The following is a 109575-nucleotide window of genomic DNA, read 5'->3' on the forward strand; positions in this document are numbered from 1 at the left end:
CTGTCATATATAGCGGAGAAAACCCATTATTACTTTCTAATATAATTGCAGCCATGATTGATCATCATTGATGCATCATCATCATCATTTCTAATTATACTGCTAGTGTTATGATGTTTCATAACACCCAGGTATTCCCTGACTGATCATGCCATTGTGGCAACCCTATTAGGGCAAAAATAAATAACAAAAATTAAAAATCTGTCACTACATCTTCAAGAAAAAAAGGGGGGAATAAATTATCACTGTTAATTATAAGTATAGAAAGTCACAAGAGAGTTCCTCTGAACACTGATGTTTTCCTGGGTGTGATTATTCAGCTCTCTGTGGGACAATTAAAACTTGATGTGACACCCCCCAAAAAACTTACAAACAGGTCTGTCAAATGGCCAATTCCCTTGAAGGGTCTGAATTATAATTTGATAAAGAAACACACACAGGAATTGCTGTTATAGCTGAAAACTGCATCTCCCTTAAAATTAATGTACAACACTATTTATTCCCAAATGTCACAGTGAGAATGGCTTGCAGGCGTAATGTCAATAAACTACAGTTTGGATGCGACGTAAGCCAATCTGTGCAGCCGTCCATGCAGGAACACATGTACTAGTACATGCAAAAACACACACAGCGAAGATATGCAAACATGTGCTTTTGATTCCCCCACACCCAGGTGATAACACAGCAGCAGTGATTACACAACAACCTACCAATTTTCAATAAAAAAAGACATAAATTTACCAGTCCCCTTTCACCCTCCCCTTTCTGTATCGACGCTGAATTAATGTCTGCAACTGAATAAGTCAAGGAGAATCACACACAGAGACAGAAGGGCTACAGACGGCAAGGAAAGTTTATGATAATTATGCTTGCAGTAGTGGTATTCAGCGTGGGTGTAGAGCTTTTTAAAATTCAGCTGCACTAGCGACGAGCATACGTCACCATTGCTCCACTGCAGAGAAAATGATAGGTTCGAGGACGTCTGTGGGAGGTTGTGAAAAAATTCCAGACGCTTCTGTCTCTAAAATTCAGGTTTTAAGGGAGAGCTTGTGCATTTGTATAGCGTGTGTGAGAGAAAGATGTATGAGATTGAATGGGAGAGAGACAGTGACAGAGTGTGTATTAATTGCGTAACCTAAGCTGTATAAGCAGCATGAAGCCCCGTTATTAAAAATGTTTGACGTCCAAGACGTTTCCTCTGACAGAAACTAATACGAAACATAAAGTGCCACGGATCAGTGTTTGTGTATTTGTACCTGCAAAATGTACTGTACATGCATGGGTGGATGAACAGGCGGGGAGTCTTGACTCTTTGACTATTGATTCTTTCAACCATCACAACCACACTGCCAGCCAATACGTCACTACTCGTTTGATGTGTCAGATGAAGAAATTCAAGGAGCAGAAAACTGTAGGTGAAGTTTGCAGACTTGGCTGGGGAGAAAATGGAAAAACCGAACACAGAAAAGCTCAGTGTGGATTTCAATCACTGGGAATGGGCAGGGAAACACGGAGGAATGTACTGGTTTTGTAGAAGATGACAAAATGACCAGTGAGAGAACGTAGGAGGAAGCTGCAGAGAGGTGCACAGTTTTTTTACAGGCAGCTTTGTGTGGGCTGGTGGCTCCCAGTCCTCCTCCTCCTCTACACATTAGTTTGCAAACCCCCGCTTACTTCTGGTGTCATCTTTCAAAACTTGCCTTCAAATTCACTTTTATGCAACAGCTTTGAAGCGGTATTGCATTCTGTAATCTTTATTATAATGTAGGAGTAACAGGAGAATTATTTTCGGTATTATTACAACACGGAGAGACATTCTGAAAGATCATCATCAGGGATGGTGTACTTGGTTTTAGTGAATCAATTCATGGAAAATAATGATAGATGATAGCTTTAATGTGTTGGCATCTCTGTGAAACACCAGACCACTGTTAGGGAGGTCAGAGGTAGGGCACATCTTGTGAGGCGCAACTAAGAGAAATCCCTTTAAAAATCAGGCTTCTGTATCATTTAGGAGAAGAGCTTTTAGTATTGAGTAGTTGCAGCTGCGCATACGTCACTATCTTACTCACCAGTATCTAAGCCCTTCAAGCGATCGTGCTACCTGGATCATCGTCTTCCTCCAATTTCCTTCTTCTGATAGCAACATGTAATCTGTTGTGCACCATCTGGCCTTCAGCTGCATTCTTGTTGTTAGAATAAATGGAAGTGCCAATCACAACATCAGTCAACCACAAATGGACGTCATCTTGCTATGACACGGTAAATTTACTTTAAAACTGTTCAACTAATTTCACTTCAGTTGTGATTCTTAAATACCTCTGCTACTCTTCATTAGGTAATAATGACGCTCTTGAGATGTAAGTCACAATATAAGCCTTTATCATTGGTTCTTTCTGTGGTTTACGTGCTAAACCACAAGTCGACTGTATTTATTTTGGCTTATTTCTATACATGAAGCAATAAATCTACAGTATATTAAATAATTCTGTTCAGGCTTCTACTTTTCACTCCTTTCAAGGTTTTTCTTTCCGTGCTGTTCCAAAAAGAGGGCCAAGAATAGCGACACATTTGGGCACAAGCTCCCATGTAATTTCCCACGCCTTTTGTCTCCGTTCCTGTGCCGCCCATGCATGCTGAGACAATAAGCTGGGAGCTTCGTTATGAAGCTGACAACACCATTTTACAAAGAAGTCAGGAGGAATACCATCATTCCTACCAATGCTCCCCTGAAGTGCTAATAACATGCAAACCTACGGAGCAGCTGCTGACTGATCTAACACAGGAGTATTTATTTGTTTCTATCAGGCTGATGCAGTTCGTGAACCTCAGGTTTACAAAATAAAAACTCAATGTCAAAAGATTCAGTGTTCCTCCCTTGATACACTGCCATTTGCATGCCGCAAACAGTTATGCAATCAGTTCTCAGCAGATAATGGCTCCAGGACAGTGACGCATCATCGATTCTGTATTCAATGTGGGATTAATTGTTGTTATGTTCATTTAACTAGCATATCTGTGACTGATGAAAATCTCAAATCCTCAGCCTGTGAAATAGCTCTGGGAGATTTAGTTCCACAGGTGACTAACAATTAAGCCACGCTCCACCAGTTCAAGTTAAAAGGCGCTCAGTAGGATGGGCACCGTGGTAACTTGGTTACTCACAATTGGTGTGGTGCATAGAGAGTGAAGGACACAAAAGGGAAGAGGTAACTGAGGTAAATCTTTTCAGAAAAAATATAATTTCACTTTTATTTATATCTCAATATCAAAAACACCAAATTGTCAGACACAGATTCCCTCCCTGTAGCTTGCACAGGCCTGAAATCTCCCCGAGGCTTCAAAAGTGGGGCTTTAGCGTGAAATTGAATAACTTTAAATTCATTTATAGTAAACGTGAACCTCTATCAGAAATGACATGCCATCAGTATTCGGGATGAGAACATGTCCTCAGTCAGACAGCTAAACACGGAGGCTTAGTTCCAGCTCAGTCGCCGTCTATAGCGTGCTGAATGACGGAGACGCCGAGGCTGGAGAGGCCAGCGCAAAACATCTGTATCCTAATTGGTGAAGTTTCATGACAGCTCTATTTGTCAAAGTCAATATGGAGCAGTTGCTCATGACATTTTAGGTTCCCTTAACATAATGACATATCATCCTGTCCCTGCCAGGTACATTGGAGGAGGAAACATTTCATCACGCTCACCGCTTCAGTCCAGTACGATGTGGGCATGAGCGCAGCAGGTCGAGGTGAACCAGAAAACCTGAATGTGATTAAACCAGACGCGGAGACACTGAGTGATGGTGCCCGGCTAGTATTTCCTGCAATTTGGCTCTCGAGAAATGAGGCCTGCTGGAGGGCTTTTGTCGTAAGGTCTGAATATGACAGCTCTGAGATGGACTAGCTGGGAAACAAAACACAACAGCTTAACATACTCACTAATATAAAAGTAATACAGAAACATAAGGTCCCTGTCATTTTTCCTCTTTGGCATCTTTAACGTTAAATGTGAGAATATCAAAACTGCTGATCAGAAGATCCGACTCTCCGCAGGGCACCACAGTGTGCTGAACACACAGTTTCTGTTTCTTTTACTGCAGAGTCTTTGTCAGGTTTTGACACTGACAACTGAAATATGTAAAAAGATTTAACTATCAAATCCTCCCTCAAAAAACTGCACCTTCATATTCACACAAAATCAAAAGTAGACAAAAAAACGGACCCACTTGGGTTGTTTTGTGGAAAACACGAGGGGCAAAAACCCTGTGTGAGATATCCTGTTCTTGGAGTTTATATTAACTGATATCCATCTAAACTCTCGCTCTTTTTCTTGAGAATTCAAGAGATCATCTCAACTTGCTCAGACTTACATCCAGCCTGGAGATTGAATTCTTCCAAATGCTGACAAGCCATCTTTATTAGACAAGGGGGAGTCCTCCCTTTGGGAAGTGTCAGAATCTAGTCAATTTAACGGAGGCACGTATCTGCTGTACCAAAGAGATTTATTTAATAACTTCTGCAGCTCTGTGGAGAGTGTCCAAGCAGGCAGCTGCCACACAAGTACAGTTAAGACCTTGACGCAGACATCCATGGGAATGATACAGTCGTCATCTCTGCACTTTATATGATGAAATGTCATGTTTCTGTGCGTCAGAGGCAGAAAAATGCTGATGTTAGGCTTTGCTGCACTAATTTCAGTAACAGAGCAATATGCCTAACATTAGAGCACCTTCCCACCTGAAACAAATCACTTCAATCACAAAATTACATCTAAATTGCAATAAATGGGCATTTAATGAGCAAGAGCGAAATATGCTGCACTTGTGATGCTGATGTGCCCCCGGTTTATATATTTAATTTACCAGAAGCCTCTTGAATGCACTTTATTGCAAGTATCTTGTATGCAGAACATGTGCAGTGTACATTATTATTCAGAATTACTGCCTCATTGAGATCTGAAGTGTCATAACCTCCTACACCTCCAATCCATGCTAACTTTTCACCAATTGATTTTTTTTCCCCTGCCACTGAGGCTGACTGTGTTTGAATATGATGTGTGCGCACACTCTCCACATGCCTCCCCTATCTTCCCTTGTGTAACCTAAAGTGAAATAAGCTGCCTAATGAGCTGAGAATTTCTGTTTGGGCTACTGGAAAACAATCCTTAGCAGCAGAAATGGCACAAGAACGTGATCACCTCCAGGTTCTCCTCCTCCTCCTCCTCCTCCTCCTCCTCCTGTGTCTCTTCATCTTTAACACGATCCTATCCACCCACAACCCCTCCACCCTCCCTGTGCTTACTGAACACTGCATCAACAGCATCCCCAGGAGAAGGGAGACCTGTTCTTTAACTAGACCCTTACGAAACTGCCACTTAAAAAAACACCAAGATGCACCGGCTTCATCTGCACCCACACCTTCTGGGAAGATGCGATTCTATAATGTGATTCTCTGTTACGTAATCCTGCGTGATAAATAACTGCAGACACTCCAAGATTAATGAAATTCAGGGGAAGCCCCCCCACACTGCCTGATCTACAGTACTAGGAGAAGATGCTATTTTTACTCAGGCATCTCCATTGGTACTATAGTTCCTGAGGTCACATGGTTGCCCGCCCCTCGGAGAAGCACACTGCTGCAGTGGACTATTTCTGGGATGGAGGAGACAGGTGTGAGCTCTTGTGGAGGGAGAAACCTGCTGAAAGGTGCTATAGCACTCCACTGCTTCAGGGCTGATGGTGGAAAGATACCGCATGGTGCAAAAAATAACTAGGATGCCAACCCCTCCCCCTGTTTTACCTCTAGTGGGAGGGAGGCAGTTTAAACAGTTGAGAGTCAAGGTCAGTGTTTGGGGATCAAAAAGGTAAAGGCTCCAGTAGCTTGCTGTTATTTTTGACTGATAGGCCCTTTGTCTGTACTGAGTCTGATCCGGCTGCATGGCCGCCACTGCTGCTGCTGCATGTCAATGAGATCAGCACAGCAGCAGTGTCAGTTTTGCGCCTCATCGTAGTGACAGCTGCAGGATGGCCAACATTATGTCTCCCTTCCTCATAACACAAGCCTCGTCTACGTGGTGAAACACAGGACTGGTATATACAGAGGGCTGATAGAGCACTTTAAGAATGACAATACAAAAGGCCAGATAGTAGTCAGTATCGGAGGAGACTTTTTATGAATGGATATCAAAAATGGCATCTCTTAGTGTATTTTGCTGAACAAGATACGTATCCAATATCTCAGCTGTTCCTCGTCTGAATGCCAACTAAGTCCTGAAGTGTAGCTTGTCAAGCTGAAAATAAAATTCATAGTACACTGATGTTATGTTATTGTTTGAGGGCAGTGGTTCCAAACCTTTTTGGCTCAAGAACCCTTAAAAAAAAGCAGTGTCTACTTGTGAACCCTTGTGACCATTTGTTGTCTAGTGGTTGTGACCAGTTCAAAGCAAAGATTAGAAGAAAGTCTGAGTTTTTTCTGTTGTTCTATCCTTTTGATCATCTCCAGATCCGTCAGATGTATCCCGCAACCTCTTGTTGTGGTCCTGTCCCCCAGGCTCTCAAATAGATTCTGTGACCAAATAAAGATCAATTGTAGTGATATATTAAAAATAGACTTGTGTCTTTTTGGTAAATCCCTGTCCAAGACACGGTCAAAATAAAAAGCATGCCGTCTTGGGTTTTTGGGACATTTTTGGGAAATGATGTAACAGGAAACAAACATAATGAAAACTGAATGGGCTCCACTGAAATTATTATAAGCAAAAGGCAAAACAGGTTTTCCCAAGGACTGTGTAACAAACAAGTCCATGTCCTTTGATGTTATTCCTTTGTGCTGGTATGCAGGAGCGGTGTAGACTATCTAATGCAATGGGTATCACTGAACAGGATCAAACAGATGATTCAAGTCCGTGAAAGCTAATAAAACTGCTGAAGTTTGAATTGAAAACGAGGTCTTTTCTAAACAACCACTGCAAGTAAAAATGGAGAAGAACGATACCATCTCGCTATTAAATGATGCTTATTTCATTCTGACTGCAGCACATTTCATTATCAGCCAACCACCACCTGAACATCCACATGCACATACTCAGGTGACATCACCACTTTAATCTTGTACTGACGTCAAGTGATAATCTCTCACCTAACGGGTGCTGGAAGACAAAGCCCGTCGAAGTTACTGTCAATTTTAAGGATCATCTTCACCTGATTTATTACAGCAGAGAGGTGATCAGATAAAATCAAAATTGATTTTATTCTAATGCATAAATTAAAGGAGTGATGAGCTGGGCTCAAAGTTCTCAAACTGGCGGATATGAATTCTCTCCTTATCGAAGACGCTGGAGACAGCGAGTCTGTCGGTAATGCAAATGTTCTTTTACAGTCCACCGCAGCTGCGAATAAAAATTATTCAATTCATGAAGTTTAGAAAGGTATGAAACTATATTGTGATGAGTTATCATAAATGAAGACCCCAGCAGGATAAGTGTGCGAGACAAGCAACAGCACAGAAAATATTTAGGAGAAACAAGTGATTGTATAGTGTCACTTTCGATGGTAATTTCCTGCTTCTCAAATGGCAAATTAACTTCCCGTGTAAACTGTGTAAGGAGGTAAATACATGTTTGCTTATGAAATACTTGACAGATAAGCAGCTGCTCTCGGGATTCAGCCTGATTTGCGCTGGCTTTCACTTTCTCAGTGCTAAGTAGACTTTGCTTTGAAAGCACACACTGAAAAAGTCATGACACATGCACAATCGGTATGAAACAAACACCACTGAGAACGCATAACTTACGGTGAGGCCATACTTGCTAGGATCCTGCGGGGCGCTGACCGTGAATAAACTCTCCCGACTATCCTAATGTCTGTTCTAATAATAAAAATATGTGGGAGAAGGATTGCTAATTATCCTCTTCACATGTAAATAGCTGCTCGGTCTGCTGTAATCCTGTTGGTGTCTCCATATCTCATAATGGTCCAGCAATGACTCATGCTGCAATAGATCTAAGGCCTAGAGAAACATGCATCCATCTATCAAGGTATTAATAAGGCAAAGCTTACTCACTCATGAGTAATGTCACCAGGCGCCTTGATGCATTTTAGCATTATAAAGTCAGACATTCTTGCTTATTTTATGGCTTATTAACAGAGGAATCCACCACATATTTCAAAGTGGATACGGCTAATTTATATATCTATCAGAGGTGCAACTTGAATGTATAGATTTGGTTCCATCTACTGTTGTTTTAATTGATTTGTGTCCTCTGTTATTGCACTTTCCTGCTTCTCAATGAGCATCTGTGTCACCGAACAAAAAGTAGCTTGAGGCAAAGTCATACCACAGCCCTTTAAACCTTAAAAAAAACCCTAAAAATAATTTTTCGTCTTCCCAGGAAATGTGACTGAGCACCACGGCAGAGAAAAACTTCCAAGACCTTCAATATAAGAAAAGGACATCTTCAATCAAACATACAGGTCACTTGGGGAAAGTGCCTTTAACTGTCCCAGCCCACTCAACCAAAGGCTCAAAATAAATGAGAAATGTAGTCAGTCAAGTGATAAAGACAGAGAATAATTCGGACACACTGGCTTTTTCCTTTTTCCAGATACTCCAGGTAGACTTCTAGATCCACAGATAATAAGCAAAACATAATAGCATCTGTGCCCAGCGCCTGGAGAAGAGGCCGCTGCAGAGAGTAAACAAATAGCTAATCTGACTTTAGCCAACAACGGAGCACTGCCGTGACACAATAAACGAACGAGATCCATCTAAATCCCAACATAAGCTCTGCCCACGTACTGCGCAGAGACGGGCATAACACAACCAACACCCTCTATTTCTGCATCCCCCCGGTGCTCATGGGTAATACCATTTGTTGCAGTGACTGTGTTGTAGTCTCGCTTCAATTTGATGCGCTGTACCTACTTTGTTCCTCTGTCAGCTGAAGTGCATAAACAAGAGTTTCACATCAGAGGTCAGAAAGAAAACTCTCCTGGTGTGCACGTGGTGGCAGGGCGTCACCACAGGGGGTCACTGTTGCTGTATAAAAATGCTAAACACATTTAGACAGACAATCATAAAAATATTTGCAGCTATAGGCCTCTTTTACTGCTTGCACTAAAAGGAAATTTAGAAAATATCAAAGATTAACAGATAATACAGGATTTGTTTTACATGTATATTTCCAGGGTAACCATCTAAAGATACTGTTCACATTTTCTAAAATCCTGTTAAGATGTAAAAGATATTTTCATTTTTATGTGCAGATATTTCAATTTTCAGTATACAAAAACATGGTTCTTAAAATGTTAAAGCCAGAGCCACACAAGACTAAAATCTGCCAGCTTGTGCTCACTGTGGACAATCCACCACCAGCGTGCACTGAGAGGTTGGAAGACGGATATTACATAAGAAGCTCATCAGTGGGGTAGTGGCCCACGCACTCCGCATCCTCAGTGGAATCTCTCACTGTTGGTCGGCCTCTCACTCAAAGTAAGAACAAAATGGCTGAGATGACTGGCTGAGGGGGGAAAAATGCAGCAAAGAAATGCTGCAAATGTATGTGAATAATTAGCCATTAAAGAAACGCCACTCTGGGCAGCTATATGATTCTGGAGGAATGGCAGCCGACATCCCCAATGCGCTCAACATACTTACACACAAGATTAAATGCTACAGGGAGCGAATGCTAATTAGGCTCTTACTGCAAAACAAACATTATTTATGCGTTGCATTAATAACTGTACCTACAGAAATTGCAGTTGTTTCCATGTTTACCCACTACCTTTTATAGTTTACTGTAGTTAAGGGTGTCATTTCGCCACACAAACTGTAAGCAGACAGCAGAGTGTGGTCAGCGGGGTCTTCACTGTGGTTAGAGGGAGCACTAATGTGAAAACCACACCTTGATCCATCTTTGACCTTTAAAATGAGGCTGCGTTTTTTTCTATACACTAGTTTTCATAGGATTTAGAGCTCTTAACACCTACTGGAGAGTGTCAGAGAGAGAAAGGTTGAACTGGACTGTTATAAACCATGTAAGTAGGGCTGCAACTAATGATCATTTTCAATATTAAGCAATCTGCTTTCTCAAATGATTGCTTAATCATTAGCTCTATAAAATGTCTGAAAATAATGAAAACCTTCCTAGAAGCCCAAAATCCAAAAGAGATTCAGTTTCAAGCTATAGCAACTATTATGACTATCGATTTATTGTTTAAGTAATTTTTGAAGCAAAGATCCCAAACATTCACTGTTTACAGCTTCTCAAATGTGCTGTTTTGATGCTTTTCTTTGTCATATCTGAATATGTTGGGGTTTTGGACTGTTGGTTGACTAAAACAACGCTATTTTAATACTTCACCCTGGGCTACTGGATCTTATAGAGGGAATTTTATAGACAAAACAATTAAATGAGAAAATAATGGGCAGATTAATTGATTGTGAAAATAATCGTTACAGTAAATATCTTGGGAGTCTGGATTGTTGGTCAGACAAAAAAGCAAAAGAGGTCACTTTGGGCTCTAGAAGATGTTTGACGTTTTATTGGCCAAATGATTAATCAGGATATAATAGGCAGATTAATCGATAATAAAAATGCTTGTTAGTTTGCTGACAGAGGCCGTATCAAATCCTTACATTCATTTTCTGTGGCTCAACTAATCTATTTATCAGCTAATTGTTTCAGCACTAACTGTAAGGCAGTTACAACTCTCAGCTCGTGACAAACAAGCCTGATGTGAAAAGCCTGATGTGGCACATGACCTTCCACACGTCACATCCACTAAAGACAGTAATCAACAGCAGCTGTAGACAGGACAAATCCTCTTCCACCTGGTGTTCCCCGATTGTGCTGCTTTCACAAACCGCTGTCGGCCTCCAGCTGCGACACGCCACAAAGGCAGCGGGGTGTGTGTGTGTGTGCGCGTGTGTGCGCGTGTACTCCAACATGTCACATTGTTGTGACCCTCCTCATCTCCCAGCAGATGGACGAGGGTCAACACCGCTGTCAGATCATCAGCATTAAGCCCCCGTGCGGCATGTGCTGTGTGCCAATGGCCTGCCTCCGCTCTCACCGGCCCACAAACCCCTGTTGACTCCACGCCCACTTGCCCATCCATTTCACAGGCAACCAGTTGCCTAGGCAACCTCAAAGCCCTCGCGCCTGTTTAAGTGTCAAGACAAATTCTATTTTACATTTCACTTGCACAACAGTTCATTTTTCATTCATCCATTCATTCATGAATGTTTTTCCACATCTGCCCGTCTCTTCCTGTGAGCAAACCTGATGCTCAAAATTTAACTCTACAGTTTCCAAAATACAATTGTAATCTGACATTGAAAATGAGGGAAACAGAGACTCAGACACTGTTTTCCATCAGTCTTACAGACGATAACTAAAAAAACTACCACAGTATTCTATCTTCACAAAGTAGGCCATGAGCGGTGAAAAAACGGATAGAGATCATCTTCAAATAGCTCCGATAGATGGGTATAATTTGAATTCCATTTACTGTGTGCTATTTCCACCAAAGAGATTTATAGGAGTAGAAATGAAGCTAAAAAAGCCAGCCATGATCAAAATCAATTATCAAAAAAAAACAACTAAGTGAGCATGAGATCAGCGAATCACATAATTTCAGTTACATAACAGAAGCAGGAGTTTAGGAGGTTGCCCTGTTGTGCAACTTACCTGTTAAGTAACGGTATTAAATACACTGAAATCAAGGAGATTTGAACACATATTGATAAGTGAGGCTATGTAGCTAGCATTACTCAAAGTGACAAAGTTGCTAATATTTGATAATAAATTACCTTCAGACACATCAATTCTGAAAATTAAATTAAGATAATGCAGCAGCAGCAAATTGTAGGAGTATTTTATGGAACCATTCACAATACAGTGGACAGCGATTTTTTTTTGCACAGTCACCCATCACCAGCAGCACACCATGGCAGCCTCGACTCCACGCCCAGTTTGACTGCTGCGCAGCCATCCGCCTAACCAACACCATTTCCCCCTCCTATCAAAAAATAACACGGGTTAGGAAATTGGAAAAATTTATATCTGCTGTTTGTTTTTTGTGTCAGAGAGAGAAGAAAAAAAAAAGAAAGAGAGAATCACAAGTAACATTCAGTTCAGCGCAGCTGCTGTTGCATTCATCAATGCCAACGCTCTGTCAAGGGGGGCGTGACACACACAGGCAAACTCACTATGAAGCACATGCACACACTGCCACAAACCCACACATACACACACACGGCTGGAGGCTGATGCTGTGCTCATCAGTGTCACTGTTGCCGAGCCCTTCGCTGCACAAATCACAGCAGGAGTGCAGACGACGGAAGGAAAAGGATGCTTACATAAAGGCAAACAAAGGCGTGAACACAGACGAACTATACAGCATGTTAGAGAAAAAAAAATCCTACAAACAATTTCCACAAACAATTTTGTTGTCAAACTGGAGATTAGTACACCTAATCAGCGTCAACGGAATACTTTCACTTCCGATTTTAAAAGTCTTGCAATCTAAAGTCTACATCAACAGCACAAAATGGTGGTGCAGCAAAACTATAAGCTCACCAACTGCACCATCCACAGCCTCAGACACAAACAAACACCTTCATCAACACAGGCTCAGTGTTTCCATGGGTGTATTTCTTTATTCCTAATTTCTTGTCTACATTCAACAGAGCACTGCTGTCATGCTCTGTACTGCCGCCCACGTTCACCCTTGCAGAGTGCGAGAGATAGGAAAGAGAGAGAGAGGGAGAGAGTGGGAGGGAGGTAGAAAAGAAAACCTTGCTTTCACAGTGAGAGACCAACGATACATTATGGGAGGACAAACCATATTGCTCCATGCTGTTTTTCTTACAAACCACTACATGACCAAACAATAAACACACATATTGTACAAATCCAAGGCGGCATGCCAAGCCTCCATTGCTGTGCACGGCTGAATAGAGCCGAAAGGATATATGTGCTATCTAAACCTGTGCACCAAAAGGTTGTGTTTATGTTCTTTATATAATGGAAACATGTTTGCCCTTCCTAAACATCAGAAATTTCCTGGTAAATTAATTTAAATGATAAAACCTCTTTTTATTTGAGAAGCCAATTTTGAGGATTCAGGTACTGTTTATCCCTCAGGTCACAGCAACATTGATTTTTATGGGGGAAAAGAACAACTCCTACTTCAATGTTTTTCTAACACATATGAGGAAAAAGAAAAATACTGGATGCTCTTGTTTTTCTGTCTAGACAAGATTCAAATCCTGAACACTTAAAAACATAACATAAAAACTGTGTTTCTGAAACAAAGCTTTCACAATTAAGGACCAGGAAAAAAAGAAGCGCTGTCATGTTATGCAAGACCAACAATTTTCCATCCTAAAGCCTATAAGATGTTAAAATGGTACGATGGTAGAGGTGGAGACACGCACTACACAGGACTCCAGCTGGAGGATACTGAGGTCATGTCCTCTGTAGCTTTTGTGAATTTGGGGTGTTAGCAACTTGAGAAGTCTCTGCAATTACAAACATACACGTGGCGAGTATTGTATTATGTACTTAACAGTTTTGGTCGACAAAATAATACATAAATAAGGACTTCAGCATTCCTCCCCCAGAATTGTATTCCTGGCGGTGTGGGAAGGGCTTTAAACCACCATTTAGACGGCTTTATATGTTGGGAAATGAAGTTTACAGGAAGAGAATTTAACTGAAAAAATCAAATATTAAAAATCCAAATAATTACGAAAAGAATGAGGGACCGTTTTGGTGTCTGGTGAAAGGGTAGTGGGGGGCTGCGTTGGCGGGACTCCTGACCTTTCTAAAATCTGTAGAGGATATTAACAACAAAATTATACCAGTCTGAATGAAACGGGAATGATGTTGGACTTGGACTGATCTGTGCTAATATCTGAAGATCCCTCATGACAGTGACCCATATTACTGCAGGGGGAGGGAATCCATCAGAGGCAGTTCATCAGTGAGGATGAGCTCCTCTCCTGGGACGAGACTCATGGCTCATATTCAAGGCCACTCGTTTGTGGGCACACACAAACATTGTCACTCCCTCATCATCCCCCAAAAGGCCTATTATAACTTCCTGTCCTCGTCTCCTCTCCCTGCAGACCGCTGAGCTGACAGGATATGAAAGGTGAAAGCGAAGCAATGGCCACCAGTTCATTACAACTAGTTTGACTGGTAGTTATGAGGAAAAAAGAGGAGATAATCAGATATTTTGGCACCAGCAGAGCGTTCACTGAGTGAACTAAAATGATTTCTACATGCAGCCTTTTTTCCATCTGGCTTACCAACTAAACTGTCACAGACAAAATGTTCCCTACTGTAGCTTGCTATGACCATTAGACCTGGGTAATCATGGAGAGGGGATTACTTCACTCTCCATCTCCACTCACTTCACCAATTAGCAAACCTGTATTGAGTCAAATGACAAGAGGGTCAAAGTTGACAGCATCGCATGCACTCTCCATTATCCGCAGCAAGAATAGCATTATTAATAAAGAGTGTAGCACATGGCAGCCCGTGTAAGCACACAGTATGAACACATGCTCGGTGCATCTTTGGGCTCCTTATTTTTGCAGGTATTAGGTAGCTAGCACTCTCATTACTTGGAGAAAAATAGCTCTCTGCAGTTCAGTGCTCTCCAGGGGAATAAAGCTTAGCGAAAGACTACGCACCTCTGCCTCAAATTTGACCTTAACTGCTTTATTTAGGTGGTTACCGCAGAAGAAGGGAGGGGGCCAGAAAAGCTTTTTCATACTATTAAATTAAAGCTGTGCAGCAAAAAGTATAAAAGATCACAGAATAACTACATCAATCTAGGGTGTTGCTTGGTTTCAATATGCTTCTCTGCGGCCTGTGACTAATCCATGATCAGGGGATTTGTTCTTATGGGCATGTTTTTGGATGCCAGATGAGCTAGATGTTGTCTTGTTGAGAGGCAGGGCGGTCTACGTCAGCGCTGCAGGCTACTGGCCAACACCACAGAGCGAGGACGCAGGACAGACAAGCGTGAACTGCAAAAAGGCCTTTTCCCTCCAGGATTTTCCTCTCGAGCCTGGCAGCGCTCTGAGCCCGTGAGTCTAATTCTGCCACCAGGCCAGTCCCTGGCATCCTCTCCAGATGGTAGTGAACAGGGGGGTGAACAGGGAGATTAGGAAGAGAGTGATGACTGGTTCCTGACTACACATCCGGTGGCTGAGTCCCATTATCCTCCTCCTCCTCCCGTCATATGCCAGGCATGGCCACAGGGACCGGATGCTCCCCTGTCTTTGTGCTTCAGCAAGGTGTTAAGCTGTTTATTAGTAACATGACATGATGCTGTGGTAGAGCTGTAAAGTCACTGCACCACAAACATTGAGAGAGGCCACATAAGGCCATTAAATGGCAAAACAAAGTAGAGAAAGTGTTGTTCTGCAAAATAATGATTTGTATACTTCTGCAGAGGCATTGTTGTGTTTTATTCGATAACTGACAAATACTCAAGTGTAAAACCAGACAGAAAACTTGTACGACTGTAATTAAAACAAAATTCTATTAGAGCAACAGATTAACTGCTCTGGCTAATAGCATGCAAATCATTTCTTAACAAAAGCATCTCCCTTTTAGAAACAAAAAGGCTGAAAACAGATTTGACTTAAGCTTCACTGTAGATAATTATTGTGAAGCAGAAGTGAAAACTCAAATTGGAAATAATTTAGGGCCTGAGTATGCGTGAATCTGTGTGTGTGTGTGTGAGAACAAGAAACAGAGTGTGTAGCAGAATGAATGAGAGACGGCAAAAAGATAGAGAGAGCGAGCACGTCACAGCAAATTTCACACCCCAAGACTGGCAAAGCGAATCATCTGGCCCAAAACGACTAAATTCAACTAGCGTGGAAAGAGTTGCACCAGCTTCTATTTTCTCAAACTTTTGGAAGACTTTCAAGAGATGCTTCCGCCAAAATCCTGCTATGTGATGCCGAAAGAATGCTGGAAAACGGTAGGAAACAGAGGATCGGAGATTTCCCCCTTTGTTCGGAAAAGTTGACGAGACAAGGAAAAGTGGCAAGTCTTGCAAAAAAAAAGATTGTGTCTACAAATTATGGGCTTCAAGTGCACTGCAGTGAAGAAATGTGAAGAGAAGTGGCGACGTGACAAAGGAAAAGACGTAATTTTTTTTTTTTTGTCATTTTCAGCCAAATTGCTATCATTACCAACATGCATGCTCTAGGAGCACTGAAGACAGAACAGTTATGAATCACCAAAGCTAGTAGTGCTGTAAAAAGACCCTCATAGTTATTTCTATCTTCTCCAGATTACATAAAAGGAAAGAGGAAGACAGAGGGAAATGGAGGACACAGAGGAAGATGAGGTGCACTCAGAACAAAAAAGTTGCAGCGTTGTTGCGACTGTGCAGGTTGATTTATGATTCTCCTGTTTAAGTATGAGGCTGCAGATCTTATGTAACTCCATTCAACTGGAGAAGGCATGAGCTGCTCCACAGGGCGGCAATGAAAGCTTCCTGCACCGCCTGTGCCCATGTTCCTTTGTCACATCCTTTGATTTTACAGTCATTACAGAAGCAGGACTGGAAAAACAAAGAAAGTCTGCAGCCGCATGGATCGCAAAAAGCCTCCTATCACCAGATGCTGTTTGTCGACCCTCAGGTCTTCAGGCCAATTACAACACACACAGCATCTGATGTTACAAAAAGACATCCAAAAATCACATAAAAGCACGCTTACAGTAATTTTCTCCTTTGATCTGACAGAGAATAGTACTGCAGCGTAGAGATGTGTATTTAAGTAAATTAGGTAATTTTCACAAATACTGCTTGAAGAGCTAAAACAGAATTATAAATGGCATGTGATTATAGGCAGTGTGGTGTGGAGGTGTGACCATAAACAAGTTTCTCCCAAAGCTGTAATGAAAAGAGCAACAGTTTGCTTGGTTATGTCACATGGGAAGACTGAATAACTGGATGAGGAATCAGTTTTATGGACACTGATGGTGAACAATGGTCTTGTTACTGGTAAATCATTATTTCTGAGGTGACCAAAATTACATTTGGTCGTGGGTTTTAACATATTGACAGTTTAAAACGTGCATTTCTGGAGGTATGACCAGTTTAGCCCAGTCATTACTATTGAATAAATTATGCTATGTTCATTCAGCAGCAGTCAGTTGATTCCTTACAAACAAATCGATCGCTGGTGCTTAAATTTGACAATCAGAAATTGTCTGAGGTAGTATAGTAGCCTCTGTAGCCTCATATGCCCAATGTGGGACTCCACACAAGTCAGTCAAGCAGCAACATTATGCATCTGCTAGTATGAGGGCATGTATATGCCTGCTACGAGCTAAAAAAGCTACAGCTCAGCGGCAGGGATCTAAGGATGTTAATGTAGGTCAGTCAGTTGGTCCAGACTGAAATATTGGATGAATTTCATTGACATTTTGTACATACATTCATGTTCCACTGAGGATCAATTTGAATAACTTTGTTGATCGCCTGACGCCATCATCGGGTCAAAATCTGACTTTGTCCTACCCAATACCTTCATTTATAACTACTTGCAAAGCTAAGGACATTCCCACCATCCACAGCTGTTTTTGTGTTTAGTGATAACTAGTAAATGTTAGCATGCTAACAAGCTAAACTAAAAGGGTGAACATGATGAACATTATACCTGCTTGACATTAGCATGTTAGCATTGTCATTGTGAGTTTGTTAGCATGCTGACGTTAGCATTTACTTCAAAGCATGGCTGTGCCTAGCCTCTAGTGTGGCTACCGACTCTAGTCTCGTTTCCAACATAGTTTTGTTTGTGTACGTTCGCAAATATAGGTCACACAACATATTTTGGCTCTTTATTTTGAACTTCTGTAACTCACTGCACACACAAAAAACTAAAGTATAATCGGGTTGTAAAATTTCCACTTTGTGTTTATTGTTTTCATAAAGAAACGAATGATCTGATTAAAACACACTTGATTCAATAAAAGCAGGACAAATATTTGATAAGTACAGGTTTGTTTCATGAACATATTAGTCATTCTTTATAAATATCTTTCTATGATATAGTGTTTATCACGTAACATGGGCACTGGCCAATTTATCAGTCGTGCATCAGGTTATTTGATCTTTATTACACACACCCTTTTAGATGTTGTTTGTGTGTGCCAAGTCCACGCTGTCCATGTCAATATGATGACAGCAAGTAATTAAGAGATGTTAATAAAGTCCAAATCATTCTGTAGGCGCCAAGTGGAGCTTCAAACAGCTCCAAACCACAGACTCTCACCCCCGACTGCAGCACGACCATAGGGATCTCCATCACTCCGTAAAATCAAAGCGTGGTGTTGTATTTCGACTGACACACCACATGAGTCAGTGCACATTTTAAATGATGAATACTGAGACCAGTGCAAATAATGAATGATAAATACTGAAGTGTCGACCCCGTAACACTCATTAGAACTGCGCTAAACAACCTTGTTAGCAGAAATCAATGCAAGAAAATTGAAAATAAGTTAATTCCCAAGTTTATTGTGAGCTTATTTTTATTACTTAAGGAATATGAATGGACTTTGTGCTGGTGAGATTACAGTTATCAGGTAGGACAGAGGACTGAATTACTCACAAGTTGGGTCAAATTTCTGCAGTACGTTCCTGATAACGGTGGGTACCCTTTCAAGTGTGACTAATACACCATTTTCACTAGCACAGTACAGCACGCCAAGCAGCCTGTGATGATAAGCATCTGACTGCATACCCAGGATACCCGAGCATGTGTCCCAGCCGTATGGAAAGTCTGCATATGAAGAGAGTCTTCCACTGCAGCAAGGTCGAAACGCACACAATAATTACATGGCTGGCTTAGCAAGAGAGGAGGCGCAGGCGGATTGGACAAATTGCTACGTGTTATGAGTGGGGAGGAAGTAGGCCACCTGAGAGGATGGCATCCCCATCTGGGATCCTCTCTGGAGGTTATCACTATGAGCAACCCCCATGCTCCAGAAGAAGATCCAGAAACCCTTGTGTTCCTAAGACCTATTAATACATCATCAGCACTGCCCTGCTTATAACCTGCCCTGGGCTATAAGCTCCTTTTCCTTTCACAGAGCATATGTCAGAAATAATAACACTGGAAATCTATTCAGCACAGAAATCAAAGGGTAATGTGCCCCCCTTTTTTGCACTTGAGTCTCCCAACAGATTAGAAAGCCAAATCAGTCAACATATTAGGAGGCTTATGGGTAGATTGGCTGTGAACTCCTAAATTAAAATTCTGTGGACATTTGAGCTCATGAAAAGCAAATACTTCTGTATTTCTTATTCAGTCCTTATGGAGTCCCCTGACCCTCCGTTTACCTGCTGTCACACACCAGATGGCCACGAAGCACAGCCTTACTGATATACAGGTACTGAAAACACCCAATTTAACAGCTGGCTTTCAAAACTACTGAGGGTGAGAGGGCAAAGAGTCAGGACTTTGTCTGCTTGAGGATCCACAGAGCAGACGGTGAAAGCCTAGCCTAGCTAACCTAAATTATGTATGCATCCATCCGGATGTATCATCACATAGTCCATCCTGATATATAACAATATGGTCGCTGCTTTTAAATGTGTGTGTGTTCATAATGGTCTGTATTTGTGGAGGCTTACCTGCAGAGTTGCATGATGTTGGGAATCCATCAAGGTGGGCCAAAGGCAGCGAGGGCATGAGGGAGAGGAAACAAAGAAAATCAATGAGAAGTTCAATAGATGTTAAGTTGAAAATAAATCAGTTGGTCAGACCTCAGTGGGTTTCTCGATAAGGCAGTGTCTTCAATTATGGATCAATTATATCTGTTTGCCTATATGTATACCCTAATCCAGTTGTATGACCCCTGAGCCTACTTACTGACATACCGATCATACATCCAAGTTTATGTGACCAAATACATTTCAGTATATTCAATAATGCACATGACATGTTAAAATACTATATCTGTAGACATAGCTGATATTCTGCAATATTTGTTAATTCTTAAAAGGTAAGCTGTCAACAAATATCAGTTTTCATATCATTCTTTATTCAAGCCAAAATGATTCCAAGTTTGACACCTTTCAGAATAAATTCTCAACCAACCACCTGATAAGTTTTGTTTCATTAGCGTAACAATCAGTGTGTTCAGTTTGACGGTTCGATGTGTCAACAGTTTCTTGATACTTGCTTATGACACTGCAATCTGTCTAAGGTAACTCAATAAAAAGGAGTTGAATGATGTAGTTCAAAATATGAAATGAATAATTCATAAAATCATCACAAAGAAAAAACAAGTTGCCAGGATGGGCTTTATTCGGTATGAGTCCCCATATGGTTGACATTTTCACATTTCTGTTAAAAATAAGTCAAAGATGTCAAGCGTCAAAGCTTAGTGACAGCTTGAACCTTTTCACTGCAGACGACATAGGCTTTGCGTGGTTATCTGTCAAATTTGAATAGCAGCATTAAATGACAACTCCAACTAATATGTGATTTTTTTGACAAAACTCAAGATCAGATGTCACTCCTGTTCAGTGACATCACATCAAAGTAATCACAGACATCAGAGATGTTCCTTATAGAGTTTAGATAATCTTGGTGCTGTTCGATCTCCAGACGACAAAAACTGCTGACGACCAGACGCTTAATTAAGTTAGCTGACTCTCCATCTACGCAGGCCCCTCTGCCCTCTGCTTCTATCTGACCTGATAGAAACAGAATGACATAAAAAGAAATCTCAGAGAAATGCCACTGAACAGACATTATGTCACTGCCCTGCATTTACAGTAATTTTCTGTCCATCCAGAGCCATCCAGGTCTGACAGACAGTATAAGTTCAATGCAACCTTTATCTAAACAATCGCACCAGGAGCTCAGCTTCCCATAAAGATGTACATTTTGCTTCTCTACTGTATGAATTTGCAGAATATTATATGATATTGGGTGACATATAAAAGGTTTCATTTCATAACATCCTGAACATTTGAAATCTTCTCCATAGTGGTTTTCATAAGCAAGAGATCCAACAAAAATGTTGGTTATGGTGGGTGTTATTTTCTCCAGATGGACACAAGAGGACAAATTATCCAGGATGTTCAAGTAAGGCTCCGTAGAAGCAACCAAACAAACCTATCTGCTTCCATGTTGAGGACAAATTACTGTGTTTAGTGCTTCTTCTTGGTTGGACTCTATGTCCAATAACTCATAGTCATCAAAAGCCACTCCATGTTTGGCTTTGCAGTAGCTTTCCCCGGCCTTGAGTCAGTGCAGGCTGAGGTGCTGCATTGCTCAGCACGGGTCATATGCAACCAGAAGAATTTTCAATGAGTCATCGGCATACCAGTTAATTCACACAGCGCATCATATAATAGCTTGCTCAGTTCTTCCTGCAGTCAAGTAACTAGATGTGTTTTGAGACATTGTGACCAACATGACACAAAATTAAAGCAACAAGCCGTGGAATAAAAGTTAAACTAATACACGAGGTAGCGGAAGGTGCTGGATGTGTGCCCCATCCACTTGATCTAGGGCTGCAACTAACAATTAACCTGCCAACTACTTTCTTGATTAATTGTTGTCTATAAAACATCAGGAAAGAGTAAAAAATGTCCATTATAATTACCCCGAGCCCACGATGGCATTTTAAAATTCACTGTTTTATCCAAACTTCAGTCCAAAAACCAAAGATATTCAATTTACTATCACATGGGAAGAAGAAAAGCAACAAATTCTCACATTTAAGAAGCTTAAATTAGAGATTGTTTAGCATTTCTGCATGTTAAAGTGTTGTCAATTCATATTCTGTTGACTGATTAATCAATTCATCGACTGATCATTTAAGCTCTAACCTGTTCCCAAGTACGAGAACATGCAGATCAGTTTGAGTGGAGATTACCTGTAGTCATTATGAGTGTCTTTGTCTGCAGTTGTGGTTGTCTAATGACAGACAGGCTCATTTTCTATGCATTCCCTGCCTTTCACCCGGTGCATGCTGGGATGTGTTCCAACCCGCTGTGACCTAAAACAGAACTAAATGGATTTAAAAAGTAAATGAATTCATGTTTACGGGTGACTGAAAGGTTAAAATTTCTCTCACGTGCGATTGCACAAAGTGCTCTGCTGCAAACAAACCTGCGTAGATGTTTTAGAGAACAAATACTGTGCTGAATTATCCCCATCTATCCAAATATACCAGACCAGTAACTCAGGCTCAGACACCCTCAGGTCAACCTGCCCTCTGGGGACTCTATCTGATTAGATCTGATCCCTCCTTTGTCAGAAATAAGGATGTCTAGTCCTGGACCAGCTGCAAACAAAGGGGTCTGAGCCAGCAGTCAGTGCGATACAGAGGCAATTACCTGCACAGAGGCTATGGTGGTTATAATCCGAGGAAATGGTATAGATTGATTCTGCCAGACAAATAGTGTTAAGAGGCTTCCTAGACAGCACACTCACCCTCACTACCCCAATTCCTGACCCTCCGTCACAACATTACACCGCTCAAATAGCTTGCCCCTACCCCCGCCCCCCTACCCCATAAACTCCCATTACATCCATCTCCTCCTCGGGGTATTGCACTCAACTGACACCCATCCAGGTCAGGGGCAAAGGCCTATGTGTGGGGAAATTCACGCATCCAGAGAGTACCACATACACACCACAAACAAACACACACACACACACACACACTCACGCAGAGCAATTCCAGCCACCTACTTGTGTTACATAACACATGCCACTGCCTACCCATCCACTGGCAGGTCTGCACTACACTCAGCCGCCGACGGAGATGCAGCACCAGAACTCATACTGCAAAAGTATATTTCTCTTCCTGGAAGACTCATTTCAGACACGAGGACAGGTCCTCTGGGCTGCTGATGCTAAACGACCTTTGTCAGTCCTGACAGTGTACACAAAGATTTCAGTCAGGTGGACTTTTCCCCAAACGTGACATCTGACAATCCATGAGTGTGGCCAAAGGATTTGTTTTCAAAGTGGACAACTAATTATGCCCGAGCTCTCACTCGCCAAACACACTAAAGGTAGGGTCCTATTTACTAAAAGCCCTATTGGCATGAGGAAACCACAGGACGATTTGTTTTATTGTGTAAACAGACAAAATGTAGCTTTGAATTAGCTTGGACCTAGATTAGCAGCCGGTTTTCTTTAAGCCAAAACCAGATTTCATGCCAGATTCTGACACAACAAAAGATGCCTTTTTTTTTGCAGCGGAGGGTCTCTTGAAGCCAAATGTGTGAAAAGCCACAATTTAGTAGTGTGAATATTTTCAGAGAGGCCCTTCACAAACATTAGCAATGAGAGATATCCCTCGCTTTAGACATATTTTTTGTGTAAGTACTTGCAACTGGACAAATAGCACAGAGTCCTGCAAGTCAACAGCACAATGCTGCTAAGAATCCAATTTGCTGAAGAAATAAATGTCCTGTAAATGTCTTGCAAAATGGATACAAATGGCGCACTATGCTTTAACACAGCAGCAGGGTGCATCTCTAGACACCAGTTGGTCCAATTTCACAACAGAATGGGCCCAAGAGCACAGCGGGGCCTGAGATGTACTGTGTGGCAACACAAGTGTCATAATTCCTCCTTTTTAACTGTACAGTGATTTATTTGAGGCCAGCCGTTGGTTCCAGTGCACGAACACAAAACCGAGGGACAGCTCATCTTCTGAAAACGGTGTCAGGCTGCTGAACAGTGCACTTTTCACGCCAGACTCCTCAATGAGGAAAATCTCATCATCCAAACCGGGGCTGTTGAAAAGCTGCACTGACACAGCCCTGAGCAAGACTCTGAGCGGCTTATATCAAACGGGTACTGCAGAGAGTCCGTTCACACGGAGAACGATACAGTCACTCACTTTGCAGCACTGTCTCATATCAGAAACACTGCATTAAAAAAAAAAAGGACCAAATGGTGCTCGGTGAACACTGTTGCATTCTGGTAATATTTTTCTTCCAAATCTCCATAGTAACATCGCTCCTAATTGGCAAGCTATTACGAATATGACTCTATGAATGGCTCCATCTGATTTTTTGCACTTTTGCCCTCTGATGTTTGCCGTTGACCTCTTGTGTCCTGGCATTTTTTGTCCTGCTATCATTTTGGCTGAACCCTGAGATAATGTGCTGTCTTGTTGCCAGAGGCTCTTGCTTTTTTTTTTAACACAGGGCCACCCTCCTAACACTCTTTTATGCATATGTATATAAATACTGCAGCAATGAAGTCATTAAGCTCCCTACACACAAAGAGATATTAACCATTTTGCCTCTAGAAAAGTTAGAAAACAACGGCTTAGTGTGCAATGATAAACTTAGACCCCTAAAACCACAAGGGTATAATGCATTAGGGTTATGACTTGTGCTCACCACAAGTCATAATGTGTTTGCAAAATGGGAAAAAAAACTTTCTATCTTTCTTTTTAAAGTATTACCTCATTAATAATGCAGTTCTCAGTTACGGGCAGTATTTTAGCCTATGCACCACAGACAAAAGGCTCCATTCAAACCTAAATGTTATGTGCTATGCTATGGTTGAGAAACTGCACAAGGGAAACAAACACAAATTCAGACATGAAAAGAGTGGGCGACATTCAGCCAAAGAGTGCCACAGGAAGTAATTCCTTCCAGCTCTGAGCCGATGCTGCGCTAATGGAGGTTATTCTGAAAGCCCCCTCAGATATCGGGTCCAAAATGGAAACAGTGATTGTGTTCCTAGAGGGGTTGTTGTACATGCAGTTCACATACCCCACCACATGACATGAGTCCTGGGTCATGGCCAGGGGGATTCAGCAGTGGAACAACTTTAGGTTATTCCAGTCAGGGGAAGGCAGGAAACGGGGGTATAAACAGTAAATGGGGGTCACATTACACTTCCTCTCCAGTGATTCCCACAGAAGAACACATCCCTTCACAACAAACCCTCCTCAGAGTTTAGTTATGACTCACAAAACAAGTGACCAAAATATCACTGCTGATCCAAACTTAAGCTGAGTAACAGATGCTTCAGCAGAGAAAACTTTGTTTTTTTTTTACTTTATGAAAACCAACTGTCCACCACAGCACTTTTTCTAATTGTTACAACAATGACATGTATTTTCCCCACAATCAGCAACAAAGTAAACTGGGAAAACAAGCACCTGGCATGTTGCCTGAGTGAGTCCTTTGAAGACTGCGAACACAAGGCCAGAGGACGTGTCAAAACACCATCAAAACAATGACATCCATAAAAGGAATGTGGGACCTGGGTGATAACGCTCAGCTGGCACGTTAAACAAGCTGTACTGACAAGAGGGCTAACCTCAGAAAAGTACTGCTGACAAAGCTGACATTATTCTCAGTTCAACCAAGATAACCTGACAAGAAGCGATGCGATACATACAGTAAGGATATTCTATTTATAGCCAAATGTGAGAGCAAATGTCAAACATCTGCGTACACATCTAGCCTTAACTACTACATATACACCACATGATCTTACCCTTAGGGTGGCTAAAGCAAGAGTTCAGTATAATAGAGCTGATTTTATCCTCGCAAAAAATGATTTATATGCCATTTTTAAAAAGATCAGACTTTTATGTGGGGAATTACGCTCAGTCAGGCTGAAGCGGTAGCAATACTACCAGATAAGGAACGACTCCGCTCTTCAACCTTTTTGCTCGACAAGATTCATTTGCACAACAGAGCAGTAACTTTCATGAATAACTCCAACCTCGTGGAGACAAACAAACTCGAAACATGTCCTTGAAGATTGACCGACGCATAAAACTGTGACACGTCCCTGAGCTATTAAAAACGGAATTACATTGAATTTCCACAGCAGTGAAACCTTTAAATAGTCTGTGTGCTCTCAATTACAGGAGTAACTGACTTCTAGCACCAAAGCTATAACTAGCATAGTGTATGCTGTCACACTCTGCAGCATTATGGCCTCACATACTGTGGGCCACACTTCCTTTATCCAGCATTTTCCTCTTCAGCGGAGAAAATGTGCTCCCTAAGGGCCAGAAAAGTCCCTGTATGAGATTTCTCTTCAAAGAGAAAAAGGCAACTGAGTTTCATTTCCTAAATACCTGAATAACTAAAACAAGATCACTGCTTGCTTTTCTAAATGGTGTTTTATTTGAAAAAAACATGCGGCTCAGGTTGATTCTTCACCGCGATTCTCCATTCATCCCCAATTACATGAGATCTGAATCCTCCCGCAGTTGAATTTCCAGAGACAAACGGGTCTCAGATAACCATTTTATATTCTAAAGGACATTTCATTCTTCACCATGATCCTCTATCCATCCCCAACCTGGATGACGCCAGAATCTTCCCACAGTTAGTCACGGGACTGCTGGCAGGCTGAGGGGACTTGGAGGCATATGTGCCTTTCCATCTGTTGCTCACTCACTGCTTTCCAAACCCCTTCCTCTGTCAGCAGCCATCTGCTTCCAGCCCTACCCCACTGGCAGGAAACATGAGCACTTCCACCATAGGATATGGATGATACACAAATTGAAAAAAAAAGGAAAAGCCTATGGCAAATTTAATTGACCACTGTCTCAGCCTTAAAACAAAACAAGATAATGTTGATAGAGGGAATTATAAATATCAAAGAGACAATACCACTTTAGATGTAGGGCTACAACTAAATGGATTCTTTTTATTATCCATTTATCTGCCACTTATTTTCTGGATGAATCAATTCCACGATTAGTCGATCAACAGCTAATGGTGGAACTATTTTGATAATGGACTGTGGGAAATTTAAACAGGAATTTTTCACTCTTTTTCTGACATTTGATGGCAGATTAATCAATAACAAAAACCTTGTGTGTGATATTTCATTCTGCCCTTGAGTTCGACAAGCCGGTCAATGCAGTAGTAAAAGCCAGCTTCTTACTTCTGCCAAAATTAAGCCTTTTCTCTCATTCAAAGATCTTGAGAAAGTCATGCACACCTTTATATCCTCCTGCTTCGCCTGCAACTTCCTCTATACAGGCATTAGACAGTCGTCCCTGTCCCGCCCTAAATGGGCTGAACCCTTCCTATATTGCAGACCTCCTAACCCTTTATTCTATCTCCAGGTCCCTCAGGTCGGCTGATTCGGGGCTCCTGGCTCTCCCCACGATCTGAAGCTCAGGGGTGACCGTGCCTTTGCTGTTGCAGCACCTAGACTGTGAAACAGCAACCCCTGACTATCAGATCTGTTCCCTCCATTGACCCTTTAGTCCAGGCTCAAAACATACGTTTACTCAGTGTTTTAATCCTCCTGATGTGGCAGAGTTTTGACTTGTGCCTATGAGTTGTTTATTTGTGCCTATGAGCTGTGTGCTTTGATGTTTAAGTCGGTGTTTCTTTTATTTGTGATTTTAGCTTCCTGCTCTGGTCTGTAAAGCACTTTGGTCAACGTGGGTTGTATTTAAATGTTAGTTGCACCCCTAATCATTTGGTCTTTCAAAAAATAGTGAATTTCCTAAAGCCTAAGGTGACATCTTCAAATAGCTTGTTTTGTCTTATCAACACTTATTATCACCAAAGACAAAGAAAAGCAACAAATTCTTACAATTGAGCGACTGGAAAAAGGGAATTTTAGTATTTTTGCTTAAGAAAAATGACTCTTATGATTATGAAAATATTTGTCTGTCAATTTACTTATTGGTTCAGCTCTACTTGCATGACATGAAAAGACTATGGTGGTGGTGTGCACACTATGGAGTATATTGTACATTATTACAGCATGCTGTCTCATCACCATATCACATATACTGCATTCAATCAGTCAGACTAGTTTTAATGAACTTCACAGTGTCCTTGCAACAGAAAGAGAATATTAACCATATTACATCACCATATATCCCCAGAAACTCTGATTTCTTTCATCTAAAACCTAATGAAGCTGCTTAATGCTCAACACCCACAGATTCATGTATGGTTGGAACAAACGCACATCTCTTATTCTGTAGTGAAAACCCTGTGACTCAAAGCGAACAGCTCAGAAATTCAATGGCTCTTCTCTTCAATAAAACATTAGATCAGAACTACTCCACACTACCCATTAACAATGTCAGAATATGGCAGCATGAAAGAACAACCCTCTACTTTCTGCTCATAAGAGATTAGGATGAGTATACTCTAAATTTTCCTTTAACAAAAAAAACCCTGACCAGCTCACCCCCGCCCCTCCACATTCAGAACACAAGAAAAAAATTAGCTGTCTATCAATGGGAGAGAGAGAGCCTTTGTTCAATAGCACAATGGAGGACATTCTGCTGTGGAGGATAGCGTCACATTCAATAAGCCAATGCTGAGGTGCTGCTGCAGAGAGAGGACAGCAGGGCTGATGCAGAAATGACACTCTGACCCCTGCAGACCTCCCAGGCCTTCAGACCGAGGCTCTGTTTACAGCGCACCAGTTCAGCTCATCTCTGCTGACCCGCGGTCAAGAGTCGGGTTCAGTATTAAAATGCATTTCAGTGGGGGTATAATGAGCATTCAGAAGCTGCACAGAGAAACTGTAATCACAGACTAATCACAAAACAGGGAGTTTTTTGAGAGCCAGACATGTGCAAACCCTGTTATCTGGTGTGCATCTGTCAGGGGTGAAGTCTGTTACTACTACAATCCCAAGGATAAACTTGTGACGTAAACTTGATGTGAAGTGTTTTTTCAACACTGCACTCAAGGATTAAACATGGCTGAAACCTGATACTTGCTGTGCTCAACAAGAGGTGGTTCAGTTGCTACAGATGCTACGGAGGATCTGACTATGTCTTCGAGTGAATGGAAAATCAAAAGAAGCTCATACTTTTATCGATGCCCGGTTGGGCGACTTGACACGGGAGCTGCATAAACATTTCAGATGTTCAGATCTGTGTTGCATCACATCAAAAGGCTCAACTGAGAGCTTGACAGTGGTGTTGTAGACCTCTAAAACTTGAGATACACCTCCTGCAGATACAGGATAGTGAAACTGAAGTCAAATGTTTTTTAGGTAATCTGTGTTTCTCGTAATTTTCAGAAACACTCGCTGGCAGCAAAATAAAGGACATTTTGGAAATGCAGTTATTCGTCCTCTTGCAAAGAGTTAGAGGAGAAGATTGATACCACACTCATATAGAGCTAGATCCAGAATATAATTAGCCTAGCTTAGCATAAAGACTGGAAGCAGGGGGAAACAACTAGCTTTACTTTGTCCAGAGTACAAAATTACACCAACTAACACCTCTAAATCTCACCAATTAGCACATTCTTTGTTTGTTTAACCCATATGCAAACAGTAAAAATGACAAGTTGTGGTTTTACGGATGGTTGTAACTATTTCTTGGCGAACAACAGTCTGGATAACTTCCTGGAGTCTGACTCACCACAAATAGTCGTTTTTACCTTTCTGTTTGTGTACTGATTGAACAAAGGATATACAACATGGTGATTAGTACGCTTTAGATTTGTTTTCAAACTTTGGGGAGACTCAGGCTAGCAGTTTCCTCCTGCTTCCAGTCTTCATGCTAAGCTAGGCTAATCGCATTCTGGCTCCAGCTCCATATTTATCGGACAGACATGAGAGTGGTATCAATCTTCTCATCTAATTCTCACTAATAAAGCGAATAGGTGTATTTCCCAAAATGTCTAACTATTCCTTAAGAAATAATGGCAATAATCCTATTTAAATAGTGGAATGCTGACCAGCCTTTGCTGTTCTGACAGTTCCCTCAAACCAAGAGGCATAGAGCTATTTACTTAACTTAATGCGGCGCACAAAATGTTAGAAATGCACCAGTACCGATGCCCAGTTGTTTAATGTGTTCTTTCTATGTGATGCAGTATGTAGAAAATGAAAAAAAAACAGGCCATGGTTGGGCCTCTTCCATGCTTCACAGATGTATTTATGTCAGACTTTATTTAGGCACAAGATCTACAACTAGCAAATACTTAGTGAGCTACACTATAAACACCAGCATTCCACATTAACAGCAATTTACATTGACATACCGTGTGAGAGACACAGCTGGTGGTATTGACTGACATTTCTAACTCTATAACAGTTTCTAATCCATATTCACAGATACGCTTTTGAAATATAATGAGCACATTGTGAAGATTTCATTTGCCAAAAGTAGCAGCTGCATTTTCCTGACACAGATGGCCCACAGTGACAACTGTAAGCCCAGTTCCTTAAATCAAATTCAAACCTCACGACCACACACATCTCAACCTTTAAACTGTTACAACTCACTGTAAAACCTCTGTAAACCCAGCCTGTATTTTCCTGTTTAACAAATAAGTATCAACCAGGACTATATTTATCATCAGTATTCTTTAATTAAACTACAAAAGCTGTATTATACAGAACGTCTGCTACCGCATGACAGCATGTGGTCAACGAAAACAGTGCTAATTAAGATATTTCAGCGTTTTACATCTCAGTGGTCATGAAGAAATAAATCCCGCTTCAGTAGCAATGGAAAGATGCATTATCATCATTCTCTGCGTGTGATTAGCAGATGAGCACTCTGTTCATGCTCTCCTTGGCAATTGACTACAAGAGAGATGCAGTGTGTACCAGGGAGCTGCTTAGGTGACACACAAAGCCAACAGAGAGCTCTGAGGCTTCAGTCTGTGTGCTTTTTTGTATCTCTCTGTGTCGTCCCTATTGCTATCTGAGCACACAATGCCCCATTGTGCAGGCTTATTAGTCCTTTCTTGAAATCCCAAGCACCCCTCTTGAGCAGCAGTGGATTTAGGTGACTGCCCTTGCTCTGACATTGGACTGTCAGTTGGAAATATGAATGTCAGCGTGAGCTTTTGCAGTTTTATGAAACGCAGTTATTTTAAGATACAAGATAACATTACAGCAATGTAACATCATAACACTCGCCTCAAGGAACTCCCCTCAAAATACACAGAGGTCAGAGTCCTGAAATCATAACCTGCTGTTGGGAAAGTGCATTGCCACCTTGAGGCTAAAAAAGCAGGAAGGAGTGTTTACATCACCCTGTCCATCACCGGCCTGTACTGTTCTCGCCCTTTGCAATATGCCAGTCATGTCACACACTGTGTAGGTGCTTTTGTACTTCATATACCTGCATTCAGTCTATCCGCATATCTTTTCAACTACCTCCAGAACGTCCATAGAACATTATACAAGTTTGATAAGACTAAAAGTTTCAAACAATCAAAACTCCCATTGCAAATACAACCAAAGAAAAACTATTCCCAAGGCATAGTCCTGTTAATGGAACACTCCTCCCCATTGAAATGAATAGCTAAAAATATAACTGAAATCACATTACAGATACCATCTCTGCAGCTGTCTCCTTATCTAAGTGATCCGGATTTTATTCTACTTATAAACCCTCACATATTTATTCCCCCCTGACCAAATTCAGACTCCAACTGCAGTTCAGGGTTCAAGATGTAAACAGCACTCCCCATTAGTAATGAGTCAGTAAAAACCACATTTACAAATAATATTAGTTTATTCCTCTGAATTAATGAATCTATCTGCTATTTCAAACAATTAATTATGCAGCAAGGACATGGTATCCAGTGTCTTGCCAAATGACTGTTGGATATTCATTAGCTTGGCTATCTGAGCTAACTCTGGTGTATTTAAGAAGACTTCTTGGGGCAAGCTTGTCCAGCCATGCACAGTACATGTGGTGCAACACTGGTGATATACATGTACAGCTTTTCTGTTGTTATTTATTTCCTTATCTCTCCCCATGACAATGTGTGACTCAACAACATGCTGGATGGAGTTTAACCTGCAATCAGTTGATCACTGCTGTGATGAAATCAAAGTGTCATATTTGAATTTGCCTATCTTGGCTGGCAGCTACAAACTTCAACTTTCTGCTACATCATCAATGTTACTTCACAGTGAGGCTTAAAGATGGTCAACTTGTTGTGATGATCGACACGGAAATGTCAAGAGAATAAACATATTTGTCTGTCAATGAAAAAGGCGGAGCTACCACTCATTAGACATCTAGACTTTTTATCCAATTGCATATTATTTCATCTTTACTCTTCATTATTTTTAGCAGCATCCTGCAGCTAGTATTTAATAAGTCAATCTGCTGGTCAGTGTGTCAGACAAAAACTATTGAATATGTTCCATCATGGGACACAGTTACAATTGGGGTGTGTATCAGCTGCTTGCTCACATGGAGATGAAGCCTAGTCCCAGACTTAAGAAAAAGCTTACCTGACAGAGCCATTGAAAATATCTTAAACCAAATCATTGTCCAGGAAATGACACTTTTCAGTTTAGCCTGATTGATAAAGTGCCGGTTTGCCACACTAGCAACCCCACAATCTAATCCTGGGGATTTTAGAGTAATTTAACATTATTTCGATGAAGGTTCTCAGTCATTCGGGTCACAGGTAAAACCTGGCAAACTGGGCAACTGCCACTGGGGCCCCCGCAAAAAAGTGTTTCATCAAATTAGCACAAACTGACAAAGAAATCCTTGAGCCAGGTAGTATTTCAATATAGGAGTACTGGTTAGTTTCTGGGCCTCTGTGCCAAATATAATAAAGCTGCCATCTATAGTGTGCTGTGTGCACTGCACCTGATAGGAAATTGAAGCCAACAGGGGCCCAACAGCAAATGCCCTGAAGCCCCCAAACAGATTACCCCGCCACACTTATCCAAGCCTCTTGGATCAGCAGTGAAACATCTTCAAGACAGTGAATCCACTTGCCAACCACTTAGTACTTCTCTATATTTTGGCACTGCCATTTTGCTTGCACATTTCCTGGTCTGGTCATTCTCACGTCTTATCATGAATTACATGTTTGTCTAATTTAAGCTTCAGCTGTCCTGTATTCACAAACCTTGTTTTAATAAAGACAAAAGAGAAAAAAAATGTTCTTTGTTATTGCAATATGAATTTGCTCACAGGCCAGAATATTAATCACTGTGATGTCAGGCAAAAAAAAATACATACACAAAAACCAGTATGGGGTGTGACCGCCACATAAAAGGTCTTATTAATCAACAACAGGGAAACCTTAGTAACGATGGGAATTCATTTTGTAAGGGCTGTAATTTCTATTCACTCTTTTCTTCAGCATTTTCAGCTAAATGCACGAGCCACTGGTTCCTTAGCAACAGACTCTGCAATGATGCAAGATTGAAGAGGAACAGCTCTGCAGTTCCACGGTGCAGGTGAAGACAAGTCGGCCAGTGTCTCCTGTTGCAGGTCTTCAAAGCCTCTTGAAGTTACAGTTATTAAGGCAACTGCATCTCATTTAACAGCATGAAAAAGCACCAGAATGTACATCAAAGCTAATGCCATGTTTTTGTGAAAAGGGCACCAAAATCTGTTATGCCTTTTGACATATGGTGTACGCTTATAAGTACCAATTTATGTCCAAAAGTCAAAGTTTACCCCAAACATGTTAACAATGTGCTCAACAGATTCATAAGTAAACAGGTACAGGGAGAATAGTTTGCATTTCTGTGCCTGTTTTGTTGTTCAGTAGTGGATTTTTGTTTTGGGGTTAAATATATCCTCATTTAACATTTTGTATAAGCCTGTACGTGTGGACAAAATGCTACAACCATCATAGTTTTGTTTTTATTCCCAAGGATGCCTGGCCAAATACAGACAATGCGACATCCTACTGAGAGATTTCCAGTCTGAAACATCCACAATAAGCGTCAGGTTTAGCATGCAGCACTTCAGAATCAGAAAGCAAGGACTTGTTTCTAATCTTTTTTGCTAATGTTCAATAATCGCACAGAGAGAAACTGATGTCACAGAGAGACCAGTCTGTCCACCAACAGAAGCCACGGTAGACGATAATGCCGTCCATATGTCGTGTTTTGAGAACAATAAAAAGTACAGCGGCCTTCAGACATGACCCAATTCATGAACTTGTTTGCTAGCTAGCAGTATGTATCTAAGTGCTAACATGCTATCTTACATTTAAAGCATCAACTCTTTTTTTCTGAGGGTTGTTAAATGGCATTCTAGGAAAATAAAATTATGTAACTGAAGTAGACACAACAGCATGAACCCAGGATTAAAGTGAAGTTCAACACAACAAAATTACTTTTAAAAATGTACGACACAGAACACTTGAAGCTGATGGTGAAGTTGTCCTTTCAGTCAAGTCTTTGCTCATCTTTTAGGAAGAAGAAATAAAAAATATTCATATCAAAAACAGAATTGCAAATGGAGCAAGCAATAACCTTTAGAGAGGTGCATCTAAGAGATAACTCATTAAAGGCCCCAGTGTTGTCCTATCCAGCTACAGAATAAAGACATGCCTTCATTGAGAACATCATGCAACAATCCTAAGGCATCAGAAAAAAGGAAAATCACCCTTTCCTCAAAAGGTTAAACTGAGACACCACAGGCCCACCAGTTGATCTCTTATTTTCACATGAAGATGACTTTTATTTTCATTCTGAACCGTCCTAAACTTAAAGACACTCCATGACACTCTGATTCTGCCTTAAGTTTTTATGCCGGTGACTATTATGTTGTGTAAATTAAGGTAAATATCAAACCTCAAATGTGTTTAACAATTACTGTTGCTGTGTCATGGACAGGTAACAGAAAATCCTGAAGCATGGTCACTGCTGACTGCATATACTGATTTTAAATGTTGTCAAAATCATCTCTGACAATCCTGAGGCCTGATCTTGAAATATTGACATATTACCAATCTACATTAAAGCCAACATGTCAACATCATCCTTAACATTACATTTGTCATTTCTTTTTTTAGCATTCAACAACATTTCCCATTAATATTTGCCATTGGCACGCTATCAGCACCTAACAGGAACTGTAGTTGTTGAATGCTAACAAAACAAGCATTGCTATAGTTGTTAATAATACTAGTTGTTATGCTAACAAATAACACTGTTCAAGACAGTTACTATCTCACCCTTTCACTGTCAACTCATAATTTCTGCCAAAACCAAACTAGCCAAACTGCTTTCACTCGATAGTCCAGATTATTTCTCAAATTGTGCAAACATAATAAAATAACGGGCACATGTTGGTGTATTTTAATGATCACTGCGAGTGCTGCTTTCAAGATAAACTGCAACTTGATTACTTTTATTTGACCGTATGAATAGTATCTAAATCAAGATAATGCTACTGGAACCAGTGGTGCAAATGTGTGCATGTAGACAGTTGCTATAATACTCCTCCAGACCCATAACAGCTGACTTTGATGGACAGTGCACTGACTGCAATGTCACACAGCCGTTGATTGGATACATGGGCGGGCGAGTAGCAGGGAGAAACACACAAGAAACCGCTACCATCATTTAAGACGTTCACATCTGACAGAGCATCACTTGGATTTGACAAGCTGCTGTAGCTCTCCACGCATTTAGGGAGGTCTGGTTTGCAGTCACTGTCATCCTTCCCTGGTCAGGTTATAACATTTGGTCTTGATTTCCAGTGTGACAAAGAATGTACCGGCTGAGCGGCTTTATAACAAACCCAATTATGTCCATAATGCCATCTCTAGTGGTAGGCCTACATCATTATTTCTCTTGCTCCCGGTGTAACAACTCTGTGTGTGTGTGTGTGTGTGTGTGTGTGTGTGAGCATGCCTCTGCATTGTTCGGGCCAATCATTAGTTTCATGTAACATGTGACTTCACATTGGCAGCCTCTGCTCCATGGACGTGGGTTCAAAAAATAAAAAGATCTCAAGTCACTCACTGGAGGTCAGGCTTTAGTGCATGAGATGTGAAAACTGTGTTCCCTTTAGAGAAAGCCACGAAGCTGCTGAAACAATATTTGAGAGCTAATTACAATCTCACAGGCTGCTTCTTGTGAGTGCCATTGAACATTTTATTGTTAACACTGCGGTGCATGGGGGGCAATTCATTCCCTGAGCAGGACTATGAGATCGGCTATACGCCCCCAGCTTCAAAGTGTAATTGTTGACACTGTGCTATGCGCCCATGACAATGTGTACATAAAAGGAAGGGAAAGGAGACCCCCCTCAAAACAGACACCCACCCCCTATCCCCCAACCCTCAATGAATGAGAAGCACCAAACGACAGAGAACAGACAGTATGACCCCCCCTCTACTCACCTTCAATGGAGATTACATGCTCTCGGATCTGGTTCTGCAGGGCCAGGTCGTCAATGCGCTCGATCAGGTCGTAGATTGCGTAAATGTTCGGGTGGACAGACTCGAACCGATGGATCTCTGCCCTGATGGCCGCTGAGTTGGACAAAACAAACTGCGAGCCCGCTGTGCCGGGTTGGGCAGCCTGGCCCGAAACAGTCCCCGAACCGAACTGGCCAGCCCCTGAGCTTGCAGACGATCCGGATCCGAACTGGGACGGGATAGACTGGGGCACTGGGACGGGGACTGCCACCGGGACCGTGCCTGGAGTGGGCATGGCTGGCTGAGACTGCTGCGAGATACCGGACACTGGGACGCTCGACTGGAAATTCATCTTGGTCTTTTTTTTTTTTTTTGGAGCGACTAACTCTTTTTTTTTTTTTTACAACGGCAACACAAATATGCAGACTAGAATTTGGGATTCAAGCGATGCGAACAAAAGAAGTCCGCGCGAATTGATGGTCTGGAAAACGATCGGCGCAGAAGCATCAATAGTTGGTCGCCAATTGCAACAAAACGCGGCTCTTGTTCATATTATTAAAACTTGACTGTGATTCATTTTCCGTTATTGGCCAGATCTATCCAGGGCCCTTTCTTTTCTGTGGCTTACAAACCCGCAATGCCTACCACTTGGACACTCCTTTCTGGGCTACAGCGCTGTTTTGGTCAAAGCCGTCTTCCTTAGTTGCTCTGCTAGAAGGAGACAATGGGCTCGGCTTCAGCAAGGCGCCCTGGTCCACTGCCTTCAATGCGTTGTTTCTGCGCTGAAATGAAATAGCGTTTAGTCCTCTTTGGTCCAAGTGGTCCCTGCCCAGCGCCCTCCTCCGCATGCTGAAACGTCACCCATCACGTAATTGTACTTGAGATGGGGGAGGGTGTGATTGGATTTGGTAGAGGGGGAGAAAATCGCAACGTGCACATCATTATAATAACCTACCTGACAGTTATGCAACCACAAAAAAAGGGATACTGCAAGATACAAAAGTAGATGCTGCAATTACATTAGGATTGTAATTGTTGTTAAATCGCAGTAATATTATCTCATGTAAGCCTACACAGCCACACTTTCACACGTGCGTGTACGCGTGCGTGGACGCGCAGGTACGTACACAAACTGCAATGTGGGCTTATTTTTTTTTTTACTTTGCACCAAATGTTTACCCTCTTGTAACTCCAAAATACTCAATGTTTATGTTCAACTCAATATCTTAGAGCATATTATAGATGGATGTCCGGCGCAACAATGACCAAATATTGGTTATTTCTTGCTAGAGGCCATCTCTTTGACATACACATATAAAAAATAAAAATAGAAAAAAAAAATAGTCACGATAAGTAACATTTTACATTGGATAAACGATAAAAAAAAAGCAGTCATGTAACAGAGTTTTGTCAGTCTTCGTATTTAAACACATACCTGGGTGTCACATTAGGCCAAGTCTCTCCAAATATCACTGCATGTGATATTACATACATTATTGACTCTCATATGACGTGGTGTGATATATGGATCATAGTGGATCGTCCTTCACTGAAAAGGAAAAGACAGAGCCACCTGCTGGTTTGAATGCACGTTACAACAACAGCTGTTCAAGGCCAGATGTCTGTCACAATTAGTCAAGGTTGCAGTGTTGGTGCAGCAGTGTGGAGTTTCACATAATGACTGATCTCAGCTAGAGACAGAGTGTAATTTGTATGTTTGCAATATGTCATACGTTCAGGTCCAGTGTCATAACTTTTCTGATGCATGAAAGGGAAAAACTGGGCCAAGATTAAAAAGTTTTATGTGAAGAAAAAAAAAGTCATTAAAATATAATGCAGGGAAAATTAAAGCACTACAGTTCCTGAACTCTCAGGCAGCCTGCAGCTCTGAAACTACTTCCTCACACATTAATAATATGGAGTGCAATAACCATTTCTTTATTATTCGTCCCAGTATCACAGTTAAAAACACAGCTTCAATCTTGAGATTAATATTGGTTTTACCACAGAGTGATTTCCAGGGGACATAAATGTAGATAATAGCCATCTTAGCATTTTTGTTCAGTATTTTTGAAAGGCATGAAAAAGTGCCAATAGTTTCTAATGACTGCCATGGTATTTACTTAATTTAATGCTTGTGAAAGTCTGTTTTTCTTTCATGTAATTATGTTTATCAAATTCATTATGTAACCCAACCTGTTCTGACAGCAGAGATGATGATGCACATCTCTGCAACAGCTGCAATATGACACATAACTTTTTATTCTTTGGTACAGCAGCGTCGTGTCTGAGCAATTATACATTCGGCACCAAGAGTAACCTGCTGCTTTGAAGATTATCATCATTATTTATGATTTTCATGAATTAATGAGCAATGCTGTGCCAAGTAAACAACTTGCAACATGCCTGTGTCTTCATTCTCCGTGTCTGCTTGTGATGAGGGAGCATCTTAAGAAGCCATTATTGTATAGCTGTTGATCAGCTATGCTTTTTATGGTTATTTTCTGGAAACCTACTGTTTTCAATACATTTTCAGAATCTGAAGCCAGCAGACATATATACTTCCTTTTCTGCGTATGTTATCATCAGCCTTCTGCCTCTATCTGCTGGCCAAATGTGGAACTTCCTGTCCCAAACACATTACTATGCTCATCCTGTTGCACTCCATTTTAGTGTGAACATCATTTATAAGCAACCATGATTGTTTAATCTGGCTATAAAGATTTTGTCACTCTCCAGTTCATTTCATAACAATGTTCCACTTATGACCTATTTGCATAACAAACTCCTGCCTGTGGTCGAGCTCTTCTGATAAATACAAAGCAGCAGGGAGCCACATGTTAAATTTGGTGGAAGATCAGATATAAAATTGACTTTCTAGCCTTTTCCAAATAACTTCACGTTCCTGATTATCTGCAGCTTGTACTCAGAGTTTCATTCTCTGTTCTGTGCGTTTACATGATGCAGTTAATTCTCTGGCTCATTTAGTATGTATTGACACATGATAATATTGGCACTGCTATTATGGACCCTGATCGTTTCAACCAGGAAGAAAGAAAAAGAGAGTGAAGTGTTTGTTAGTTTGAATAAATTCAAAATAAAGTCAGTTGAATGATAAGTTTAAGTCCGCTTCACTGAACTGCACAATGACCTCGGTAACATGAGCAAAATATCTCCCAATTGACTCGTTTGGTCTCTTGCTCCAAATGATCTGCTAGGGCCTGTGAGAACCGTCCCAGGACACTGGAGGTCGCCATGAATACTGGAACAGTCGAGTTTTATTTACACCCAGAGAGAAAAAACATTGGGGGAGCAGTTTTGTGAAACCTGTCTGAATTATACATTCTCATTTTAACTTGCAGAGAAGAGGACTAAATACAAATCTTCTAGCTGATACTTTCCCCATCTTAATAACTCATTGTGGCCAAAACCTTCATGTGAAGGCTACACTATAAAAACCATTTAGTGTATCCTGCACTTGAACTCTGAAGACAAGATGGAGCCCATCTCAAATTATTGCATCTTTATCCATCAACCACAAATGACCCCAGAAAAGCATCTTCCGGCAATGTACCATACATACAGTAATGAATTAAATTAAGATGCATTGTTATTGATCGGATAATAAAACTATAGTTGGATATAATGCACACAGACAGCTGAGCAATGGAATAAAAGGCAGAGCTATGATGCCACTCAAGGAACGCAGGAAAGTCTTTACATACTTCTAACTTAAGTTTAATTATCTTATTTACTAATACTTAAGGTATTTTTGCTCAGTTTGAACAAAACGGGCTGTGATATTGTGCCAGCTGACCAGAAAATATACACAAAGCACTATAAATATGCAGTTAAGTTTAAGTGTAAAGGCCCAGTCACATGTGATTTAAGTGAATTGGTTGTGCCTCCCTGCCGCTCATTCATGACCTCCATTGATGTCATCTCTGACTGTAGTCACATATAAAACAAACAATGACACACTGTTTCTTTGCTTTTACACTGTAAAACACACTTCAGAAATCTCTGAGTTGACTTACCCATATAGGCCAACAGTTGGTCAGGAGCAACTAATGTGTTCATGTGGGACCTCAAAACTTCATTCATAACTTAATGTTTGTGATCCAAAATGAGTTCTGTCCTCAAACACAGAGAAATTGAATATGGAAGGCTGAATTGACTTTTGTACTGTTAATGTAATATAGCTTAGTTTCTTTTTTTGAACCTTAGTTTTACAGAAGACAGAAGTGTGTTTTCGTTTTATCTTCTGTTAAGTATGCAATTACATAAATACATCATAAATCTTACAAACCTGAATTTGAAGAAAAGCGGGAATAAGCTTAATAAATGACAAAAATACATTAATTCCTCAGGACAAAATCAGACTTACTTGCATGCACAAGAGACGGCATCATTTCATAAGCAAGCTGAACTAGTTGCAGAGGAGGGGAGGTGAGTCTCTATTGATTCTCTTTTATGTTGAGGCACTCGAGTGTGCCATCCGAGACATCAGCTTAAACTACCATCTAAGGATGTAACCAGTGCAGTGCACAGAGAGCCACTGGCCTTCACAAGCACAGGCCTCTCAGAGGTTTCAGATAGCTGTGCCTGGATCAGGCCAGTGACCTTGCTGGCAGACTTGGCTGAGCTCCTCACTCTTTTTCTGTTGCTCAGGTTCAAGTTATTAAGCCATTTCAAATCCACTGAACTAAACTCCAATGAAACAAGATCATCCTTTTACGAAACACTTTAATGGAGTTTATTTTGAGCCAGAAAAACAAATAATTCACAAGTTGTTACAGGAAGGTATTTTCACTTCCTCGATATACAGGTTATTCCTGGTGTTTGATTATAACAGAACAAGTAGTTAATTGTTATTGTTTTGTTAGGTGTTAGAATTGAATAACAATGTTATGTCTTAGTTCATAAGATGCACTGATTTTGTTATAATGCTTATTAGCACCCCCAAACTCTATAACAAAAGCAAGGAGTTCTTTACCCAAAACAGCACATAAAAAATACAAATTTATTAGCAACAAATTTACAAAAGCATTTCCATACTACCACAGTTTCACATACAGATTTCAGAATATTCCTTGCAATGCTTCGTAAAAACCGTTCCCTTTGGAAATCTTGAGATCTTGAGACCAGAATTTAAAATGAAGTTCTGTAGGTTTGAACAATGCTTGGCCACACAAGACATGTTTGATTAATGGACAAGCAGGTGGAAAACAATAAAGTTGTTGTAACCCCAGTGCTCTGTTAAAGGATAACTTGATATGTCATGACTTATCTAATTTATGAGAATTGCTTATAAAGATGATTTTTGAGCTGGTTTCAGGAGTCAACGACAGAAAATGATGAATTACTTATGTTGGTGATTTGGAATTCTGTTATTAGAGTTTTGTAAGAGGTTTAAAAGAGAGTCAGACCTCAGTGGGCTCTAACTGACAAACATAAGTAACATCATAATGTAGGATAACGTACCGTACATTCCTTGCAACCAATGGAGTATATACTGTCTTTATTCATGCATAGCCCCTTTACATGTAATATATGAAATATATCCACACTTGGCATAATTACAATGCCTTATAGTCGTTTTGGTATTTTGTCACTTTCATCAAGTGTCCAAGCTCAGTTTTTACCGTTTATATTTTTTTTATTATTTCTTCATTTGCACCACTCAATAGGAGTGTTAGAGAACAGCATAATGGCAGGGATTTAAACCCTGATCCTTTGGTTAAAGAACTTCTTCCTATTTACACTATTGCTCAAAATTACAACACAAGAGTGGACATTTTCTAAGGGCTGCAGTGACCTCTTGTACAGTGACTTTGTGTACTGTACAAGAGATCACTGTTGGTAGGTAGAAAATCTGAGACTTTTTGTTCCACAAATCTTGACTGAAGTGATACGTGGTGATGTGAGAGATAATAAGGAGAGAAAGAAAAAGGAAACACCCATTTGATGTATCTGGGTGAAGTAAATTATTGTGATACAGTGACCTCTAGGGGGAGTTTGGATTATGAAACATTACAAGGATTAAAGGGTCAGTTCACCTAAATTAATAAACAAACAAAATAGTAACCAGAATTATCATGCAGTTTGATTGCCCCATGGCTGTGCCAATTACATTTTCAATCAATCAATAAAAAGTTATTCATCTCTGACAGTTATGGTGTAACTAGGCATAATTTTAATAAGCCAACTCATGTGGGATAGATTTGTTTATTTGAATACATGATGTACATTATGTACCGAGATTATATTTGGGATAAGAATCTGACCTCATCATTCCCCACAAGCATACATTCAATTTAGCACAGTAGACATTAGGGAGTAATAACATTAATGATTGTACTACTTTCATTTATGACTTAGACGTTTAGAGACTTAGGCATTTATTTATTTATCTACTTGGCAGCAACTGGTATTTGGTCTTTCTAAAAAGCATTCAAGGTTGGGTTGCAAAAGTGTGATGAATGACAGCAACCCGTGCACATTGATTGAACTCCGTAATAATAAAGGAAAAACACTTAAGGATAGAACTGTATTGATTGATTGTTTGGCTCGTTGTCAGGGATTTCGGTTGTATTAATCCCTTGTATGAGTCACTTCCTATTTGGTTTTTCAGATCACCCACTTAACCAAAGCAAATCAAAATCAGTTGCTGCAACTTTTGCACGGGCGATTTTAGTTATTTATTTCGGATTTTTTTTAGAGCGTAATTACCTTTTTCTTTCATGTCTTAAACCACGAAAATTATGCCCAAATAAAGAATATATAAAACGATGAAAAGTTGTAGTTTAGAGCTGGCAATAAGTCGCAAACTACCTCCTCGCTGCAGCAAAATAGGATCATCCACACACTGCAGCCTTACATTAACCACACCCCTTCTCATGTTGCAGCAAAACACTCGACAGCGTTTTTTCTGTTATTTTCCCAGAATACACCTGGAAAAGTACAGTGACGAACGCATATACTGATGGGAAATTTGACACTGATGTAAGAACCGAATCTTCTGAACCTATTCAGTGGGTTACACATCTTTATTTGTTAATGTTCTTTATTGATGCCAGTAGGTGTATTGGTAATGTGGACAACACAAAAAAATGATAAAGAATAAAAGTATAAAATATATATATATATATATATATATATATATATTTATTTATTTATTTTTTGAAAGACTGGTAAAAAAAAAAGACTTGATTACATACTGAAAGAAGTATTATGGAAAGCCAAAAGAATAAGTAAATAAATAACTGAATATTTATTAAATAAATAAATAAAAATCAAAAATAATGTTTGAATGTAGCCTTTATGGAGGCAGTGAATAAAGCAGACAAGAAAAAGCTTAATATTTCCTTTATGCCAGCTAGCTACTTTCAAATGTAATCTTGATCAAATTAGACATATGTAGTCTGACATGACCATTTAGAGTTAGCTAAATTACTATAGTTTGTATCTTTGATGTTGCCTACTTAAATGATACATTTTGTTAACTGCATAAGAATATAAATTCAGCATAAAAGGTTCAACACTTAACTTTAAAATGTATATATAAAAGTAGTAAACTAACCTATCTTGCAAAACAACTGTGTTAATCTAGCGTGCAGTTGGATCGCTGCTGATCGGATCGTTTACGGACCGCACATCAGCAGATGACAACAACAAAACAGACAGAGCTACTGAGAGGGTGTTAGCGTAGTTAGCTACCTGAGATAAACAACTGGTGGTTTTGTCCGTGTGTTACAGCATCTCGGCTGGGGTTTTCCAAATTAGATTTTTTACAGCAACATGGTTAATCTGCGCAACTAACCATGGTTGTCAGTTATTCTAGTCTAGTTTAGTCCAGCTAACGTTAGCTAAGTGGCTTGCTAAGCTAGCTCTATGTATGCCAAGCTAAAACAGGTTAGCTAGCTAGCTTAGTTGCTAGCTTGTTAGCTAGCCAACTCGCCTAGGCGAGGTGGAGACCAAGAACAGGGAGATGCGAGCAAAGTGAGGTAAGACCAACGAAACCATTTATTTAATTAATTCAATGTGTAATGTAATCCTTATACCAATATAAGTCCAGGCAGGTGATGCTGTATATTTTGGCCAATCTTATTACATTTGTCAAATTCATCGACGTTAGAAATAGCTATCCTGCGCTAGCCTGACAGCTGTGTTAGCTAATAGCCAGTTAGCGCAGTCAGCGGGTTATTATTGACTAGCAAGCTTGCTAGCAGCTGCTGCTGGCCCCTTCTTTGGCACTGTAACCATGACTAACTGGAGACCTTGAAGTTAATAGCAACTGTTAGGTGTCAGTGTTCTCAGTCCTAAAAACAGCAAACATAAACATTTGTACTCTCGTAACCCTGAATGATAGCAGGCCCGCAGACGTGCAAACAGTTATTAACGGTAATTAGCGAACCGCCGTTCACATAGTCTGTGATAGCAACTTAGCTGGTAAGGTGTTTTATATTGTCGCTAAGACAGTTATCCTTTAGTTTGCGCTAACTCTATTATGTAGTATCTTTTAACTTGGTACTTCATCCGTGTAGCCTTCTGGCTCGTCAGTCTCCTACCAACAAATGGCAGCTTTGTAAGTTTGACTTTGTCTTACATAGACCAACATATTAGGTGACTTCTTACATATTAAACACTTGACAGTAGCCAGTAACCAACGGCATGGTGACTCAGCTAACAAGGTTGTTATTCTGTAGACAATAAAGTGCAAGGGCCTTTCAAGTTCAGGTGGAAGGGATGACATGTTGGCCTTTTGTTAAAGCTCATGATATAAATGGACCATAGTTATAATATCAATACACATAATAACACTCTATGTTGTAGCAAGAAATCGCCTTACATAGGCACAGTATTAGTCAAGTAGCTTTATGGCATTGTGGTTTGAGTAAGTGGCAGCATCACCTCTCACCAGAACTCATTTAATGGTAAGGAAAACTAAAATGTAAAAACTGAGACTATCAGCTATCTTATGTTCATGTTTGTGTTTTTTTGCAGGGTGGCCTTGAAAGACTAAATGAGCAAGATAGAGAAGCGAGAGGAACTCTGGGAGATTCAACATGAAGTTGTATGTGTTCCAGGTCAACAATGGCAGCACATTGACATTTGACACTGATCTTGCTGTCCAAACGTAAGATACTGGCATTTTACCATTATTAGTCAGAAATAGTGGTCTGTACATCTTTGCTATTGTGACCTAAATAAATTCTTCCTTTGTCTCAGTGTACTGGAGCTTAAACATGCCATCCAAGCCAAATATAAGATTGCAATTCAACATCAAGTCCTTGTTGTCAATGGAGGGGAATGTATGGCTGCAGAGAGACGTGTCTGCAGCTACAGTGCTGGCACTGTAAGTTTATACAAGTTTTGTGTGCTTTTTTTTGCCCTGAAGGAATACATGTTGCATATGTGATTTTCTGATTACTGGTGTCTTACTGTTGATCTTCAGGAAACCAACCCCATATTCCTGTTCAACAAAGAGATGATCTTGTGTGACCGGGATCCAACGATCCCCAAAACCACCTTCTCGATTGAGAGTGAGATTCAGGTTAAGGTGGAGGAGTCTCTGCTGATGCCAGCTGTCTTTCACACTGTTGCCTCACGAACACAACTTGCTCTGGTAGTTATCCTTTTTTCAAAGCTGCCTTTCATTGGGGAATCTTTGGCCTAAGAAATTGCTGTTGAATGTTTCCCTGTCATTGTGCACTACCTTTTAGAGTTTAACTTTTTTTTAATAATGTGTATATTTTTAAGTACAATATAAAATCATTGTAACTAATCCATTAACTATGGAATGCGTTTAACTTGTCCTGACATTGTTCATTTTTTGCTTCTCCAGGAAATGTTTGAAGTTGCCAATAAACTTAGCTCTTTCTGTGAACGTTTGGTTCATGATGAACACCTTCAACACCAAGGCTGGGCTGCTATTATGGCTAATCTGGACGACTGCACTCTCTCTTATCAGAAATTGCTCATGAAATTTGACACTGCATACATAAATTATCAACGTGACTTGGAAGAAATTAAGGTTAAACTTACAAAGTAAGTGTTGGCTCACAGAACATGATATTTTGTTAGTTTTTAACTTGAAATACAAAGTGCTGCATGCTTATTAGTAATTAATATCTGCATATTGCCTTTTCTGACAGTAAGTATTTGAAATGATTTAATCACAATCTTAGCTTAATTCAGTAACTGAAATAAGAGTAAATAAATGCAAGTGGTGATATCATTTTGCTAATAGGAAATGAGCTTGATGAACTTGATGTCTTAATGCATGTTTTGTTATGATTGCAGGTTAGGTACAGCAGTTTCTGTTATGGCCAGGATACCTCTGCTGGAATGTTTGACAAGACACAGTTACAGAGAGAGCATGGAGAAGTCCAGCTCAACTCCAGGAAAGGATTCAGATGAGACGGAAGAAGAAAAATCCACTGACTCTGTGCTCCGCCCTACTGACGCACAGAGGCCCTCCAAGTTATCAGCATCCTTCCCTGCTTCGGGGACAGCCACATGTGAGCCAACTGGAGACCAAGAAACAAGTGAAATGACTGACAGTGGTGGGCTGAGAGCTGCGCTATTAGATGATGACGACACTCCAGAGTTTGCCAACCCGTCCTCCTTCAATGTCACACTATTAGACTGGATCAACGTGCAAGACAGACCCAATGATGTGGAATCAGTTGTGAGGAAATGCTTTGACTCCATCAATAGGGTGAGTCACAGATGTATAACTAGACATGTCAAAATAGAGTTCTAAATATGTGGTGGAAAAAAGTATTAAGTGAAATGTTGTTTCTTTTAGCTTGACCCACGGATCATTCAGCCCTTCCTGGCAGATTGTCGTGACACAATTGCCAAGCTAGATAATCAAAACATGAAAGCCATCAAGGGGCTTGAGGACAGGTTGTATGCTCTAGACCAAATGATTGCAAGCTGTAAGAAGTTGGTGAATGAACAGAAAGAACTTGCTCAGGTATGTCAAGTAAGAGATAAACACCATTAAATGATTTTCTCTATCTACTCTCTTTCTATTTTTTAAGAATTGTGCTAACATGTTGTCTCTTGCAGGGATTTTTGGCCAATCAGAAGCGGGCTGAAAACCTGAAAGACACATCTGTTCTGCCTGACTTGTGTCTGAGTCACACCAACCAGCTGATGATCATGCTCAACAACCACAGGAAGCTGCTGGACATCAAAAAGAAGTGCACCACTGCCAAACAAGAACTTGCAAACAACCTTCAAGTCCGACTCAAGTAAAACTGAAAACCACTTCTTCCCCAATATTTATTGTTCTACTTGTTTTATAACTCACTACTTTCTTCACATATCGCTTTTGGCTTGTTCTTTTGAATCTAGGCTTACTGGTTTTAATAATTCCAAAGTCATCAAATCATGTTGCAACTTTAACAGTGCTAATGATTTTGCATTAGATGGTGCTGCTACGTGATGCTTCATGCAGACCAGGATGGCGAGAAACTTCAGGCTCTGCTCAGACTTCTGACAGAGCTAATGGAAAGAGTGAGGGTGGTGGAGGCCCTCAGCACGGTGCCCCAGATGTACTGCTTGGCAGTGGTGGAAGTTGTCAGGAGGAAAATGTTCATGCGCCACTACAGAGAGGTCAGTGCTAAATGCCATTATTGGACAGTAATTTTGCGTTCAGACATAGTGATACAAAGAGGTGCCTCACTGAATCTGTAGCTTTCGGGCGTGTTTAGCACTAAGCACATAATTTACATATTCAGCTCTAATTGGGCAGTTGTTCTCTGATTTTGCCACTCTAGAGAGAACAAGCCTATTATGTTGTTTACTGGTGCTTGACAATTAAGTTCATTTTAAGCTTTTTTTTTCATTGTTATGTTATGGGGGACTACTTGCTTTTCATTGGCATTGCGGCCCTGTATCTTCCTGGAAATGGAACAGGCCTTGATGCCCTTTCATGTGGGACATCCTATTTAGCAGGCTCATGAAGGACTAGGAGTGTATCACTGTGTGGTTCAGTAGTTGAGCTATTGGTTGCTGCCCTCATTTCATAAGCGTAAGGCTAAAACTTTATCAGCTCTTTGAATCTTTGCCCAGGGCTTCTGCGTGTATAATACGCTCCAACTGATAATGACTGCTGTCTTTCCTCTTTGTGTTGCTTTGTCTAAATACACAGTGGGAAATTGTTGCAAGCTAATAATGGAATTGATTTTGCTCATACTTGCTTTTATTGAGCTGATTTATTTTTTTCACTGTAGTTGATACAACAGAAAGCTGCTTCTGTTGCATTTCTTTGGTTTCCCTTTCTATTTTTCTTTAACAATGTCTTAAACAGTTTCCTCCTGAGTGCCTGACCTCCTTTTTTTTGTTTTTATCAAAGGGATAATAAGACATTGATTGTACAGTTTTGAACAGCAATGAAACTGAACAATCTCCTTTTTTGACATTTAAAGTCAGAATAGAAAATCTCCTTATAGCGGCAACATTAAAAACCATGCTAAGGAATGCAAGTCCTGAAAGTGGACATTGTCAGAAGCACAGTTATTACTTTGCTGTTGTAAAATCTGTACTATTAATCCTTTCAGTGGGCTTATGCACTTGTGAAGGATGGGAAACTACTATACGAGGCGGAGAAGTTCAAAAGGGAATCCTTTGGGAAACTCTTTAGTAAGTGTCTTTTGAAAACTCAGCTGATTTGAGTTGTTGTGCACAATATGGTTTTCCAACCAAGATCTGAATTTTCATCTATTTACTTATTTACTTTCAGGGAAATCATTCCTCAGAAATCGCTTGTTTAGAGGACTTGATTCATGGCCTCCAACATCATTTTGTGTAAGTTAAAATTTAAGACCATTTTGACCAACTTGGTATTATCATTTATATTATTTCCACTGTGTTTTCAGAGGTCTCATCTTTTGCTCTGTTTATTGTTGTTTATAGACACGAAAGCCCAGAAGGTTTGATGATGAACTTCCAGACATCTCCGTCGAGGACCTGCAGTACTTAAAATCTTGTTGTCCTGTAGAGGTGCAGCCGTTCCTTATGTAAGTCACTGTCCGCAGTTTAAATGGTTTATGTAAAATCTAGTCAGTTGTGTGACACTACCAGAATTGTCCCAATACATGGCCAATTAAAACATACATTTGGAAGTTTGGAACATTTATTCAAATCGAATAATCAAATACAATCAACAGAACAGACAACAACTTGAAAGACTTTTGATTGTGTTATCAAATAATAATCCTGATCGAGGTTTTGAAGGGCGCAAGGTTTAACACAGCACAGTTATCCAGCTAACTTTAAAATCTTTTATTAGACATTTCTAATTTCTGCCTTTCTTTATACTGAGTCTTAAAAAAAACGAGTAGATAATCAGTCAAGCCAATGTGCAAAGATGAACACTAATATTTTGTGAGATCCTAGTTTGTGAAATCATACTGGGTATGTAGGTATGTGAGGAAGACCTGGGACTGTGTTGGAAACTATACATATGATATACAGGCTGTTTTGTAAGTTGATGTTAAAGTTCTTAATTCAGTTATTACGTTTTATTGATTGTTTGGAGCCTGATCCTGTGACCTGAAACCCAGCCATTGTAACACTAACTTGCAGATCTCTGCACCAAACTGTTACAATCAGGGACAGAATGTTCAAAAACTTTTCTTTTAGTACTAATATTCTGTTCTGCAGGGTTCCCACAATGTGTGACTTCGAGCCCTTAAATCGGCATGTGGAGACGCTTCACCAGCTGGTCCAAGCTGCACAGAGTGTGGATGAGATGTCTCGAACTATTACTGACCTGCTAAGTGAGCAAAGGGTAATCACAGCTTCATTAACAACCTTTTATTTGTGTTATTTAGTAAGTAGACATTTTGATAGGCTGGTTCAAAAATGGTTCTTATACGTAGTTCTTACACGCAGTATGAAATCCAAAATGTTTTTTTAATACATAGTACAATTTTGCTCTCGCTTTTCTCAATTATTTATTTATTTCCCTTCATCTGTTCTGTCTTTGCAGGCGTCCTATAGTCAGAGATCAAGTCTGTTTACCCCACAGTCTGAAAGCATACCTGGGCCCACAACACCAATGTCCTCCAAAACCCCTTCCTCTCTTAGCCTTCAGGGACCCAGCTGCCAGCCCCTACATGTTCCTGTCCCAGCTCCACTAGAGGACTTGTCACCAGACAGCATAGATGCACAAACATTTGACTTCGAAACCATTGGCCATCCGAACATGGATCCAGTCCTGCAGCAGGGCTCCCTTGACTTAGATTCTCTAGCAGAGAGCCCTGAATCTGACTTCATGTCTGCTGTTAACGAGTTTGTGATTGAAGAGAACTTGATCTCTCCGAACCCCATCAGTGACCCTATTAGCCCTGAAATGATGGTGGAGTCGCTGTACTCTTCGGTGATCAATGCCATTGACAACAAGCGAATGCAGGATACCACAACACTAGAGAGGGAGAACTCAAGGATCACTGTCCTCAAACAAGTTATTGAGAGGTACCGATCAGCTGCAGAGGAGTCCCATTCCAACTTAAGAAGTGTAAAGGATGACCTCTGTCATTTAAGAGGCCTGGTATTAAAAGAACAACATGATTTTGGCTTTGTCTTGAGGAATATGACCACAGAGATGCGCAACATTGTGGACAACATCTGCCAGACCCACAAATTGGAATTGAAGGAGCAGCATCAAAGTGAGCTTCTCTGCCTTCGGCAAGAGCTTGAAAAGCAGGTTCAGACACTAACAGAGGAAAATCAAGTAAACCAGAATATTGTCAGAGATGTCCAGCGTGCAATGCTGGAGCTGGAGGGGCTTATGGAGCGCAAAGAGAAAGAACTTACTCAGCTCGAGAATGAGAAAGAACGATGGGTTGAAACAGACAATAACCAGACAGATAGGATCAAAAACCTGGAGCAGATGATCAGTGATCAAACTGAAGAGATCAAGACGCTCTCAGCTTCAAGAGACTCTCTGACCAGCCAGCTTAAGAATCTGCACTTTGAGATTGATCGTAGCCAGCAGAAGATCCGGCAGGAGTTGGAAGTTGTCGAGCAGGCCCACTTAAAGGAGCTGGAGGACAGAATGAAGAAGGAACACAAGGCAGAACTGGAGACAGTTACCAAGGATAACCAGGAGGCTCTGGAACATCTGGCTGCTGAAAATAGTGCAAAGTTAAGTGAGGCGGCTGATCACCATGCCACTGCGCTTAGAGAGATGGACAACCAAGTTAAGGACTTGGAGGCTCGTATTACTGAACTGGCAGAATTGCGCTGCAAACTAGAGGTGGAGCTAGCCCTCAAAGAGTCAGAGACAGAGGAGATGAGGCTCTTATTTGAGGAGGCCAAGATGCAGCAGACGGAGGCTGTGAAGACACAGGTGGAGGCTGACACTAAAGTCCTTAGCGAAGAGCTGGAAGATGTCAAAAAACAGCTTCAGGTAAAAAACGAGGAGTATGAAGTGGACCTAGCAGAGCTGAGGACTCTCATGAGGATTGAGAAGGACCACTGCATCTCAGAGCTGGTGGACAGACACGAGGAGGAGACAGTTTTGTTGCGCAACGAGCTCTCCTCCCTGCAGCAGAAGGCCCAGGATGCTGATAGGAACCATGTTGAGCAGCAACAGAAACTTCAGCAGGAATTAGACCAGCAAGTGGCTGCTCGAAGTGAAGAAAAAGAAGAGCAGTTCAGGAGTTTCAAAGAACTGGAGCAAGAGTTGAGGACTGTTATCAGCAATTTGCAGGCAGAAAATGACCTGCTCTCCAAAAAACTAGAGCAGGACAGACAAGAAGAGGTCTCTAAGGTTGCATCACCAGATGCCTTTAAAGAGTTAGAGCAGCAGAAGGAGGAGATGGAGAAGAGACTGCTTGACAAAATTAGACAACTTGAGAATGAGCTTCTTGAGAGACAATCCTCAAAAAGGTAAATGTTTGATCACAATGACAGACACACCACGTATGGAAATCTAGCTTTGGTTTTTATGTTTTTGAAGTTACAAAACCTGACTGTAGTGAACAGTTTATGCAAATTTAATCTGCTTACATTGAAAATGACACACTAAAATGAAATCTGGGGTTAAATAAGTAAACAATATCTTGTACTACTAATGAACTGTTAACTATTCTGTCTCTGTGTATGCTTGCATGTCCAGATTACAAAATTGCTTTGCCAGAATGAAAGTTTTATTTTGTGCCTTTCAGCGATGAAGTGTTGCCGCTGCACGCCGAGGGGTGTGCAGATGCCGGAGCACCTCTGTCCCTAGATTCGGCACTACAGGAGCGTCTGCAGCAGGAGAGGGCGTCCCTGCAGTCCCAGATGGAGCTCCTGGAGAAGAAGAAGAATGAGGAGATACAGAACCTCAAGACATCACTAATCGCAGAGCAGCAGGTTTGTATGTTGGGCTGTAGGCCGGAAAAGTACTGTCTCTCGTGATGTTGAAGTGTAGTGGTAACTAAACATTTTATTTAATTTCATTGCAAGACAATTTACAATAGACCGTTGCCACAATTTATACATGGCACATCAGATACTGCTATTGGCTTTGTTCACAATTTGATGTGCGACAGTAATTGCATCAAGATCCACTTAGCTCTGCAACACTTAGAGGTAGTAATACTAATATTTTGTCCCATTTATCATCCATCACTTTCACCAACACCTTTTTAGTATAATGTAATACAATTGAGCATAAACTACAGCCTCCCAACATGACTATGACAATCAACACCTCTCTAACTTCATGAAAGTACAAGTTGTATTAGGCTGCATTAGTTTTAGCCAGGTGTACCTAATAAACTGGCAACTGAGTGTATGTAGTGCAGTGTGAATGCTTTCCTAACTACATTTAAGCACTGCCAACTTAAGCACTAGTCAGCTTTAAACATAGTGGCATTTTATGTTGTAATACAAATCCAATATAGCAGTACTTTGGGAAACCTTTAATCTTTAATAGTTATTGACACTGTCTCGCTCAGCCAGTTGCATTAAATTTCAAGTTAAGCCTTACACATCAACAGATCAGTCTTTAATTCATTGTTTTGTCTGTGATGGCACTAATCTTAGTCTGTACCCAAGGGGTAGCAGAAAGATTTATTTACTCTTCACAAACTGCTCACTTGCCATAAGTTTTGTATTTTGTCATGCATTGATTACAAAGATTTCTCTGAATCTCTGTTATGGAGATGTTGGACCTCTCTCTGTTAAACTGCCCTTCATAGTTTAAGCTGGTAAGACTTTTCTTTTGCCCAAAATATTACATAATTAAGCTGTACTTTATTATTTGAAAAGTTGAGCCCGCATAATTACATTTCAATTTTTTTTTGTTCCTGGGTATAATAAATGCTGAAAAGATCAGATATGCAACAATACAAAAAATCGAACAACTGTAACTACCATGACTGATCTGCATTGTTAGAGCTTCATCCTCTGAAATAATTTCTTCTTTGGTATAAAGTCTCGGTAGTGATCAAAATGGCTGTGAAGCTTATTAAATCTCTAAATTGTATTTTCTTTTTGTTTCTCTAGACTAATTTCAACACTGTTCTAACCCGAGAGAAGCTGAAGAAGGAGCAGATCATCAGTGAGCTCACAGAGAAGTTGCGGAAAGTTACCCAACAGCAGGAAAAGGACAAGGGTGAGTGCTGTACATACTTAGGGCTCTTTTTATGTAAAATAAAAGGGATTGACATAACACAAGACGGTAATGTAAAATTACTGCAATTTTCAGAATATCCATTCTTTGAGGTTTCATGTAATAGATTGGCATGTTGTGCCTGTCAGTTTTTCTTATTTATCGTAACTTATTGCAGGCCTGATAGAGACACTCTCCGAGGACCGAGCTAGTGTCATGCAGGAGAAGAAACACTTGGAAGAAGAGCTTAACCGCCTGCGCAGCACTGCACTGGTCTCCTCTGCCTTCTTCACTCCTAACCCCTCAGCTCAGGAGGTCACAGAAGCTGGAGCAGCAGCAGCAGCAGCCAGAGCTCTGCCTGTTGCTGGAGCTTTTTCCTCTGAGTCCATGGCTGAAAGTGACAGACTGGCCTCTGTGGCAGCTATTCGAGATGACGAACATGTTGATTCAGCGGTGGAAGCCAGCATGGTGACAGTCCAGTAAGCACCCTCTCTCCAATAAACATTGCCTTGTTAATGGTTTGAGATATATTGTAGTGATCTCACTTGATAGATAGTTTACAGTTCCATGTTTACATGCACTCAAGGAACCAGGCTACTGGGAAGAAATCAGGTTAAGGTAACACATTTGCAGGCATTGTGTTAACCTGAGTAAGGCCTGTGTTGAAATACATTTGGCTACACCTTATTTTTGAACCAAGACTGAAACAAAAAGCTGGCTTCTCTTTAGAGGATAATAAGGCAGATTTTGGGTCCGATTCGCTTCTGCCGACAATTGCGGGGGTGTTCCTGATTCAAGGCTGGTCTGAACAGATTATCTGCCCAAATGGGCCCTGTAGTGTGAGGGGTTTGCACACATAATCGTAATGTTACAGACTGGATCAGAGTCTCCCCGATTTCAAATCCTAAATATCAAACATTATTTGATATTAACGAATTGAAATCCTGTTGTTTTCAAAGGAACAGCGATGGAATATTGAGCAGAAACCTGCAATAGCCAATGAGAGCAAGCTGACCGGGAAGCAAATACATACAGTTTCTTTTCATTTCTATGCAGTGCACAACCCTTCAGAAATCTGTAGATACATATTGTATACATGGTCAAGAAATCAGGTTACTTCAGCAGCAGTGTAGCTCTGGTGAACCAGGTTTAATTTTTTCTCTTAACCTGACAGAGGAAACTGTGTATCTTGTTTACGTGACGTTAAGGAGATCAGGTTACTGCAGAAAGTTGACAATAACCAGGTGACTGTAGTGAGTGTAAACGTATTGTATGTCTTATACAATCAAAGGTGAATGCCACTGAATTACAACATACAGCGCAGTGTAGTTTCCTCATAATATGCTGCCATTCTCTAATCTGTCAATTTGCTTGACCTACCAGCAGTGAAGACTAATTTGGAAATATTACTTGGACATACTCTGTTCATTCAGAGGTTTGCAAAGATCAAACAGAAACTAGTACATTTCACTGAGGCATTTACAAGTCACAACTATTACCTTATGCTATTTCCTAATATTATTTAGATTGCTGTACTTTCAAAGATAATTTTTATATTTCTTTTCCTTTATTGATCACAGTATTATGGTAATTAATATTCTTTGAACATTTGTTACATATATAGTATACCTATAGCAAACCTACAGGAGATCTGGAAGTGGCTGCATTTATACACCTTTTATAGAGCCTTTTGTTATGATGAGATGAAATTGGTTGCCAGCCACTGACAGAAAGAGGTCTCGGCATTTTGAAGAAGGATTGCAAAAGACCATTGTGTAAAATGGATGGACAGAAAGGACATTTGACAGGGGAAGGAAGGCAGGCTAGGATCAGGCAGTGTAAGTTTTTCATTTATTACAATGAAGATTGAGAACTATTAAGTAGTTACGAGACTAAAAATGAGAGCCAATTAAGTTTTCATTTACTACATAATAAATACAGTTTTAGTGACATTTTTCAGCTGACATATATCAAATAATCTGATGTTTTCTTTCTTGTAGTGATAACATCCTGATGTCAGAGGAGAAACAGCGGATACTCTTACTTGAGAGGGTAAATAGACTGTACTGTATCTATCACATTACATTTTAGAGCACAAGACGCTATGTTTCTGGATGTCTCTATCTGTTTAATCAATCTAATATATGTTTCAGACTTTACACATGAAGGAAGAAGAAAACAAGCGCCTCAGTCAAAGACTGGTCAGTTATTTATCATCTCCATGGGCTATGCAACACCTGCTCCACTAGGTGGCAGTAGCATCAAAGATTAAAATCCTGACCCAGGAGGCCAAAGAGCTCAGTGAAGAAAAATGATTTTTTAGTGTCATTAGAATGTGTAGAGGAAGGAATTTTAGTGAAATAGCTTGAAACAAATACATGGATACTAATATAAGTGTTAAAATATACTTTTTTGGGTTGAAAAATTATTTAAATCAGCCCTGACATTTCATTAATCACATTGGAGGTTAAAAATGAAGTTAGATTAGAGTATGATGCTGTAAATGGGGTAAAAGTGCTAATACTAATTACTAAGCCCATTTCTAGCAAATGCCCAATAAGACAAATGTTAGAGGTCATATATAGCCAATATTGCTAACCCTTCAGTGTAACGTGTAACATTGCCCTAATCCTTTTCTTTGTAGATGTCTCAGAGCATGTCGTCTGTGTCGTCACGGCATTCAGACAAAATCTCCATCAGAGAGTAAGTGAATAAAAAGATAACACATGGACTCTTAACATGCACTTGCTGATGTGATTTTTAGTTTTTAGCTAAAACTCTGACCACCATTACAGTCAGCGTAATTATACACATTATTGTATAATTATCATTAATGTGTTGTCTTTTTTTGTTAGCAGTTTGCAGAACTCTGTCATAATCCCTTTTATCTTTTTGTCCATCTTTTTATGCTTCAGTTTCCAGGTAGGCGATTTGGTTCTAATCATCCTGGATGAAAGGCATGACAACTACGTGCTGTTCACAGTTGGTCCCACCCTCTACTTCCTTCACTCAGAGTCTCTCACTGCACTGGACCTCAAACCAGGTCAGCTACGCCCAGACCTTTTGTGACCATGATGAGGAGTGAAGTGTTGGCATTTGTTTTTTGATTTACTAATAAAATTAATATTTATCAGTGATAGATTTCATATGTCAGGCATTAATGGATTTACAACAATGATACTGTCTACTGTATGTACATGTGTTCTCAAAAACTGGGGGTTTATGCTTTATTTTTGCTATAACTTGCTTTATAAACATTGTTACACACACACACACACAATCATTAATTTGTGGTTACTGAGTGTTCAATGAGTATTTGTTTAACAAGTCGATTTGTTTTATTGTTTAGCATCAGGGACCTCAAGACGGCCGTGGGTACTTGGAAAGGTGATGGAAAAGGAATATTGCCAGGCAAAAAAGGTACTAAATTCACTAAAAGTGTTTTTTAATATGTTTTTAATGAATATTTGATAACAAATATACTGACATAAATGATGTGTGGTCTGAAAATCTCGTTTTCATTTTTTAGTGACAATGTATTTTTTTGATGTGTTGACTTTATCAATGTCAGTAATGCTCTTATATTCATGTATACATGGTTTGATGCTTCTTCCTGTCTTACAAAGCTTTCTGTCTCTTTTCTGTCACTAGGCCCAGAACAGGTTCAAGGTTCCTTTAGGAACCAAGTTCTACAGAGTGAAAGCTGTTCCATGGAACAGAAAAGTATAATAGCCAAGTAATGAGCTAAAATGTATTTATATTGCTTAATTTTTGAACAGGAACTTCACATCATAATTCATAACTTGAAAATCAAAAAGACCTTAAAAATGGAAAGAAATAAGATAGTCATCATGCTATTTTGAGTTTCAGTTCAAAATCCCACCTGCTACCACATTTTTATTTTCTTTTAAACCCAGATTTATTATTGTGGACCAAATGCTATTAACTTTATTAGGGCATTGCCCTATACACTGGCATCATGCCATTTGACCTGTATGTACAATTGAACAAAATTTGGATGTTAAATATTAGTTCTCATTATCAGCATTTGTCCTTTTGTGGAAAATACTGTGTCATTATCAACATAATTAAATAAAAATATACATTTATTATAAATGTTTATGGAGGAATGTTCATGGCATGCATATTGATATATTTTCTTTGATTTACTTATCCAGATAAATGTTGTAGTTGGAAATGTAGTTAATGCTGTTTGTTACTCACAAAGCAGTGTGGCCCTCTGTCAATACTGAAATGTACATTATGGCTGACTGATGGAAACAGTCGTCTTTGCAATCCTTGAAATGCACTTTCAAAAACAATGCTTTTTGTTGATTTGAAAAGGGAAGTTAATTGAGCTGTCAGAACTAAGTAAATATATCAGCACAAACTTCTCACTATCATAGATTATTGATATGTAGAAAGGAATACTTTGTGACTGTGTTTCATTATCAGAAGACATTGTACATTACCCATCAAATCACACATGTAACAATAAATGACTGTATTGTAAAAGATAGAGTTTTGAAACAATAAAGGATTGATCCCAAACATATTCTGCTGTTTTTATGATGGTCAATTATTGTTGTTCCATATTTTGGGAAATATATGTGATGCCAAGAGATGTACATGATGAGTGGACTCGCCCTTATAATGTTTATTGGGGGTGTAAATGTTTTCCTGGTTCATATACAAAAACTTATACCAGTAGACAATTGCAAATTTTCACCAAGACTAACTTGCCTGCTGGGATTTCTCTATTAACTAATGAGAAACTATTTTATTATAGCTTGTTATTATGAAATAAAATACACTGACTTTTAGGATGTATATAGTACACAGCTTTTTAATGATGCTTTTAAAATGTTCTAGGGGATTCAGGAGTCAACATGGAATAGCACAGTATAGTGTATTCATTTGATTTAGCATTTTCGCTTTTGTGGAAACATTAATGTTGGCACGCTGCTGCAGGAAACAGACTTCAAAAAGGCTTCAAATCGGGGCCCAAGAACGATGCGGCCCTCATGGAGAAGGAAGCCCACCAACATCACTTTCCCAGTTCACAGCGGGGAGCATAGCAGCTCTCCGCCGAGCACTCCCTACCATGTGGGTCTAGGGGTGTTTTAACAATGTTTAGCTCTATTTTCTCCATTTAGCATAAGCCTGTTGTCACATTTGGATGGCTCCTTCATAAATTGATGGTGTGATTCCTACAATTTCGGGACAGGCCTGAATGACAAAATATGCAACACAACATTCGATACCGAGGTGGCTGGCAAGCACCAACCATGTGCACTGGACAGGCTCTTAGTGTAAATGTTTACAACCCCCCACTGAGCTCAGTGCTGCTGGGAGTCACTCTCATCAGGCTGAATGGGATTTAACATTGCCATGTGTAGTCTAGCTAGTTCCACCATTAAAACTGCCTTTCACTTGCTGTCAAACTTCTCTCTATGACACTTGACTGCTTATCTTTCAGTACTGTATCATAAAATTGGCTGTTGTTAAGATATACGCATAGTAACTTACAATGTGGTGTGCGTCTCCGTCTTTGTTTCGTAATATTTATTTCAACAGGAATTTATGATTTAATTCAACAGGATGCAAACCACAGCATGTTACAAACCTCTGTTAAGAGTGTTTCAGAATAAATAATGAAGTTTTTTCATCAAAGATAGAGAAGTGCTTTAGGAAATAAGAAAACTGAAAACAGTAAGTTATACAAATTCAGTCATAACACAAACATATGTATTAAATATGTATTACATGCATACATGTACCAACCTACATATAGACATAGACACATAGAAACATATTACAAACTAGGTTATACAATTTAATAGATATATAAATATAAAATAATTATGAAAATAAGTTTTCAGAGGCGATTTAAAAGAGGTCTGAGCTGAGTTGAAGCGCCCTAACAGCACAGTTTCATTAAACAAACATCTTCTAATGGACAGTATTTAAATTATACAAAAATTGCCCTATGCACTGATAGTACTGAGGACTGTTAGACTAGTGTTTCTTTTGGACAAATGTTTTTTACTTAAAACTGAAGTGACGTTACAGTCTGTTGAATCCTTGAAAACTAATTCATGAGGAAAAGACCCCTAAAATTTAACTTCATACTTTACTAACAATATATCTTCATACGCATCACCGTCATGCCAAAAGTTCAAAAGTAACCTGAACTTTTTTTTTTGTACAAAAGCATAAATTCATCACGAATGTACTCCAATAATTGTATGAGGACAGGTATATTAATGCAGCTTTCAAATGCCATCAGCTGAAATTCAAAGACACATTATTATGGCTTTTCTTTGCATGTCAACATATGCTGGAGGCACTAAATTAAGGTTTAGATGAGTAAATGGGAAATATGAAAATGATGTCAGAGACAACTCAAAGAATGTCATACAGTCTCAGATCTCGCCCTTTGTTGCTGATATCCTGTGTATCTGAAGATAATACACAAGTTGTATTTGATTTTCCAATATCTCTGACACTATACTAGATAGACGGAGCTGCAAATAAACAAGCATTATTTGTAGAGTAAATATATGCATGAACTTCAAATGATGGATAAATGAAAATAAATAGGAAGCCTTAACATAACATTTATATTTTCAAAATCTAAATGGAACGAGCGTGTTGAAGAAGAGCCAAGAGGCATTAAGGCTGAAACTGCAAACCAAGGAGTAAATCGACTTAATGCCATCACATTTCCACCCTATTCATGCCTAAGAAAAGGGTTAGGGAAAGAGATTATGTTATATATCTGCTGTCAGGGACTGAAGAGACCAAGAAGAGAACTTCACCTAAACAGAATGATGATCAAACAGACATGCTTTAACAGACATGCTTCATAATCTCATCCGTTATTGTCCCCTCTCTGCCTTGACTACAGGTTCAGTAGGAAATCTTAGACAGGGGCAGATTAAATGTGTGATGAAATGTCTGAGAAATATGTGAGAATGCGCAATATAAGGATGGTTGATTTTCTACCCACATGACGAACATAATCACTATTAGTAACACATATCCACATAAATATGATAATTCAAAATTTAAACACATTTATTGGGTTCATATTGGAAATCATCATCATCTGATGGCATAGTTTTATGGATAATTACCGCCATAGAGATAATGCAGCATATGAAAGGAAAGCTTTGAGGCTTCTCCACTCACTGGGAGGAGAGTGCGTAGGTTTAGTTGTGCATCTGAGCTGTACCCAAAAGGCAAATATGTGGAAAGTTTGGTAACAAGCATCCAGGCGTGTGGCTAACAAGATTGCATCTGGTGAGCAGAAAGTGTAGGATATAACTTAACTACGTATTTAAAGGGCAAATTATTTTCACATTAAGTTCAATGCCATCAGTAATCCTTCCAAATATAGATAGAACTATTTCATTTTCAGTAGAAAATAATTATTCAAATACCCTATAGTGCAAATCCAATTAATTTAGTGCATGACACAGTTTTTGCTTTCCTACCACAAAACAAAACGGAAAAGAATCCAGTAAACATTAAAATCTGTTGTCTTATTTTGGTAATCTGGCTGCTTACTGACAAGTAAATAATCAATACAAATAGTTCTGAAGTGTCTGAAAATAGACAGGCGATTTAAACTGTAACTAACAGCCATGCATTTTCCAGCTGCAGTGCAGTATTGAGGAAATGACACCAGCTTTGATGGGTTGTATAGCTTTTGAGATGAGCCTCTTTATGCCGCTTGCAGTTCCATTATGGCTTTGTTCGAAAGCTTGTTTACCTGCTGATAACATACACTGGTGGATTCAGGAGCACCGATCCAAAATCTGCTGCCAAAGTCACTCAAGTCTCATTGTACTGCAGGAGGGGAAGAATGAAATGTTTATGCGGAGGGGAATGCAAATGCTAAATGTGAAATCAAACTATGGGACCAATAAGGGATCAGAATAACTTTGCCAGGTTTTATTTTTAGCCCAGTTGCAATGCTAGCTTTGTGAAACACTCTTCAGTTTAGCCTCTGTGCATCTGTGTGCTTAGGTTTTACTCAGTGGAGAAATGCTGTTCCAATTTAACAAAAATGTTAAAACTGTAGATTATTATTTTTTTCAAATAGCCTGAACAGGACATAATCTGATTCAATCATGCTTCATATTACTTCAATTAAACTGAAATAACCCACCTGGTTGAAGAAAATACCTGAATATGGTACTGTTTGTCTCTGATAATATTCAGTATCAAATAACCAGCAGATCAAAAGCTGCTCATCAAATCTCATCGTTGTACATCACTTGAATATTTTTGGATTTCACTGTTAGAAAAGCTATGGTCTCAGGTCAAAGGAATAGCCCCTTGGTTTGCATATTAAAGAGGATTTGCTAGACCTCTGTTAGCCATGCATCCCCATGCAGGCAGGTCTCCAGGGGGCCAGCAGGGCCCCACAGACGGGCAACTAGGGGGCCAGGTGACCCTGTCTCTGAGGTTAGCAGGAAACACTAAAGAGGGATGGGCAGGGAGCTGAGGAGCCACTGAGTGCGAGTGTGCAAGGCTGGTGATGGCAGCTGTCAATGGTTTGGAAGGAGAAGCAGACAGATTGTGCGTTCTGTTGGTGCAGCCAGTTCGCCACCTGGCAGGCTTTTCCTTGTTAGAACTTCTTGCTGTTTCTGTTCTCATCAGAGAAATGTTTTTCCTCTTATCCTCTGTGTTCAGGGGAAGTTAAATTTGTCAAAATGTTTAAAGATGTTTAGTGAAATGCAATTGTTTAAAGTGTGGTCTGTGCATTCTGCTGAATTGCTACTGCTCTTGTTCATGATCAAATACAGTAAAACCCCTATATTTATGAATGTTAACCTTCACTTTGGATGATGAACTACATAATTAAAATATAAAATGTACCACATACAGAATAAGAGAATGCAGAGGGGATGCCTTGTGAGTGTTGACCTTGTGCTACATTATTCAACTGTGTTTTTAAGAAAAGGGGGTATGTTTTAAGGGGTAGGATTTACTTATAAAAAATAATCTGTAACTTTCAAATCCCATCATAGCCGTAAATACTGCTCCATGTTGTTCAGTTGTTAAGGAAAAATGCAAACGTAAACCATGAACAGCTTAAAAGTACATTTAAAAATCAAATTTGGCAGTCAGTCCTTGTTCCAACAGGATTAAAAAAAAAGTCTTTCATTTGATATAAATATATGCAAAGAGAGTGGTGTGGTGATCTGGGTGCCAGAGGTGGCGCTTTACTCTGGATATTCTGGCTTGGGCCTGTAAGGGACATAAATTAACATGAATTAACACATGCATGCAATAAGAAAATAATTAATTCAAGTTATCAGTCACCTCTTCCATTCCAGGAATCTGATTGACAAGATAAAGTAATGTGCAAACTGCTTTTCAAAGCTAACAGCCTGGAGCACCCCTCCTATTAGTTAGTCATTCCCTCAGTATCACACCCGGAATCTGTCATTTCACAATTTTCTCCTATAATGCATATGTGCCGCTCTCACCACTCCACTACAGCAACTGCCATCTAACAAGTTGACACAGAGAATGATACAATTCACGTCCAGTATTCAGTTCCATATACAGCAAGCATCTGAGGCAGACGGGTCAAGAATATGGTACATTCTGTTCTCTCTCAAATTGCTTTTCCAGCACTCTAGAGAAGCTAGATAAAGCTCCCATGATATCCTTCAAACACCTAAGATGAGTTTTCAGGGTTTAAAACACTCGCCAGGTGTAAAAATAGTTGGTATTAATGAAATTATGCAATATCTCCTTCATGAAGATTCACACCTGTCTACTTTTCATATATCTGTGATTCTTGATAGTCACACAAGTTCTCATTTTACCTTTATTAAGCCAGCAAGTGTCTTAAGATGCGTTAACGCAATAATTGTACGTTCACATATAGCATATATGTAGCATTCAGGAACAGGGAAGCTTGACTGTTTAAAACTGTTACATTCCTCATGAAACGTTAAATGTGGCATTTGAATGCCTGTTATGGAGGTAGTATTTCCAAATAAAAATGCATCTTGTAAATTACTACAAACCCAGGGCGTGTACTTTTGCCAAGTTCACAAGATTTGCAGTGCTACAGCAAATAGGTAATGTTAGGCTACATTACTGGGAAACCCTGGGGTTGTTTGTTTTTAAATCAACATGATAGCATTCTCATAAAGTGTTTATAATACAGCCTTTACAGACCACATGAAATTCAGTCTGTACTTGAACAACTTTTGATAAATAGGTCAGTTAAATCATTTCCATCTTTTAACAGCGCCTGTTCACAGTGACATAGGGAATGAGTATTTTTTTAATGAACAAAATAACGCTTTCAAAAAAAGTATTGTAATTTGAACAGCCATGAGTGACAACTTAAAGTTCAGTCTGTACTTGAACAACTTATAAATCCGTCAGTTAGCAAAGCATCTCATTGTTATGTTAGCTAGTTTAGCTTTATCTAGTTTATGTTAGCTTGTTCAAGTGGCCTTTTTTCCTGTCTGTAAGGCTTTATTTAACCAATTTGATATGGTTTGATCAGCAATTATTGAATTGACTAAGTTTAGCTCAAGTTAAATTAAGCTAGTTAGCAAGCCAGTATGTTAAGCTAGGTAGAAGGTTGGTTAGCTAGTTAGTAAGCCTGTGTAAGCTAGCTAGCATCAGAATTTCTGTTAGTGAGTGCAGTATCAAATCACATAAGCTTTACTGGCATTACTTTTGCCATTACTTTACTTTTTTCTGCTAAATATGTATCTTTAATTGAGCTTAATTTGTAGTATCTGGGTCTTCTTCTTTACAACGCAAGTGACTAATTTGAATAGTTTTGTTTGCTATGTGCTATGTTTTATCGTGATGATAATAATATACTACTGTTTAAAGATTATTATATTGCTATTGAATTAGTTTGCAGAAAGTATTAGTTTGTCAAATTTGCCAACATGTTTATGAAGTATGACCAAAGGGACTGAGGTAAAGCAAGCTGCAAACCAAAAAGCACACTTGTCCAATTTGGGTAGACAGAAGAAAAAAAGCTCCAGAGGAGAATAGTGTGCACAAAAGTTGTTCTGTTGCCTGCGAGTGTGGTGTCAGCCGGTCCCAGTCCCTGTGGCCCTCACCGTGCACTGTGCAGGCCTGACGGGAAACTGACTGCAGCTCAGGACATGGCCTCGTTTGTTCACGGTCCCCCCTCTCTGAAAAGAGTTATGCTGTCTGTTTTGAATGGACAGCGTTTTTCTTTGTGTGCTCGATCAAAACAGAGGGCAAAGTTAGTCAGCAAGTTGCATAGCTTCTGCATTCTGATTCTTCAAGCCTCTTTTGTATGAAGTTTAGCACAATGTTTTACACTGTGTTTGACCTGAATGGCATGCTGAAGGTAGGAAAATTTTTCCCAACTACAAAATAGAAAGGGGTAGAATGTCATTTTGCTATCAAATATTACTCATTCATGTTTCTACTGTAGAACTAAACAAGTAAAATGATCATATGGGGTTAAAAACTCAGCTGTAATACATAAAATGACAGAGTACAGTGTTGCTGAAATATTTATATGCTTTTATCTGATCTATTTCCTAACCACAAGGTATTTGCCTGCGAATCCCTGGCACTTTTGATATTACCTGAAGGCAAATGGTATAGATTTATACAAGTTATTTACAACAACAGCCAAGCTATTCCTCTGGAAACTAGGCTGCAGATCAAAGGATTGTTTTGATCTCTACTTAGCATATTTGTTTAACCTAGCCAGTGATTCTGAAAAGTGCACAAGCTTTTCGGTGATATGCAGAGCACCCTTTATCCGTCTTTTTCTTCTGTTAGCTCTGGATTTAAGTACTTTCTGTATTTAGGAGACAACTGGATTTGCCAGCTTTTGAAATTTAGTTGCCCACTGCTAGCAGTCTTGGCACTCAGAAATAGATAACTAGGTATGTTCCACTGCTAATCCTGATCGGCCTTGTAATAGTATTTGCGGACTGTACAGCACTCAATTAGGGCATAATGTGCTATTTTTATTTCCTTTAAGTTGGATTAAATGTGAAAACATGTTTGTTTTTTTTTCATTTCCCATCTACTGTTTACCGTGTGGGTACTTTGCAAAGTATTGTTTTATACTGTTTCAATCAGTAGCACTCTCTCCACACAGGATTGCAAAATGTCAGGAGAAAAACAATGTCCAAGCGCTCTCTAAAAAAGATGCCAGGGCAATCAGGAAATTTTCTGGAATGCTTAAGAGAATGCATATGCACACAATGCCCTAATTCTCCCTTACTTTGGGTTTGGGAAAGATGAGCCCAGGTTTATTGAGAGCCAAAAAAGGGGGCAGATGGCTCACAAGAGGGATAAACCTGGGAAGTCATGCTGTAAATGTGTTTTACAGAAAACAATGAAAGGAGCGGACAAAGCGATTGTGGCAAAGTCCTTTGGAAAATGGAAAAGCAGCTCTCTAAGGTCCAGGACCATGGAGAAGCCGGATGAGCCGTCCGAGGAGAGTAAGAAGGAGAACCTTTCCAACTGCACCTGTGAAGCCCCCCAACTCGGCAAGAAACCAGTTGGTAAAAGTACCTTATTTTCTTATTTCAAGTCCATTCATACTGCTGTGTCTCTCGGTTTATTAATTTTTTTGTGGCAATGTTAATTATTACTGTGGTGACTTGTTTTTTTTTTCCATTTGACTCTCTGGCCTGCCATATCCGGTGAACAAACAAACCACATTGTTGGGCAGGAGAATTCCTTTTGAGGGAAAGTGTGTCTCCGATGATACAGTGTTGCCAGAAAAAGACAAAGCAAAAAATAGCAAACACAAAAACAGTCACAGGTGCATGGGAAAAAGAGAGAACCGAGTGAATGGTCACTGCGGTCCCCAGGAGGTCTTTCAGTGTTAGCCAGTGCGGTGGGTGGACTTCTGACAAGGACGTTGGTTAGCAGCCAGGTGGAGTGTGTAACTGAGAATGCCTCTGTTTATTCTTTTCACATGCTAATGTGGCTCCTATGTGACTTTAATGCGGCAAAACTTTTTCTTGGAGTTAACATTTTTGTTGTTTCAATACCTGCTCTTGTATCACAGTGGTGGGCTGATTCAAAGGCTCCACACTCTTTTATACAGGTTTGGGTCTGTGCCAGGGATAGAGATATATTAACCCATGCTGTATGTAAAGAAAGATTTTACACTGGTGGAATATTTTCAGCACAAACAGGTAGAAATTTGGCCTTTGAAACCATGAATGAGACATTGTCATTGTTTGTGTTAAAATTATAATTATGAGACATGTTTTGGTTTTTTTTTTACATTTAAAGCATATATATTGACATCACTATGGATACCTAGAGGAGGCAGTTCTGGTGATTCAGTATTTTTGTGGGGATAGATATCTAACAAAGCAAAATGTTCTAACAAAAGGGACATTTGGCTGATGTTTAATATAATTTTATTGAATGTAGCATTTGGCTCTAATCTTATTTGCATCCTATTATGTTCCATATAGTGTAAAAATGTGGACTACACTATCTTATATATTTTTATCCTTCCAAAAAGCTGAAATTAGGCTTATGACACTGTAATGAAAGACTACATGAGGGCTCAAGTTCTGAGCAAATGCACCCCTATGTGGACAAAGTAAGAACAGTGGGGTGTTTAGATAAAACAAACAGGCCATGCAGTCCTTATCGGGCCCTTGTCTCTCTTTCCTATTATGCTATCTGACTTGTTTGTATAATGGTATCAATATTGCAGTAAACATACTCTAAAATATATCTTGAACTTTCATGAGCGGTTCACGAGCCAGCCTGATGTCTAATCCAGGAGCACAGAAGAGCAATATGGCCTCACACTATGGGTCTTTCCATACCTTGTAGTATACAATCTGTAAATAGCTTAAAAGGCATTGCATCTGCCATCTGCACTTCTAGGAACTCTTCTGCATACCCATTAAAACAAGCTGTCTCAGAGGACATCATTCGTATTTCAGCCTCAACCCTGAATTACTGTGTGTTCATTATAATTATAAGGGAGGAGTGTTGCCAGGCTAGCCTGCAGAATGCCAGGTGCACACTTCCATAATCTACCATTTTAAACAACTCAGAGCATTAACAACAGTATCTACATGCTATTCAGCCATTAGTTCACTTTGGCTTTCATGCTAAAACTCACATCAGTCATCCGAGCATTTTGTATGCCACAACAGACATACAGGAAGAAAGTGCAATACTTTGTAGTGTTCCATTTTCCTAAGCCTGCTTAGGTTATGTGACTGAGCCATGCCGCTGTGTGAAATTTTATCCCGATACTGGCACTGTATCCTTGTGAGGGAGTCTTGTAAAATAGGTTTACTTAGCGCCTTTGCTGGCATTTTCCGAAGATAGCAAATGCACAAACACTGGTCCATGATCGGATTAACTGTTCAACAAAATGATGTAACTCTTTGTCTTTCTTGTGTGGCATAGGTTTCTCTGTTTAAGTTTAGTGGTCATCCAGTCGAGAATAGAAACATTTGAAATCCAGCCACACCATTATAACCCATATATTATAGATATAATAGATGACAGCCTTGGTTAGTCATCCTCTGTCACATAAATGTGACATGTGACTGCCCAGAGGGCATCACTGATCCAAAAAAATCACTAGATCTGACAGATACTGTCTGAAACTGTAGAACAACAGCCCTTAATTAACACAAGTCCTAATTTGTAAGGCATTTAATTTTGAACTTAGCCTGATGTTCCTTACCAGTGTTGAGGCACAGGATTTAAATTGCATGTGATAAGTGTGAAAGATTTTTTTAAGCATCCATATACAGTATAAAGTACGCTATGCCAAGTACACAGAGAACATAAATTTGCACCTGAGGACATATAGCTATACATCCAGAGTCACAAGGTGTGTCAAGACAAAATGTTAATTACACAATTTATGACAGAAATCAGTTGAAATATCTCCATGGATCTCGCTTATTTACATTTTAATTACTACTATTACTTATTCTTATTTTTTGGATGTGACCATAGCAAGCCCAATTCCTCCCCTACACTAGAAAGAAGCAAAATGACTGTTTTCCACTGGAGGTTTAGATGCTTGTTTATCACTTTTAAATACCATCATCTTTGCTGAAATCCCCTCTCAAAAGAACCTTTCACTTGCTGGAATAAATTCAAATTAAAATTTAAATCCCTCTTTGCATTTCTTCAGCCTTTTTTAAAATAGCTGCCTCCTTTTAGAAAGCTGTTTATGTAGTGATCTGTTCATAATCCAGTTTGTTTCTCAACAGCGAAAAACACAGAAATCGTATTATCACTATCTTGGAGAGATGATGCGAGAAATCAGGAAGTATAAATGTCTGGATCTGTGGAAGTTTTCAAAGTTGTAAAGCTGAAGAATATGGCAAAAGCCTTTCAATAAAGTAGTCTGTAACACTGCAATTTGACTTGCAAATATACAGAAATATAAAGTACATTGTGCTGTGATAACTCAGAAACATTTCACCAACCTTTAGCAGAGCTAATGCAGAGGTAGACAATATGTGCTCATTCAACAAATACACAATGTTTTGGCATGTTTCAGACAACATGTAGACAGCAGTTCTCATATACTGTAGATAGATGGCTCAACAGAAATGTTGATGGGTGTGACATACAGCTACTGAAGTGAGAATTGGAAGATTAACCCTTGGCACCGTGGCTGACAAGTCATGCAGATCTCTGTAAACAGCTCTTTCTAATCTTTTCTAATAAGAGGTGCTCACCTTCCAATATACTGAGAAAAACAATATCTAATCAGAAATGTAACAAATATAAACAGAAAAAGCAGACATTTACATGCAATGCCTTTTGATAACAATCCATTTCAGATGTAAAATGACACAGAAGAGGCCATAGGGAAATTTAATTTGCTCAAGCTAGATTGGATTTATTGTTTGGAAACAAATTATAATTGTGTCTCCAGAAAGTTAACCAAGATCTAAACAAAAGGAAATCAATGACCCACCCCCATTAATCACTCAAAGCCGGCTACTTGTGCTGAAGAAACTTACTTCATAATCAATTTCTTTGTTTTGCTCAAAGGGCATTTGCATTTTAGTTCATGTCAGCAAGCTTCCTGTATCTGGCGCAATCAAAAATGGCAAGCCATCCACATTAATGGAGTTTTTTCTATTTATTCAAGTGCATATCTATGAATACTCAAGATGATTTTAGCTTATTATGCAAACTACCCTACAAAAATATTTTAAAGACTGAAAAAAAAATCCTGTTGAGTGGCAGACTTAACTTTTCTGATGCTTCTCATTCTTCCAGTGTCACAGTAACACATTTTTTTTCTGCATGCTACATCATCTAACACGTTTTTTCTTTTAGTTTTAATGACTAACAACCATCCAATATCTGCTCCTTAGGATCTTGCAATTGAGCGCCCACAGGACTTCTGAGACCAGACAGAAATGCCTCCTGTTAGTTGTGTCTAGACATACTATTACGGCCACCAAGGTCGTTATCAAAGCACGCATTATACACACCTGTTACCATTGTTTAGATGCTCGTTTTTGGCTGAACATCCAAGCTCCTATCTGGCCATTTATAGGCGTGTCTGCTTCATTGTCTGCTCGCCTGAGTAGAAAAGATGGGCAGGGACCCCCAGAGACACCCAGATCTGGACCTAACCTCTCAATGACACAGTCCACAGCCTATGGACTACAAAAGCCAGACATCGACTGACCAGTCATGCATTGATTTCTTAGATGTAAGCAATCAGATGCTCTCATTCGAGGGCAGTAAATGTAAGGAACCAGTAGTGACCATAAAGGACTGATGCTTTTAGTTGTTACTGATAAGATGGATAATTTCAACATACAGTTACATTACAAAATGTAACCATGTTAATCAAACCTTTTCTGGATCCACGTGGTTTTTAGGAATTACCAGTGAACTTTTATTTTCATACACGCAATATACCGCCTTAATTGTGATTTTTTACACCATAAAAATGGATGCTTGGTCCTGTCACTTCTATCAACACTGGATCTGTGGCCCTTTAGTCATTTTATTAGTTTTTGAGGACTACCTGAGTATGTTATACCCCATCATAGGGAGATTTAGTGAGTTTGGACAACAAACTCAAATATAACAGAGCCCTAGTTCCAAAGGCACCAGTTCAAGGCAGAGATAGAAAACATCCTATATTTGTCCATAAAACATTTAAAATGTTATTGAAGTGTCTTCAAAGGACATTGAATAAACATATTGTAAGGTTGCCCACGGTCACACACACAAATCGCCCCAAAGGGGATTGCTGGGAAGTAATCTAATCATTTCTTTTAACTGAGACACAGTGACATGCAGTGTAGATAATGATCCCCATGAAAAATGTACTGTATTTTCAAAAGAATATTCCCTGTCTGTTGACATTAACATAAAGATAGTTCTACATCCTGGAGCCATATCAACAACATGTACTTATGTTTGGTTCCTTGTATTTGCATATGCAAATAAATGTTTTAAATTTTAATTTAGTCCTTTTATGTGACTTTCTGTGATGAACAAGCGGCATCAAGTGGTTGCACAATGAGGGTTCAGTACCACCAAGAAGAAGCATTTGTGTCATTTTAGACCAAGCTTAAAGCATTATAGCTGAAATTAACCACAGTTTAATATAGATTTTTACACGTCTATCATATTCAATGGCACAGTGTGAATATGCATTGTTGTTTGGATGCACGGGCTGCCATGCAAAATTAGTCGCGTTGCTTTGTTGAAATTACAGGGTGGGGTGTTGAGTGAGGGGGTTTGTTGAAGTTATACTGCTGACATTTTGATCCTGCAGTGCATTAGAAGAATTCAGTTAAACATATTTGTGTAGGTTTCACAGTGAGGACGGTATAGTGTTCAAAACAACAGGGTGCTGTGACCCTTCACTTTGCTTACATAATTTGCAGCAGAATGCAAAAAGCTTTTAGACACAGATGTGACCCATTGTAATACCCTTCTAAATGCAATCAAACACTTTCTACAAATATGAGCAGGACTTTTTAAATGTGAACCCTTGTTTGACATGTAATTTTGTCCAACCCACTCCTCTTTCATTTCTCCATCAGCTCTCTCCAGTTATGCCCACATTTTCAGTTGATGAAATAGCTTGACAAAACACTAGTTTATGTTCTATGCCTGCTCTGAATGAGGTCTCTCTCTCTTTTTTTTTTTTTTTACAGATTTGAACAGATGTTAGGGCCAAAAGAAAATGTTAAATTTTGCTATGGCGGTGCTGCGTAGTCTTCAATATGTTGCTCTCTCACAATTTGTCAAGATTTCTTTACATGACTTAATTCTTTTTGTGTTTTGGCCCAGTAATACTGATGTCTAGCTCAGGACATGAAATAATCATCCCTAGAACAGGCTTGTTGTGTCCTCGCAGCAAACAAAGAACATGTTATTTGATAAGATGCTTAGATAGATGATTCTTTACTTTCATATGTTTGTATGAATATCCGGCACAAATGGTGAAAAGAGGGGAAAACAGAGCAGGTCTACTCTCTTTGTATGTCTCTTTCACAGTGTACCATGAATTGGCTCTTGAAGACAGTTAGAAATTAGAATTTCAAATGAGGCATTAAACAAGGTGATGATCAACTGCCAAACCTTAAGTAATGATATTCTCCATCCTCAAGTCCCCAGCCTTGCATAACCAAATGCACAAATCACAGAAAAAAGAACTGAAAATACATTATTATTACATATTGTGTTCACACGTCAGTCCCCGGGGACCGAGGGGGGGCATCACCGACAGATAAGCATGTTTGGGTGGCCCCTACCATGAGCTGGGGAAGGGCTACGCTTGGATCTTGAGGGGGGCCCCCTCATGGGTATCACTTATTTTAAATCCTGAACCACACCATCCCACCCCCGTCTTTTGCCCCCCTCGCCCCAGGCTCCACCCAGAAGTGTGGTTGCCTTTGTCATTGTAATCTGGCCCTGTTTGCTAAACGCTTCCACTGTTTACTCTCTGCTATGGGGGCTTGTATGAACAGGAGTCAGCAGGACGCAGGGTGACATCACTTTGGCTGGGGGGGTGTTTGAAAAGCTGCATTTGTGATTTCTCGGGGCCCCTTTCTTCTTTCATTCTTCCCTGTCTCTATCCAGGCCTGTCGAACGCATGAGCTAACTCAGGAGGCTAACATGGCCTACAGGGAGGAATTACACCTAATTACTTGAATAACTGCTAGGCAGCAGCCTTCCGTAGTCACCAAAAATCATTTCCAGGTCTCTGCCTTTTACTGATAGCCAGACTTCTGGTGACAGAAAACCTCGGACAAAGCTTTCACATTCAAATGGTCCAGGAGAAATGAAACAGACTGACAGGTATAAACATTAAAAAGGGGGGAAATCAAATTAACAGACAAGGATTTCATATCATCTATTTTTGTTGTTGCCGTAGTGATGAAGTCGCAGACATTGAAACTGGTCTGTTGAGCCATTGTTATCATCCCTGGCCATCTGCTGCTGAGGAGTGACATTCCCTCTCATTTGCATGATGAGTGATGTATGAGGAGCTTGGGAGGGCATATGCCCCGGTCTTATGACAAAGCAAGTGAAAGTTTCTTTTTTTAAAACACATAGAATAAGGATCGATACATAAGAATAAGGCTGGATGAAAGAGTTAAAAAAAGGAATAAATCACCTGCGAGTGTGTATGTGAGTACACTTGTGTGTTTGTGCCTGCATGTATGTTGCATCTCCACTAAGCGCACACAAATCTGTGGTGTCTGCGTGTCTCTGTGTGCGAGTGTACGCGCGCATGAGTAGAGGCTAGTGCGCGCATCTGCCTTCTTGTGTGCCTGTTTGTGTGTTTTGCGGATGTGGGAGTAGAGCGAGGAGGGGGGTTGGTGGCTGTTGATGTGCAAATGTGCATCATGTTGAAGGGCTGTGAATGGGGAGGTGTGACGTAAAAAAGGGACCCGAACGCAGGTGCTTATCTCGAGGCTGTCAAAGGCACAGTATGTCATATTCCTGGGGACTACCTTTCAAAGCCACAGCACCAGCTCAGCTATCAAGAGACTGGGAGAAAATCAAACTTTTTGGATCACAGCACTAGGTTGGTGTCAAAGTTCTTTTTATTTAATATACTGTCAGTTTGGTCAGCATTTATCATCACTGATACTCTGTATCGCATATGGGAACGACAAGCCTTTTAGCTCAAGCTGTTAGATGCTGTCATATGAAATCCAAAACAGGGGCTGAAATGTACAAGTGTTAGAAACTTACTTAGATTTACACTGAGATTTACTCAGCAGCTACACTTGTGTTCTGTGGATTTTGCAAGATTATGTGACATAAAATTATGCTGGCAATTGTTTTGAACTGTCTCATGGAGTATTTTAGGAAATATTGCACTGGTGATGAACATTGTTTGCTTGATACGAATCAGTGTTCTTAAAATCTTTGCTGAAAAGCGAGTGCAGCTTCTGTCCAGGTTTCAGACAGTTTGGGAGGAGATTAAATGGCTCAAACTGTTTTTTGAGAGGCATGACCTATTTTTGATCATCCAGATAGCATGAGATACTGTCTACCTAGATTAAATTCACAGCATTTGTGTGGAGTATAAGCTTGTCTTAGAAGAACACATGTTCATATTGTGTGCAGAGACAAAGCATTGTCAGGTTGCCTGTGGCTTTGACAGTGACAGCTGTACATACAAGACCACTGAGCCTAATGCACTTAAACATTGACTCTGTGTTCCAATAACATATTTGAACAGTGAGTGAAGTATTTTATTGCATCCTGTTCTGCCTTTCTGTACTTTACATTGTAAGTCTTTGTTTGATAACTACATGCTAATATTGAATATAGTGCGATAGTAAAATTGTCTACACATCAGCTTTTGTTATGTGTTATACTTCGTGGGCAAGTCTTAGATTTATACAAATTGAGCAGAGCCAAAGCATTACGTTCTGTTCCAAATTTCTGTAATTATTTGCATTGTAACTGTGGAAAAGTTTAAAAACTATATGCTGATGCTGAATGTAGCATGATAGTAACACCATCTACAAGTGAACTGTTATATGTGGGCAAGTCTTAGCTTTGAACAAGTTCAGAGGGGCCAAAGCACTCGACAGTCTCCAGAGCAACTATTGATCTAGGAGGACGGATGCTGGTTAGAAAAGTTCATCATTTACTAGTAACTTGCGGCACATTAATGGCTCACAATCTGCTTGATGACCCAACTTTTAGTTGACCGCTGTAGGATTTTTAAATTAATTTAATATTTTTAAATGAGAGCAGAGTTTAGGCCTGCATTAGTGGATGAATTTACAGTCCTCCTGATATTATCACTTCAATGTCTTTAGATTTTGTTCTTTATTCTTTTGAACAATAGAAACTAAACCATATAGCCTAGAGTCAAAGATACTTATGTAAACTAACAACATCTGCTGTATCTGCCAGTCATATCTATTGCCATGTCTTTGAGAGACATTGTACTCTGCGACTGAGGTGTTAAATCATTTTTAGGTTTGGAGAATTTCAGTGGAAAAAATTTGAACATTTTCAGTGGTGAAATAAATTGAAATGCCGGTTGTCATTCTGCCTGTTAGCTTCCATTTAATCATAACTCCATCAGCTTATTTCAGTCAGCTCGCATCTCTCAACAAACAAGAAAAGAGCAACAAAAGACATTAGATAACACAGCATTGTGTAACAGCGTCACATCTCGATAATCCTTTGAAAAGTTTGGCAAGTTATTTAAAGACGATAGCTTATGAAGACAGGACCTGCAAGCGAGGTAATAAAGTTGCACCTCTACTCTTTGTTTTAATTACAAAAGCAGCACAGGCTATACAGCAGGGATGTGTGGTAAAGCAGTGATAAGTAAGAGGCATTATTCCTCTCTGCTCCCCTCCCTCTGCTTCAAAGCAGGATGTTAGTTGCTACACAACACATAAATGTAACCTCTGTTCGCCTCCAGGAACTGTCCATGGTACCTGCTGCCCAACAATACCGGATTCACAAACTTATTCACATAGTTGCATCACACACTAAACTTCTGTGATGAAAAAAAAATGTTTTCGTCTATTTCCATCAATTTTGCGAAAGAAATAAAAATATAAAGTTACTCAGGCTGTGGCATCTTTTGATTTCTAATAGCTTGTTTTAATTGTAAGTCAATTGCCGTCGGGTACACACAATGTAAACGACAAAATCGCACAGCATACACGTCAGTCTAGTACATGTTGTGTTACCTGTTTTTTACCCTACTCAAACTTCAGTTAGTTAATCCAGGAAAATGAATTATGTGGATTTAATTCAACAAGGTCTCAGAAATGATCCATCTGCTGTTGAGCAGCTGGTGAAAGGATAAATGTAATTAATTACTTAACTTTTGAACAGTATTACAGAAAAACAGTGCTGTTTGTGTGTCCTACTGGAAATAATGTAAAGCAACAGTGTGATATATACCTTTCAAATGAATTTGTCTCTCTTTAGTTCTCAGTAACATGTTTTATTTTAAATAGTCTGTCCACGTAGCCGCTAATATTGTTTAAAATGAGTCTTGTGTAAATGTAGAATCCATATATTTTCATGAATTTGTCACAATGGCAATATATCACTTTGAAATATTATTAGTAATATTGCATAAAGCAGAGTTCAGCCTATAGTAAATTAAATATTATAATATGTAATTTAGTGTGTAGAATTCTAGATAACAGTAATCCTCATTATATAAATTATATAGGCTTATACTGTAATTTTATTTTTTTCTCTCTGCTTTTTCTTTAGAAGTAGACTGATCCTAACCAGACACTCTAAAACTAGGCATTTAATAATCATTATAACATTTTGAAAATCTTCATTGTTGTCTTAAATGTTAGTTGTGTATAATGGCAGAGTCATATTTTCTAGCTTGGTTCTGCTTTACAGCAAAAGGATCTAAAAATGCTAACAAGGTTGAATCAGGTGGGATTTTCCTAAAAAGATAATAAAAACAAAACAGAAAAACCCTTTTAGTGAATACGTATATTTGCTTGACAGGGCAAGACTATGAAATGTTCCCAATTAATATTACATGGGATTTTTTTTTCCGCCTTTCTGTTTTAAAAATATATTTCAGAATTTACCTTGATTGTAATGTACCTCATTGGCTGTGGTTTTGTTTGTTGGCCTAACTATAAAGGATCTGCTTATACCCTTGTGGGTTGGGAAGAATTAGGATTTATGAATTTATTTCCTCTGTTGTATTGTTTAAACAGCTTTGGTTTAGTTTTGATCCCTTCCTCTTGCCTTTGAGGCTGTTCCACGGTGTCAGCTGTTGACTGATAGTAAGAGAACTGCCTCACAGTGTGAATGAAAGAAAACTAGCGGTTGGTAAACACTGATAAGGGATAAATAGAAAGCGGTCAGGCAGAGATAGTTCTGTGGGAGCCCAGATTGTGTGCGGTCTGTTAAAATGAGATTCTGAGCCTGTCCTTTTTATTCTTCCTCCCCTCCCCTCCCCTGTGCGGCGTTTGTCTGGAAAATCTCCAGTGACCCGGCTCGGCAGTCCCAGGCTGCAGTATTCTCTTTTTGTATTTGTTTTGTTTTCTAACAAGGGTCAAGTTGGCCAATAGACATGTCCCTGATGCTTATAGACAGCTGTCATGACTTCAAGTGCTTACAATAGTTACATTTTACATTGATTCATGGTTCTGCACCAACAAGCACTGCAGCAAGAGATCTGCTAAAAAACTGAACATGTACCCGATTTTGTTTTTTATGTGTGTTTATTAGCTACCGTCATATAATTTACCTCCAGAATCCTAGTTGCAGCACTTCTAAACATACACTCATCCATCATTTCTTATATTACCCATTCCATATGTGCTCAAAGTATCATTATCAAGCCAAGGCTACATGTATACATCACCATGTTATATTAATTTCAGTCACATAATTATACATTTACACTCTCTTCACTATAGACCCTGAGGAATATAAATCTAATTTCTCAATTGAAATCACTCTATGACTGTCTTATTCAATTCTTTTCAGGAGCAAGCAGCCTGTTCTTTCCAGTAGTCATTGATTTTTTTCCTGGGGTGAATCTATCTTTTATGTGATTAAAAAGACCTTCAGAGGTCTTACCTTGAGGATCACCATGTGGTTTATTTACACAGAAAATAATTCAGCCCATTGTAGCCCAGCAGCTAATGAGATTGGTTGTTAAGTGAATGACACAAAGGCTACAAAAAAAAAAAGAAAAAGCTTAGCGTTTCGGGTGAACATCACTGTGTCCCTGCACACACACACACACACACACATACACCAACCAAACACACTCTCTCAGCAGCGAGACTCTGGACTACTATGTACCCCACCTCGATATCCTTCTGCTCCGTCTCCTCCCCGACGTCACTATGAGATGCAAAACAAAGGCTAAAAGGGGCATGGTAAGTCGACCTCGCGATTCTGCCCTGTCGGACATGTTAACATGAGTGCATTTAGATGTAGGAGACAAGTGATTCTGTTTGTCTGTGTGAGGATGTGCTGTGCTGTGTAAGCCTCAGGCTCAGTTAAGTAGCTTCATGGAAGGGTCAATAACAGTGATCCTGTTTTATGTGACTCAGAATAAGATCACCACGTTTTACTTGACCATTCTTAACTTCTGAATTGCTGCTGAAACTTTTCTCTCTATTGCTTCCTGTGAGCCACTTTCTTACCTTGTTCTTGAACTTTATGTCGGGTTGTATCGGAGCTACGACTTGGATTTTATTCACAAAAGTATTAAATTGTTTTGTGTCTGTGCCTGTATTTTTTAATGGTGCGAGTTTCTTTTTTTAGTGTTTTAGTGTTGATCCTTGAGTAAAGCTTGACACAGTGTTGTCCAAGGATTTATCTAAAAAAGCCCTGACATGCATAATAGAGAAAAGCATGACAGCACAAGAGAAGGTCTTGTTAAGCACACAGATTCAGTTTGTATTGATTGCTGAACTGTTTAGATACTCAAAAGTGAATGGATGTTTCGACAGATTTTGAACACTGTGCAGATATCTTCTCTCGGACTCCTCTTTTTGATCTCTGAATAGTAGTACTGGAGCATCATTAGTAATTGCTGTAATACAGAAATCTAAGTGCATTAGCTTATCATGCTCCTCTGTCAGGCTGGAAAGTGGGTTAAAGTCCATCGCGTATATTAAACCCTGGACTTAAGTCAAATTTACATTTTGTTAAAGATTACTCCTTTTATTGATGCATATAATCATATTCATGGACCATCTGCTGATTTGGCAAGCATGGATCAAACTCACAAAACAGCCCTGCTAACCTTTTAAGTACAAAATAGTCTGGCTTAACTCTGCTAGCACAGAAGTGTGTGCGTATGTGTGTGTGAGTGTGAGAGATTGTATGGATATTGGATAATACTTAATTTAGATCCTCCAGGCTGCTCATGCCATATTTTATTTTATCATGATCGCTTTGGTAGCGGACCAGGGCTTGTGTTTGAACAACTGAGCAAATAATGTTTGTCTGACAATAAGCAAAGCAAAAATCTTGGTATAAGGAATCTGATTAAACTCTTGACCACAGCGTACAGCTCTGAGTTTATATCCGTCACCATGGTTACGTGGATTTCACAGTGCAGCATTGCACACTTCCACCTGGTTGTGAACGGCTGTACGGGCCTCACCTTCTGAGTGTAATGAAACACTGCTTAAGGCTTTTCTACTTATTCTGATAACTGATTGAGTCCTGAACTATCTCCCAGTGTGTGTTTCACAGAAATAGGAATTCACCATTGGGCATCCTTACTGCATGAAATACTTATGTTCGACTCATTCCAAACAAAGCTTACGCAGATTGAGAATTCATATGCCAGAGGTAAATCCGAGTTAACACGGATTTATACTGGCATGAGTTAAAGGACTAGAGTTTGTAATCCAGGTGGCCAAGGGATTTTACCATACAGTGGCAAAAATCACTTAAAACTCCCCCAACATCCTAAGCCACTGAGCTCAGTAAGCAGACAGATTGTTCAGAATTGATGACAGCACAACTATATCAGAGCTGGACTCTGTGTTTGTGTGCATGCGCATGTATGTGTATCTGCATGTTTGTGCGTATGTACGTATGCCTGTGTTTGTGTGTGCGCATATGTGACCATGTCTGCTTCCTATATATACTCAATTAGTACCAAAGGGGCTGTTTAGAGTAAGACCTTGACAGATTGGTATTATTTTGCTTCAACAGGGTAGGGGAGGTGTATTGGGAATACTGCTGTCTATCTGCATAAATATCAGTAGCATAAATACAAAGGACAGCGACCTCCATTTCAATGGCCTCTGAGTGATTAGTAAAGTGATTAAAGTCGCTTTAATATTCAAATAATTAATGTTTTAATAGTCTTTTGCTTGATCACCAAACCCAGTATATTAGAAATACTGGAAGATAAACAAAGGTGCGTCTCTATAAGTGTGTGGGTTAGTGTGCGTGTATGTGTGTGTGTGTGTGTGTGTGTGTGTGTGTGTGTGAACGTGCACACTCGTGTGCACATGTGTGTGGAGGACAGAGGAGCAGAGATAGAGTGGAGTTGTTTAATGACAGGAACAGCTGACTCATTTAGAGAGAGCAGTGAAAGGTAATTAACCCTGGGAAAACTACAGCTGCCATGCGAGCTGTTCACTTCAGCGCAATCTGATTAGGAATCACTGCTCGAGTCCCTGACTCCTTTCAGACACTGTGTGTTCGAGGTAAACTTTTCCCTTTGCCCCGGAGAGCCCCGGACCACTGGAGACCTGCCTTTTGTGACGGGGGATTAGCTGGAACGGTTACTACGTTTCTCCAAATTGCAGACCACCTGGTAGCATTCATGCAACCTCCTCCATGAAAGGGCCTCCTTGGGCAGGAACAATGAGCAGGATTACTCTGCTCATTGTTACACCAGGGCTGGAACTTCTTTTTCCCCAAACACCTGTCCCCAAATTAGACAGGTTTGAAAAACCATGTTCATGACAGAATTCAAAGATTCAAACTAACATGAGAGTGGTTTGGCAGACTGGAGACTTGCCAATGGATGAATTGTCTGCCACTCCATTTATTATGCTATTGATTCATAATGTAGTGCAAGAAGATACTAATTTTATTTGTCTCAATATTTTGGTGTTCTTAATTGGATTGAAATTCACAAATAAAATAGCATATCATCTAGGCCCCTTTCATACGATAAGGGAACTAAAAGCACCAGAAATTTGGTCAAAAACAGAAATTGGCTCTTTGATGTCAGAAGAAACAATCTGGACTTGGTGCCTTTGTGTGGTCCGGCTCCAGATGAACTCAATTTAGAGGGAAGGCTTTGGGATGACTTTGGAAAGCGATTACAAGATTCATAAATCACCTCGGCAAAGGTGTCACCATCTGACTCTTTTATGGGACGCTTGCTAACTCCGTCCAATAACAAGTTTCCCCTGTAGTTATGCCATCATAACAAATCATTGAAGCGATAGTGGCTAGCCAGGCTCCTAATTGTCTGTTAAGAATTCTGTGAGCTGTGTTCTTTTATTGAAGCATCTCTGTCTTGGAGAAGTGATAAGATGCCAATACGCTCCTCTATAAAAGTACTCTTTGGCAAAAGGCACAAACACTTTGCTTGGCCGTCAGGGTAGCTGTGAGGCTGTTATATCTGAAATCGCAGTTGACTTCAAGATTTTTGACTGTGTCTGCATGAATCCAGAAACCTCTATCAGGCGGAGGAATGCTCATAATGTGCCGGCAGAATCACTTTCTTTCAGATACAGTATATTTTTTTCTTATTATATTTGAAATGGCATATACCGCCACAGCACATATAGAAGCCTGATATTTTCCTTTCACTGAAATTTAGATTGTACTAAATAAACTCATCTTAATAAAGGCATTCAAGGGAGTACATTTATAAAAGGCTGTTCAAGATCTCATGTCTCTTGATTCAATTGAAAAATAAATTATTTTCTTTTAAACAGCAAATTTTACTATGTAGGTAACCAATAGGTAACCAATAATTAAACATCGTGAAAAAAAAAAAAAAAAAAAAATTTAGACCACATTTTAGACGTAAATTAGGCATCCTAGACCTCTGTTGCCCCCCCCTCCTAAAATATATCTCAGCTATTATTCTAATGTCCAGCTGGTATTTAGGCACAGGGCGTCTGATGGCTCCCTGGCCATGTCACAAAAAAAGACAAAAAAAAAGAAAAGTTGTTTATCTAAATACTCTCTGAACAGAAGTTGATTTTAATCTCTGAGCAGAGCTTAATTTACTCACCACGAATCAATTTGCATCTCAATGAAAAATGGCAAAAAAGCAATCGCCTGCTTTCTGTATACAATTCATGCTTTCCACAGAATAGGCATGAGCACTTTTCCAAGCAGGTATATTCCTGCCAGCTCACCTTTTGCTTCAGCTAGACTGGCTTTATGTTCGGCTGGTTCTCTGCACTCACCTAGAACCTCCTATAGGGTAAACTTAAATTGTATTCACTTCGCTATATCCTCAGACACTCATTACAAGGAAATATGAAAGTAAAAGGTGCTATCTCCTGCCGTTTGCTCTTTATTATACATAAACAGAAAACACTTAGCATGTAAAATTAATGTGAAAATTATTACCGGGGTAAACTATAAACACAGAAGTTACCCCGCACATTTACCCTTTTTTTCTCCTTCCCCTAGATCAGAGTGTAATTGCCAGTAATCAGGTCTGTTTGCTGCTGATAAAACCACTCTGAATGCGAGGAACCCTCTTTGTGTGATGACTCAATTATGCCAGAAGTGGCTCATCAAACCTGGCCCATCAGCTGCTTTAATAAATAAGGAGGAAAACTTGCTGCAGGCGCATTATAATTCCATTCATTCCATAATTAAATCCATTCCAGTTTTAACCCTTCACTCAGTGTGCTTCTGGAAGAGGAAACAAAAACAAGGAGAGAAAGGGGGGTGGTTGGGGTGGGGGTGGTTGGCGGGGGGGTGAGTACACACCAGACAGTGACCTTGCACAGAGCACCCATCCGTTCCCTATAATTCAAAATGATACTGTTGAAGAAAGGTTAAGAGAAAAAGGCTCATGGAGAAAAGGATGGGAATCAGTTAAGACGCGGCTCCTGTTTTTTATGTATGCATTGTTTCCACACACAGCCTTAGACAGTAATTATATTAAAAGAGTAATCTAATCATAACAGTTGGTTGGTTGAGTGTGCAGCTCTGACATTTTGAAATCTTATTTTGTGTAATCTCATTTGCCTCTATCATCTCGCCTGTACCCCCTATCTAAAGGAAATGTAAATAATGTAATTAATTTTATGGTCTCCAGAATCTTACTTTGCTACTCTGGCCTGCTTTATTGGTTTCAAGATGAGGTATCAGCACAGTACCACAGAGTTGTTTTTTTTTTTTTTTTTTTACTCCATCACAATAATGTCTGTGTTAATTACATGAGAGCGTCCCAAGTGCATGGATAAGCTGGGAACAAGGGGACACAAAGACTCAAGGTCAGTGATGAATATCCACAGCAGCTGCACGGTATTAATAAGGCATTATATGAAAATAATCATAATAGCATCACTTACAACAAAATGCGAGAGTGTGGTTAGAGTAATGTCAGGAGCGTCGGGCGTTTTACAGATATTTCCTCTCTACCATCTCAGCTTGGATCCAGCCTTTTCTGATAATGGTGCGAGGCAATGGTTATTCATGATTGCTGGACTGGGAAGGTCTCGCTCTCGCTCTCTCTCTTTTTCTACCCCCAGTCGCAGCCCATTCTCTCCTCTGTGGTGGGAATGCTAGCAGATGGGGTTAGGGGGGAATGGGCTGGGCTCAAGGACAGCTAGCAGCCAGATTAACACATAGAAAATCTCATAGACCCTAAGCATCAGGCTGCCTCCTTTCCCCCTTGAGAAATCTGCCCTAGACGCAGGGAAACAGTCCTCTGAGAAGCATTATTTGTGTTGGACTTGGGGTGTGTGTGTGTGTGTGCATGAGTGGAGGGGGTGCATAAATATGATTCAGCAGATGACGAACCAGCTCAAATAGTAGTCAGTCTTTTTTTTCATATGCTAATGAAACGGAGTGAATAACCCTCCCTCACTCGCCCCCCTCTTCTTTTTTCCCCCAGTTTTGTTTTTCTGGGGAGGCACTCTGTGAGCTATAATTAAGAAGATGTTGTTTTTTTATTTTTTTTTCAAAGCTAACAGAAATAAATAATTCCATAATAAGATCTGTGAAGTGAAGAGGCTTAATGTACTCATTGTGTTCATCCTTGTTTTCCCTCTTGGATGTTTTGTATTAATTAGAAGCAAGCAATTTGATCTCTGTCAAGCAATCAATTTGCATCGTGTTCCTTATTCCATGTGAGGTATTAATATGCTCTTTCCACCTTTTTTCTGACTGCATGTTCACATCCATGTCTCTGGATTATGAAAATGTAATGATGAAAGCCTTCAGAAAGACGGTTTAGAGACTTATAATTGATTTCTGATGCGTTAAAACAAGTAAATAAGTTACAGATTTTGATATATATATATGTGTCTGGTGTTTTTTTCTGTTCTAGATAATGAATTACACGATCACCTCCTGAGAGATAACAAGTGTGAAAGCATCAACCAGGGTGGACAGTGCGGATCTGGCATCTTATCCTACAGAGCGCTCGGAAAACTACAATCTAAGGTAAATAATCTGACACAGATGGGGCTTAAAGTCTCCGTACAAGGTGAAAACAACTTTTGTGAGGGACAAAAAGTCTCTGGGGATAAATGATTGTGTAACAGTGTTGTGGATAAGTAGCATGCTAAGTGGTGGAGTGTCACTGCTCCTTTGACCACAGTGATCACAAGCTGAGATTGTTTTTTACTTATGCAGGGCTGTGGGTGGCTGGCAGATAATACACTCTTCTGAAGGTACTGCTGAGTCTGCTTTTCTGAAGTGATGGTTGCCTCGGGTTGTCAGGTTGTCTCAGCTGGATTTGTACCTGATAAAAACTTGAGAGAGATCTGTTACAAGGTCTTTAGGTCTGAAGGACCATAACAGTGTTTTCACTTTGATAAACATTAAAGCAGACATAACGTTCTCTGTGATCAATTACTCTCTTCTTCTCTAAGTTTCTATGTGGGTGTGAATCTCACACTATGTAGAAATGAATGGAAACTAATGGCTGCCCAGAGGGCTGGAAATACATTAGAGCCTATGCTTTGGAAAATGCTTGGCAGTGATGTAAAGTGAACATGTTTTGTAGTAAAACACTGCCATCAACCTTAAACATTGTACTCAATGGCCTTAATTCTATGTGTTGACTTTCGGAAAAGTGATCCTACAACAATCCCAATTGCAATTTTGAACAAATTGAACAAAATCACTGAAGAACATCACTCATAGGGAGTTTCTACAAAAAAGAGTATTGCTCTGTCTTTACACTGTTATTCAGTGAGTTATTTCGCTGGAATAAGACCATTTTTAGGTAAATGTAATTTTTTAAAATCCACTGCTAACACTTTTCTTTACTATTACTTTAATCCCCCCATTCAGCATTTCTAAGCAATATATGAATATTTAATAAATAATTTATAACACACTATAATGGAGTTATATGCTAATATAAAGATGTGTTTATTAATATAAAGTCAACAATTATAACTTATCCTATAAAGGCATATTTTGTTTTATTACAACTGGGTGTTACGAAACTGTCATTCATTATCTGTTGACAAATACATTAATAAACACTTATATCTTCTAATAACTACACTATAATGTGTTATAAACCATTTATTCAATGTGTATACAGTATACTGCTTACAAAGGCTAAATATGGGGGATTGAAGTGTCACCATTTGACTTTAATATATCCATGACCAAATTCTTTCATTAATCTACACCATATAGCACTCTGCATGAAAAATGAATGATACATTGAGCAAAAGAATTGCCATACAATGATAATGAAAAGGTAAATTACATAAAGTTCTCAGCTCTCAGATTGTGTAGGGAATGTCAAATAAAAGCTCCCATTTGACCCTGCGTGTATCTATTTGTTCTGCTTTTGTAAACACTCAGCGTCACAGCGTTTGTCCATATTGTTGCCATGCCAGGACTAACTGTTAGCACACCAGAGCATCGACGGAGGCCTTCCTGGTCGTCTTGTTACTTGTCACTTCTTGTTACGTGAATTAGATATACAGTACCCTCTGCTTTGTCAGAATCACTTTTGTCATAATTATGTCAGAAATGCATGTATGTGCAGTGCTAACAAAAGAAAGGTTTCAGTTTGCTCGTCAGACTTATATAATATGTGAAACTGGATACGCAGCCCATGGTGAAAAAAAAATATATTGAGCTGTAGTCAAACACACAGCACAACATAATTGTGTTTCATTGGTTGGACAGGCTTTACACATTATTAGATGATTCCTAATGCATTAAGTCATAGCAAGCTGTTATTATTGCAAACATATTATTCTTAATTCATCCAGACAAATTAAAAAAAAAATACAAAAAGGTATAACAAGTTTAATGATAAAATACAGTTTTTAAAACATTTACATGAGAAGGGCACTTCTAAAATGTCAAATAAAGAAAAAAAAAATACCCTGGTAATAAACGTGTGTGAGTCATTGGTGATATTTCGGTACACTGATAACATCATTTGAACTTTGATTAAAGTCGATGTTACAATCTCAGGTTGCAGGATGTAAAAGCAACATTTTACCTTCAGAACAACAAATTTATACAAAATGTTGAAGTCTGTGTCTGTGTGGAAAAGTGTTAAAAACTAATGAGGCACATTCGTTTTTACAGAATGTAATCTATAGTGTTTGGGAGTTGTTTGTCTCAATAGGCTGTAGTAATCAAAAGTAATGAACCTATTATGAGCAGGACCTCTGAGGGCCCGGCGTGGCATTAAGAGTGTGGCACATAAAAGGTTTATTAAAGGAAATTAAGGTCCATCACTGCCACACCTGCTCCCCTATTATAAATGTATGACAGGTCAGTGCCTTCAATCACAACAGCAAACGAGAGAGAGGAGTCATGTTTCCCATTACCAGGGAAAAGTAACAGCATATCCTATGACTCACAGATTTCACTGGCCTGTGACCACTATACACCACCATCAGCCTGGAATAATTATGTTTAATAGGTTTTATTTGGGACCCACAAGCAACAGCCAGCGAGAGTGGATGGATTTTAGCAACTATTTTTGTCTAAACACACACACAGTGAGGTGCTGTCCATACTTTAATGTCATTATTTAGTGTCATTACATTTTTACTCACCTTTGAAACTTTTTCCCCCCCTAACATTATACTTTATGTGTTTGCATATTACTGATGTTTCAGGCGCTCTTTGTGATGTTGACGTGCACACAAATTGATTTGAAGGCTTACTGGCTCTGGTTGATGGACAAAAATCACCAATAATCTATAAAGTGTTTAAGCCTTTTTCCATTTCAAATAAAATAAATAAAAATGATAAATGAAATACATTCAAATTTGCCTGTTTAGTGGCTCATCTGGACATTGAATGTTTTATTTACAGATGGATTCTGATGGTGAGGAGCAAACCCTGAAAACATGTAACAATAGCACAGGTGAGTACAGCTTTCAGTTTTAGTTCGCTTTTAACTAAAACACGTGCACACACACATATTCCACTTACCGCCATGGGTTAGGGGTATCAGTTCAACAACCCAACTTTATAACTGTCAATTTTATGTATTATCTTACCGGTCTGAAGAGCACTGCACTGCCATTTCATTATTCAGAGGGGAATAACTTCATTAAATTGGAACACTGGCTCAAATTAGTTAAGGAGTGTGTATATATTGTGTGATTGAAAACCTCTAGACTGGATATGTCATTATGCAAGTGTTCAGGGCCTCTGAGGCCTGCCCGCTCACGATGGAGCTATTACTACATCTGGGGAAATTCATGAAAAGTGTTATTATTGGTTGTGCTTCATGGGAGTAGGGGCAGAACTTGTGAATGAGATTTACGCGGGCCTCTGGGAAAATTGATTTACCCTTTTAGATCATGTTGTCAAAGCTGTCAAAGGATGAGCTGCTGTTGGTCTCCCAGAGAATGAGCAGACTGAATGAAAAGCTTTTCAGATCAATGAAGAGACCACTTCTCCATCCTTATGCTGATTATACCCGATGGCATTGTAAAAGAGAATAAAATCTATGGTAAAAGGCCACATAAACCAGTATTAGCGCAGGTGGTGTCATCCCTAAAACATTATCTACAAAACAAATATTTGCAGAAGATTGTAAAAATTTCATTAGCATCAGCCCAAAAGTAGTGAGTCGCCTTGAACCTTTGATGAAGAATATGCCGACAGATGCTGTGCTACTGTAGTGGAAATGTAAACATGACTTTTTATCTGTTCTTTTTTGGCCTTTATTTCACAGGGCTGGCTGACTGCATCACTGAGACTCACAGGTGAAATTTTATGATGAATTTTCCCCATCTTTTTCATCTTAATGGAATGGAAAAAAGGAAATACTTTCTTCCTCCGATCATAGATGTGATTCATTAAGAGGGTTTTAACTTCATATAAAAAAAGTCTCAAATTTTATTAACTGGACGTTCAAAATGAGCCAACTGAGGCCTTTTATTGACCCTGCTGTGCTTTTTGTCCATTCCCCTCTTCCCTCCAGCCCATATGGGTCCGTGGCGAGGAAGAGGAGTGCTCAGGAAGGGGTGCAGGGCGCCCCCGTCAACAAGAGAAAGTCCCTGCTGATGAAGCCCCGCCACTACAGCCCCAGCGAGGCATGTGAAGAGGAGAGCGAGGACCTGGCACCGCCACAGGACAAAGAAGAGCTGAGGAACATTGACACTCCAGCAGGTAAACAGATGTCCTGTTGTTTTGTCTGTTTTGATGAACAATTGACGCTGAATTTTAAAATCCCATCTGTTGCATTCATATTTCCCTCCCTCTGCCATCAGCCAGCAGCCGCAGTCATTGTGCAGTGGAAGTGAAAGACTACACTGCTGGGTCCACATTAGTTGTGTCTCACGTCCACAAATTGAAGTTTTGACAGCTGATCTGCCATGATATTTCTGGCGTGGCTTTACCCTCTTTTGGTGAGGCCAGATTTCAGACCCCTCATCTGTCCTTTTTCAATAGCTGGTCCAAACCCATTGAATCCATAGAATGAACCACTCAATGGGGGAGTGCACCAGTTCACTTTGATTTAAATTAAACTTCCTCCATTCTTCTAAACTGAATTTTTATTGAAGTTGCCCATTGTGAAAAACAAATGAGGCGTCAACATTGCCTGGCTGATGTTCTAATGTTTTACCGTTTTGTTTTTTACAAAGGCTTAACCAAACCCCGGGAACATTTCATCAACAACAGTTAAAAAATGTTTATCTTCACTTATGCCACTGTCCTTTTCAGGAGCGAAAATGTTTTCTTTTTTCCTAATGAATTGAATTTTGTGCATTTTGGCAACAATGCTCGTGGTGTACATGTGCATTCTCTCCCACTATAATCTGCACTGATTTGGTATATTTTTAACGATGTAACTAAGCAACAAACGTAATTGTCCCTTTCAAAAGCTTTTGTTAGACCCTCTAACACAGTCTAATACATAATTAGGCATAATGTCTACAGCTCATTATAGTACACATGTGTGTAGTTAAATGGACCAGGAGAGCAGCTCACTGAATTGTGTGGATTCATTGGAAATGGAATTTATTTGTTTCCTGGGTTCATATTACATTACAATTATCTAAGTAATTCACTGTGCATCATCAGGTTTTCCTTTTGTTGTTGTCTATGCTAGATACTTTTTCTTTTTGTCATCCAACATTGATTGACTGATTGTTTTGACTGTATATTTTCTTTATTTGAACCTGATATTCAGTGAACTAGCTTTAAAACAAAACAAAATACTGCCAGAATAAAAGTGAAGAGTGTTAAATGAACACAGATTTTTGATAAACAATTTCAGAACATATTTTGATGAATTTGGGGGCTATTTTCTGTGGAAAAACAAAAATTGGAAAAGTGGACTGGAGGCATTAAGAATTTTTGCAGTATGAAGCTGGTCATATCTGCATTTTAACAAAAAGGGAGAAAAATAAGCCTCTCGTTTGGTCGAGCCACACTGCGTTCAACTCCAGCCAACTGCAGCCCTGCTGCAGAGTGCTGGTAATGGCTATTCTGGAGTACAAACTGTTCACCTGTTCCAACACACAAACCACCGGAGGGATCCAAGTTTTTTTCCTCCATCTCTTTCCTTTTTTCACTGCACTTCTGTGTCTCTGTGTTTGTGTGTGTGTGTGTGTGTGTGTGTGTGTGTGTGTGTGTGTATACGTCTGTGTGCTTGTCTCACTGTATGCGGCTGTGTCAGGCCGGGGAGTCCATCTGGATGAAAAACAAAACCCTTGTTGCTCGCTTCATAAATGTAAATACGTGTAACTGGCTTTAATTTTCCATTCAACAGGGTTTGTCTTTAGACACCTCTTTTCAAATATTGTTTGCAGCAGGGAACACATACTAACACACTGTAATGTTGCCTGAGCAAAATGCATGTGAAACCTAGACATGTCAAATTCCACTCTTAATACTCACATATTTACAAAAACAGTCTGTCTTTTTATTAGTACCTCATAATTTATGTTAAAGCTCTTTTGGTGAGGATTAAGTTTTTGTGCTGCTCCCATTAATAAGTCGTAACTCTCTGTCTGATAATGCCTGTATCATCCTCAACAGTGTGTGATCTGATTCTCACAATCCATCTATCTTCTCAATGAATCCTACTTTTGGTTCGCTCTCTGGTGTCTAGCCACTTAAGAGGATATAGGCCCTGTGGACCTATATCCTGCCTACTGAAAGTAAAAACCCTCACTGCCCAAAGAGCCTTAATCGAGCATAAGTTTGAATGGTTTTGGGGGGATCAAGTGAGATTTTGTTGAATCAATCCAGATGATAGCTTTCTATTGTTAATCACTGACCATGACTTATTATAATCAGTGGTGTTAATAAAGTGTTGTTTCAGATGCATTTTGAGGGATAACCCTAACCCTCTTTGTCTGTTCCACTGATCAGACTTTCAGTGCGTCACAATCGTGTGGCTTTCTGTACATGTGAACAGGATTTCTGGATTCAGACGAAAAGATAGACAGCAAAAGGTCAATACAAGGAAAATTATTGAGAGCACTCACACAAAATAAGCTGGAGAAAAGAGATCATGCGAAATTACAGTAAAATTTAAGAGGAAATGCATATATAGTTTATTAATCTGCATTAATGGTTGTACATTTATCATATATGGTAATATATGGTTTTTAAAACTCAAAAGCCAGGAGTTTTAGTGAGTCATCTTCAAAAACAAATAGATGACATTATTAGGAAAGCTCCTCTAACTCTCTAATTAGATAAAACATTCTATTAAATGATCTTTTCCTGCAGCATCTTGCATTTTAATGGTCCATTACGAGTTGTTCATATTTTTACACTAATATAATACCAAGGACATGTCAAAAATGTAACTGAGCAACATAACTACTTTTAAAACACAGAGTTTATAATAGAAATTAAACAAATTTTTCTATTTTTAAACATTAAAAAGCATCCTGTTTTTATGCACCCAGACAAGTTACTTTTAAAAGCAAATTTAATCTTAATACCATGGTATTTTCATTTAATTTCTTTCAACCACTGTTTTTTCTTAGGATTCTGCACCTGAATTAAAAATACAAAATGAATCTACTAATTACTTGTATTTTTCAGCAATTTTGGGTAATTCACTAAGCAAGTCACTCGTTTCTGTGGGCACTATTGTGCTTTTATCGCTTTTTTCTGTAACAAAAATGGTCAGTTTCTTGACCGAGGTGTACGGTTGGCTTCTCCTAAACCAAGTTGTTCGTCACAGACAGCAGCAGCTCACAGAGATTTCTCTCTTTTATCTTCATGTTTGCGGTTTCCTCCATCTGTGTTTTCAGGAATCCTCTTCACTTTCCTTGTTCTCATCCCTAGAAACACCAATTATGGGTTTTTAAATCAGTTTAGCAGATGACAACATGTTGCTGCTTAGCTTGCACTTAACAATACACATAACTAATTAAAAACTGGTGTTCACTGTCCACCACACAGTAAATCCCTCCATAATCTTGTCCTAAATCTATATTGGGTTGTAGCTCCAATTGAAGATACAGAGGAAGAAGAAAACAATTGTGTTTCTCATCTCCTGGTTTCATGTTCAACTAGCAGACAGAAGGGTCATATATGTTTTCTAAAATGTACTTGAATTGCTTGGACATCTTGCAACCTTATGATTATCATTTCTATTGCAACATGTGTTCTTATTAATCCTCTAGAAGGTTATAAAAAACATGTTTTTCTCAAGATATTATTTGTAGAAAAGTAACACAAAATCTAAAACCTTTAAAGGATTTGAAGAAGATTATTGAGGACATACAATTCTTATCCTGTATGTGACTGAGGGGTCACAACAGAGCATGTTTGGTCTGTCAAGTCTTGAAAACACATACAATAATAACTGTTTTCTTGTTGTTTTAGACGGAAACTTAAGTGCAATCAATGGAGTTCCCAACAAAAATGGCTGCCATGATGCGGCAGCAAAGTCCAGCGATTCTCTCGGATGGTCGGAAGTTACATCTAATGGCTCGCCACGGTGTGAGCCGGACACATCTGAGCGTCTGATGGATGAAGATGATGAGGACCTCCTTAATAATGAAGAAGAAGACCAAAGTCAAGACAGGATGAGCGGTACGTCATCACCACAGAACCCGTATGAAGACATGAGGGAGGCTGAGTGGGAGCCTCTGCCTCTGTCTGCCAAGGTGAACGGCTCAGGCTGCAGCCCCTCCAGAGCCTCTGAAGACCTTTCAGGCAGGAACGGCCACATGAGAGAAGAGCCACACTCAGAGTTAGGTGGTCTGATGGGCAGAGCGGGTATCTTTCAGGCTGAGGCTCTAAGATACAGGCCACTCCCCACAGAGGAGGACAGTGAAGGGGAGGCGGAGAGGCCACCTCGGCTGGATGGCTGGGCTCTGGGCCTCCACGAGAGAGGCCTGGAAATGAACCGAGGGAGGGTGAACCTCAGCCTGTTGGAGCAGGCCATAGCTTTGCAGACGGAGCAAAGACAGGTCCTACACCACGCCTACAGGGAGATGGACCGGTTCCTCATGGAGCAGATGACCAATGAGCGAAGGCACAATAGGATGATGGACATGGACAGCAGACTCACCTATCACGGAGGAAAAGGTAACAACATGGAGGGAAAGACCTGTGACGTAAGATGAAGCTGATCTAAAGATAAACACAGTCTTAAGAATCAAATGTGATCGGCATGGGAACGAACAGTTTTCACAAATCAGATAGACCACTTGTGATTTGGATGATTGGTCGCTCAAAAAAACATTTAAAGGAATAAAAGAAGCATACGCAGGGATGGGGGGGTGGAATCAGAGGGAGGAAATCCTCTTAAGTACTAAAAACATTTTGGCAACAAGTGAAGTAATAAATAAACAGACTAAAATAAAGAAGAACAAAATTTTCTGATGGAATTGCTACTACTCAGAATATTGGATTTTGATAGGAATCAACTGGATATTTAACCGTGACCATAAGTCTTAAATCCTCCTAAAGTACCTCGCATGTTTCCCTCTGATTCTTCAAATGACTGCAGCTAAATGTGTAATCCTAGATGTAATCTTTCGATGGATGGGCATTAAGAAGTGAATGCTCTGTGTTGAACTGCAGCCTTAACTAAAATGACAGATTAATAGATGCATTTTGTGGAAAAAGTGTGTAGCTTTGCATGATATTTCAATCTGTTTGACCTATGTACAATATGTATACAGGAAAGTGCATTATATGTATATTTCACTTATTTCTTGGTAGAACATGTGTAAAGACAGAGGGGCTTTGGTAGGCTTAGGCAGCGGTACAGTGGTTGTATTATATTTATTAATTGTGTTTTTCTGTGTCCGCAGATTCTCCACGTACAGATAAAAAGGACATAAAGTGTCCAACTCCTGGCTGCGATGGCACTGGTCATGTGACCGGCCTGTACCCACATCACAGGAGTTTATCTGGGTGTCCTCATAAAGTCCGAGTTCCTCCTGAGAGTAAGTCACACAAGCAGTTCTGTGTATAGATGCTGTATATTGGACGATTTATACTTATAAAAATTGCCAGGATTTACAATCAGTCACAGTAATTGAAATCCTCTTAGTACGGACCCAAAGAAGAAAGACCTGCTCATACATTTAGTTTAATTCATGGTGCATGAAACTTTTCAAATGAATTTAAAGGATGTCTTTCTCTCTCTTTCTCATAATGTGTTGTAATGTGTGAATATTGAATTCTTTTTTTTTTTTCTCCCCTCACACTGGCGATTGTTAAGTCATTTCAATACAACTCAACAAACATTCAACATTAAACAGTAATGTTACAAAAGGAACAGAAAAAGTAATTAACTTTTTCAAAAAAGCGCATGCTCTTAGACTGGAGGCAGTATTTGCAAATCAAAGGGCTAGCTAACGCAGCATTCAAAAATAAATAGACAACTCCAACAAACTAATTGGAGAATGTGTACAGCAAAGAAGTTTCTAAGGATACAGAGCGGACCTTTAACGACGCGTTTGTTTTGAAGAATATAATCAGCTGTCTTGTTACGCTCCTCTTTGCACTAAGCTATTTACATTTCAGCCACATTACAGCATCCCTCACAATGAGAAAGCCTTTTGATTTTTTCTCCTGCTTCTGTCTCTGTAGGATCTTTGCTCTATAGGCACTAATGTACCAACCAGTTACATAAATGATCATTTAATGTATGAAAATGTATTTTTATTTCAAAAATGCTCAGTGTATAAATATATATGTTTACCATCTTATAATCTGTCGGCTTGATTATGTCTTACATGTTGAATTATGTTGGACATGTTCCTCTTTCTGAGCTCATGTCCTGTCCTCGTCCCCTCAGTCCTGGCCATGCATGAGAACGTCCTCAAGTGCCCTACACCCGGGTGCACAGGAAGAGGCCATGTCAACAGCAACCGTAGCACCCACCGGAGGTACGTCCACAGGAGAAAGCCATTAGAAATCTGCACCCTGTTCATAGATGAGTTACAGTATTAGGCTAATGTGTTTGATTTCCTCCCCAACCAGTCTCTCAGGCTGCCCCATCGCTGCTGCAGTGAAAGTCTCCAAACCTCAGGACGAGAGCCTGAAATGCAGACAAACACCTGACCGCTCACCGAGGTATGCTGCCAGATAACGTTGAGGGTTTTCACTGCTATCAGTGTGGTCACATGTGCAGGGAAATAATTACAACAAGCATCCAGAAATCATATTCAGCTCTGTAGTGGACTGAAGTTGTAAAGACGTAACTGAGGTTATGCAAAAAAGTGATAAACACTATTATTGTTGAGGAGAGTGTGGGATATTTTTATGCACTGATCCCAGCAGAACACACAGTCTATTTCAAGCTTTCCAAGCAGACATAAGCAACGGTTGCTGGTCCTGTGAGCTCCTCTCTATTAGAGATGATAAAAGAGCGGAACTCTTTGTTCCCTGTGGATATATCATGGGCATGATGCCCACTCCTACTATATTAATTAGTCTGGCAACCTGGCTGTGGATCTACAACACACATCAGATCCCAGACTCTATGTGTACAAAAGCACTGGCATCCCTGAATGGTTTAAAACAATGTCTATACTTAAGTGCTTAATATGAGCTGGTTGGGCACTTGATATTTCACAATTTCTGCACAATAAAAAAAGTATTATTTTCTCTAATTTGTCTCCTTGTAGAGCCATCGGTTTGATAAAGAAGTTTGAGATGAACCAGTTGAACTACAGGCTCTCTCATCCAGTAGCAGCCTTGCAAACGAGCCTCACAAAAGACATGGACAAGTACAGCAGAATCCGCTTTGATTACGCCAGCTTTGATGCACAGGTCTTCGGCAAACAGCCTCTGATGGGGACCAACCACGACCAGGAAATGTCACATTTCCCTGATTGTAAGTTTCATGCATTTTATTTGAAACAAAAAACAGGTTAACATGGTATTGAGGCTGAATAGATTTTTGTTGCATGTTTTACGTATGGAGCTTTTGTTTCGGCCACAAAATTAATATTAGCCCACAACGTGCAATGTCCTGTTTATCACATTTTAAGGATTGCATCTATCTTCTTTTTGTATCAGTGGTTGTTGCTAAAACCAACAAATATCAACCTCCAACTTGTTTTCTATGTACTATTAAGTTTGAGTACCTGGTGTCTCAGTAACTAAATTATTTGCTAATTATTTGTCTTTTAGCACCTCAGCAGTATCCTGGCTTCCTTGGTGCTCCAGGTGGCCGCTTGCCCACCTCTGGTCAGCACAGCCCGCCGAGTCAATTCAAAAAAGAAGACGGTCTCCAAGCCGCAGCAGCAACCGCCGCCATCCTTAACCTCTCCACTCGCTACCGGAAGAACATGGAGGCTGTCGCCGGCCGGCCCTTGGCAACCTCCACAAAGGTAATCAAATTAGACCACTTGGAAAGGTATTTAATGTGGTCATTTTAAAGGAACTCTGATTTGTGTATAAAAAGGGAAGACATCAAAAGACAAAATTTGGCAAAGGGAGCTTGGCGCTCTGGTGGCAGAAAAACAAGGAGGTTTCCACTCCATAAAGCTTTAATGTACACAAATGAAAATTTGTGTAATCACATCAAAGAAGGAGAAATACAATCAGCCTTCTTTCCCAATTACAACGACTCGCAGATTTCTTTTCCAAACATGTGGTAGTGTATTTAGTTTCGACATCAGCTGGCATGTAAAAACCCTGAACTGTTGTCTGAAACTGCATCTTGCCCGCTGCAGATGGCAGAGGATATTTTGCTTAGTTATATGATCCAGCATAGGCTGTGTGTCTACACCAGATAGTCTTTAAAGGCATTTTACTGGATTAGGCCAATCAGCTAAAGGAGTTAACATCTGAAAAGTTTAATTCACCCAAAATCCAAACTCTTCTTGGAAACATGTGCGGGTCCAAAATCTCTTCTGCTGTCATTATCTCCAACGCGGCATTGTGTTCAGTTTTTTCCAAACTCACTTCATGATTAATATTGATCACATTCTGTGGGTTACATACGTGCACACTGTACTGTAGATGATTCAAGGTTTCCACACCTACACAGCACAGATCCTTGTCTCCCAGCTTGTTGAGCTGAGAATGTGGCCTTGTACCAGGTACCAGCCCACTGAATGAATAAAACAGTGTTAGCAAGTTAATCATCTGTTCTCATTTACAGCTTAGTTGTCTTGGAGAGACGTACAGAATAAAGAACAGCTTTCATGTCTGAAAAAAAGGGGCCATATTTAGAGTGTTATATGTCGTCGGATGCTTTAACTTATCTGCATATGTGCATATATTACACGTTGAAATATCGCACACAAAAAGCACCAAAGAGCTGGCCTTTAAAGCGTGAAAACAAGCAGATTTTACTTATTTAACATAAATGACATTATTAATTAATCAATAATAGCAAAGAAAAATAACTAAATCCTGAGTTTTAGTTTATACTTGCAGCTAAAAACAACATTAAAATCTAAATAAATCACCAAAAGTCTTTAGTTTTACACTGGTGTTATTTTGATTAGATACACACATCATCAAATGGCTGGATAATTAAAGTGGACAGCCACATCCAATGTTCATGTAAATTATCCCCTTTAATTAATTTGAAAAGCTCCCCTTTGTTACAAAAAAAATAATGATGTATAGGGTTTAATGAAACATATGCGTTGAATAATTGGTTTCATTTATGGGAAAGGATTTCAGCATTTAATGAGGTAAAACTTTTAATACCATAAAACAGCCATAAGTCATCATGCTATTGCGTTTCAGCACAGAAACGGCAAACACATCTGTCAGCGGGGAAACTTATGCCACATTAAGCTTTTTAATTTTTGCTATAATAATGATGACCTAAAACCAGCAACCCCCCCCCCCCCCCCCACAGCTGCCATCTTGGTTGTGTGTCCTAGAAAACAGATGACACAGCTGTCACTGAAAAACTACACACCAGTGATTATTTTTTTGTGTTCAGCAGAATTAACGCTGGCTTAGTTTGGTACTTTGTCTGGTGTGAGATAACCACTGTATGTATTATTTAAATACATTGTTTGTTTGCTCTGCACTTCAAGCCATTTTTCATGTTTACAGAGAAATGTTGGGTTCAAGTTTACCATATCGCTGCTGTCATATTAATCACACATCGTACTGTTCCTTTTAGTGTAATTAGAAAAGAGGTTCTATTTTTATCCCCTGATTCATTTGTTTTCATATGTTAGCATGCGCTGCAATGATATGTGACACTTTATTTATTGTTCCCTTCTACAACATGTTGTGACATGTATTCATTCATTAAATGTTGAGGATTGAACTTTTTTACCTTTAGGACATGCTCATAGAGGTGGATGAAAATGGCACCCTGGACTTGAGTATGAAGAAGTGCAAGGAAAACGTAAAAGCCCAGACAAAAACACCTTTGGACGACCCGCTGTCCCCTTCCGAGTCCAGTATGTCCAAAGGCGGGAGCGTGCTCATCAGCCCCGCCTTCTACCAGCCGCTGTGTGAGAGAGACAGCTGGGAGAGCCCCATCCCTGTCAACTTCAGCTCTGCACACGTTTTACAGGACGCAGAGGTAAAAAACAACAACTGACACTTTGGATGTAACCTAAAAATGTAGAGACAGGAGATTAGAAATACTGAGGTCATGAGTTAAAGTCACCCAATACCCCGCTCTCTAGATTTCTTGAAAATGTTTAAATAATTAGAATTTTTCATATTATATTTACATTTAGCTGTGCAAATATATTTTCTGAAAGTTTCTTCTGAAATAAACACACCACAACTAAACTCTAACTAAAATAACTATCTCAGAGCTCTCTCTCTATTATCCCTGTAATTGTGACCAGATTACATAGTTCTTTCCAGGAAACTTACACTTTTAGGAATTTACTAACCCGCAATAAAGTGTTACCATTTCAGAGTTTTCTATGTATTTACTCACAAGTTGTCAAAATTTGTCTAGAAATGTTTTTAAAGCAGTCACTTTTAGTCCTGCAGTAGCAAAAATCAGTCTACAGATGGTACAATTTAGTCTCAAAAGTCAAATTTAGACTAAAAACAGTTAAAGTAGCCAAATTTAGTCTCTAAATAGTCACATTTAATCAAAAAATAGTCAAATTTATTCTAAAAGCAGTTACAGTAGCCCGCTGTAGTCTAAAAATAGTCAAATGTAAACCAAAAATTGTCAACTTTAATCTGAAAATATTCAAATTGAGTCTAAAAATACTTGAATCAGCCCAAAACGTTTTGTAACAGTTGAATATAAAATCACCCCAGGTTACTAAAATCGCCATATTTCCAGGAGAAAAAACAGACGTCCTCGATGTTAGCTACAGCGCTGCAAGTAACATACGTGCCTAAGGGCCTGAATGAATCTTAATCTGGTCTTTAAAGGTTTTTCTTTTCTTTATTTCGCAGGTGGTATTCATTAGTAGTTGATATCAGGAGTTATCACATTTGACCTACTTTTAAATCATACACAACATCTGGCGACTCCTGTCTGTGAAAAAAAAAAGAAAAGGAGACCCATACGTCATGGCTTCACATCATACATACTATGTGGATTAAGTATGACTTTAAATGGATGTATGGTTTACTACAGTATAAGTATCCCTAAGCATAATCTCTCTGCCTTGCACTCTAACCCCCAGGGCTTGTGTTTTAAGAGTATTATACAGGGCTTTTCATTAATTATTCACTTTTAGGTCATTGCAGATCTTGGTCAGGTTTGATATTTCAGACAGTTAAGGCCTTGTTTCTACTTTTTCTTTCTCCGCAGGAGGATTACGATCACATCTCCTTGGAAGACCAACACTATCAAGGAGACGGCAGCATGATGAGTTCCAAAGCCAAGCTGCTATTACGAGATTCAAAGAAAGAGCTTTTGAGGTACGTTACGTGAAAGAGCGAAACAACTCGAGGCATCTTTATTCAGTCAGCTGTGAATGATGTGAGCTTCCCTTTTAGTTGGCAGATGGTCAGTATGAACAATACAAACCATACCTTTGTTTGAATAGGACAGTGTGATATAAGTGAGTCAAAACACACTGAAACTCACTGTGTTACCTATCATTGTAACTGCAGGTTCATGTGGAGCAGAAATGTATCTATTTGAAAGTGAGTTTCCTCCCTGTATGTCCTGTACAAGCTTACAACTCTTCACTCTTGTAGTTAGAGTGCATGCTCTGCTGGGTCTCCTCTTAAGAATCACACCACAAGTAAAGTAGGATCCTCTAGTTTCCACAGCACAGCACCCCCTCAGTGACATTCAGCGACATTATCAAACTGAATGTTGAGCAATATAATAATAATAATTTCTCTACTAAACTTCCCGCTGTACTAACTCTTTTTTTTTCTCTTTAATGCCCATGAAAAGGTTGTCAGTGTAAAAGAAAGATTCAGTTCAAGCTTGGCAAAGTCTGTGGGAAGTAGAGTAATCTGTGCATTAAATGCTTTGTGCTCTCCTGCAGCTGTCCGACCCCAGGCTGTGACGGCAGCGGCCATGTGACGGGGAATTATGCATCACATCGGAGGTACTGTAATTAATTACACTCTCATTAGCACCAGCTAACAGATATATAGACACGGAAAACAGTGTTGATTGTTTAGTTGTGTTGATTATTACAGTCGAAAACTTGTCACAAAACTTAAAGAGTTAGATTTTATATCATATGTCATTTTGTAAAAACACGGTGACATGAAAAGGCTTTCTCGTGAGGAGGAAGTGGAATTGTGTTTTCAAGTAATTTTGTATAAATATGCATTGAGACATTGTATTAAGATTATTCAATTCAGCTGTGATCAAAGAGTGCATTAAAATGACTGTTAGCTCTTTATCCTCTCTAGTGTGTCTGGATGTCCCCTGGCTGACAAAACACTCAAATCACTGATGGCAGCCAACTCTCAGGAACTAAAGTATGTGTTTTGAAAACTGTTATTGTTGCTAAAGGATTTTTCACATTCACGTTGAACTAGGCAGCTTGTTTTTTTTTTTGGCCTCAGTTTGGGTCAATGCTTTTCTTTCCCTTTTCTTTCCTTTTCCTTTTCCTTTCCTTTCTCCGGCACATTATGCATGATTTCTATGTACTCCACATGAAGTTGTTTTGCTGTTTGTCTTTACCTTTCTGCATATTAGCATGAATCCGCCGCTCTGCTCGCAGTCTTTTGCTGTAAAAAGCACCTGGTCTCTGTGTCTCTCAACCTGCAGGTGCCCAACACCTGGTTGTGATGGATCTGGACATGTGACTGGGAACTATGCTTCGCACAGAAGGTAGCAGAGAAAAATCATCGCAACTGAGCATGAAATACATTTGTCAGATCCATGACATTCAAACAGATGGTGAAAGTCTCACTTTATGCTGCAAAACATGCTGCACTTTTTGAATTCTTGTTTTTATTGATTTATTTGGCTGCCTTTTCATCTATCTGTATATCTATCTGTCTATGCATTCATTTATTATTTTAAAATCCAAATTTAGTCACATTTTGAAGCTGTTTTAGTACAACTTTACAACAAAATAACAGGTTGCTATGTGCTAATGCAGAGTACAACTTCCTCACTGATTAAACATTTATTTATTTAGACATAACTGAAACGCCATAAACCTCGCAGCTGCCTGTAACAATTTAGCTTTTATTTTTACTCTTAAATAGATTTCCTTCACGTTAACCCATACGGTCTCCAATCATTTGTAGCTTGTCAGGATGTCCACGTGCCAGAAAGGGAGGTTTGAAGCTCACACCAAACAAGGATGACAAAGATGAGCAAGAGCTTAAGTAAGAGATTTTTTTTCTTCTCATCCCATGCTGTCATATTTTTTTGTTTCAAAAATAAAATAAGAAAACATTGTGGAAAAAATGCGTCATGCTTTTATGCCTGGGGAATTATACCTGGAGGCCATTAAGTTAAACAAAGAAAATAATACTTCTCTCGTCGTAACATTAGTGAATTATTTTCTAAGGATTAGCAGCATGTTTTTGTGGGATTTTTTTCAGGGTTTTGTATTTTTTCCTATTTTCTGAATGGAATATCTGGCTTATTACTCTTCACTGAGTGCTTTCTTTATAATTATAGTATATTAAGAAAATGTTGAATTGCCCGATCCGATGGCATTGCACTCATTGGCAGCTTAATCATTGTCTGTGAAAGTGTTATTGGAAAAAAAAATAATGTAATTGATTTGCAGTTTAAATCCAAAGTCAGATATATGAGCCCTTGTTTACTTATACATCTGGACACTGATTTTTTCTTTTTAATTACTAATGCAAGGGCACGAGCTTAGGAATTAGACTGGAATAGATCTCATACACATTAAGAGAGAAAGGGAGAGAAAGGGGGATGGTAGCAAATGTCCCTACATTATTGTAAATAGTGGGCCATATGGCATGCCTCCATTGTCCTGATGCCTTGCATCAAGCTACCTACCTGTGGTAGTTGTAAGTAATGGCACTGGTGTTGTTTTGTCCTCTAAGTGCTGCTGTGCTGTCGAGTAACAAAATGCTGAAACAGGCTTTTTGCAGCAGCACTCTACAGCATGTGTGCCATTTGTATCATCTCAGGTGACCTTTCACCTTTATCAATAAGGGAAAGGGTTGGCCACCTCCAAATTACATTCTTTCGCATGAGGGGATACATGACAATTATCTGTAATTCATGTCACTCCATTACTGACCTGCAGAAAACAGGCCTGAAAATGCGACTGACAAACTCTTAATGATATTCAGCGCGAGTTGTGCTTATGTTTTCCAGCACAAATATCAGCAACCTCAAAGCATATCCACCAAACAGAGCGGTCGCTCTACCTCAAGTTTTAGTGGATTAGTAACTTAATAGTTAATGCGATTATTTCTAGTTTTGGCGACTTTATTTTTAATCAGCATTTGGCTGGATTAATCAACTTAATGGTTAACAAATCTTCCGGTCTAGTTATTGAAAGGGAGATTTTTTCTTTTTTTTTAATGATGTGGTTGTTATTTTTTGAGTAGTTAAATATCTTTGTTTTGTCTGTGGCACAGAAATGTTATTAAATGTAAGTCAGTTAACATTTTCCCTGAGTGAATCAGCAGTGTTTGCAGGTTTACAACATGTACGGCTCTCTGTCTGTTTCTCTGGTAGGTGTCCAGTAATGGGATGTGACGGGCAGGGCCATATATCGGGAAAATACACATCCCATCGCAGCGCAGGCAGTTGTCCGCTTGCTGCCAAAAGACAGAAGGAGTCGTCCATCAATGGGCTGCCCTTTGCCTGGAAGGCCAATAAACAGGAACTGCCCCATTGTCCCTTGCCTGGCTGCAATGGCCTTGGACATGCCAATAATGTGTTTGCCACTCACAGAAGGTAAGGTCGCCTGTCCTCCATTTTATCTCTAAACAATGCTGCCGGTCGACATGTTGCATTCTTACAATGGCACCTTTACTCTCATTCAAAGTCTCTATTGAAGGTTTGTCAGTTTTGTGATATTCTCCCACCTAAAAATTGTCATTTATGACCCGCTGAACTAGCTTGTCGGGTTGCCCACTGAACGCACAGAGTATCAAGAAAAAGCACTCAGAGGAAGAGATGATGACTATCAAACTGAAAGCCAGCAGTGGTAAGCTACTCTGACATGCTGTGTGGTATGAAAACACTGAAGTATTTTGCAGTTACATTTGTCTTGGCATGGAGAATACCAATATTTGAATATCTGAGCATGATAAATCAGATAATATGCTTCAACTCAGGTGTTGAAAACAAAGAAGATATTCAACATTTGGATCATGAAATTAAGGAACTGAATGAATCCAACATGAAAATAGAAGCAGATATGATGCAACTCCAAACCCAGGTAAATATCCACTCTGACAAGTTTATTTTAAAGGACAGAGGTTTGAGATCTTTGCTCGCTCAATTTGACGGGTTTCTTTTTTCTTTTTGTTTGTTTTTTTGTACCCGAAAGCAGATATCGTCTATGGAATGTAACCTGAAGACAATTGAAGAGGAGAACAAGATGATTGAACAGCACAACGACAGCCTTCTGAAGGAGCTCGCTCGCCTTAGCCAAGCCCTCATTAACAGTCTAACAGACATTCAGCTGCCTCAAATGGTACAGTAAGCCTTGGACTACACTACAACTCATTATATCTAACCTGTCCTGGACGAAATCTCATTTTCTATAAATTGTCATTTCTGCTGTGCTGTTTTCACTAATAGTCAAACATGTTTTTGTTGCAGGGACCCATCAGTGAGCATAATTTTGAAGCCTATGTGAACACATTAACTGATATGTACAACAACTCGGAGCATGAATACTCTCCAGAGTGCAAGGCCCTCTTGGATAATATCAAACAGGCTATTAAGGGCATCCATGTTTAAGCTGTAGAGCTACCACGAGGTTTGTTTGACTTGGGATAATGGCACTAGATCGCTCTATTTTACTGAGGAGTGCTGGCTTGGCTGCATGTATAAGACAAGGCTTTCGGAAATGTGTTTGGCATTTCCCGGTAAATACACTGCACTGAGAAAATTACCAGCCAGATTTGTAATGCTTTTACTGTTTCTGCATTCACTTGATATGTTTATCCTGGTGAGACTTTTACCCCCTCTTGCACTTAATTATTTTGTATGGTTTGCTTGATTTTAATCAGTACGTGTTCATGTCATTCTTATATTATCGCTATTTATTATTATATTTGTTCATCTGTGTATTTATTTCCTCGATTTTTATTTATTTCTAGAATTGTAAATGCTTAATATTTGAGAAATCTGTTTGACTTTCTGCACATTGTAAATTACATAGAAGCACATTCCAATTTCATGGCATACTTTCGCCATCTAGTGTTGAAAAACGTATATTATTATTATTATTATTATTATTATTAATAGTTGGAGCGCCCTTCAAAGTAAAAACCTACCAAAACGACTAAGCATCAATATTTTTAAGCATTGCTTTTGCTCTGTTTATTGGAAAACTGAATGTATGGTAAAGACAAAGTGAACACCGAGATCAAAAAAAATGCAATGCAACTGTACTGTACCTTTTTTCTTCTTAACCAATAACAGCTGAATGCAACCAGGAAGTGACACTGAGCAAACATGCAACATCATTCGGTGACCTGAATGTCAGATTCTGCTTTTGCATAGCGTGCCACAAGAAGAGTGCAACAAAAATAAAAAAATCCACTTTGTCAAGATGTCTTTTTTTTAAATATAGATATTAAACTGCCTTCTGTGCACACACTTTGGAGTGTGCATATAGTATGTGCCTAAATGTATATGAATCCATAAAAATATACGAGTACTATGTTTTGTGGTAGGACAGTATTATGTGGATGGTGTCTAATTTATTATACAGTACAATTATTTTCATAGGAGGAAACGTTCCTGATGACTGTTTAAATACTGTTGTCTCAGTAGCTGTAATCTCAGAGTCAGGTTTTGAAATATCACGACTGAGATTGAAAAGTCTGGTGTTTATTTAAACTTTTGCTAGCATGGAGAGGGGAGAGGGAAAAAAAGAGGAGGGAGTCAATTAAAAAAACAACAAAAACATCTACTCCTGTTTTATCTTAAACTGCTTACAAGCCTTAACATTTCAACCAGTCTTACAGTTTGAATATTCTTGTAACGCTTGGGGCAGATTTGAATAGTAGCTATTTCAAAACCGAGCTGACTACCACTACAACTCGCATTTCAATTTCAATCATTAAATGCAAAAAAAAAAGAAAAAAAAGACGAAAAAAAAAAACCGAAATGAAAACATAGACAAATGATAGTTGTTGGCTAATCAGTTGTTTGTTTGCATCAATTGCACTTTTGTATTTTCAATTATTTTGTATTTTTAGTTCACCACACTGCCCTTGACTTCAACAAAAATTGGGAAATGGGACACAGGTCTCAATTTTACATGAAGTTAATCCCAAGAGAAAAATGACACAGTATTTCATTTGAGCAATACATTTTTCATTTCTGCAAAAAAGAAGTCAAAGACATGTAGCCTAGGACATTTCGAAGAAAAATAAAATGTAACAGCAAAAGAGCCAAATTTCAGAAAAATAAGACCCTATTTTATCCAAATACTTGATATGTTTTAAAGAATTTTAATCCTTTAAAAAATTTGAATCACATTCTTTAAACCTAACACTCCTTTATTTATAATTTCTTATATTTAATTCCTATACCACACATTGTTTGCTCAGGAAGTTTTGTGAATAATATTTATTTTTTCCCTGTTAGTATTTGATGTTTTGTAATGTGAAATGCTTTTTTGTGGAACGATATTAGTATGATATGAAATTGTATTGTATTTTCTTTTCTTTTACATTAAAATGTAATGCTTTTTTTCAGTTGAAGTAGTTTGTAAATTGAAACTTCCTATTACTTTTACTATTTCATAATAAACAGATATGCGCTGTGTTGTACAGTTTGTGTATGGTAGAAATAAACTTTTCAAATGGTTGTGTGGTTTCTCAAAGCTTCAGTCAGTCAAGTGTGAACCCCGTCACCCCAGAAGAATCAAGTAAGGTGTCATGATTCATTGGGCATTACCACCACCCTGTGGTAACTTGAAGGCATTACATCTAGAGTAACAGGGAGTGGTCAGTGGAGTCAAAATACTGAGAGTTAAAGTAGCACAACAACAGCTGCTGGGGTTAGAAATAAAAAATAAAGGGCTGCATTGCTGCCAAGAGGTTTAAGGTGCTGACCATGTGATTACAACGTCCCGGGGTTTGAGTCCAGCCGGAGAGCTTTGTTGCATTTTTGTCTCTTTCCACATTTACATTAACAAAAGCAAGAAATGAGCACTTCAAAATCAAAATATAGTGCACATTACAGTCTTCAATGTGTTCACTTTAGGGCTGCAGCTAACAATTATTTTCATTATTAATTAATCTACCAGTTATTTTCTCAATTAATTGTTTAGTCTTTAAAATGTCAGAATGGTGAAAAATGTAAATCACACTTTCCTGAAGTCCAATGTGACGTCTTCCCAAAGATATTCAGTTTACTATCACATAAGACAAAGAAAGGCAGCAAATCTTCTCAATTCACAACTAATATTAGGTCAATCAATGGTTCAATCAATAGTCAAAACAGTTGCTAATATGATTTCTGTCAATCAATTATCATATCGTTCAATTTCTTACTTAGATGACTTTATTAATTAGTTTGTTTGGGAAACTAGTTTGTTCTGTGCACTGTGACAAGGAACGAAAGCGACACATGACAGACAGCTCACAGCATTTATCTCAATCAATTCATAAATAAAAGGCTGACCAAATTTGATACACTCCAGAAACAGGACCAAAATAAAAGTGGCCGTAAATATAAAAGGAAACATTTTCATAAAATCATTAAAGCATAAAAGCGATGTCAAAAAACTCAACCCTCAACACGCTTTCAAGAATATAAAACCACCAAAAAATGGTATGACCTTCAACCTGAAGTACGGTTTGAAGTCTCCTGCTGTTTGTTCCCCTTCAAAAACCTTTTCTAATGAATCAGGAGTGAAACCAGTCATAGAAGTTTTTAATAGCATATGGAAGGTGCCACTGAAACAAAGACAGCATATTACCCAGATAATGAACCAAAAGTTTAATTTATGTAGTAACAACACAGCATTCACAATCAGATATGTCTGAACAGCCTCAAAATCTGAGGCTGTTGGCTCACACTCAACAAACATCCCCTCCGTCATGCAACGCAGGGCCCGGACTTCCTGTAATGTATATGCTGTGTGTGCAGACTGTGAGACTGTTGGTGGGGCAGATATATAAAGTAGCTTGACGGCCACATATGCACTCTGACCTCAGCTCACCCTGCTGTAGTAAACAATATGTGTTTACATTCATCTAATAAAACAGGTGGCTACAAAATGTTTGGTTTCACGGAAGAAGCAAGTGAGGCCAAATCCAGGGTCCTGATTTTGTGTGATGCCTTAGTTTTATTTCAACTTATATATATTTTCATGAAGCTAGTATTGAGGACACAAGGAGGTCATTCAGCCCTATAATGACCTGAGGAGTTTATATTCTACAGTTACTCAAGTTATGCATGATATGTTTTCAAAGCTTAAAGTTTATAGTCACTATCTTTACATCTGTCTATTTTTCAACATAAAGAGTGATATTTAATTAGAGTTTCTCTATTAGCATTGTATCCCTGGCAGTGTGCATGAATAGAATATGAAAATAATTCAAAATCACAAGATTTGTTGGTGGTTATTCGAAACTTTCTTGGGGGGGGGGGGCTGACCTCAGTTTTCTAACATCCTGGCTTCATGTTTCACATAGTAATTATGACGCTAAAAACAGGCCATACTTGGGGTGGAGTTGCTGTTTCATTCATTAGCCTGTTTATGGCCATGAGAGACACGATGCTCCTGGATGAGTAGGTGCAGTATTCAATTACTAAAAACTTGAATGGACCCATGTTAAACAGTCTGCAACCTTGTGTATTTTTGTGGTCATGTAAGTAGGGCGCGCTGAAACCACCGACTGAGGAAGTCAACAAATACAAGACAACCTGCAGGAAGGAACGACAGCTCACTCTGACGACAAAAGAAAGTGAGATCAAAACATGTCGATGTGAATGCTGAAGGATTTGGTGAGCTCTCCTACTCTGCCAACAACTAATCAGCCAGAATGTTTTGTGCTTTCTGGAAAAACCAGAGAATTAGATAGTAGATATTCAGCAGCCTTTAACTGCATCTCAAACACTTTCTTAAGCCTGAGTAAAGACACTGAAAACAGGATAAAGGCGGCTTGGTTATTCTTTAATGACTGCATATTTTGCATACAAAACCTCCCATCTAAAAATAAGTAATCTGTCGTATTATCAAGAGGAGAGGTGAAGCCAGCTCCCTGAAACCTTGCCTGCTGATCAGCCCAAACCTGCGAGTGTCTGCTGACCGCGACTGCTTCCTTATTAAACCTGGTGATCGTCCATCCCCACACTTCCAGAACAGGCCAGAAAACCAGCTGCAGGCTAAATTTAGGCCTTTTCCTTTAGGGAACTGTGCAAGGTTACAAGGTGGGTGAAGCTTTCCACGATCTTTCCAATCTTGTACTCTCTTGTTAAAGGACATGATAATGAACAGGCTCGTCACAGTGGGCCAGCCATACTCAACTTTTATCTGTCGATAGATAGATTTGGTCTTTTAACTTCAAATGCCTAAAAGAAGAGATGTCAAACTAGATTGACTTAAGTGGGAAATTACAAAATAAACTGCACAAAGTAAAACCGGATTAAATCTTTTCTTTCATTTGTCTAATTTCTAATCTGACATTTGTTCCCTGCAATGGATGTCATTTTCTCTGTAGTGCAGTACATCACACAAAAAGCTACAGGAGAAAGAGCCTTTGATATTGTAAAAACCTAGGTAGAATTACTGTAAAGGAACAACTGCCTTCATGGAGAGATATATTGATGTATAAATTTTAAAAAGTCAAAGGCTCATGGGTCTTTTCAGTCTTGTTATAATTTTTGTCCTGGGTATTGCACTACATGTTTGTACTCTTGTTCTGTACTCTTGCACCTTGTGTGAAGTCTGAATGTTTGCTCCACTCCCACTGAATGTTGCATCAGTCATCCTTTTGGTTTTGCACCAGCAGAAACACAATTTTGGTGCCTCCGTGTGCTGCACTGCACTGTATACAGATGGATGACATTAAAGTCTCTCTTCTCTTATCTCTTTTCTCTCACACATAACAGTCTTTCACTAAAAACTACTTGACTAAGTAACTCTAAAATCTACTCCAAAAATTGCATG

The 109575-nt window shown here is 39.4% G+C and overlaps 2 protein-coding genes across 4 annotated transcripts; both read left to right on the top strand.

The window, feature by feature from the left end:
* The first annotated feature begins 45192 nt into the window (after positions 1 to 45192).
* Positions 45193 to 58315, top strand: rb1cc1 (RB1-inducible coiled-coil 1). Of its 3 annotated transcripts, none has more exons than XM_070919041.1 (22): positions 45193 to 45283; positions 45376 to 45502; positions 45602 to 45772; positions 45992 to 46194; positions 46450 to 46867; positions 46958 to 47128; positions 47224 to 47408; positions 47586 to 47772; positions 48720 to 48801; positions 48902 to 48966; positions 49075 to 49178; positions 49825 to 49951; positions 50153 to 52056; positions 52335 to 52521; positions 53659 to 53767; positions 53943 to 54243; positions 55765 to 55816; positions 55918 to 55965; positions 56409 to 56467; positions 56680 to 56807; positions 57114 to 57184; positions 57416 to 58315. In XM_070919041.1, the coding sequence occupies exons 1-22, from the start codon at positions 45213 to 45215 to the stop codon at positions 57491 to 57493; spliced, it is 4848 nt and encodes a 1615-aa protein (XP_070775142.1). In that variant the 5' UTR covers positions 45193 to 45212; the 3' UTR covers positions 57494 to 58315. The 3 variants fall into 3 exon arrangements, with proteins under 3 accessions (XP_070775142.1, XP_070775144.1, XP_070775143.1); XM_070919043.1 differs by having other exon boundaries at positions 50153 to 52043; positions 52358 to 52521; positions 56680 to 56816; XM_070919042.1 differs by having other exon boundaries at positions 50153 to 52043; positions 52358 to 52521.
* A 6769-nt stretch (positions 58316 to 65084) lies between these two features.
* On the top strand, positions 65085 to 104180 carry st18 (ST18 C2H2C-type zinc finger transcription factor). The gene is made up of 23 exons (XM_070918899.1): positions 65085 to 65138; positions 66141 to 66315; positions 84291 to 84406; positions 87269 to 87320; positions 88140 to 88170; positions 88389 to 88576; positions 92261 to 92968; positions 93700 to 93834; positions 94692 to 94782; positions 94877 to 94969; positions 95524 to 95732; positions 96032 to 96231; positions 98157 to 98402; positions 99609 to 99718; positions 100300 to 100362; positions 100676 to 100744; positions 101037 to 101099; positions 101525 to 101605; positions 102945 to 103166; positions 103331 to 103419; positions 103550 to 103653; positions 103765 to 103911; positions 104040 to 104180. Exons 1-23 carry the CDS (start codon positions 65085 to 65087, stop codon positions 104178 to 104180), a joined length of 3387 nt encoding a protein of 1128 aa, XP_070775000.1.
* Positions 104181 to 109575: the final 5395 nt, after the last annotated feature.

This window comes from Enoplosus armatus, chromosome 14 (genome assembly GCF_043641665.1).
Source record: "Enoplosus armatus isolate fEnoArm2 chromosome 14, fEnoArm2.hap1, whole genome shotgun sequence".
NCBI lineage: Eukaryota > Metazoa > Chordata > Actinopteri > Centrarchiformes > Enoplosidae > Enoplosus > Enoplosus armatus.

Coding starts and splice junctions, on each gene's coding strand:
- rb1cc1 (XM_070919041.1), top strand. CDS start 45,213: ATGAAGTTGTATGTGTTCCAGGTCAACAATGGCAGCACATTGACATTT. Junction 49,179..49,824: donor GAGGTGCAGCCGTTCCTTAT/GTAAGTCACTGT, acceptor TCTGTTCTGCAG/GGTTCCCACAATGTGTGACT. Junction 49,952..50,152: donor ACCTGCTAAGTGAGCAAAGG/GTAATCACAGCT, acceptor CTGTCTTTGCAG/GCGTCCTATAGTCAGAGATC.
- st18 (XM_070918899.1), top strand. CDS start 65,085: ATGAAGTTTAGCACAATGTTTTACACTGTGTTTGACCTGAATGGCATG. Junction 94,783..94,876: donor AACCGTAGCACCCACCGGAG/GTACGTCCACAG, acceptor CTCCCCAACCAG/TCTCTCAGGCTGCCCCATCG. Junction 103,654..103,764: donor TGATGCAACTCCAAACCCAG/GTAAATATCCAC, acceptor TGTACCCGAAAG/CAGATATCGTCTATGGAATG.